This window comes from Pholcus phalangioides, unplaced genomic scaffold, assembly GCF_987345545.1.
Source record: "Pholcus phalangioides strain wild (caught in Gottingen) unplaced genomic scaffold, Ppha-v1.0 ptg000027l_1, whole genome shotgun sequence".
Taxonomy (NCBI): domain Eukaryota; kingdom Metazoa; phylum Arthropoda; class Arachnida; order Araneae; family Pholcidae; genus Pholcus; species Pholcus phalangioides.
In genome coordinates, this window is record NW_028301617.1 from 10316894 (window position 1) to 10456306 (window position 139413).

The following is a 139413-nucleotide window of genomic DNA, read 5'->3' on the forward strand; positions in this document are numbered from 1 at the left end:
AATTTGGCGACGATCGATCTAAAATTGTAGATTTGTATAGAGAACATACACACACAGAAAATCAATTTTATATATATAGAAGATAGATAGATAGATATGCTCGTATTGTTAATATTTTTATCATTGATTAATCGATTTACTGCGCTATTTATACAGCGCGACAACCACGGTGCTCCCCTGAAGTACTCAGAGTGCTCGATGCTCGTGCCCGATTTCGCGCTCCCGAGCACTTGATCGACGTTCCAATTAAACACCTTTGAGAGAAATTGCATTCAACGACTGAAATCATCGTCATTTCATGCATTCGTATGTTAAACTTGCTGTAAGGGTGCTCTTCTTTCGATGATGGGTACAGGCAGTGCTCGCGACTGGGAAAAGGTTGAAGACCTCTATGAGCTAGACCATAGGTAGGGCACAACAGGACCGACTTGAGCACGGCCGATATGTAGGGGAGATCTCAAACCTAATTGTGTAAGAATGAACGCAATACCGGATAAATTCAGCGACCTGCGGTACAGTTCCGCATCACTTAAAATGGAATGCGACACATTCCAAGATCACTTCAATGACCCGAAGCACATTTACAGATCACTCACGAGACCCCGGGCACGTTTACAAATCACTTGAGCGACTCGGTAGTGCATTTAAAGATCACTTGAGCGACTCGGTAGTGCATTTAAAGATCACTTGAGTGACTCGGTACAGCATTTAAAGATCACTTGAGTGACTCGGTAGTGCATTTAAAGATCACTTAAGTGGCCCTTTTTCCTCTTCCATCAACTTCAATGTACATATCTAGCATTTGTACCCTTGCGGAGAGGAAGGGAAAACTTCATTGCAAAAATCGGCTTGAAATTTATTTTTCTCATCAACGTACGTGTATTTTGTTATTCCCGACTTCATGTCCAAAGTGGCCGTTGTTCGGAGGTTATGTGCAATGTCAAGTCCATGGGGACACGTTCGGTTCCAACAGAATGTGGCCGTTATTCTGAGATTACCGTTGTTCGGATGTGGCTGTTAGAGGAGGCCCTACTGTACCTTCATTCGAATACAGTGCTTCCCCAAAATGGTGGGAGAGGGAATGGTCCAGGAGGGCGATAGAAGCTACGGATTTAACATAGGATCCTCGGGGATCCACTTGAGTTGAGGAGGCGATGAGAAAGAAAAAAATTCTGAAGAAGGAGGCGATGGGAATACAAAGTTTTGAAAACTACTTCTTAACGAAACCCCGGAGCTTTTCTCAAACTCCTAACCCCATGCTATCACCGCAAAATCACGGCAGTACCCAATTGTCCGGGAGGGGGGGGGGAAATCTATTGTAAAAATTTTGTATGTTTTTCGAATTTTTTTTCTTTTTTGACTCAAAATAAGGTGTTTCGGACTATGCCACGAAGCTGGGCTGGAAGAGATCTCGGCAACGTGGAAGTCCAGTGGGAAAGTTCTGGCGTTCATTCGTTCGGGCCCCACAAAATTTAAGACGCCCCCCGCAAAATTGACTCTCGTTCGTATTTTAGTCTTTCCCCCCCCCCCTCGTAGAATATTTGCCAAACATGGAATTTATTTTGACAGGAATAAAATTTGCAAACGTGGAATTAATTTTGACAGTAATAAAATTTGCAAACGTGGAATTCATTTTGACAGGTATAAAATTTGCAAACGTGGAATTCATTTTGACAGATATAAAATTTGCAAACGTGGAATTCATTTTGACAGGTATAAAATTTGCAAACGTGGAATTCATTTTGACAGCTATAAAATTTGCAAACGTGGAATTCATTTTGACAGATATAAAATTTGCAAAGGTGGAATTCATTTTGACAAGTATAAAATTTGCAAACGTGGAATTCATTTTGACAGCAATAAAATTTGCAAACGTGGAATTCATTTTGACAGAATTATGCATGACCAGTTACAATTCCCGGTGCAGCCCGGGTTTTCTTCAATTACTGAGAGGATTGAAAAAAATGACAAAAACAATTAAAAAGGAATGAGCCCCAAATTTTGCAAAAATACCAATCAAGACCGGGATCGAACGATAGGCTACTTTTAAAGTTCGTCAGAGTAGAGCAAATGCCCGAAATGGGTGAAAAACCGTCGGGCGACAATGGTTCCTGGGCCTCAACAATCACTTTCGGAACGTTTACTTTGGTCAACGTGGATCCCTAGCAATGCGTTTCCGACATGCACATGCCTTTACAATGGTTTGCCACTTCTTTAATGCTGCCAGTGGGACAGTTTATTCCTTCATAATGGATTTATTCCTTGGTTTATTCCTTCATAATGGACTTAACTTTCTCAATCCTCCCAGTAATAGAAGAAAACGCGGGCAGCGCCGGGTATTATTGCTAGTATGCTATATATTGTCCAATCTCTGTTTATTTAAATATTTTTTGAAGGGTGGCAACTCAAAATGAAAGGGACTAAGCAACCCCAAGCCCTATAATGGGTAACTGATATAATAAAATACTATATCAGTAGACGGTGACTTAACTAGGCAGATGCAACAGGTGCACCAGCACAGAGCCCAATCCGAGGGAGGGCCATTCCGAGCCCAATAATAAGCCAGAAGGAGCTCTAAATGCAAATTCTTGCACAGGGCACAGGAATGGCTGGTTACGGCACTGTCAGTAGAGCCCCGAAGTTTAGGCACTAAAAAATGGTCGAAATGGGGCACTAAAATTGTTTGAAATAGACACTTACAAAAAGGGCATTTATAATTAGTGGAAGGGAAAAAAAAAGACTAAAAGTCTAGTCCTAAAAAATTGGTTGCATTTACTCCGACTACTGTTTCAATAATGGCTTATAATAACTGCATTATTTTCAAAAATTAAATTGAAGGGTTCGGGGTGGAAAAATGGCTTCGGTCCATAATAACGAAATTTTTTCACAGGAGAAGAAAAACAGCGTTTTTCTTATAAAATCTGCTTCAATTACAATGTTGGAAACTTTAATTTAATTTTATATCATGGTATATGTTATGCTAAAAACAAAACCAAATTGTTTTTGAACATTTAATAAAAGAAATGGTTGTATAAAATTTTTTTTTTTCTTAGCTTCACCCCCCACACGAACATGTAGTTTGAAGCAAGATTCTGAAACCGAACACACACACACATTGCATATAATTTGGATAATTATGATATTTGATCATGATATGAAAAATTAAGTAAGTTGAAAGTAGATAAAAATATATTGGTGGTGGTTATACTGCTAAAAAATATTCAGTGACAAAAAAAAAAAAATGGTTTACTATCCTTGGCCATCATGTCGTATATACATGTTGTTCTGTTAATGGACCGGCAAACTCAGGGGGTTGTTGGTAGGCATCAAGCGGAACAAAACTTTGCTATGGATGGAACATGGTGTCGCAAACCACGTTGAGAGGGTGAAAATCGCGAAAAACGAATGCGGGTTCCGTTTTATTTCGGTGTTTAGTAATCGATTGAACTGACCAGAGGTACTCTCGGGGTCGTGTGGCATTTGCGGCGACCTCACTAGGGCCCTGGTCTTCTCGGCTCCCCATCCACCTCGGATTATCGAGACTCTACTGTACAGGAAGTAGTGGGTATAAGCCATATTATATCTGTCATCCACCAGGACTGTTTCACAATATCGTCTACTTAGGGAAACACTGATATCACGTAGAAGCAAATAGACCTATTCAAAACGGGACTTGTGATCAGCGTAAACCACACCAAGTTGAAGATTGAAAACTTCCCCCCCGAATCCCGCGGGGCACCAACTCATGTAACTTAGTGACATCTTGATAGTAGGGACCAGTGCAGTAGGGATAGTAGTACGGCACTGTCAGTAGAGCCCAGAAGTTTAGGCACTAAAAAATGGTCGAAATGGCAGGCAAAAAAAATTGTTTAAAATAGACACTATTCTTGCACAGGGCACAGGAATGGCTTGTTACGGCACTGTCAGTAGAGCCCGGAAGTTTAGGCACTAAAAAATAGTCGAAATGGCAGGCAAAAAGACATTTTGCAAAAAAGGCAAAACTAGACATTCCTATGCCCTGCAAGAATTTGCATTCAGGCCCCTTCTTGGGCCCAGAGTGGGGGGCCATTTTCTTGGAGGGGGGATTCCAAGTGGGCCCTGTGCGGGTGAACCTGTTGTAACTGCCTAGTTAGGAGACAATGTGGCCATGAGTTAAGCAGGATCAAAAATAATTGAAGACTTCAATTTGTTTTAAAGTTATTTCTTTTATTAATTATCAGTTTTGATTAGTACTGAAATAGATTTTTGTGAGAGGACGAGATGGATTTATCGTTGAATTTTCTTTCTTTCCTAAAATTCCTCTTCGTATCAGCCAGCTATTAAAAAGCTTCGTGTGGATAGCGGAGAATATATCGTGCTTAGTTAAATTACCGATTATGATATGATACCAAATGATATGATACGATTATGATATGATACGGTTATATATGATACCAAAAAACTAGGCTAAGTTTCCAATTATTGCTAAAATCTTCAAGAAATCGCAAATATCGGGAAATGAAGTGCTACTACAGATCACAGCGGCATTAGAACTGTGCGAAAGTTCAAGTTGGCTTCGTTCGAAACACAGGAATTAAACGGGACAATTTTTATATTTAAAAAATCGGGAAATTCGAAATTACAGGAAGATACGAGAATGTCTCAAGAAAACGGGACATATGGTCACCAAGAAAATCCCTAATTTTTCCAGTTTTAGTTGTATTACATGTTTTCTTCACGTGATAAGCTACAGATTTTTGGAGTTTGGGAATTGGCACCTATGGCGTTGGGATCTGCGAAGCTCGTGTAACTTCGGATATTTTCGAACCTACACAGATATTGTTTCACTATCACCTTCATACTATAGAGACCACCACCACACCGTACATTAAGAACACTCGCTGACCCGAATCCACTCGATCACCGATATCGACCGTTCCCTTGATGCACAAATTCGCCTGGGGAGGACGTCAAGACGCTTACCCGCTGCAAAGTCATCAACCGAAGATTCAGTCAGCTTTATGGTATTACCATACATCAGCCAAAGAATGATCCTAATGTGACGTATATGAGGAGAGGGGGGGGGAAAGTTTTCTCTTGACGACGCAAGACACGAGGGGGAAGGATGACATCAGGTGGGTGGGAAATATCTCCGAAGACATTTCAAGATGGTCGAAATGATATGATGGTGGTGATATGGACCTCCCATGGGGAGACGGCACCAAAGTTTTCGTTTCTTGTCCCCAATGTCGAGAAAAGATCGCCTCTCGCATAATCTTCTTTCTGAGTTGATATCTACGAAAATTACAGAGAGGGGGGTCGGAGATAAATTTACATGCTCCGTTATGTTTAGGTCATGGCATCAATGTCCAGTGAACACCCATGTTTGAGACATAATCACATCAAAAGCAACATCTGGCGATTCATTATCATCTTCATTGTATTATTGTATACTAGCTATAATACCCGGCGCTGCCCGGGTTTTCTTCAATGAGGCTTTTTTGGATCACGTGATATCTCCCTATTTCTTTGAGGGGCACACAAACCGTGTCTAAGTTAACCAATGTGGCGACTTCCTGCGCGAATCATGAAATAAACAAATCTAAATGTAAAGAAAGAAAGAAATGAATGTTTTTTCCCTTTTTTTAAAAGATCGCTAGGTATTTCGATTCCCCCCCCCCTTGGACTTCAAGTTATCCATCTGCCTATTTCTGCTTCAAAACATGGTTAATTAAAGCTGTGGAATTTCTTCGATGTACTTTACGGGCCCATAATTAGTTTTAAAACAACCTGAACTATATGAATTTATGCAGTTGAATATCAAAAGACACGATACGGAGACATTAATTTTCATGCTTGAGAAGATGTAAATAAAAAGTTAAAATCAATGTTATTGCATGGATGTCCAACTCAAAGTAGGTCCAGCTAATTACTTAATATTTAATCTCCTGGCCTTCGTATATCTCTAAGCGACCTTAATATTTCAAAAATCGAGTATTTAATACAATTTTTAAAATTATTGATGTGACAGAAACCCCCCCCCCCCCACCAAATTTCCGCATTTCTACATTAAAGTCGGCAATTTTAACACTGATTTCTATGAGGATCACCATTTTCCTGACCCTCAAAGCGATGCTAATGATGATTATGACGTCATTCAAAAAAAAACTCATTACTGGGAGTATTGAAAAGGGTGGCAAACCATTATAAAGGCATAAATATCATACATATATTGACAACGTTAAAGAAGTGACAAACCATTGTAAAGGCATATACACGTCTGAAACGCATTGCTAGGGAACCACGTTAACCAAAGTAAACGTTCCGAAAGTGATTGTTGAGGCCCAAAAACCATTGTCGCGCGACAGTTTTTTGCCCATTTGGGGCACTTGCCCTGCTCTGACGAAATTTTGAAGTAGCCTATCGTTTAAGTCGGGTCTCATTTGGTGTATATGCAAAATTTGGTGACGATCGATCCAAAATTGTAGATTTGTATAGAGAACATACACACACACACACACACACACACACACCTAGACACACACAGACAGAAAATTAATTTTATATGCATAGATATATTGGCTTGTGAGCAGTGCCGTCTTAAGGCATGGGCCCACCTGGGCACGTCCCGGGGGGCCTCAAGCGAAGAGGACTTCACGAAAATGAGATCTCGTTGAAATTTTCAAGTATTTGTTTGGTGAGGCCTCAGAAAAATCAATTTTCCCGGGGCCCATGATACTCTTAAAAGACGGCCCTGCTTGTGAGAAATCTTTCTTGTCAAGTTAGATATCCTCCAGTGCCCTCTATTAGACAAATTGTCAGCTGAAAGAGAGAAAATTTGCGTGCATTGGAATTTTTCATTGAAAGTTCAGTAGAACTGTTAGAATCGGGAAGGAGGGGGGGGGGTCTTTATTCCCCCCTTCCAGGGGTCGTTAGCGTCGTTTATGCACAGCACCAGGAGAATAACGGTAATTCGTATGGCAACATTGACACGCTTAGAGACATACGACATTATAGGAGCAGTAGTATCCAATCTGTTGTACGCGTACCCAGGGGGTTGCGAGGAAGGCCATTGACACCTCTGAATGGCCTTTCACGCGGAATATTAATCAGATATGCAGTTACGCACAGATTCTGCGCATTTTTCAAGGGATACGGAGTTTTTCCACTCATTGTGCGGCTTTACTTCTTCCACCTAAGCATTTATAGGATGGGTACGAGGCAGATACTCTCTCCTGGCAGATACATTCTCACCCTGATATTCATACGGGTTCTATGTTTTTCCCATACGAATGCTAAAAAAAGTACTTCTGGAGCGTAGTTCTAGAAATGCGTGTGGTCAGTGCCGTCTGAACGCATGGACCTACCCGGGCACGGCCCGGGGGGGCCTCACAAAAGTGAGATCTGTTTGAAATTTTCTAGACTTCACCAGGTAGGGCCTCAGAAAAACCACTTGGCCCGGGGGGGGGGCCCATGATGCTCTTAAGACGGCCCTGCGTGTGGTAGGGAATGGGGGGGGGGGAATTGTCTTGTCGTCCTAGACATGCTTGTAAGCCGTACGAATACGGGTTACGTATACAAGAGTATGTACGAATATTGTATTCGCCCCTAAAGAGCACACACGGCTTACAAGTATGTCTAGGACGACAGGACAATGCCTCCACTCCCTACCACACGCAGGGTCGTCTTAAGAGCATTCATGGGGCAACCGGACCAAGTGGTTTTTCTGAGACCCTACCTGGCGAATTCTAAAAAATTTCAAACAGATCTCACTTTTGTGAGGCCCCCTCTTCTCTTGAGCCCCCGGGTCGTGCCCGGGTGGGCCCACGCGTTAAGACGACACTGACCACGCGCATTTCTAGAACTACGGCTCCAGAAGTACTTTTTTTTGGCATTCGTATGGAGAAAACACAGAACCCGTATGAATATCAGGGTGAGAAAGTGAACAAAAGCGCCTTCGGCGTTCCTTAGACATCCTAGCCCAGAATTTTCCAAACTTTTCACTCTCCATCGCCCCTTCTTCAAAAATTTTTTTTTTTTCTCATAGCTCCTCCCAACTCCAGCAACAGCCTTATGATCCCATTCTGTTTCCGTACCTTCTACGCCCCCCCCCCTCCACCCAGGACCAGTTGATCGATCCCCCGGAGGATGATATCGCCCACTTTAGGGAACACTGAGCTAGGCAGTTACGCTTTTCTAAAAATACGTTCAATTCGCATTCACATCACAATATGATTTCATCCATGAAATATCTCCCGGACCCCGGATCCTCGGACCACAACATTTGGGAACCACTGCAATAATGAATATTCCTCCCTGTCAGGCTCCATTTTGAATATTTTCGAACATGGCATCCATTGATGACGCTCCTTCTCTCAGTCTTATATAAATTTTCTAGTCTCTTAACACTATAAATTTATAAGAAAGAGGTCTGTGAAAAATTCAAGTCTTGAAGCCCCCCAAAGATTCCAGTTTAAAGAGCCCCGCTGTAGTATGTGGAGGCCCTGAATCGGAAGTAGTCGACTACAAATAGTGTATATATAGCGTAAACCAGTGTTCCCCCAACCGCCGGTCCACGGACAGGTCCCTGGGAATTTCCTGCCGGTCCGTGAGAGTCATTTCGCCAATTCATATAGCTGCTACATACATAATGTCAGATGTACTTGAATATTATACCACCCTCCATATTGATTTGTTTTAATTTCTGTCTTGACTGTCAGTACGTCTGGGAATTATTTTTCCCTTTAATTTTTTGCCAGTCTGCAAATTATTTCTGGCATTTATTTAATTTTTGCCGGTCCGCAAATCATTTATCCGATTTATTTTGTGCCAGTCCGTCAATCATTTCTCGTGCTCGTTTATTTCGTGTTGGTCCGCGAATTATTTCGCCCATTTAATTTTGTGTCAGTCCCTAAATTATTTCTCATACTCTCGTTTATCGGTCTGCGACTATTTTCGGTGTTTGCACATTATTTATTTCGTTTATTTATTTCTTGCTGAGGTCTGCAAATTATTTCTCCTATTTATTCTTTTTTTGTTGGGCCGAAATTTATTCGTCCCATTTTTTTCATTTTTTGCTGGTCCGCAAATTATTTCTCTTACTTATTTACCTTGTTGCTAGACCGAAAATTATTTTTTTCCAATCCACGAATTATTTCTCCTGTTAATTTATTTTTTGCAGGTCCCCGAATGACATCCCCCTTATTCATTTTTTGTCGGTCCTCCTTCTCTCAATTGTTATTTTTCCCTTATCTGTCCGCAAAAAAACTATTTCTCCCATTTTTTTTTATTCTTTGCTGGTCCGCAAATTATTTCTCCCATTAATTTATTTTGCCAGTCCGCAAATAATTTATGTCATTTATTTACAGTCCGCAAAAAAATCTTAAATAAATCGGGGATCCTTCATTTATAATTTTTTCCCAGTAAGTAAATAATTTTTCCTATTTATTTATTTTTTACCGGTCCGCAGAATATTTTTCTCAATTATTTACTTTCCGTCGGTCCGCAAATTATTTCTCCCATTTATATGTTTTATTGCCGTTCTGCGGATTATTTTCCCCCATTTATTTATTTTCTGTCGGGGCTCCACAGATTATTTCTTGCTTTTTTTTTCTTTTTTTGCCGGTCCGCAAAAGTATTTCTCTCATTTATTACATTTATTTGTTGCTCACCGGTCCGCTAACAATTTTCTCTCAAAATTATTTTTTCCTTCCAGTCCGCAAATTATTTCTCCTATTTATTACTTCCTTGCCAGTCACCAAATTATTTCCTCTATTTATTTTTTGCCGGTCCGCAAGTTATTCCTCCCTTTTATATTGGTCCGCTGTGGGAAAGCAGTAGTTGAAAAACACGGTCTTTAAATTAGGAAAAATCCATTTCTTTTCGTCCTTACAAAATATTTTCTCATTTCAAATCTAATCTCCTCAATAGTTCCTGATTCTTCTAAAACCTAGTAGATGGCGCTTGAAATCATAAACTTCAACGTTTCGTAAGACTGGGATGACCATATTTGCTCCAAATAAGTAAAGGGTATTTGAGCTTCTAAATTCAGGAAAATACAGGATGTTATATAATGTACAATTGAATGATGTAATCGCCATGATGCCAAAAGGAAGGAAAGTTGCCAAGCTATGACTGAAATGGGATGATGATTTTATTCCGTGATTTTGATTATGGAAGGGTGACCATACGTCCCGTATTTGCCGAAGCAGTCCGGATTTTTTTGCAAAAATGTACTAGTTTACGCGTATTTTAAATGAAGCTAATTTGACTTTTATTCTTACAATCACCGATTAAAATTATCTTCTTAACTCGGAAATTATTACGGTAATTATGATTACAAATAAGAATATTTATTTCACATATTTGTCATGGTTTATTTTAATTCACTGCAATTTGAAGTGGTGCTTTATTTTCCCCGATTAAGGACTTTTCTGTGGTTTTAGCTTGATTTGGCAACTTTGGCATCATTTTTGGTGATTATCAGCAATATCCCGTATTTTCCCGTAATTCGAAGCCCAATTTCGAATATTTCTTGAAAATACGTAAAAAAACGGGACATTTTTGCAAATTTGTCTGGATGGCCAGTGACGCATGGTCACTCTATCAATAATAAGGTGACAATATGTGACTCGTATGTCCCGGGGCATTCCCGTATTTTGACGTAATTTTGGTCGTCCCGTCTTTCTTATAGTACAAAAATGTCACATTTACACTAGATATAGATGGCAGCACCAACCAATAATCTGTGGTGTAGAATGAGCATACGTCCCGAATTTTTGTGTAATTTTGGTCATCCGTCATCTCGATTTTTTGTGCGAAAATGCCCCGTTTTTACACGTATTTTGAATGAGACCAACTTGAATTAATTATAGAAATTATTTTTCAACTCATAAATTATATTATGATAATCAAAACTACAAATAAGGGGATAATAATAATTACAACATCTCGAATGTTTGTCATAACCATGTTAGATGTTTTGTTTCGAGGAATTCATTTTAATACACTGCAATTATCAGTAATTCTTCATATCCCACCAATGGCTATTTTTCATTGGTTTCCAGCAATAGTTGGCCAACTTTACTTATTTTTGACATCAATTTGGCGATAATTGGCGATCTCCCGTTTTTTAGCGTATTTGGAATTCCAATTTCCCGTATTTTTCTTGAAGAGAAATGTAGTCAGGCCATGTGAGCTTCCCCTGGATATTATTATGACGTCATCATCGAAGAACGAATGAGAGGTACCGAATGTGGACTAACATCGATTGTAGGAGGAGCCACGAAAAGAGGAACGAATCATTGAATAGATAAATGACGTCATCCGTCACGTGGGCCATAAAACTGGATCTCTAATTCGCACAATCAAGGTGTTGAGTGACGTCATCAGATTCATCGTATGACATCTAATGATAAACCAATGTGAAACTACTGTTTTTTGATCAATTTTTTTAATCAAATTAATTATCCTCGAAACATTTTTTTTTAATCTTTTTTGACAGATGGCTCAAATATCGTCATTGCCAAAATATTTATTTTAAATTTTTAAATAGAATAGCTGATTTTTGACAGATGTTTTTCCTAAACTAAGCATGCAATACTATATTAACGGGAAATTGCTTTTCTACGAGAAATGAATTATCAGAAATGGCGTTCTTGTCGAAATCGTGCTCCAATTTGCAAAAGGAGCTTCTGGCTTTTAAATACAGTTTGTTTATGCAGCATTAATCAGAAATTCAATAATTCATAATGTGCAAATATAATGTGCTTTCTAAAAATATGTAAAATACACTCATTGCCATAAAAATTTGCGCACCCAGAAGAAGTCAAAATGAAACGAAATTTTACAGATGTAAGTACTACGTTGATAGAAGTAAGTGATTAGAAAATCCAAGAAAAAGGATCATTTATTGCAGAAAAAAGTACAGATGAACAGAAGTTTTAGTACTCTGTTGGACCCCCTCTAGCGCGAATGCACGATGCGATACGAGCGGGCATTGAGGCATATAAGTTCCGTATGATGTCCTGAGACATCTCGTTCCACAGTTGCTGTAAATGCGCCTCTAGTTCGACCAACCTCGTAGGGTGTCCAACTTGTCGTCCCAAATGATCCCAGATATACTCGATTGGTGACAAATCTGGGGATAGAGCAGGCCAGGGAAGGGTGGTAATGTGGTGAGGCAGTCTTGTGACATCCTTGCTGTGTGTGGCCTAGCATTGTCTTGTTGAAAAATGGCTCCTGGGAGTCCTGCCATGAGTGGCAACACATGTTACTGAAGGATGTTATGGACGTACCGCTGGGCTGTCATTGTGCCATGGATCAATATTAGGGGTGACCGTGTATCGTAAGCAATGGCACCCCATACCATGACACCAGCTGTTTGAGCGGTGTGTCGCTGTAAAGCGAAGGCAGGGTTGAAGCGTTCACCGCGGGGCCTCCACACACGAGCACGATTGTCATCACTGCTCAAGTTGAATCTCGATTCGTCCCTGAAGACGACCTGGTTCCATTCCGTTGCAGTCCAATCCCGTCGTGCTTGACACCACTCCAAACGGAGGCGTTGGTGGGTGGGTGTCATTGGCAGCACACGTAATGGGCGCCGCGATACCAGATGTCCTTCAGCCAGGCGCCTTGCGATGGTTCGAGAAGACACAGGGGCCCGTAGTGAAGCTGCTGCCTGTGTCTGGATAGCCACCAATGAGGCAGTTGGCTCTACGCGTGCGTTTCGGATGATGTGACGGTCTTCTCGACGACTGGTCTGTCGAGGGCGTCCTGAACCTGGTCGCCATGTAAATGACGTCTACTTCTGTCCACTGGTCCCAACACCTCCTCACAGTAAAATCAGAACTGCCTAGTTGACGAGCTACTCGCCGAGCTGACCACCCAGCTTCCATCATCCCGATGATTCTTCCCCTATCGAACTATGACAACTGCTCATACGGTCTTCGTAACGGCATGTCTACCTCAGCATTTCCTTTGCAAACGATTAAATGCACTCCAGCAAGCTCTGCTTACCTGTTTTATACTCCAAGGAGAACGAAGTTCAACGCCCTCTAGTGGCATTACGCAATGCGCAATCACGCTGCATTTCTAATCATTTGCATATCTGCTCGACATGTACCTTCAGGCCAACTTTCGTTTCGATCCCACAATTATTTCTTGGTGCGCAAATTTTTATGGCAATGAGTGTACATATAAATACACAATCAAAATTGTATTCAAACCCATTCTCCCCGCAATTAGTTCATTCGTCTTCATTCTATTGGTGTTAACTGGAGAAATCAGCTTTTTTTTCCCATTAATTGAAGGCGTACTCCAGCGTTTTCCAACCTTTTGCAGTTCACGGCACCATCGGGAATAACACTAAGGGGTCATTCAAGTATTACGTCAGCGTCGAGGGAGGGGGTTTCGGATTTGCTGACTTCTGATGACAATGGGGGGGGGGGGGGTTTGAAGGTTGCTTACATCATCAACCACCCCTTTTTGAAGATATGAAATATTCTAAGCTGCTGACAAGGGGGGGTGAAATATAACTGAAAATCTGCTTACGTAATACTTGAATGGCCCCTAAATGCTTGGGCACCCTTCCTTGAATACGAATGCAGTTTACTACAACAAAAAATCGCCGAGTAAAAATACATCAATAAAGTTTTGTTCGATTAATCATTAATTAATATGAAACTTGTGATTGATACTTGTGAGCACAGGTACTTGAAATCAGACCTTACAGTTGGCAACGAAAAACGTAAATTTCCCTCAAGGTCTTACAGTATATTTCTTGAGAGAAGGCAGCACTACACATAAGAAGCATTATACAGAAACAAACTTCACATCAGATTAACAACATATACACGCACATTACGGCATGTACCAATTCGTTAGATATTCCGTAGAGGTATGTGTACAAGAGCTGCATGTACGGTCGAGTAGCTGTAGTAGTAGTTTATTTCTTCCTTCGTATTTTATTTTATTGTCGCCATAGCAGAGAAGGCTTGCTCGCATAGATATGATGTTGCAAAAGGACAAAAGTACGTTAGTTGCTTTCTTTGTTAGATTAAGGTACTCCTCTCTCTCAGTCCAAGCCAAAAAGCAGCAACCGACGCCTCACTCTTGGTGAGCTTACCTTTGATTGTGGAATCGGCGCAAAGATCAACTACAGTCGAATCCCGTTTTAACGAATACCGTTATAACAAAAATCTCGTTTCAACGTACTCTTTTCTAATCCCTCCCCCCACATAAGTTTCCTTAGGAACAATGCAAGAACCTGGAATTCCTTTATAACGAAATTTCGTTATAGCGAAGTGATTTCTCCTGTCTCTAGGAGTTCGTTATAACGGGATTCGACTGTAATTCATCTCGTTCGCAATCAATGAAATTTATTTCCTCCGCACTGTCTGCGAAATCAAATAGTGAGGCAACCCCCGTTAAGATTCTCAGTGGAAAAAAGATGTAAAGTACATATCTATTGCAACTTGCAATCTTGATTACTGTTGACAAATGAGGTCTTTCTCACTATCCGAGGTGATGTCACTCCCCGCTGTTACTATGAAGGTTCCGACAGCTGGCTGATGCTAAGATGAATCCAAGAAAGAAAATTCAACTGGCCTTGCGGGAAATCGGACCCACGTCCTCTAACTCGAAGGGTGAGCACTATTAAACTACAAAGAAACGAGTCCTCTTTCCTTAAGCTCGTGCGCGCTGAACCAACACCATCTACAGCAAAAGGCCTTCCGCGCGACGCGTTGACGTCGCTGAAGTCCATTTCACCTGTAGCCAGGGAAGTCTTAAGAATATCATGGGCCCCCGGGCCAAGTGATTTTTCTGAGGCCTTTTCTGGAAAAATCTCGAAAAACTCAACTACTTTTCGTTTTTCTGAGGCCCCTCTGTAGCCATTGGATATAGCCACAGGCCGACGCATACGATATCTTTACCCTTTTTTTTGCGATATATCCAATGACTATATGGTGAAATGGACCTCTTCGAAAACGTTACGAACTTCGCGCGGAGACTTTCTGCTATAGATGGCGTTGGCTGAACGGGGCCGTACATGGACAGCCAGGCCTAACTCAGGCCAAAGCTCACATTGTTGACACTTTCTTTCTTTCTTTCAAACAGAGCACAACTCAGGTCTATCGCCATGTGCAAATTTACTACCTAGTGAGTTGTGCCGGAAGTGTACGTGTGCCTAACAGTCTGAGTGTGTATCTAGTGTTGTGTAAGATTTTTCAGTGCTGTCACCTATATTTCAGAAGTGAAGTGTAATGACTGAATAATTGTACAGTTTAGGCCTGTTGCTCTCTGTGGCAAGTTGGGAACCACAGAAAACCAACTTCAACCGACCACCACTGTTGGGGCTCGAACCCGGGTCTCCGCATGTGAATCCGTCACTATGACCACTCGACGACCACACCGGCACATTGTTGACACTGACACCAGATGGTGACTTATCCGGTGAGTTTGTCATGCATGAGAGCAATCAATTCGACTTGAAAATTTTTTTAAGACCTTAAGTGGATGACTGCCACTTGTTTTTTATTCATCTCCATAATATCTCACGGCACCCCCCTTAGCCGATATCGCGGCACCCTAGGGTGCCGGGACACACCGGTTGGGAAACACTGCGTACACGCTCGCCCCGATGGTACTATGTGGGCTTCAGATTGCTTAAAGAGGACATTTCCTGACCCCCTCAACTGCAGATGTAAAAACTGCAAAATATTTTTTTTTTTCTGAAATTAATTAATAAAACAGTCGAATACCGTTGTAGCGAAAATCTCGTTTTAACAGAGAATTTTCTAATACCCCAGAGTTTACACAGGAACAACGAGGAAACCTGGAATTCCTTTATAACGAAATTTCGTTGTAACGAAGTGATTTCTCCGGTCTCTTCGTTATAACGGGATTCGACTGTATATCTTTCGCGAATAACAAAAAACAACAACGACGAAAAAGAAACAGAAATTTATATAGTGGAGTTGATAGTTTTTAAAATATTCACCAGATGGCAGGCATCAATATTTATGATTCGTCTACTTTTTTTTCCCCTTCTTCCCTACCATCCGGGTTCTTTCCCTCGCGGGAGGGAGAGAGAGAGAGAGAGTGAGTGAGGTGAGGTGAGCTATTCTTGGCAGGGGAGAAAAAAGTGACTCGACCCAAACAACGTAAGTTCTAAAGGAAACGAAACGCACGATCACGATGGCCGCTGATGAAGCAGCTGGATAAACGCTTCGAACGGCTTTTTTTTTTTTTTTTTAATATACGTATATAGTTGTTTATCTTTCATGGATATACCTTTACGTGGAAAAAACATGGATACCCCGAGATGACAGATACCTTGGTAGTATTTACGGACCTCCCCTCAAACGCCATGTGTTCTCCAATGTCCTATTTGCGACTGCGTGGACGTGAGCAAATGAGAGAAACGCTGCGGGAAAAGAGCGCGAATGGATTGTTTTGATGGTACTAAATACAAAGGTAAGGAGACATTGTCAAGTTGTTATTATTATTATTAACATTCATGTTTCCAGGCTTCGAAAACGAAAGGAAGAGTCGAATTTCTTTACGCCGTAATAACTCTCCGAGTTAAAACTCAGCTTTCCATTTAATTCTTGGCCTATCCTCCGTTGCGTGTGCTCACCTTTTAAGAAAAAGCAAACTTACTTTGGAGGCGTTACGGCAGCCGTTCTCAACCGGTGCTCCGCGGCGGCCTTGGGGCTCCTTGTGTGTGCGCACTCTCCAGGTGCTCCGCGGCCGCTCGAGGAAAATAAAGTGAGAACAGTAAAATTAAAAAATACATATATTGTTATTAATGATGAATATAATTATTAAACAAGGGTCCGGGCTTTATTTAAACAATGCCCGGGTTTCATTTATACCCTGATCGATTTATTATCTAAACCAGGGTCCGGGCTTTATTTAAACACTGATCGATTTTATTTTTTAAACAACAGGAAGGGCTGTTTATTCAAAAGCGTCTGGATGCCTTATGTTTTAATATACAGTCGAATCCCGTTATAACGAACGCCAAGAGACCGGAAGAATCACCTCGTTATAACGAAATTTCGTTACGAAGGAATTCCTAGCATCGTTCCTATGTGAACTTATTTGGGGGGGGGGGGGAGATTGGAAAAGTGTTCGTTAAAACGAGATTTTCGCTATAACGGTATTCGTCAAAACGGGATTCGACTGTATATCTTTAGCGTATGGTGTTAACTAGAGATGTGAAGTGAGAATGAGAATACTCTCCTGGATGTGAAAATTGGAGAATAATCGAGAATATTAATTTCCATTTAAATTTTTTTTACTAATTTTGTTTATATTGTGAAATATAGATCAGTTTTCATAGCCTGAAACATTTACAACAAAACAATTTTCGGTATAATCACTCCCCAATGACAACTTTTAGTTCGAGAATATTCTCAGAATATACTCCACGTCATGATGAGAGGTTACAAATACAACGCCACAACAGGCAAATTGCCCAACGAGGTGGCCGACTTAAGAACATCGTGGATCCCCGAGCCATTTTTTGGAGGCCCTACCTACTGCTACACCACACATGCACCCCGCCCACACCCATTATTATAGAAAAGTAGTAATTATTATTCTCAAGTTATTTATCGAGATTATTATAATGCATGTTTATTACATATATTCTTGATAATACTCTCTGGAAAGATTTCGGGAACTGAAGATTCCCATCGAGGAGAATATTCTCTGGAAGAACTATTATTAATAACTTCAGAATAATTCTTATTATTTTCTACAAGAATATTTTCCCCAGTGATTTATGAAAGTAGTCCTTCCAGAGAATATTCTCAAGGATATTATATGTAACTATATTATAAATAACAGGAGAATATTCTCATCAAGAACTTCTATTATAAATAACTTCAGAATATTATTAGTCGTAGCAGAGAATATTCTCTCTCCTCGATGAGAATATTCTCCGAAAGATTATTCTCGAGAATTTTACATCTCTAGTGTTAACTACTCGGAACTACCCCTGAGTGTATTTTCTAATTGCTAGTTCATGTAATGTCAGAAAATTTTACATTATTTGTTGGTGTAATCACCATAGTCGAAGAACATCTGAAATTTCTGTTTTGATTGACGTAAGTGCATATAGACGTAATATTGGTGACATTCAGATATCAAAAACTTAAATCGAATTTTAACTGCAGTAATTAGCATTTTGTGAGCATATCTCTCAAATATTTGTTTATAAAATACGCATATGGTTTCATATTTCTTGGCGTAAGCGCCGCAGTTTCGGGAAAAAACATTCAAAAAACAAGCTTTTCGTTCAGTGTAACTTATGTACATACAGGCTGTCCCAAATTGTTTGCACGGCGGATATCTCAGTAACCGTTGACCTTCGAAACATACTCTCAATTACAGAAAGTTTTCAAGCGACGTGCAGTTACTTAAAATCTCAAAATTTGTTTGAGGATACATGAAAAAAATAAAGAAATTAACTTCTTATACAGTCCCGGTGTGCTCAAAAACCTATTTAGAAAGTTGTTGCCCCGTCCAGGCCTAGGCTGCGGCAACCGGGGCACTACCCCGAAAGTTTAAATTTGTTTTTTAAATTTGTTTTGCCTTTCAAAGTTTAAATAAGCCTTTCAAGACGAGCCCCGAGGAGAAGTCTGGCCCGAGAAGGAAAACTACTGCCCTAGCCCTTTCTTCCCTGATGACAAAAAAAAAAAAAAAAAATTCCACGGTACCAATTGCAATGTTCACTGAGATATTCGAATTCGAAAATCGGAGGAAAGTTGAAAAAAAAAACACAGCTCTAATGCAGAAAAACCATTTACCCGCAAGATTTAAGAATAAGAGTAATATCTAAATATAAAATAGGAGGTGGTTGTTATTGGATTTTACAAGTGGAGCCAAGACTGTTTCATGCATTAATATCTAGAAAGGGATTTCATCAGGGGTGGCGAAGATACAACGTGAAAGAGTACATTAGGCCATTGCAGTGCTTTAGGTGCTGGCGCTTTGGTCATTTGGCGAAGAACTGTAAGGGACGTGACAGATGCAAGCGATGTGGAAAGGAGGGACACATAATGGCGGCATGTTCTGCTGAAATAAACTGTGTGAACTGTGAGGAGCAAAACAAGAAACTAGGAACGAATTGGGATGTTGATCATTTTTGTACAGCTAGCACCTGCAGGACCTTACAAAAAGAGGTAACTAGAATTAAATCTAGTACAAATTATGAAATTTGTTAAGAAATGTTGAACTGAAATGTAAATTGTCCCACTAATGTAGTAAAATAGACTTTTGTAAATTATGTAAATAAAAATTATTGTCTTGTATTGCAGGATACAAAGTTATGTATAACCTGTAAAAGAAATGTAAAAACTCCCAGCTACGAGGTCGAGTGGGAACCTGGGGGGAAGTCGCGTTTTTTGTTAAGTTATGGGTATAAATTTACCTTGAATTTGAGATGGGCCCCAGGTTTTGGGACCTACTCGACTGAGCAGGACGACTTTGTGTCGTCCGGTTATCAGATTATGGCGCATATCCCTTTGGGATAGGTCGCTAAGTTGCTTAGCTTACCCGCATTTAACAGTTCTCCCCCCCCCCCCCCACTTTCGTCTAATTTTCGAATTCGAATATCTCGGTGAATATTGCACTAAGAAAGATAGAATTTTTTTTTTTTTTTGTTGGCATCAGGAGGGACAGGAAAACGACTTTCTAATTGGGTTTTTGAGCACACTACGACTGTATAAAAAGTTAATTTCTTGATTGCTCCATGTATGCGACCCCCTCAAACAAATTTTGAGATTTTAAGTAACTGCACGTCATTTGAAAACTTTTTTGTAATTGAAAGAACGTTTCGAAAGTCAACGGTTACAGAGATATTCGCATGCGCAAATCATATAGGACAGCCTGTATGAGCGCCGTACTTTTCCAGATTAAAATATATCGTAGCTTTCGTGTAATTCTTGGTCATAGATATAATACAACTAGAGCCCGGATTATATGCACTAAAAATGCCAAAATATATACTATCTTTACACGCATCCATATCTTTATGGGTATCTTTTTTTCAGCCACTTCCTTAGGCAATTTGCCTGTTGTGGCTTTTGTGTTTGTATTTAGAAAATCCTAATAAATGTCGAAAATTCTAAAATATGTTCCAAAAATGAGAAAGTATGCGTTACAAAAATCACTATGCAAAAAAAAAAGCAGATATGTGTTTTTGAAATGCATATTCTCTGTTAGTGCATATTCATTTACAAAAAAAATATCCCCACGTATGCATATACTGCATATTCAGCAAATAACTTCTAAATATTTTTTTTATTTAAGCATTTTTAATTCCTAGTTAGTCGTGGCTGTGTTCAGTAACGAAATAGCAGTAAAAAAGAATTTCGGGGGCTATTTCTAAAAGAATTGAACATTTCTGACGCTATCTCTAGAAATAGCGTTACAATGAAACAGTCGATATTTGGGAAAAAAAACAAAAACATTCCCACCCCTACGAGAAAAAAAAAACCGATGTTATGAAAATACGAGCGATATTCATTTGAAAATCTATGAAAAAGTGATTGAGCATCTATATAAACCTTCACAAATACGCACTTATTCTGAAAATTATTTGATTTCATGCATTTATATGCATTTGCATATAATCCAGGCTCTAAATATAACCAATTAATCTTATGTCTATGTTCTCGGCCTATCCGTTACATTGCTTGCGTTTTTTATAACGTAATTTTCGAAGTCGATGTAGTTGGAGTTCTCTAGAAACACAAATGGACAATATCATCATATGATATTCAAATACCAACTAATTGAATTGCAGTTGAACAATTCAGGAAAAGTTCTGGGTGTGTAGCGAGCATTTTCTAACAAAAAATGTGTGTTCACAGAGATGTAAGAATATACCAAGAAATATATTCTCATATTTTGGTCTATCCGTCGCGATTATTAAAAATTTGCATTATTAAAAACTTAATTTCTGATATACGGAGCTCATTTGATTCTTTCAAACAAAAATTAACAATGAACATTGTGTATTCAAATTACATGCAACAAATTAAATTACATTTTAACTACAGTAATATAAGAAATAGTTCTCAGCATTTTCTAAGCAATATTTGTTTATACAGCAGAACCTATCTTTTGCGGACACCGGTGGACAAAAAAAAAATTCATCCGTAAAAGAGGGGTGACCGTTAATTAGGGCTTTGAAAAACATCTATTATACAAAGGAAATTATTATTTGGCCGTAAAAGAGAGGTGTCCGTTAAGAGGAGTTTTATTGTATATATATATATGTTATACTGCCAATGCGGCCGATTCGTGACGGGCCGGCGATACTTGTCCAAGCCTCGATGTGAGACGGCCCGGTACGAGCCAAATCCATCTTTTTAATCACCCACGTGTGATGCATGTCAATATATAGCAGCTATATTGGATTAGCTTCCTGTGACGAGAGAGAAAAAAACTATGAAAATAATTCTATAAACATTATTTTTTCTGCCAAATTTTGGAGGAAAAATATGATTATCGCATCGTGACTGCGTTTTGATGGGTTGGTAGGAGCCAAACGGGGGCATAATTCTCGGGGGAAAAATATGCCAACTTCACGATCATCCCGAATCGTGTTTTTGGTTACCGGACTTTGCCCAGGGATCACCGGCCACTTCGCGAACTGGCCAGCCAATGTTCGAAATTCGAGCATTGGCTGAGTCAATTTTTAACGAAATCGGTCAATTCGAGAAATGGCCGGTCCTGTCGTGAATTAGGCAATTTCTGACTTTGGCAGTAACTAACATAGTTGTATATAAAATACAGGTATATCGTTTCATATTTCTTGGCGTAAGAGCGCCGCATCGAGAAGAAAACATCTAAAAGTTTCTTAACTTGAGCGCCGTACCTTTCCAGGCTAAAGCATTCATGTAATTCTTGGTACAGTAAACCCCAATTTTAACGGACACCCCCCCCCCCCCAGATGTGGTCAGTCCTCTTTTACGGCCAGATAATAATTTCCCTTTGTATGTATAAGAAAAGTAAGGGTCCGTTCAAGTATTAAGTAAGCAAATTTTTAGCCATTTTTGACCCCACCCCCCCCTTGTCAGCAAAATTTCGTCAGCACTGCCCCTTACCTTCTAACACATAATGGCGGGATCAGAAACGTATGGGGGGGGGGGTCGTGTGCCTCCCTTCCCCCAGACGGAAAAAAAATTAACGTAAAACATTTAAAAAAAATTAAAATTTTAAAATAAAATAAATTTATATGAAATTATAGTCGATTTCTATTAATTTATATGCTATTTGAAAGGTAAGAACACAAAATTGCTCTTTAAGAAATTTATTGCGACCCACCCTTTAAGCCATACATGGTAAACCCTTGACCCGCGGATCAAATGTGACCCTGAAGGTTATGTGATGTGACTTGCCTCCTCAAACCCAATTTTGTAAAAATGAACTAAGCGGCAAATTTACAGATCTCTTAAATGACCCGTGGCACATTCAAAGATCACTGAAGTAGACCCGTGGCACATTCAAAGATCACTGAAGTAGACCCGTGGCACATTCAAAGATCACTGAAGTAGACCGGTGACGCATTCAAAGATCACTGAAGTAGACCGGTGACGCATTCAAAGATCACTTAAGTAACCCACGACGCAGTTCCAGAACACTTAGACGATCCGTGGCACATTCAGAGATCCCTTGAGTGACATGTGGCACAATTTTAAAGCACTTAAGCGGCCCTTGGTGCGGTTCTATATCACTCAAGTTACCCGAGGAACATTCCCAGATTACTTAAGTGATCCCCGGCATAATTACGGATAACTTGAGTGATGCGTTGCACATTTCCAGAGCACTTGAAGGATCCGTGAAACATTTAGTGATCACTAAAGTGGCTCTGCAGGGGACTTATCATTAGGGAGAATGTTAGTTCAGGTGCCCACAAACTAGCGAAAGATTTTTCTCGTTTTTGGCGCACCGAGTAAGATGCCATAAAGAATATTTCATATTTTCATAAAGGGTGGTTGATGACGTAAGCATCATCCAAACACCCCCCCCCCTACCCTTGTCAGCAAATCGTAAACCCCCTCCCCTCCCCCATCGATGCTGACGTAATATTTTAATGACCCCTAAGCAATTCAAACCCCTGATTAACTGTCACCGCTCTTTCACGGTTGAATTTTTTCGTCCCTTCGGTGTACGTAAAACGGAGGTTTTGCTGTATATCCATCCATCACGGTGTTTACGTTTTCGAGAACAGAATTTTAACAGAAATAAGCGATTTCAAATGAACGTGACATTTTTCAAATATCAACAAGTTGAATTGCTTATCAACTTAATTTTTCGGACTTATTTCTTGAGTATTTAGAAAACATTTTTAATATTACTTACAGAATCAATTTTTTGCAACACTTTTTAGCAATTTTATGAAAATGTCAACCATTATCCACTCTCAACTACTTAATGCATCATAAAAATTATGACTTATTTGCTTTTATATTCCTTTTTCAATGTTCTTTGCTTTTTTTTTTTTTCCAATAGTTCAATACGTTTCTTGTCCACGTGTTTCCCCCCTTCAGTTAGCGAACTTGTGTAATATATACAGGGTGCATAGGGTAACTTGGCGTATGGCAGTGTTTCTCACCCGCCGGACCGCGGCGCAGTACCGTGCCCTAACACTAGTCACACCGGTCCGTGAGTGTGTGATTCGCAGTTTCATTTTTTTTTCCCCATTAATTTCTCGTTGTGTGTATGGCCGGGCCTTTCACTTACGTAAAAGAGATTTACCGGGCCGCGGGCTTCAAGAAGTTGAGAACCACTGGCGCATGGCATTTTACTGGTGCACCGTTGATTCTAGAGGCATACCTCCAGTCAGAAAAAAATATCCAAATAATGTACTGAGATATGTCATTCATGTTGCTAGGGGATTGTACAGTCGAACCTCGTTAATGAGACACTCTTGGGAGAGCAAAAATATGACTTAGTAAGCGGAGTGACTTGTTAAAGGAGTAAGCCATAGTTGTGTCAGTTCCTGCCTGAGGACAATTGGGACTTCCAAAAAGTGACCCGGTAAGCGGAGTGACGTGTTAACCGGGTGACGCACTAACGAGGTTTGACTGTATAGATATTAAAATTAAAAAAAAACATTTTTTACGCCCCCTTCTGAATTCCAGTTAGGGGTCATTCAAGTATTACGTCAGCTTCGGGGGGGGGGGGGTTCGGATTTGCTTAGTGACTTTTGATGATAAGGGGAGAGGGAGGGGTGGTTTGAAGTTTGCTTATGTCATCAACCACCCTTTTTGAAGATATGAAATATTCTAAGCTGCTGACAAGGGGAGGAGGGGGTCAGTGTTTTGCTGACTTTTGCTGACAAGCCGGGGGGGGGGGGGGTAAAAAATGGCTAAAAATCTGCTTACGTAATACTTGAATGGCCCCTTAGAAAGTTGTTGCCTTGTCTCTTTTGATGCCAATGAAAAAGAAATCCCCTTTTCTGAGTGCAATATTTACTGAGATATTCGAAAAACGCTGGGAAGTTGAGAAAAAACAGCGTTGAATGCGGGCGAACCGTTGAAAAAAGGCATTTATAATTTATGGAATGAAGAAAAATAACTAAAAGCTAAGGTACAACATAAAACTATGTAGATGAAAAATTTGTTACACTTAATCCGTCTACTGTTTTAATTATTAACTGTTATTATATATTAACTGCATTATCGTTAAATTGATTTCAAGCTCAAAATAAAATGTTAGTGGACCCTCAGGATTAGGTCAATTCCAGGGCCACCAGTACCAGCCCGTAGAGAAAATGATTGATCTGTGGGGCTTCTTGGAGTTGTGAATAATTCTCGTTTATTTGTAATAATCAGCATCATTTTTATAGTTGAAACATAGTTACCTTATTCTATTGTTGTAAAAAAAAAATGTATATGGATTTTTTCCTTCATGTTACCACATATGCGGGACTCCTTCAAGCGCGGGCCCGGTGTGATCGCATATGTCGCACACCCCTGAGGGTGACTCTAGTCAGTTTAATTCAGTGTTTCCCAAAGTGGGCAATATCGCCCCCTAACGAACGATGGAATGGTTCAGGGGGGCGATAGAAGCTACGGATTTAACATAGGACCCTATGGGTTCACTTGAGTTGGCGGGAGCGGTAGAAGCTACGGATTTAACATAGGACCCTATGGGTTCGCTTGAGTTAAGGGAGGGGGCGATAAGAGAAAAAAATTCTGAAGAAGGGGCAATGGAATGAGAAGTTTGGGAAACTATGGTTTAATCGGATACCACATATGTATGCAAAAATGAATAGCCATGGTTGTTTGCAGTGCATTTATGGTGTATAAAACTAAATCAAAACAACGTAAGCCCCAAAGCCCTGTTTGCTCCTATCCCGCCCCCTGTGTGTGATGTCCTCTTGGGGACAGTCATCGGTCAGCAATACATATACAATGCAGTCCAATGCCTTAGCGAGATATATTACGTGAAGCATCTGGAGAAAAACAAATTTTAAATTTTCCTCTGCTTTCCTAACGTGGGCTGCGTTCATCTGAAACAAAATAATTTACGTCTAACACCAGCCGGTCAAAGCATGTAATGTTAATGCGTGGCAATACCAAGTTCCCCATCTGTTAGACCACTTATTCGCGTTTAAATCGGGGCTCGAAGTGCGGGAGGGCTTTTGGTGATAAAATTAGTGCTGAGAGTTGGAAAATTAAAAAAAAAAAGATTCTTTTGAATTTCTCAATGCTCTCAAAATATCCAAGATTATGGTCTCTGAAACTCACTAATAAACTTGAAACTATGTTAAAATAGGCATTTATGGCAGGAAAATTCCAAAAAATGTATTTTTACCAAAACGTTTGAAAATAGACAAAAAAAAGGGCATTTATATGTTGTCTGAACTTCCGGGCTCTAATTATAACCATTCAACAAATACTGTTGGCTGAGAAATCTGGGCTTCCTTGCAGAATTATATTTCTTTTGAATATGTAAGCGATGCCAAGATAAACGGTAATTGCAAATTTAATTCAGAAAAAAATAACAGCGTATTCAAACGAAAGACATCTTAGTAAATAAGGAATTTTCAAAAGCGCTCATGAATATTTGAATAGTGTTAGTATAGCTGGAATCGCAATGAAAAATCCTATTGGTAGATTAATCGGTATTATGCATGCATGGCCGAGCATGATATGCGACCGTTTCTCGTACGCCCTATTTATATTTTTTTTTTTACAAGTCCCTGTGTTAAATGCAGATTATAAGAATTTTTTTAGCCTTATTGTGTTGATATTTTTATGGAAGTTATGGCGAAATCATTTTCTTTCTTTTTTTTCTAGAACATTCACCTAGAATTGGATCATTGTACGTACGTACGTACTTTACACGGAGATCACTTTGATCGAATTTTGAATGTATCGAGACATTACGTGGATTACACGTTATTTCTTCTCTGGATTCTAACATACCTCATCAAGTAAATTACAGCATTCAAGTTTCTGGAGTAATTTAAATGACATCGTCCATGTGATCGATCTAAAACTCCTAACCTCATTGGGTGCACCAAACTCCATCATCTTTTGTTTAATTTTATCAGTGTTTTCCTTTTTTTCTCTCTCTCTATTTTTCTTTGGGCGTCGAAGCATTACAGCTCCTTCAAAGCAATACAGCAAAGTTTCTTCAAAGCAATACAGCACTGTTTCTTCCCTCAAAGAAGCTTCCATAGGGCCAAGAAGTTTTCCGCTTTTTTGGTAGGTCCATCCGAGAAGTAATTTAGCTTCTATAGCAGCTAATACGTCTCACCAAGAAGTTATCCGGTCCTTTCAAGTTCCTCAGAAGCCCCGTTCACATGTGCAAGATTGGGGGATCGCTTTGGTGATAATTACCGGCATGACAACTTTTTTCCCCTCGTAGGGAGAAAAAAAGGTGGGAGAGAAGCTCATCAAAAAAAGTCCATCGTTCTTGGGGTGGATTGGTGGTCAACACAGACCTTCTCTCCCATAATCCTTTGCGCCGTGAAAACTACTATAAGCTCCTTCGTCAGCCATCTTGAATCAAGCACTTCCGTTTAACCCACGTAACCAGTGACGACTTCCGAAAAGAAGAGGGGGGGGATTATCGGCATAAACTAAACGTCATGTGAATGGTTCGTAGCGGAAATCCCCGTTACCGGGAACTTCCCGGGATGTTTTATTGCACATGTGAACGGGGCTAGAGAGGATATTTAGCCAATCCTAGGGCTTTTAAAAAGCGGTACAGCTTCTACACGTCCCTCCAAGAATTTATCAGACTTTTCTGCGTCAGAAAAATTGAGATTTTCTATGCCAAAAGAAGTAATTCAGCTTTTATATACTTATACAAAGTACTGTGAAACCTCACTTCAACAGTACTCGATAAATCCTTCTACAACGATATCTTACAGTTTGTAAACGCTGTATCTGTAGTAGGATGTTGCCTCTCGATGTAACGATAATCCCTCTACAAAGATATTTTTCTTGATCCGCAGATTATCGTTCTATCGAGATTTCATTATAATAAACTATATGGCTTTTTTTTAAGTGCATCCAAAAAGTATAATTTAGCTTCTATGCATCCAACCAACTTTTTACGTCTTTAGAAGTTATTCAGTCTTCGTAGAGGAGTAATGCGGCTTTTACAACCGACGGAGAAGAAATTAAGCTCTTATATAGGCCGAAACTTTATAGGCCTACGGCTTGACAAATCTCAGGTGGTTTTTTTTTTTAAATTTACGTCAACGTCACTAAAGAGGATTCTGAAGTCCCGAAAAATTATTTAAAAAAAACGAAAATTATTTTGGGCTGTATGTTTCTCATGAAAATAAACTGACCATAGGCGTACGCAGAATTTTCTTGGGGGGGTGGGGTGTTTCAGATATTTTTTTCCCTTCTGGGGGGGGGGATTTACGTTTTTCCATAATAACACTATAATCTCGGCTCAAGGGGATTAGAACCCCCCCCCCCCCTTGCGTACGCCAGTGTCCTTGACTCCCAAGAACAATTTTGTTCTTCCTAAACTTTTTCCAATTTGTGAAACCCTGATCTAAGCCTCTAAGAAGTACTTTAGCTTTTGTACGTCCCTGCAAGAAATTATTCAGCTTCTATATATATATATACCTGCCTTTTAAATAATTCAAACTCTGCACTGCTTAAAAGAGTAATTAATCCCGGTGGGTGAAATATGACCCCTTAAGCAGAAAAGTTTGTGCACTCGTGTTCTAACATAGATCACTTACGAATTCCCTCCATTCGCCCCCCTTTTTTTTGAAGTTATTGACACTAGTTTTTCCTAACATGGAAAAATTTGTCTGCTCTTAGTTAAATTTTGGGTTCCGGATCTGACCTTAAAAAATGTCCATCACGTCTAGTTTTGTCGTTATAAGTGATTTTAATTTTTAAAAATCTTTCAAAATTTACATATTTAGGCTATACGTGTGAAATGGTATTAGATAATCAAATTTCTATTTTTTTGCCATCTGAAACTTGTGGAATGGCAACACTGATTGCAATTATATTCTCCGGGTTTTTTTTTATTTTTTGTAATTGAAAGCGAAACACTGGCTGTTTATGTGCAACACTGTAGCCAAAAAAAAAAAATCTAAGTCAATGTCGCAGATGCATTAATGCTCTCCAAATAAGTTTTGCAGCCACCATTCCTCAATAACTTGGTGCTGATCAGCAGGGCCGCAACTAGATACTTTGTCATCCGGGGCAAGCCGGCATTCCCCCCCCCCCCTGTAATGTAGAAGAAGCAGTTAAAGGGTGAATTCAACGCCCGCCCTCATCAGGTACAGCGCCCGGAGCATCAGACCCGCCTGCTGATCAGAGGCGTTCACAGTGAGGGGGAAGGGGGCTGTTTTTTCGAAAGCCTCGTTTACCCTAAACCTTAGGATCCTTCTCAAGTAGATCCTGCGTACGCCCCTGGGACTGATGGAAAACATTATGAAGGCCGTGGACAAATCTGGCCCAGGTTTCTCTCGCAACTGAAAGAAAACTTTTCCGAAATTAAATGTGACGGAACACTAAAAGAAGTATTTGTAGGTCCTCAAATGAAAGAAACTATCGAGTGATTTTGTTTTGAGATGGAACTCGTTGCGTGGCAATCATTTATATTTTCAATGAAGGGGTTTTCTCCTCCCTCTCACCCTTGGGACGCATTTTTAGTTGACTCCAAAAATCCATTTTGATTGTTTTCCCTGATAACTTCGAGTAGTAAGTGATGAACAAGGAGTAAAGTTCCACCAAGACATTCAAACTACGTATAGAGGAGGAAGGTGGGACCCTTCAATGGCGAGTGATTACTGCGATACATAAGAGGAAGAAATGAATTTTCCTGTACAGTCGAATCCCGTTATAACGAACCCCAAGAGACCAGCGAAGTCATTTCGTTATAAAGGAATTCCAGATTTTTACAATTATCTGGGGGATCAAAAAAGTTTTCGTTGAAACGAGATTTTCGCTCGTATTCGTTAAAACGGGATTCGACTGTATTTTCGTAAAATACGAGAAAAATGCATATACAAATTTCGTTTTATGTGTACATGCATGTGCACTCTATGGATATTGTATGTATGTGTATGAAGAAAAAAAAATGTTTTTTTGCTATTTAATATGTAACAATGTATGAATATAATAAATAACTATCGTATAAAATGAATGTATTGTTATTTGGAATGTGCGAATCACCTCTATTTTCAAGATGAAGTTTTTCATTGTGAATGTGTGTATCAAAAAAAAATCATGCACATGGGGAAAAACTGAACTCATATTTGAAAATTCAAGCACCCCCAAAATTAGTCTAGAAGAACTTATTTCACTCAAAGTTAAAAAAAATTTTCACCAGTGTGTAATAGTTTTTATTCTCTTCCAGGTTATATAAGGAAATTTCAAGTTATGAAACCGTATTGGGTCATCTAATTCCAAAGGAATCCTACGGGGCCAAATGGGCAAACATGTCAATAGAGCGGTAAAATGCATCCTTATAGTGTGTTTGTCGGTGATCTGCGTTCCAAAGGTGAGTTGATGGTTTCATTGAATTTCAGTTTCATACACAGCGGTGTCTTACAGCCTGTTTTTATTGTGCATAGTTAGGAGTGCGTCGACCTCGTAGTAGTTGGTGAGCGACCACGTTGAATTTTTGTGGTTAATTAGACCGGAACCTGTCCATATGGAGCTGATTCCAAATAACCGCCAACGCCTAGAAGGGCGGCAGTGAGAGAGCTATAAATTCGTGTATATACCTCTTCAGTGAGTGATTTATCCCATGACTTATGTATGATGAGCTGTGAACCATGTCTTTCTTAGTCAAATTCGGTGCCAAGATCTCTGACTTAATAATTTAGTGCCCAAAAGAGGTACAAAATTATTAAAGATTGAAATACATTTTCGGCCCTGCAACTCGTTGAGACAGTTCTGGCGAAGTTGGCGACTTTTGTTGGTCATTCTGCTGACTACTGTAGGACAATCGAATCACGTGATAACGCACGTAGTCACATGAAAGACACACGAGGCAACAATCATGCATGGAGACTTTGCTGATCACTTACTTGATGCAGTCTCGTCATGACCAAGCGGCACCTTAACACGTTGTTGACGGTCAAAAATGTCTTATGACGGAGGTGCACTACCTCCGGCCCGCAAAAAGTGTTTTGGTAGAAAAATATCGTATTCAATATTCACATTCTGGTAGAATCAGCAAATTCCAACGTACGTCACATAAATTCCTGGGCGGACCATAAAAATATGGGAAATCAATATCCATACGAGACATTGCCAACTACCGTCAAAGGTAAGCGAAGTTGCAAATTATAGCGAAAAAATTGTCGAAAACAAGTGAAATTTCCAATTATAATATAATTAAAACAGTGTCAAAGGCAAGTAAAGTTGTCAATTGCAAGCAAACAATTTACAAAATTATGTTTGAGGCGGAGATGTAGTCTTCGTCCTCAAACCTTATTTTGCAAAAATGTATTTGGTGGCACCGGAACCTGAGGCCATTTGATCCCCACCAATAAATATCGTAAGGACCTCCCCCCCCCCCCCCCCCAAATAACTCCTGTAAAAACACCGCAATGCACCTTCCCTCTCCTGCGTACGTGCTTGAGTTCCGTATATACGGGACGACCAACAATTCCCCCCCCCCTCAATTTTTCTTCACGTCGGCGCCTCCTCTGACCTCTACAGACCACTTGGTTGGCTGCGGCACGTTTACAGATAACTCAAGTGCAGTATATTTAGAGATCATTAAAGTGACCTGCGACACAGTTCCAGGGCACTCGTGCGACCCGCTGCATATTTCAAGAGCAGGTTTAAGCAGGCCCGCGAAACGTTTTCAAATCAGTGAAGTGTCCCCATACTTTCTTTTAATTGTTGAGCACCCTTGACACAGGTGTTCCTCTCTTTATAATAGGCACGTACTGGTGCTGTTGACTAGGCGTACCTCATTTTAAAGATGTCAACATACTAACTAACATGGAGTGGATGAAACTGAACTGGAATTTATCATCTTAGGATTGAATCGGGGCATTACATCTTCTTTGATGGGGAGGGGAGGTGCACGTAATTGTGTGTGAAGAAAGCCATTTCGATACCGAGACCATCATTTTTTAGTTCATTCTGAGAAATAAACTAGATCAAACTTTTCTTAAATAGAATAATTTTCTCTGTAAGAATCGACTTTTTTTTTAACATTTAAGCAAACTAGGTTACGCTAATAAACCTACTTTCTGAATACAACACATCGACGGCCTTCCATTATTGTATTCAACGGGAAAAGAGTAAGATAAATAAATCAAATCTTATCACTTTTTTAGAAGTTTAAAGTCAAGGCCGTTTCGTTGGATTATTTGATAACGTCAAGAGTCTCATGATAATACTTTCACTATTCTATTCATTTCCCCAAAAAGTGGAAAACTGGGGCTTTGGGAGCCCAAAAAAAGGGCCCTTTTTTTTTTAAAATCATAATCTGATGTACTTGAATGAGATATCCGTCGCCCATCCTGGATTCGTCTGAAATTATCTTCGATGGGAATTGGGGGTCAAGTATGAGATCATTTCCGGCTAGAATTTCGCAGAAAATTATTACTTGGTATTCGTCATAACCGATTTAGTAAATAGGGGAAGACACACACACACGTTTTGGTGCGAAACCACAGAAATATGCGTGTTGACCAATGAAACAAGAAATCTGATGATGATGACGTTTGGAATCTGGGTCGATCTGATGTACAGTTGAACTCGGTTGCAACGTCATTAATTGACGGTTCCCGTCAAGAGAAAAATATTTACGAACCTTGTTTATAACGTCAAATGAAAACGCAACCACCTCGGATACATTTTTCGTCATTCCGTATTTATCATACGGTGATAGTACGACACTTATATATATTCGGAAGATTTCGAAATTTCGCTGCTCTTAACACATTTTTCATTTGAAATAAGCCCCTTTTCAACAAAGCTTCCTTAATTCATAACTCAGAATCCGGGGGGGATGAAGATAATTTTTCGCAATTTATGGATTTATGTTATGATAATTATAACTATAAATATATATATCAATGTGCCTCATGAAAATGAGATCTGGTCAAATTTTCGATAGTATGTAATTAGATAGCAGGTATTTCTAGCCGGGGGGGGGGGGTTGGGTGTCCAGAAAATCACTTTGTCTGGAGGCCTGTGATGCTGTTAAGACGCCAGTGCCCCATTCAATTTTTTTCCCGTCCGTGAAATGCATTTTAAATTACTGCGGATTGCTGTAGCACCTTATTTCTCGCCAAGAGTTATTTATAAGGAATAATTAGCGATTCGGCTGACTATTGGAAACATTTTTAACGAGAATTGGCGATGATTGGCGTATTTATGATGCCCATTTCACGTGTTTTCCCTGATTAAATAGGATCACACTAACGTATAATAAAACAATTTCATGACCACTATTTTGGTTGCAACTGGTTATATTTCCATACTAGAAAACGTCGATTGTGGTTGAAACGACACCTCGGTTATAACGGCAAAATTTCGCGGACTCTTCGGTGTCGTTATAACCGAGTTTGACTGTACTTGAGAAACATCCTGTGCCGACTTGGATTCGTCTGAAAGAATCTTCGATGGGAAGTGGGGGTCAAGTATGAGATCATTTCCTTCTGGAATTTCGCAGAAAATTATTACTTGGGATTAATATCAATAACCGATTTAGTAACTGAGGGGGAGAGAGAGAAAAACACTCTTTGGTGCGAAACCACAGAAGTATGTGTGTGTGTTGGCCAATGGAACAACGATGTTGTTTGGAATCTGGGTCGATATGGTTATTTTGATCATGCCTTGGTTCACGGAAGTTTCGCTGTTGCTCAATATTTCTGAAGTATTTCAAATGTCAGTTCCCGAGATAAAAATCTGTATCCTAAATGTGTCTGAAATGATCCGAATGCCATCTGTCGCCGGGACATCCCGTTATGCGTTCTGTGGCAACACTCTGCAACCGAAATATCCCGCTATCGTACAGTAACATACGACCGTGTAACTCAAGGGTTTTCAACCTTTCGGACATTGCGGGCCGAATTCGAACTTCCCGCGAAGCACGTGGGCCACCGCACCAAGTCAGATAGAATCCATATTCACGAGGACTTGAGGTTTGGCGTCTAAACGGATTCACCAAACACGGCCTCCGAGTAAAATGTAAGGGGCCCCAGATAATTGAATATATTTATTCATTCTCAAATCACACACATTTTTTTTCCATTTACTTTTAGATTATTTTTTTTTTCAATTATTCTGAAATTATTTTTTTCAATTATTCTGAAATTATTATTTTAATTATTTTGGATTTTTTTTTCAGTTCTCAAATTAGTTTTTTAAAATTATTTTGAAATTATATTTTTTGAAATAACTTATAATAATTCAATAATTTTTCTAAAAAAAATTATTTTTTCAATCATTTTGAAATTGTTATTTAAAAATTATTTTGAAAATATTATTTTTCAATTATTTTAAAATTATTTCCCTGGTGATGTATCATTATTATTGTATATTAATTACTTTATCATTATTACATCAGGAAATTATTTTCTGGTGCCCTGGTTATGTATCAGATACATGGCGTAAATGGTAATGAAAATACGGGTGTCACATCAATTTTTTGTTCTTCACTTAGGCCGGTATTACACCATAAAAGTTTGATAAAATCTCTTTTATAAAACTCAAAAAATTCAACCAATAAAGCGCATAGGTTAGATTCGAGCAAATGCAACCGATAATCTTATTGGTGGAATTTTTCAAGTTTTATAAAATTACTTTTATCAAACTTTTATAGTGTAATACCGGCCTTAGTCTTTCAATGTTTTCTAGCAATTTTTCGGTGGGCCACGGCGAAAAGCTCAGTGGGCCACGCGTTGAAGAACCCTGGTGTAACCAAATGTACCACTGCCTAACTGTAACATCCCACCCACTCTGCCTCCAAAGTATTACTTTGTCATGGGGGGTTAGGGGAGGTGTGGTTCTGGGCCATAATCCCGACAGGTCAAAATTAATTTCTTTAAAATTGTATTTAATGAAACAAGATGATGAACTGATGACATATTTTAAGAATTTAATTTTTAACGTACAGGCCGCAAAATTTCCCGCTTTCTGTCGCGCGGTTTCCGTTTCGGGACTGAAAGCGGAAAGTGCGGCTTTTACAGTGAAAATTAGATTTTTGAAATCGGTCGTAAATTCTGCGCCGCATCGTCCTGTTGTCCGTTAAATACATAATTTTATATAAATTGGTTCTGACATGTTGGGATTATGAACTGAACCGCGCGTTTGTCATGCTCACACTCTGCAATTAACACCTCTCGCCGACGTACTGGTGTGCTGTGGCATCCCATTCTGCTACATGAAGATCCCTTCTGAGACGTACTATGACGCCTGATTCTCTGCGATCAAAACAAACTCATTGTGGGCTATTGCCCTCTTGGGCCCCCCACCCTCCGCCTCTGTATCCAAGTCACTCTTTTGGGTGCTCGCATGCTTACTGACATGATCCCTCGCTATCTAGGCCGCTCTTGGTCATTCGCGTGTTGCACGGAATCCGAAAATTTCGCGAAACGTTTCGTTTCCCTGCACATTTTGCCTGTCCTGACTGTATAAGTGACCAAGTGAGTGACTATGGTTGAATGAATGGCCAATGATCAAGTGAGTGATTGATCATGAGTGATCAGGTGAGTGACCGTGTTTCCGTTATAGCGACAAAATATCGCGGTTTCAGTATTAAAAAAATTATATGTATTCACATTTTTGCAGCGTACTCATAAAATTTATACAAGAGGCGAAATGTCGAAGCGTAAATGTCCCATTCACGCGGTCACTCACTTGGTCATTCATATGATCACACACACTTTGCCACACTTTCACACGGTCAGGGCAGGCGAAATGTCGGAGGCGAAGTTTCCATGAACCTGCTTGCGCACCGTTTCAGTCACTCGCATGCTTGCAAACTCTTTAAGTCACTCGTTTGGTCATTCGTTGGCCCGGTCCCCGCTCCTGACCTAGGCAGACTCATGGTTTTACCGCCTGTGGGCTACTCAAACTTTGCTGCCCTCCCCCCCCCCCTTCTTCATCCCCCATTCTATTAATTTTCTTGACCAATCATTTCTCGAATTTTCCGCCCGCTAAGCCTCCCCTTCCCCGTAAATGCGCCTCTGGATGCAGTTTGGAGCTGATTCACCACACGAAGAGATCCCAATCTACATCAGTGTTGGACATGTAGGGCCAATGGCGACAGGAATTCTTCTATGGACCAGATACGCGTGGTAGGTTAGATCAGGTAAAACATCTGAGGTTTCTTTTTCTTTTTGGAATCGTCGAGCCATACATAGATTTCGGCCTAGTCAAGAACTAGTCGTGGTGGGACAAACATGAACCAGACACTCGGGGGGGGGGGGGTTATGGCACCCCTAAGCAAGTCAATGGATGACATGGATGTCGCTCAACCAGACCACGGACTGATATCATCGTCTCCATCCGTAATAACGAGGCACCATCATCACATTATACCAGTTTCGTCTCTCCCTCTTGTTTTTTTGGCTGCTAATATCTTACCATGAATTTCAATTGCTTCTCAAGGCCCTTCTTCTCTCTTGCCTCTTCTTTCTTCCCACTTTTCCCCCCCAGCGAATAAGTTATGTAGGCCTTAAAACTAGTTGCCTACCTTCGTTGTAAACGAGAGAACAGGTTTTCTTGTAAACGAGGAAATCCCCGTGTCACCATCTTTTTTTTTTATTATTATTGAAGACGAGAGAGAAAAGAGAGTGAACTGTTTTTCATTGTCCACGTCGAAGGGCTCATTAATCCACGTGCTGATTAAGACGCGTGTGGCGCGCGCGCGACTCGACACGGCGCGGCGCAGCACGCTCTTTTTTCAGTCGCCAACGATTGGGAATGTGCCGCGGATACTGTGTCGGTCGTTTAAGTATTACGTCAGCAGGTTTTTAAGCCGTTTTTGACCCCTCTGCCCCTCCCTCGTCAGCAAAACCCTAACACCCCCTCTTGTCAGCAGGGGCGTAGCCAGAAATTTCGTTCGGGGGGGGAGGGGGCTAAAGTGATAGAACAATAGATTTATATCTTTTTATATATATTTTTGAAATATATGACAACCATATTTTTATGGGCATCTTTTTATCAGTCACCTCTTTGGGCATTTTGTCTGTTGTGACGTTGTATTTGTATTTGGCCATCTTTATCCCTTTTTTCGCTCATTTTTTCACATTTCGGGGGGGAGGGCAGACCCCCAAGGCGCCCCCCCCCCCCCCGCTACGCCCTTGCTTGTTAGCAAAATTTCGTTTCAGCACTTCACCCTACCTGTTAACGCATACTGGGATCAGCATAGGTGTACGCGAAGGGGGGTTTTGGGGGTTCTAACCCCCCCCCAAGCCGAGATTATAGTGTTATTTAGCAGGAAAAACGTAACCCCCCCCCCTGAGAAAATTCTGCTTACGCCTATGGGAATCAGACGTACTCGGGGGGGACCCCCGATTTGCCCCCCCCCCCCCCCGATGATAAAAAAAAAATTTCATGCAAAAAATATTTTAAAAATTAAAATTTCGGAAGAAAATACCTTTATATCTGTTATTACAATCAATTCCTGTTCATTTCAATTGCGACTCGCCCTCTAAGTCAAGCGTGTTCAACCCGTTGGTCTCGAGCACCACGGTGCTCGATGCTCTTGTCCAATTTCGTGCTCGCGAGCACTTGATCAACGTTCCAATCAAACACCTTGGAGGAATTGCATTCAAGGATTTTGAAATCATTGCCATTTCATGCATTCAGTATGTTAAACTTGCCGTAAGGGTGCTCTTCTTTTTGATGATGGATACAGACAGTGCTCGCGACTGGGAAAACGTTTAAGACCTCTGCTCTAAGCCATGTATGCTAAACCCATAGGCCACGGACAAAATTTGGCCCTCGGGATTATATCTGATGCGTTCCGCCACCTCAAACCCAATTTTGTAAAAATGAACCAAGCGACACATTTACAGATCTCTTAAGTGACCCGTGGCACAGTTCCAGATCATTCAAATAGGTCCGTGGCACATTTTCAGATCACTAAAGTGGCCCACGGCACACTTAAGCGGTCTGTGGCACATTTAGAGATCCCTTATGTGGCATGTGGTACAGTTTTGGAGCACTTGAGCGGCCCGCAGTGCAGTTCTACATCACTCAAGTTACCCGCGGGGCGTTCCCGGATTACTTGAGTGATCCGTGGCATAATTACGGATCAATTGAGTGATGCGTTGCACATTTCCAGAGCTCTTAAGCTGGCCGAAACACATTTACAGATCACTTGAAGGATCTGCGGCGGGACATTTGGAGATCATTTAAGTGGTTCTATAGAGGACTTATCAATAAGGAGAATGTTAGTTCACGTGCCCACAAACTGGGGAAAGGTTTTTGTCACTTGAGTGATATGTAAATATGCGGCGGGTCGCTTAAGTGATCTGGAAATGTGTCGTGGGCAGCTTGAGAGTGCTCTGGAACTGTGCCGCGATTAACTTAAGTAATCTGTAAGTGTGCCGCAGATCACTTGAATATCCTGGAAATGTGCCCTGGTTACTTGAGTGATCTGGGAATATGCTTTGAACCACATAAGTGATCTGAAACTGCACGGCAGGTCAGTGGTCTATATATGTTCCGTTCCGTGGGCCGGTTGAATGAAGATAGTCAGTGATTGGTTAACAGAGTACGACTTGGAAATTGCTGCAGACAAGTGCCGGTACATTTGGTTTAGTGAGAAATCCCGTCCCACTATCAAACTGAATGGGGAGCCAATTAGACATTCTGCTACCCTCAAGTGTCTAGGTCTAACCATAGATGGCAAACTAAATTTTTTAGCACACATGAAGGAGCAAAAGGCAAAGGCAATGAGGACCCTACAGCGAATGCGGAATGCAGCGGGACCGCAGTGGGGCCTCAAAACAAAATACCGAAGGATTCTCTATACCCAAGTGCGGTTAAGATAATTACATATGGAGCAGCCGCATGGGGGTCCTCTATGACGGTTAGAACGCAGCGCATGCTGAATTCCGCACAAAGAGGATTTCTCCTGTACATGACTAGATGTTACCGCACGACGTCTACCATGGCAATGCAGGTGCTGGCAGGTACTCCTCCGTTGGCCTTGATCACGCAATTCCTTGCAAAATCCGCCAGACTCACCAGGCTGGGAAGAAACATCACGTCAGCAGGAATACACCTTGACTCAACCAATTATGAAAGAAATGCGATAGGATGGACCCAACACCCTGCCAGTGAGCCCATCGATGCCCAGATAACAACCGATGAGCAACTCGTGGACCCCAAATGCAAAGCAATCTACACAGACGGCTCCCAAACAGCGGACGGGACGGCAGCAGCCCTTATATGGCTGACTGATGGAATCACTACCAATCAATGGGCCGCGAGGCTGCAGGACGGTTGCAGTGTCTTCCAAGCGGAGCTGTGGGCCCTCAAAATGGCTACAGAGCAAGCCATAAAAACAGAGGACAGAATAAGGATTTTCACGGATAGCAGAGCTAGCCTGGAAGCAATAAGAGACCCGCTCACACGACACCACAATGCCAGACAGATCCGCAACTACCTGACCACCAACAAAAATGTCAGTCTGCACTGGGTGCGAGGTCATTCTGGTATCCATGGCAACGAGTTGGTGGATAAGCTCGCCAAGAAAACCACCAAATCTGCTCAGAGCGCAATGTTAATTAAGCTTCCCCCTTCCCATGCCAAAAGACTTCTGAAAAGTCACTTATTAAAAATGTGGCAGGAGGACTGGGACGAACCTGAACACCCAGGCAGACTGATTCACGATATCCTACCTCGAGTCGGATGGAGGGCTGTGGGATGGTCCCGAGAGAAAGCCATTTTCTTTACTGGTCATGGACCATTCCCCAGCTACCTCGAGAGATTCAAAATATCTAACAACAACAAATGTATGTGCGGAGAAGTCGGCACACCACTCCACTATGCCACCAGCTGCCCTTACACAAAAGTCTTCCACCTGATCAAACCAAGGCAGGAGCTGGTGAAGGAGTGGTTTAGGAGGATGAGCCGGCTCGAAAAAGAATCACGAACTCTTGAGAATCTCGTGCGCTATCTCGAAAAAGAGGGCATTGAAAAACTCCACAGGAGGAGAATAGACATAGGCAACCACACAACTAGACCAGATCAGCCTACGAGAAGATCCAGCAGACTAGCAGCAACACGGCGCCATTGAACAATAAGTTAGCGACCAAGTCACGGCCCAAGAGACCCCCGGGACAAACTGTGATCAGGGCTATGAATGGTTGTGCATAAAAATAAAAATGAAAAATGTCGGTTTACATAGCGGCGTGAAATCTTTATGTATATAATGTATATATCATGTAAATATTTTTCTTTTGTCTTGCTTTGTAAATATTTTTTCATAAACAATAAAAAACCCGCATTAGCCCCCCCCGAAAGGGATTCGGCAGTAAATTGTCCCTAGACGATTTGCCGGGGCTATTGTCGGCGAATTGAATTGAATTGGGACACTTGAGTGATCTGGGAATGTACTGCGGACCACTTAAGTGATGTGAAATTGCACTCTGTGTCACTTAAGGGACCTGCAGCATATTTATAAATCACTTAAGTGGGCTAAAGCTGTGCCGCGGATCATTCAAGTGATCTATGAGTTTGCTGTGGGTCCCCTAAATCGTCTAAAACTGTGCCGCGGATCATTCAAATTATCTGTGAGTTTGCTGTGGGTCCCCTAAGTCGTCTAATACTGTGCCGCGGATCATTCAAATGATCTGTGAGTTTGCTGTGGGTCCCCTAAGTCGTCTAAAACTGTGCCGCGGATCATTCAAATGATCTGTGAGTTTGTTGTAAGTCCCCTAAGTCGTCTAATACTGTGCCGCGGATCATTCAAATGATCTGTGAGTTTACTGTGGGTCCCCTAAGTCGCCTAAAACTGTGCCACGGTTCATTCAAATGATCTGTGAGTATACTGCGGGTCTCTGAAGTAATCTGGAAATGTGTCGCTTGATTCATTTTTACAAAATTAGGTATGAGGTCGCGGAGCGCATCAAATGACTCCGAGAGCCACGGGTTGATCATGCATGTGCTACAATAAATGTGATAAATCCGGTTATTATGCGTAATTTCCAAACATTTCGGCAAGTTTGATAAATTTCCTTAAATTAATCACTTTTACCGATGATTACGCTTAATACCCAAGGGTAGCGTCATTGGCATAACAAAGTGATTTCCCTGGTCTCTCGGCGTTCATTATATAACGGGATTCGACTGTATATAGATTTTTTCCTTCAAATTCACTTTTTTGCTTTTCTCGAGCGGCCGCGGGGCCCCTTGGGGGTGTCCACACGGGGCACCGGTTGAGACCCGCTGTGATAAATCGTACTACATGATATACTATACAGCACGCATCTTCAGTCCGTTGCTCGCGAGCACCATGGTGTTCTCCGAAGCACCCAGAGTGCTCGATGCCCGCGAGCACTTGATCAACGTTTCATTTAAACACCTCGTGCAAATTGCATTCAATTATTACTTGTAGAATCATCCGGATTTCATGTGCATTCGTATGTCAAACGGCGTAAGAGTGCTCTTCTTTTGATGATGGGTACACAGGCAGTGCTCGCTACTGGAAAAAGGTTAGAGTCCTCTGCTATACAGGATAGTGTCCATACATGCATCATTATATCGGGGTACGATCGCAAAATTTGTTATTTTATCGGGGTACGACTGTTTATTCGCGGGCACACATACCAGATTCATTCGAAATTTTTTTCATGTTCGTTGGATTCTCACCAATTACGCTTGGGTATTATGCATAATCACAGATGAAGGCGATAAATTTCGAGTATTTTTCAAATTTACCAGCGACGCTTGGTTATGCATAATCGCCGGCATAGGCGAACGCAGAATTTTCTCGAGGGGGGGGGTGGGGGGTTTCAGAATTTTTTTTCCTTCCAGGGGTTTACGTTTTTTTCCTGCAAAATAACACTATAATCTTGGCTCGGGAACGGGGAGGGGGTTGGAGCCCCAACACAAAGAGGGGGGGGGGCTTTTGCGTACGCCCATGATCGCCGGTATAATTGTTTTAGTATTTATCACATTTACCGTAACATACTCTATAAACCAGTGTTTCCCAAAGTGGGCGATATCGCCACACGGTAGCAATGGTATCGCCCGGGGCACGATGAAATGGTTCAGTGAGGGGGCGGTAGCAGCGATGAATTTAGTACATGTTCCTATCCATCCTATTGGTGAACTTGATTTTGGGGGCGATGGAAATGAAAGTTAGGGAAACTGTATGCACTAAATCAGTGCTTCCCAAAGTAGGCAATATCGCCCCCGGTGGGCGATGGAATAGTCCGGTGGGGGGGAATTGAAGCTACGGGTATAACATAGGCATGGCCCCCACATGGGGGGAGGCACTGACAGGGTTCTAGTCCTGGGGCCCGGGCCGGTTCTAATCATTTTTTGTTTTTTTCACGCTATAAATTAACTAAAGAAGGGGCCCGCAAAGGATTCCAGCCTATGGGCCCTGCTACAGGATGTGACTGGTCATAATGACGGACTCGCGTCGCGAGGATCCGGGTTCGAACTCCACCGTCACCGCAGTGGTGGTCGGCTGAAGTTGGTTTCCTGTGGTTCCCAACTTCGAGTCGAAAATGCGAGCCGATCTCCCCATTAAAAAGTATCGCCACAGAGAGCAACAGGCCTACAACGATTAATTATTCAATCATTACACTTCACTCATAGTTCGAAAAACTGGTGGAAGATGGCAGCACTACACATAACAAGCATTACACAGAAACAAACTTCACATCAGGTTTCACTACACGTACTCGCACATTCCCGCATGTACCAATTCGTTAGAGGTTACGCAAAGGAATATGGACGAGGTGCATGTCTGGGTTTAGTAGTAGTAGTTGCTACAGGATGTGGCGGCCATGAACATAGGATCGTATGGGTTCGCTTCAGTTGGGGGGGGGGGTGAAGATAGAAAATAAATTTGAAAAAGGGGCGATGGAACAAAAAGTTTGGGAACTATGCACGTAACGAACTGCTTTGCCGTACACCATAGTTTCCCAACCTTTTATGTCCCATCGCCCCCTCCTTCAGAAATGTTTTTTCTCCCATCGCTCCCCAAAGCAATCTAACCCATAGTATCCTATGTTAAACCCGTAGCTTCTACCGCCCCCTGGAATATTCCATCGTCCCCCCCTCCCCTTGAAGCGTTAACGCCCACGTTGGGAATCTCTGCCGTACACTCTTCTCATTGCCTCACGTGGCGTGTGCCGACTTGATCGCGCGCGCGTGCGCCAGGTGATTTGACACGCGTTGCACGCGGAGCCGTTGGGACATACATATTTCGGACTCGTTTTAGGCCGATTTCCCTTTCGATTGGAACTTTCCAAGGACTTATTTTTCGAGGTGTGAAATCGATAGGGTTTTTTTTTTTTTTTTTAGAAAATGACCTTTCGACGCTCGCGCGCGTGTGTGTAGGCCATTTATTTTTTCATTGCTGCTTCCATTTCTCTCGATAGTTTTTGTTGAAAAGTGTCTTGACTCATTTCACTTTCAAGTAGGTCACGTGAGGCGGTGGCGTAGGTCTTTTTGGTCCTTTTTGTTTTTTTTTGTTCGTTGGCTTTGCTGCTCGGCTGTGACGTGTAGGGTTTGATGAAGTGTGAAAGTTGTTTTTTTTTGTGTGCAATTTCTGGGGTTATTTCTTCCGTTTCTGTTGCTTAATGGGAGATATTTCAATTATTCAAATTATTTGGGTTATGGAACGGATTTCAGGGGTCTTTAACCTTTTTAATTTATTTACCCTTAATATTATTTCGAGCCACGAGCACTTTCTGTTTTATTCATCAGAGAAAGGCCGAGCACCGATGTGTGTGATGACTCTTAAAATAATGATTAAACATAATTCAGCGTAGTGCTCACCATTGAACGGGACCGCCCGCCCTTACCAGATGCGGGGCCTGGTGCGAAAATAATGGCGGAACCCCCAGAGGTGTATTTACGGGGAGAACTTAGCGGGCTATAGCCCATTACAGCGAGTTCAAAGGGGCGGCAAATTTGAGGAATGAGCAACCAAAAAAGTTAGTAGAAAAATAAGAGAAGGGCGGTTAAATTTTTGTGTAAACCATGGGCGTGATACGGGAGGGCGTGGGGGGACACCCCCCCCCCAGCGTCAAAGGTGGAGTCGACTGATCTTAATGTATATATGAATTGACATCAACATCGTGCCCCCCCCCCCAGACTTCCAAGTCTATCTCCGCCTATGGTGTAAACCTCAATAAATCCACCTCTACCCGGACAGCAAGGGTTAGTGAGTGATCAAAAGAGTGACACTGATCGCTAGCAAACGTGTAATTGAATGACTAAAATAGTGATCTACAGAGTGAGGGACAGTTTCTCTTGAGGCCTCATAAAATTGAAATATGGTTGAAATTTCCGAGAATTCACCACGTAGGGCCTCAGAAAAAATCATTTGGCCCAGGGGGCCCACGATGTTCTTAAGACGGCCCTGGCGAGGGACCAGGTAAGTTAGTGACGTAGAGCGTGTGCAAGCATGTGAATGACCAAAAGAGAAAAGAGTGACGTAGAGCTTGTGCAAGCATGGGAATGACCAAAAGAGAAAAGAGTGACGTAGAGCGTGTGCAAGCATGGGAATGACCAAAAGAGTGACGTAGAGCGTGTGCAAGCATGGGAATGACCAAAAGAGAAAAGAGTGACGTAGAGCGTGTGCAAGTATGGGAATGACCAAAAGAGTGACATAGAGCGTGTGCAAGCATGGGAATGACCAAAAGAGTGGCCGAGAAAGTGCGTGACCTAGAGAGTGCGAAAAGCACATGAATGACCAAAAGAGTGTGGAAAGCACGTGAATGACCAAAAGCGCTCATTCAATTACACGTTTGCTAGCGCTCAGTGTCACTCTTTTGATCACTCACTAACCTAGTCCCTTGCTGTCCGGGTAGAGGTGGATTTATTGAGGTTTACACCATAGGCGGAAATAGACTTGGAAGTCTATCCCCGCCTATGGGGGGGGGGCACGATGATGATGATGTCAATTCATATATACATTAGATCAGTCGACTCCACCTTTGACGCTGGGTTGACGTTGGGGGGGGGGGGATGTTCCCCCACGCCCTCCCGTATCTCCGCCCATGGTTTACACCTTTGACCTAGAGAGTGTGGAAAACATATGAATGATCCCAAAACCAGACCCTTGGGTCTATGTGGGCATGACCAACACCCGATATAGATAGTGACCTAGAGCAGAGTTTCTCAACCGTCGGGCACTGACATCAGTCAAACCGGGCCGTGAATCGTTCACCGGTTTAATTTACCCCCGTTTCCCATTAGGCGTACGTATGACCGGGCCTTTTACTCACATAAAATAAATCAACCGGACCGCAGGCTTCCAAAGGTTGAGAATCATTGGTCTAGACCAGCGTAGTGTTTCTTAACCTTTTTCAGCTCATGGCCCCCTATGGATCAGATTTTTTTTCTCGCGGCCCCCCGATCCTATCCAGGGGGCCCCCTACCCTCATCCAAGAGAAATACTTTCTATTTTTTTTTATTATGAATGAAATTTTAATCAGATCAATCTCTGGAATCTTGGCTAGGCACGGGACGTTCAAATGGTGGATTATCATCTCTCCCAGGAGTCAAATTATATTATAAAAAACGGTATGTGTAAAATACGGGACGATCCAACGAACATGCACGATAATAGTACCAGATCCCATATAGTGCAGTCCCCCTCCCTTTATTATAGACATGAAGACCCGGGTCATGCCAATAGATAAAATATAAGCCCCCTATGGATAAGATAATCTTATCTATATCGGGTGTTGGTCATGCCCACATAGACCCAAGGGTTAAGATGCCCCTGGTGTCGTGCTGCCATCTGCCACCAGTTTTTCTAACTGTGAGTGAAGTGTAATGATTGAATAATATATCGTTGTATGCGTGTTGCTCTCTGTGGCGAGACTTTTTAATGGGGAGATCGGCTCGCATTTGCGCCTCGAAGTTGGGAACCACAGGAAACCAACTTCAGCCGACCACCACTGCGGTGACGGTGGAATTCGAACCCGGATCCCCGCGATGCGAGTCCGTCATTATGACCACTCGACCACCACAGCGGCTATGGACAGAGCTGATGAATTCTGAAAGTAGTAATATTTTTCAACCATCGCCCTTCACCACCTGTCGTGGATCACCTTTCTTCTGATTTTCTCCCGTGGCCCCCCCAGAATACACCAGGGCCGCAAGGGGGCCATATGGCCCCAGGTTGAGAACCACTGGTCTAGACCAGTGTTTCCCAACGTTTTTTTGTCCCATCGCCCCTTTCTTCAGAAATATTTTAAAATTTGATTGAAAGTTATAGGGAGGCGGTAGAAGCTACGGTTATAACATAGGAAACCTATGGGTTAGATTGCGTTGGGGGCGATGGGAGAAAAAAATTTCTGAAGGGGGGCGATGGGACAAAAAAGGTTGGGAAACTGGTCTAGACTAGTGATTCTCAACCTTTTTTGACTCGTGGAGCCCTTTCTGGTATATAATTTCTATGCCGGAGCCCCGTAGGGCAATCTTTTATTTATTCGTCAGTTATTGATTTATTTTTATTGTTTAAATTTTTTTTTTTTTCCTCGAGTGGCCGCGGAGCACACGGAGTAACGCTGTTGAGAACCGCTGCTCTAGACCAACCGCGCTGAACCACTCAAAAATCTGGTTTTAGCCCGCACCGTGTGGCGGTTTCGACCAACACCACACTAGGAATATGTTTAGTGTGGTGTTTCGACGGGTTATGCGTGTTTGGCCATCGAGTAGAGTGGCGGTTTAGCCGCCAAAGCTGCATCAAGGTACGTGCAGGTCTGCCAACTCTCCGGATTTGGTCCGGCAATGCCGGAATTTTTAAACGTTTACATGGTTGCTGGATTTTAATTACATATTGCAGGGTTTGATGAAGAGGGGAAAAAATTTAAGAAAAATATAAATCAATTTTTTTCGGGTTAAATAATCGAAATTCTTATTAAATCAAAATATTTTTCGGTAAACGAATTTTGAACGCGGTTTTCTCCCCCTTCCCCCCTACAGGAATCTTCGTTATTCAAACTTTAATTACAATGGTGCTTTTTGGATCACGTGATACTTCCCTTTTTCTTGAGGGACATAGCCAATATGTTGTGGCGATTTCCTGTGCGACTCGTGAAAGAAACAAATCTAAATTAAAGAAACATAGAAATGATTCGTTTTGCTTCTTTTTAATGGGAGCTAGATATTTCGATTCCCCCCCCCCCCCCGAAGTTCAAGTTATTGATCTGCCTGTTTTCTGTTTCTGCTTCAAAAAATGCTTGATTAAAGCTCCGGAATTTCTTCAATGTAATTTATATGGGCCCATAATTGATTTCAAAACATCCTAAACTATATGGATTGATGCTATTGGATGATATAAGACTACGTAGACATTAATTCTCATTTTCGCGCTTGAAAAGATGTAAATAAAACGTTGAAATCAATGATTGCATCAATATCCACCTCAAAAGTGGGTCTGGCTCATTTTCTGGTCTTCGTATTTCTAAGCGAACTCAATGTTTTGAAAATCGAAATATTATCGAATTATTCGATTCAATTTTTAAAATTATTGATGTGGTGGCAAAACCCCACTAAATTTCCGCTTTTCTACGCCAAAATCGGCAATTTTAACATTGATGTCTATGGGAATTATCCAGTGTTTGTCCCTCAGTGATGCTGATGATGATGTCTACTCGAAAAGGTTCGTACGTGGAAAAACGGGACATTTTTAAGGAAAAGTCAGGGATCGCCAAAATTAGTAAAAATACAAAAAATGTGGCGAGAAAATACGGGGTTTATTTTTTAAAAAATCGTTGCTATAGGGCCGAACAATTAGGAGCCGTTCAAGTATTACGTCATCATCGATGTGGGGGGGGGGGGTTCCGATTTGCTGACTTTTGATGATAAGAGGGGGGGTGTTTATATAATGCTTACGTCATCAACCACCCTTTATGATATATGGATTCAGAGGGGCAGAGCTGATGACGAAATTTTGCTGACAAGGGGGCGGGGGGGGAATCAAAAATGTCTAAAAATTTGCTTACGTAATACTTGAACGACCCCTTATTGGAAAATATGTAAATGTCCCGATAGAGACCGGTAATATGGTCAGTTTTCTTTCTCGTCCTTTTTTTTTCCGCTCTGTTCTTATTGGTCTTCCTCGTTAAGCCCCGCGTCCTTTAACATTCAAAAGAAGTAAGATAACAACTACCACCACGTGTGTGTGAGGGCATTAATTGCTGCAGACGATTCGTTTGTAAACAATAGACGAGGCGCGAAATAGTCTAATTCGGTTCACGCTGCGCAACAAACCTATTCCTAGGAAAACCCGGCTGAACAGATGATATCTTGTGCCGCGCAACGTGATTCACCCAGGGCGACATGCCATCCACTCACCAATAAGAAAAGCAGTATGACTGTTAGTCAAATGTGTCATGCGTTTCACCGATCTTCCCTTTATTTTTGTTGTGCTTTCTTTCCCTTCCCTTCAATTCGGAGCATGCAGACGACAGAGTAGCTGATGCCAAGTCCATATACTATAATATAGCTGCCCCAGTGCCGTCTTAACACATGGGCGCACCCGGGCACCTCAAGAGAAGAGGGGCCCCAAAAAATTAGATTTGGTTGAAATTTTGCTAGAATTTACCTGGCAGGGCCGCAGAAAAACCACTTGGCCCGGGGGCCCATGATCCTCTTAAGACGGCCCTGAGCTGCCCAGATCTGATGCGCCACGCTAGGAAAATACAAACGCGTAGCGTGATTATGTAACACGTTTTCTGTGTGACGCCGGATTTTCCCTGGAGTAGGTTTTTTTGCACCATATGAACCGAATCACAGACCATTTCACGTTGGCAAAAAATGTGTAACATAAGGGGTTTATGTGTGTTTCTTGTCAATTGCTGCCATCTGGTTTTCAAATTCGGAAGCGGACAAATTGGCACCCTGTGCACAAACAGTAGTCGACGCCTTCCTCCCCCAGGCACGAATCCAGAGTGATATGTGGAAGAGACGGTTTTTGTTAATCATTACACTGTCCCGTAAAATACTGGACAGATTCATACTCCCATATTGTCAAGCTCTGGTGGCCTGACTCAGGTGAGGTGATCGTTCCCATCACCCCCCCCCCCCCCCCAATTTTTTTGTTTATGTCATGTTTGAATTTAAGTGTGTCTGGTTGCTCTCTGTGGAGAGACTTTTTAAATGGAAGTTCTTGGATCACATTCGGATCTCAAAGTTGGTAGGGCTTGGCTGATAATGTGGGAGTCATGCACCCTGCTTAAAGACATCATTCCAGAAAATCCAGGGCCTGACTTCCAAATCGATGGTAGGAAATGACCAACTGTGCTCATTCACTGCTGATTGCAAATTTGAGTGTAGTCCTGAAAACAAATGTAATATAGATTATAATAGTGACATATTATAAACGACAACTGAAAATCTTTGAAGGTTTTTCCTCTCATGTATGTATTTATTTTTGATTATGAATAGGTTCTATCAGTCCGAGTGGAGCTTCCACTCGCACCAGAAGTCTTGTCATTGACCGATGGACGACTAAGATTGGATTATCATCCACCAGAAGGTCAACCTCCTCCAAATGTGACTTTCCACCCACTGAGCGTGAAAGATGACGGCATCGCCATCGATGATGTCATTCCTGGCACACAGTATGCTTTTCAACTGAGCTATTCCAACCAATCTGTGGCTGATCTATTGATATGGACAGACGTCTTCGCAACAGGTAAATATGAAGTGCACTGGCTTCCAGAAGTTAAACACAGGACTCGGGGGGGGGGGGCAGATTTAGAGCTCGCTGTTGGGAGGGAGTGATTTTACAAATTGTTAAAAGTAGTTTCAGCATCAGGTGACCACGTGTCCCATATTTTCCGTGACAGCCCTGTTTTTCTGGGGGGGGGGGGGGGGGGGGTTCTCCATCCTGACTTTTTTTGAAAAATTTCCTGGTTTTACCCAATTTTCAGTTAGTTTTTTTTTGAATTTATGTTTAATCTGTTGTTGCAATATTATAGAGTTCAGAAAATTTCATGAATTATCACATTTCGCTTGTGGGGGCCCCCTTGATGTGACTGCTTATGTGATTACATAATGACACCACTTCAGTCTTACTCCTCTGGATTGGACAGTTAGTGGGACACAAATATGCAGTACTCAGGCTACAGCCTCTTCATGTGGAACCTTTGGCACACACACAGTACTGGCAGATATTGTCTTACCCAGTGACGCTTCAACCATGGATACAACCGTTGTGGAGGTTGCACGCGATTCTGCTTGGCTATTATAGCAATATACTGATTATGGAAATGATTACTAACAAGTTGAACAATTGACAGTAGACTTGTACCCAGTTGATCAAAGGTTACCACTCTTTCTGATGATCATTATATTGCTATAGTAGCCAAGCGGAATCAACAAGAGGCTTCCATAACTGTTACATCCATTGTAGCAGCATCATTTGGTGTGACGATATCTGCCAGTACTGTGTGACCACATGAAAACTGTATGTACAAGTACCACATGCTTATGTTCCAATAACCATCTAATGTAATATAAGCCCTCTCATGCTTAACTTTTCGAAGTCTGGGTATTTGAAATCTGAGAAATGCTCTTAATAAAAATTTGCAGTCTTAATGTATTTCATCTCTTCATGTTTCTCTCTTAGAACCAGATCCACCGACAAATATGTCAGTGGATGTACTGACCGGCAAGAATGTCCAACTGAATTGGGATCCACCGAGTGTTGGAGGATACACCGGTTTCAAACTTGTCATCTCATCATCTGAAGATGATACTGGGACTCGAACCTTCAGTCTCAAGGACTATTTCTCATCTTTCACTCTCCACGACCTATTACCAGGAGCATCTTATGATGCTGAGCTTAGTACGGTTTATCAAGACAAGTTATCGTCCATATCTACGATGACTTTCACCACAAGTATGTGCCTTGATTTTGTGTTTCATTTTCTTACAGAATTTTTTTAATGTAAGTGAAAACATAATAGCTGTATCGATTTGTATATTTATTTACAGAGCCGAACACCCCTGGTCGTTTCATCGTATGGTTTCGAAATGAGACAACTCTCCTTGTGTTGTGGCAGCCACCATATCCTTCTGGAATATTTGACAGATACCGCGTCAGCATAAATCCGTCCGATGCACTGCAGTCCGTCCTTTTCAAAGAAAAAGAACTTCCCGGCCCTGATCAGGCAGCTTTTTATGGCTTGGTTCCCGGTAGAGCTTACAATATATCAGTGCAAACTGTCAGTCAATCTCAGATCAGTGAACCAACTGAAGCTCAATATCGAACAGGTAAGTTAATCGAAAACAAATTTCCATAATTTTACTACTTTCAATACATGACTATATTATGTTGACAAAAAGTATAGTCGTCCTGCAATTATGAAGAGTCATCAAAGTTCTCGACTTGGGGCCCAGGTTGAGTATGGGGGGGGGGGGAGTCATAGGCAAAAACCAAATTAATGGAAGCAAAAAGAGAAGATTGGGGGGGGGGGAAGGAAACAGAAGGCTGAAAAAAAATACACAAAAAGGATGTAATCAATGTATGAATTAATGGAACATGACTCAATCTTTTCCGCTATCAGTGAAGAACTAAAAGATTATGAAACAACTCGCTATAATACCCGGCACTGCCTGGGTTTTTTCAGTTACTGGGAGGATTGAAAAAGTGGCATACCATTATAAAGAAATAAAGTTATACAAATATTTGCAGCATATTAAAGAAGTGACCAACCATTGAAAATTCATGTACATGTTTGAAACGCATTGCTGCGGAACCACTGTACCTAAAGTAGACATTCCGAAAGTGATTGTTAAGTCAGTCACATCAGTCTCCATAAATTTATATGTGATGGATGTGATATATTACATTGATAGAACTCAGATTAAATTTATTTCTCCTCAAAAACTGATCTCCCGTCTCCCATATAGGAACAGTTTTTGAAACATTCATTCATTCAAACCGAGCACAAATCCAGTCTATCACCATTGGCAATTCGTTACCTATTCAATTGTGCTGGAAGTATGTGTATGTAGGTGCCTAACAGTCTGAGTGCGTATCTAGTGTCATGTTTGAAATTTAAATGCTGCCATCTATGAGTGAAGTGTAATGATTGCACATTCATTTAGTTGGTAGGAATGTTGCTCCCTGTGTGGCAAGACTTTGTAGTGGGGAGATTCGCTTGTATTTGTGCCTCAAGGTTGAGAACAACCAAAAACAATCGCCACCGATTTTTAAACAAAAAAAATTTGGTTTATTATACCAGTTTTTGTGTTTTAACTGAAGAGTAAAAGGGGTGACTTCTTGGATCGTGGCGAGGGGGTAGTTTCTGTTCAAAATATTTATTTGCACATCGCAACAGGCTGAGCCCAGTTACAGAGATGGAAAACCACCACAGACATAATTAAATCGTCAACAAACACATAATACAAAACTATACATACATAATGGAAATACAAATTGATGATTCGATACAAGGAAGACAAAGCCACGTCTATCCAAAATAAAAAAAAACTAAAAACCGAAAATAGATAAATTGCACAAAAATGCAATATGCAGAAATAAGTAAACAGAAGGAAATTAATATGAAAAGCAAATGAAAACGAGAAAGAAGGTCATGATGCCCCAAAGCATTCTTTGAGATTTAAAAAAGCATTAATGTGAGAGAAATACAGTAGAGTTTCATTTATCCGACCTTTGCTTATCCAACATTCCGTATTATCTGATATCCCACTGCAGCAAAAAAAAACTGTATCAATCGGCAACAAAAACTGCAAGTTCGAACGTGAGTGTAGTTTATTTTTTGTTGCTCTCGACTGTACAGTAGCGTGCCCATCTACACCATTACTCATGTGTCTGTCATTCGCAGGAATCATTTGTTCAGGAATCAGAACTCTTGGCTAACAATAATAAGCGCCTCTATATACCAGGGAAAAAGGCAGCGGCCAGGTGCCGCTATGCAATAAAGAAAAAAAGTGATAAATTTCCAATGCTTGAAAAATATGCATGTAGAAAATTTTTTTCTAGTGTAACAAAGGTATTGAAAAGTGTGATGTGCAAATTCCATGGGCAATTATAATGTTTAGAATGCAAGTATTTTTTTACCAGTTATACATGCAACAAGGAACTTTTGGGCAGGTATCTCTCTGCCCCAAAGCAGAATGTTTCGCGATGTTCTGCAACGAGCCCTCAGCTGACTGAAAATGTTCTGTGGTAAAAATTCATGTATACATAATAGCGTTTTTCTACGCTTTTCTTAAAATTCTTCCAGATTGTTCTGCAACAGCACTGGTTTTTCTGCGACGTACGTCACACATTTTTGCATATTCTGCTTTGGAGTCTCTCTGGTCCTCTTCAAACCTGAGCCAAAATCAAAAATTAAAAGTTTTTTTCTCTGATTGATTTGTGCTTTATTGTGTCAAATGGCTTTAAAAAATATTGGAAAAATAATTAACTTGATTGATTATTGATTTAATTAATTATCTAGGTTCCCTTATGCATACCTCAAGTCTTAACTTGAAAAAAAAATTCACTAAAAAATATTTAAAACTGTTAAAAACAACACTGTAGTGAAGGGTTTAAAAATAAAATTTAATTATAAAATTTATTTGGATAACTCAGAATTTTTTTATATTATACTAGCTATAAATACCCCACGTTGCCCGAGTTTTCTTCAGTTGCTGAAGGGATTGAAAGTGACAAACCATTGTAAAGGCATATGCCTATCTGAAATGCATTGCTAGGGAGCCACGGTAACCAAAGTGAGCATTTCATAAGTGATTGTTGAGACATTTCATTTCATACCGTACACAGCCTAGGCTCCATCTTGTTGAGGCAGTGAGAGTTGTCCGACAGTTTTTTTTTTTGCCCATTTCGGGAATTTACCCAGCTCTGATGAACTTTAAAATTAGTCTATCATTCAATTCGGGCCATGTTTGGTATATATGCAAAGTTTGGCGTCGATCAGTAAAAAATTGTAGATTTGCATAGAGAACACACACACACAATCAATTATATATATATATATTAGATTGCTTCCCTGCACTCATATTTACATTTAACCATTAAGAAAAAACTCATGAAAATCAACCTCCAGTTATTTTCACCGCCATCAGTCCTTCTAGTGTTAATTTAATTGCTTTTCTGAAAGTTGGTAACTGAAAAATTTTCTGGAAATTTTTTTCTCCTCACCTCCAAGCCTTTTATTCCCCCTCCAAAGGTTGAACCTGCTTTCGCCTCTGGCTTCAATCATTATTTTGTTGATCAGCTTCGTTATAACCAATTCACAAGCTTCGTTTTCAAGATGTTTGTTATTTTTCATTTCTGGGATATTTTTTTAACAGTGGATCCTGCTTACATTATTCCGACTTATGTTTTCCCCTTAGTAAGACTTATTTTTGTGGTCTTCACTCTGAGTAATCCTCATTATATATATATATAAGATTTCCTGTTTAAAGCATTTTCCCACTTACGACGTTTTATCATGATGGTTTTGTTAGAAAACGTTATAAGCAATACCTACAGTAATTGAATGCACAGTATTTAATCCAGCAGGGATGTCTAAAATGACAACATAATAGCAATATTAGTCTGTTTAGACTATTTGACGCAATGAACCCAGCAGAGAAAAATGTATTTGGAACTCCAATTTTTATTAGAATTATGCGAATCATTGTAATTGAAATTTAGAATTTCTTTTGTTCTTCCAGTTCCACTAGCTCCAACAAATGTCACATTCAATAAAGATACAGTTACTCCGTATTCATTTGATGTCATATGGTCTGCACCAAAAGCTTTGTCAGAATTTGATCGTTATCAAGTAGCTTTGGGTATACAGAGTGACACAAGGCAGAATATTGGAATCGAGCAAGAACGAATCGCAAACTTCCATGAAGATTTAGAACCAGGAAAAACATACGAAGTAGTGGTGAAGACCGTTAGTGGCAATGTTGCAAGCTGGCCAGCTTCTGCAAATGTGACTACAAGTAAATCTGTTATCAGTGCATTATATTTAGCTAATATTGTACATTTCTCGTTCAAAGTTCAAATACTGAAGGATTTATAATCTTGTATTTCCAGACTAATCAATTTTTCTTGTTGTTGTACTTTGTAGAGTAATTTATTATGATGTATCTTTTATACAGAGCCCTTACCAGTGGAAAAACTGAAAGCATCGGCTCTTGAAGCTGGAGAAATTCTTATTCAGTGGCAACCTAATAATGGGAGTGTGCAAGATTCATACCTTGTAAGTAACTGTATATCAATTAACATGAATGATTGCAATTTTGGACCGATCTGTACAAAATTTCAGATATATACTAAACAGTACCCAAAATGATAGACTGCTTTAAAAATTCTTGACCTAAAAAAGGTCTGAAATGGTAAAAAAAATTGTTCAGCAACAATGGTTTCTCCGCTTCAAACAATGACTTTTGCAATGTTTACTTTGATTACTCTGTTTTCTAAACAATGTGCTCCTCAGACACTCAAGTCTTCTTTCACAGGACTGGAATTGCAGTAAACCCCCCCCCCCCCTTAATGGATGCCCCTCAGATCTGGTCACCCCCTCTTTTACTGACAAGTTTTTTTTTTTTGTCCCAGCAGTGACCAGAGATATTTTATTTTAGTGGGGGAAAGATGGTGGCAAACGATGACTGATCACAGCCCCAGCTGTAAATCATCCTGCAATGATTTACAGCCAGCTATCTCTTAGAGAGCTTTGAAGGCGGGGCGGGGGGGGGGGGGAGTAAAGAGGCATTTTCCCCAGTTGGTAAGTTTTAGAGAGAAAACATGGAAAAAATTAGTATTGATTCTCACATCTGGAATGGGGCAGTGAAATTATGTTCCACCTTACTTAACAAAAATAACTTTTAGGCATACTTCTAGTTGTAAACCCATTTGACAATTTTCAAGCTTGAGAAACCATTCATCAAAGCAGCATTTGTTTTTTGACTTAATCAGTCATAATATCTCTGAAATACTGCACATTTTGCCTCTTATATTCAAAGTTTAATCTAAGAAAATAAGTCCTATACAGAGTGATATTCTGTGTAGGACTCAATCAGATTCACAATAAAAACGAATCCCACTAACCAAAACAAAACTGAGTGCCATGCATTATCCATAAGACAAAACTATATATATACAGAATAATAAAATTTGTTATAGCAAATGAAGAATGGTTAATAAAGAATCGAAACAGATCTTCAAATAGATTAAGTATGGAATATCAAGTTCCAAAGACAAATAAAACTCTATTCAAAAAAAGTTTTAGTTACACTGCTCCAAAAATATTAAATAAATAACAAACTGCTAATCATACTAATAAAAGATTGAATTATAATATTTTTGATTTTGCGAAGAGCATTGTATTTGAAATACTAATATAAAGAAATATTTACATTGAAAACTTTTTTCTAACGTTTACAATACTGTGTTTAATTTTTGTGCATAGAGATATCTATCATAAATATCTATATTTTCAACAATTTGCATGAATACTAATCAAAATTCGAAGAGATAATACTATGAACAAGATATAATTATTGTTTTAATTTGAAATTTTTTTCAACACATTTTTGTGACGTTATAAAAATCCATTTTTCAACATATTTTTGTGACGTTGTAAAAATCCAATCATTGTGCGTGCACACGAGCATTATTATTGTTTATGATAATAGAACAATAATGAAGGTTGCTTGAAAAATAGAAATTTAGTATTACAAATTATTCGACCTTCTGGAAGGACAAGTAGTCCTTTGAGGGTCACAGAGTGGGTGTATATGTATGTCAATTTTTGTTTATTTATTATTTATTTTTGTCTTGTCATCTGTCTTTCTTTTGTATTTTGTAACGTTCTGTTTTGTCCAATTAAAAAAAAAATTCATTCCAGAGTCACGTTTGATAGCCAAAATGTAATTTCCCATAGGATTCTATGTGAGCAATTCTTAAATTCATTCCATATACTGCCCAAAATTCAAAGGTAAGCTTTTTTAAAACACCAAGGAACATTATAAAAAAGACAAACTGATTGAAGGCTGAAATGAATGGCTTTAAAATTGGATAAATGAAAATGAACAGGAAAAAGAGATGCTGCAGATCTTTTTATTTTACACAATGCACACGCGCACAACGCAACTTTAGTTTACTAAAGTTGGTGTTGACACAACCTAGTTGAGTTAATAGGTGTCCCCATTCTCATTCGTGATTTGGTCCAAGGGCATACCCAGAATCTGAAATGGGGGGGGGGGGTTGCTGGGTACATCCATGATTTGGTCAGCTCATTTCTGAGTCTGATATATGTAGATAAAAAATATATTCTCCTAGAATGTCAAGACTGTTCAGTTTGATGCTGTGTCTTCAGGGCCAGACTTAGGCAGGTGAGGCCGCACCAGGACACACAATTTTAGAGGCTGCTAAATTGGATGAAAATACTTTGCTTACATTTTGACTTCCATGTTCTTAACGTTTGACTTAAAATAGCTTGAAAATCTGCCCAAGACCCACAGCTGTGGGGCTGACAAGACTTCAGCCTGGGATGAAGTTCTTATCACTGTTTTTTCATAATATAAATTCACTACAGTTGGGTCCATTAGAGATTCTAGACAAGGGGCTTTGCTGCAGGATATGGGGGGGGGGGAAACAAACCCTCTAAAATTTAGGCATCTAACCCTCTCACCTAGGATTTTCACAGCCCCCCCCCCCAAAACAGGAGAATAATGTAGATGGATCTAGTATCCCATGTGCTGGGCCATAAGGAGGCGCTAAATTCTCATTTTAAAAATTATTCAAAATTACACGAGAAAGGCATAATGTGTGGCTTCCTGGCTGAAAGAGTATCTAGTTATGACCCTGAGAAGATAATTGGCTCTCTAGTTCCAAACAGCACCCCCAACCTTTAAGTGCCTAGGGGCACACTTGTAATTTTTTAGCTGAGCAGCACTATTACCCAAATTTATTGTCAAATAATATTTTTATGACCATGAAGTGTGTGAGAGAATTAATTTGATATTCATTCTCAGTGCCAATATAAACCTGGTGAGCACCACACCCAGTGTTCATGGACACTGTGGGGATTGAGGAACAATGTTCTAGAGGGCTACAAAGCTGTTTTCGCACTGGACTGCTAAATACTCAAGCCAATCCCTGTGAGTCTTGCACTGAAAGAACATGGGTTTCTTTTTTTTAATACATTTTTTATTAGTTGAATCTTTCATTCCACATGAAATGGTTCAAAAACTTTCAAAAAGAAAAGGTGCATCCGGGGAAAAAAATTCCAAGGTGGGTATGAGTTTATCAGGCATGAGTGACAGTAATGATACTCCCCATCATGACCCATACCCATACAGGTAAAGGGATAGTATCTTGAAAGGGACAGGGCCTCGTCTTACAGTAATTCTGATGTTTATTGGCACTAAAATATAGCTCATAATGTGACTATGCATCCATATAAACTAAAATGTTTGTTAGCTGAATCCTGCCAGGGCAGGAAAATCAGGGAAAAAATCTTTGTTAGCTGAAAAATTCATAAACAGACATTTGTTGGCCCAGGTATCACTATATATTTTTCAAATCCTCATGTGCATTCTCAAAATGCATTGTACAAGGCTATACATTTTCAATTAATATGATAGGTCTAAGACTGCACAGGTGATAACCAAGGCAATCCGCCAGGCTCTAAATTTTGGATGATACTAGTTAGATCCAGAAAAATTAACATCCAGGACCCTGCAGCCCATAGCACGGCCTTAGGGGGGGCCATTTATTTACTTTAACAATCTTTCTCAAAATATGTTCAATGCAATCAAATATTTCTGGGAGGATTGAAAAAGTGACGAACCAGGGCATAAAGGAATAAACTATTATATATATAATACTGGCAGCATTAAAGAAGTAACAAACATTGTAAAGGCTTATACATGTCTGAAGCGCATTGCTAATGAACCATGGTAACCAAAGTAAACATTCCAAAAGTGATTGGTGAGGCCCAGAAGCCATTGTTGCCCTACAGTTTTTTGCTTGTTTCGGGCATTTGCCCTACTCTGACAAAGTTTCAAAGTAGGCTGTCGTTAAAGTCGGGTCCCGTTTGGTATAACCTATATGCAAAATTTGACCATGATAGATCTAAAATTGTAGATTTGGATAGAAAACATACACACACAAAGACAGAAAATCAATTTTATATACAGTAAAATCTCTAAGTCGCCACCATGTTATTGAAAAATTATGATGACTTAATCGGAGTGCCGTCAGAGTTGTAATGTACAATATTGTGAAAATCGTATAAATTTAAACTAATATAACATTTATTAAAATATGAATCAAAATTACAATATTAATAAAATTTATAGATAGCAAAAGAAAAAATATTTTTTTACCTTTTTGATCTATTGCTTAACTTATTGTAGTAAAATGTACTGGTACACTTTGATTTATACTAGTAATTTTTAATTTAGACCAACAGAGCAATTGTTAGACTTGGTAGGTTTTTTTCATAACAGAACTCTCTATTGCACATTAATTTTACATATACATCAAATTTAATTTCAGTGTTTTACTTCTTCATCAGTAGTTCATGATGCAACTGCAAAGTAATCTCGAACACTTTTGACTTGAGGTGGGGGCCCCTAGGCAGGGAAAGTAAACAGAAGACCTCAACGTGGGAAAGAATTTCTTTTGTTTTTCTACAAAGATGTTTTGTTTAAGTTTGAAGCCCTAAATTAGTAGGGGGGCCCCATGCAGAAATGAGATCTAGCTTGAACAGCCCCTAACGTTTCAAAAACCTTAGTTGGCAAATGAACTTTCGTTACTCAAACTGTTCTGTTTGGGTATATAGGATTTTATGGTGACATTTAAGCATAAGTGGCAATTAACACTTAATTAGTTAATTAACACTATTTTTTAATGGGAGCCATAAAAAAAAAATTTCTGACTTTCTTAAACTTTTACATAGTCATGAGTTGACCGAAATTAGCGACAAGTAAATGAGGGTTTAATAACATTGTTGTCTGTGAAAGCTGGAAGGGCCTGAAGAAAAATTATGACTTATTAGGGTGACAACCTAATTAGGTTTTACTGTATATAGATTCATCAAAACCATTTGAATTCATAAAAACCAGTGATAACTGTGTAACTGAATACATATTATATATTCAGGTCAGCAGCCATGAACAAGAATCATACAATGGAGATGGAGTTCCGCAGGCTGTTAACATCACTAGCTACACTCTGCATGATCTACTGCCTGGTCGCAACTATTCCGTCAATGTTGTTGCTATAAGTGAAGGTGTTTACAGTGATCCCACAACAGTTTATCAAGCCACCAGTGAGTATATTTACTCTTTGTCTCTTCAATTATATTTTATTGTTAAAAATATGTAAATGCAAAATCAAAATTCAATGAATACATGCACGAAAATTATTTTTTAACAATGCGCATGCCATTCATTTATAATAGTGTTTATATATATTTTTTAATTCTATCTTAGGACCAGCTTCTCCTGTGATAGAAATGTTAGAACCGGTGAAAGGCGGTTGGAATATTACGTGGAAATCAGATGTTACTAGCAGACAAGATTCTTACATAGTAGCCTGGATACGCAATGACACAAAAGAAATGAAAAGAATAACAACAAAAAATAATTGGCTTTTGATCGATGAATTATTCTCTGGCGCAAGTTACGAAATTAAAGTTTATGCTGTCAGCTACGGACTGCAAAGCGAACCTCATTCTTATTATCAAACTGTCGGTAAGTTTGCAGAATTTTTTTTTTTATTAATGTTTGACAAATATTCGCTATCAACTCTCTTGATCAAAGACATTTGAAGAAACAAGTGGAGTGAATGTTTCTAACAAACAAAAATAAATGGTCAAAAAATAAATGTAACAAAATGTATTATCAAGGAAACAGTTATTTTCCGGATATTATGCTGAGGTGAGCTCGGAAAGAAAAGTCATCACGTCTCCGCCGGGACTCGAACCCAGGCCCTCTTGCATACCGGGCAAGCATGCTACCATCTACACCACTGGAGACACATGAATCTGCCTTCCTAATTTCACACACTGTGTCGTGAGGCGCTGAAGTAGAGGCGTTAGTAGCCTCTCTTAACTTCAGGAAATGGCCCCTGGGTGGGACGGTTTAGAGAGATATAGATGGCTTCTTTCTCAGCCTTTATCTCTGGCTGAGAAAGAAGCCATCTATATCTCTCTAAAATGTATTATATTAACAAAATATATTATATATTGCTCTGAACAACCAACTCAGCTCATCCAATACAAAGCAAACTCTCCCTCATATAGTGGACAGTATCCCTTCCCTCCTCAATAACTATCTCCGTTCCAGACCATGGTGCATAGGCAGAGATAGACTTGGAAGTCTGGGGGTGGGGGATGGGCACAGTCATTATTTCTCGACTCCAACTTTGCAACTGGGGGGGGGGGGGAGGCATGGTATTCTAAAAAGAGTGTTCTACATTATTAGGATTGAAATGAGTAAATCAGGGAAAGAAAATTAGTATACAATGAAAATTTTACATGAATGTACCCTTTATAAAGACAGTCACCTATATACCAATATTAATCTCTGGTCTCAATGCAATTTCCATAGTGTTAATACATTCCATCTGCAATGATGAATCCTTTTAATAAGTTTCTTCGGTCCCTTGAATATTGTTATATTGGAGTTTCTTATTGTGTTTGTCTTGAATCCAGTGGAAGCACTTGCGCTCTTTCTTCTCTGCTTTGTTTTCAGTTTCCCAGGCAACATCTATTTGCAATACTTCTTACGGGGCCTAGCTACATTGTCCAATGTCCTTAAAACATTGACCTATGCCATCTTAATTTATGCTTTCCAAAGTGGACAATAGATCATATTGGGCGTGGGGGAGTAATACAGTTATTAATGAAGATGATGCTATAGGATCGGTCAGTAACGGGGACATAAAATTTTCTTCTAAGCATAGTGAGAGAGGGCTGTATGCATAGGAAAAAACTTGGATGGTCAACATGCTGCACACGTGCAAAAAGTGGCATGGTAACTTTTTTCAGAAATCAAAGAAATTCTCTCCAACTATTAAACAATCCTTTTCTTGTGAATGATGGTCATATAGGTTGCCAAACCTATATTTAGTATGATAGGCACTCTTAAAATGACAGTTATGGGATGACTTTCTACTCAATCATTTTCGTGTCCGGTTTTTCATCTTTGAATATAGTTGTTGGATGTCCCATGTGTATGAGATTCAAGATCGTCCACGGGGGGAACGAAGTATACAGGGGTGGGAACTCTGCGCCAATTGCGCCGCACTGCGCCAAAACTAATATCTTGCGCCATCCTGCTCCAATAGCGTATTTTCGCATTTTTCTGCGCCAAATAGCGAATTTTGCTTCAGTATGTCCGGAATTTCGGAAAGGACGCCAAAAAAATTTTGTTCCTGCTAGCCACGAAACGTTTCTTTACGAGAGAGAAAAGCGTGTTTTATTCCACTATACTTAAACTATCGGCCCCTGATCGGGCTTTCCATCGCGAAACCCCGATATTGTCCGTGATCGTGGAACTGGAGATGGCTTGCAATGCCTTTCAGCTTTAAAGTGCAAATTCGAGTGTTTCCATTTAAAAAAAAAAAGTCGTCACTGGAAGCAGCAGAAATTACTGTAGTCGATTGTCATTGTGTTAAATCCCGATGTAGTTTAGAAACTTTGCCGAATAACGAGCGTTAAATCGCTAATTTTGCCGAATAACGAACGTTAAATCGATAATTTTGCTGAATAACGAGCGTTAAATCGCTAATGTTGCCGAATAACGACCGTTAAATCGTCAATATCGCCAAATAACGAGCGTTAAATCGTCAATCTCGCCAGATAATGAGTGCTGAATCGCCAAACATCGAGTTGATTGTTCCGAAATTCTCTCCCATTTTGCAACAATTTCTTTCCAAGTATAAAAAAATTAAAAACTTATAAAATTTTTTTAGCTCATTTGAAGTGCTGCTGTTCAAGGCAGCAAATAGTGCCCACAGTAAGCAAAAATCATCTTAAATAGACGGGTGCAAAAAATTTTATGATAGCCGCTCTTTCAAACAAGGCGTCAAAAGCCTTAAACACAAAAAACAAAAATCAAGCTGACGAAAAGATGTTTGATAACAAAAGACAATGCAGTTTTATTTTGAAAAGGGTTGAGGGTTAATGAAAATATTCTTGTTAATTTCACTGTTCCAATTTATAAATATCTGCTCCAAATCCCATATTTTGCTGCTCCAAATCCCATATTTTGCTGCTCCAAATCCCATATTTTGCTGCTCCAAATCCCGAATTTGCTGCTCCAAAACTGCTCCGAATCCTGAATTTTGCTGCTCCAAAGCTGCTCCGAAATGGACTTAGTCACTTCCCACCCCTGTATATCTATGAATTCTTGGGGGGGGGGGCATGGGCAGGGGCACGACGGTGGGCAGCATCGAAGACAGAGCTGACTGATCTAATGTATGAACTGGCATCATCATGTACTGCACCCTGAGTCCTTAAGTTCCGGTGTCAATGCCCTACATGGTGTAGGTAAGATGAACTTTTCTTCCTACCGATAGCCATACGAATGTAATACATAATCTTCATTTCATTTTGAGTCATAAATTTGATTATTGCAAACAGTTTAGAACTCCAAAGAGCAACAACCTGAACATTTTAAAGAAAATAAGAGGACAGCCGAAAAATATTTTGCTTGGCACGGCTTGGGAAGACCTTCGCTTCCCTTGATCTAAAACAATGTTTCTCAAAGTGGGCAATATTGTCCCCTGGGGAGGGACAGGCAGTGGCATGGTCCGGGGATTGGTAGAAGCTATATTTAGTATGTGATTCTATGGGTTGATTAGAGTTGGGATTGATGAGTAAAAAATTTTTTGAAGAGGGCGGTGAAACAAAAAGTTTGGGAAATTTTAAAGAAACAATAATTTGGTCATGAAAGCCTTTATTAAACCTATTATTAGAAGCATATTTATTCATAATGAATTTAATAAACAACCCATGAATGAAGTTCAACAAGATTTTATTAACTATTGAATGACCGTTTTTAAATACTTCTGGTGAATGGCTTTTTTTTTATAGAGTTGATTGTTTTGCTCTGTTCCATCACATACTCGTTCATTTCTCGTTTAGCCCCAAGACCTATTCAAGATATTCAAGTTGTCAAAGCCAGTAACTCTACCATGATATTGACATGGGCTTTACCAAATGATACCATGATCGATCAGTACCTCGTTCGTTACAGGCCCATTGAAGTTGATACTTGGAAAGATCTTGGTAAGATTGATATTGGAGAATATATTACATGTTAAAACTGAAAGGTAGAATGTATACTCATGAGCAAATGAATCCTACAAATAATGATTTCATATATTATTAACTTTTTTAGTTATCATCAATGCTACATCCTGTGAGATAAAAGACTTGGAACCCGGTGAGAAATATCAAGTGCAAGTCGTTTCAATCACCAACAAAGTAGAAAGCTCCAATTCAAAAATTATTGAGCAAACTATGTGTGAGTATTTTAACAAAGCAACATCCCGATATTATAAATTAATAATATATTTTGTAATTACTGTGTTTTGGTAATTCATGAGCCTAATGCGTATTTTACATATTGCTGTGCACAAATTTCTGATATAACACCTTTGTTTACGTGTTTTGTAACACATTTATAAAATATTTTCAGATCCCAACAAGATCAAGCACATTCTGCATACAATAGACTCTCGTAACATAACTTTCAAATGGGAAATACCGAAAGGTCGTAAAGATTACTACATCATCAACTATTATCCAGTCAGAGCACCTTTCCCGCAATCATCCCAACAGGTGAGATTTCGAAATGGTATATTCTTTATTTGAGAATTTTGACATTTTTAGCTGTTTGAGTCGCCAAACTTTCAATTTGGCCACATAGTAGATGGGTGGTTGAGCCGGTCTCCCATTTGAAAAAGACTCTCTGCACAGAACCGGCAGAACTTCGACATGATACTTTCACAACATGAAAATTCAGACACCAGCCATTTTCAGTTCACCATACGGAAGACACGTGGCTGCACCAGCAACAACATGAAACAAGCACAACTGTGACAACATAAATACATTAGGGCCATGCATATGCTTTCACTCACACGACTCATTCCAACATGTACCGATTCTTTAGAAAGAAGTGCTGAAGAGACAGACTTGCTCTATGAATTTCTTTCTTTCAATGAGTGAAGAAAATGAGCTGTGTGACAAGATCTACCCACCTACTACTACTTAACTGCACATGCACCTCATACACATTTCTCTGCGGAAGCAGAGAAATGTGTATGAGGTGCATGTGCAGTTAAGTAGTAGTAGGTGGGTAGATCTTGTCACACAGCTCATTTTCTTCACTCATTGAAAGAAAGAAATTCATAGAGCAAGTCTGTCTCTTCAGCACTGTAGGTCCCTCAGGTAAAGTGGTGGTTTAGTTCTATGTGCTGGAAGTCCCTGAGTAAAAATGCACATAATTGCATTCAACAATCACAGTATTAAATCCCATCATCGCAACCTTCCTCGCCCCCATGCATTTGAAGGATCTCGGGTCTGTACCCAGGTGAGCCTACGTGTCAAGAGTAGGGGGTTCTGATAAAATGTATTGTTTATCTATTCTATATGGCAACTGTTCAGAAATTTTTTCCTCCCTCCTCCCATTCTAGTCTAATTTTTTCAACCACTCATTCCTCAAATTTGCCTCTAAGTCATAGCTGCTGAAACCTGGGGACTGACTATTTCAGTTCCCCCCCCCCCATAAAATTAAATGCGGGGGGGGTGGGCTGCTGCTGGCTCTCCAATAGTTGATGAATATATAATGCAATGTACCTGTTTCCCCTCTTGCGCACGTGCTTGAAGCCTTTATATCCAAGATGTCTGGCAACTTTTTCACCCTTCTCAATGCTTTATTCATGTGGGCACCTCTGCTCCAGGTCATTTCATTTTCATTTGCGTGCTTGCAAATGCTCTAGGTTACTCACTGATCTAGTCCCCTGTTCTTTAGGCAGAGGTGGATTTATGGTTTTACCACTATGGGCCATACAAATTTTGCTGCTCTTTTCCTATTCTACTAATTTTCTTGACACATTTCTCAAATTTGCTGTGCTGCCTGCTATAACCCCCCCCCCATAAATACACCTCTGATTTCGCTGCCAAATCTTACAGTAGTGGGGGGGGGGTATTGTAAAATTTGGTGATTTTATGGCAGTATTGTTTTTTCTAAAATTTGCTACCTGGGGCAGTTGCCCCCACCCCTTGTTCCGGCCCTGACTGTGCCAATAACTATTTGTCAGGTTTTTTTAAGTTTAAACTATTAAATTTTTTTCTATAGGTATCTGCTTCAAGTCTCAAAACTGAAGGAATGATGAGTCTGACCATAGATGACTTGAGACCCGGTGAACTCTATTCATTCTTATTCTATGTTGTAAGTCATAATCTAAGGAGTGAAGGAATCAGTTTACAAACAAGGACAAGTATGTGCTACATCCTTCACCTTATATTTCATTTTGCTTCTGTTTTTTAGTATTATAGAATATAATTAGAAACATTCAGTACTTATTACTCAACTTAGCAGTTTGTAATTTTCAGCATGGCCATGCTCCTTAGAACATTAAGTTTATATCACCATGGGGGCTAGAGTTCTTCTCTAATATCAGTATCACGTACCGATGATTTTAATTTCAATACTTTTACTAAAATAAGTAAGTACTGAGTGAAGTATAAATTGAAATCAATAAAGTTTGAAATCTGAACACTATTCACATTTTTACAAGCACGCTGGAGTCCATTTGTCTTTGAAAGCCCTTTCTTCTTTATGGCCCATCAGTTTAGATTTCACATAAAACAGCTGAGTCCTTCATTAATTCTGTTTGTAACCAAGAGGGTCCTCCAGCTCTACCTTAGAGGCACCATACGGGCCCTTGAGCCATTTGTGGATGTAAATAAATGTGATTTATTTACATTAAATAAATGTGATTTATTTACATGCACAATAAAACACAATTTATTATTTACTGATTGTATTAACAGACTTACTGTATTCTCCTTTGTTATTTTTTCAAAAAATAATCACGAAACTCAGTGGAGTACTAGCAACACAAAAAAGCCTCCATTTACAATGGACCTAATCAAGTTTTTGCATATATTTTTAGTAGCACAAACTTACTATAGTAATGTAAAATTAAAAAGAACTAGAAGCCATACTCAAGATTGCGGGGGGGGGGGGGGGGGGGCTGGCTAGCTATTCTAATAACCAAAATATGAAGATTTAATTCTAATCGTATTTGATGTGTAGCAATTTATATTATCACTTTTACAGCTTTAACTCGTGCAAAAAATTCTCTTTTTTTATATGTATAAATTCTTTTGATACTATGCAGGGCCAGTCATAGATTCAGTGATTTACATAGTGGCAGATGAAAGCGAAACAAAGACATTAGGAATAAAGTACACACCAACACCTATCCGTGATGTTGTTTTCGATCGATACAGAATACAGTTGAGTGATGAAAATATTCCAGCTCAAGAGAAACTCCAAAATGACACAAATCGACTGGTCATCTTTGATCATCTTGTACCTGGTAGACTCTACAATATAACCATTTGGACTTTGAGTGCTGGTATATACAGCGAACCAATTCATAGACAGGCCAGGCTTTGTAAGTTCTGTTACATCATCGTCTAAATTAAGTGAATATTTTTCCTTACTCCGCTACAAATTTCTGAATTTGTATCACACGAATGTGTTTTTTCCTCAAGAATATTGACTAGATATCCATATGTTTGTTTCAGATCCTGAGCCCGTAGAGAATATCAATGCTCTGGAAATCACTGACACCTATATTAGCTTATCATGGCGTATCCCTTCTGGTGATAAAGACGGCTATGAGATACAATATCAAGACCATAAGGGAAATCTCGTTAAAAGTGTAACTGTTGAAAATCATGTCAGCTACAGTGGTCTGAAACCTTATAACAATTACACATTCCTGGTTACTGTTCTCAGTGGATACAATACAGCAACAATACTTCGGAGTCACCTAGTCTCTAGAACTTTTCAGACTCTTGAATCAGGTAGCTCATCCTGTTTGTATAATACATAAAATTAATGTTAAAGTACTTTGCAATGGAGCACATTGTATCATATGATCATTCTATCGTCATCCCGTCTTCAGAAAAAACAAGATATATATAAAGAGGAAAAAAAATATGACGTCATCTGACGAGTTCAAATTATTTGCATGCACTCTCAATACCAACATAAGACACACTTTTTAATGTATAACCTATTATATTATTTTAATACATTTAATCATCTTTCAGACCAAACCAGGTACATCTCCGAAAAGTTGGTGTACCAAAACATAGCAAAATGTTTAAATGCTCATATCTTGAGAATATCTTTAGCGTTGTATTTGTATTAAGTATATGATACAACACGTGAGTGTTTTTGGTGTCTGCAGATGAATTCTTGCTGATACCTATCACTGTTTTAATAATGTTGATGCGTCTTCTAGCTTGTGTACAAGACATGTGGTACCCTTCCATAACAAAATTGTTTTGTGTTATATCTCAAGAAGTATGAAACGCGCATAGACACCAAAGGTGTCAGAAAATAGATCTGGCTAAGTCAAATTTAACAGTATTTTACTAGTGTTGATATACCTTCTGGTTTGAGCACCGGGAGCCCGGTACACTGTTATGGAATTTTTTTTACATTATATCTCAGGAAGTATGTACAAGATGGGAAATAAATCTCATTTGGGACAAACCTCACATTACTCTTCTCCAAACAAATTGCATTGCAGTGTGAAGAGGTTTAAAAGACTTTTTTGCGGCCAAAGACTGAAATCTACGAACTGAATTGGCCATGGAGGATTCCAAAAAATTTCTGATATTGGCCAAAAGTGACTAGAGTTCTCTATAATACTGATATCAATTCCCCTAATATTCTGATTTCTTTGATTGTTAGGGTTGCAGTAGCTGACCATAATTTTCACAAAAAAATATGCCAGTTTGGTGATGACCCTGAGTCGTGCCTTTCTTTGCTCAGGAATCTTTACCCGCTTCACAAACTGGCTGGCCAAAGCCTAAATTTTGGACATTGGCAGGGTCAACTGGCTGATTTAAAGCTTCGGCCATAACATTCATGTTGGAAATTGCTGCACTGTATATAATACAACCTCCGCCCATTTTTTCTGCATGTTTGGTACCAGCAAAGAAAATATTTTTAAGAAGGTAAAGGGCATCTTATATGCTTGAAAATAGTGTGGTCGAACCCTGATTTAACAAATTGGATAAGAACATTTTTATTCATTTAATCAAACAAAATTATTGTCTCAGGATTGAGAGTTACACAAATATATATGCGCAGATACTTCTAAAAAGTTAGTTAAATCAAGGCATTTGTTACTTCAGTGTCATATCGTGGCCCAACTATCAAAACCATCAATACCTTTTTATCTGGATCAATATGATGACATGTTATCGTTATATGATTTTATTGTGTATTCATTCAATGTGATTTTCTTCTAGTTCCAGGTAAAATCAGTGAATTCCAAACTATCAAAATTAAACCAAATTTGATAAACCTGAGATGGTCACTACCAAAGTCACATTATAATGGCGTTTTGACAGGATATGAAATTACTTATTTTGTGAAGGTAAACATGCTCTTTATTTCTCTAAATAGTCTAATATACAAAATATTTCAAGTGGTTAGCTTTCCAGTAATCTAAAACAATTGCTGGTGTGCACCAGTTTGATCTAACAGCATTCCCAGTGAGCATTAAATTGTTTATGGGAGATCAATAATTTACATATAATATTTATGACCAATCAGAACAAACAGAGCTGACGAGCTAAAAAAGCATAAGCACACACCATGATCGTTGGTTGGTTCAACTTTGTTGAAAAGTCTAGAATTTGCACAGCTAAAAAAAGTCTTCAAATTCAGAATCAAGTTACTACACGTCCTGATAATGCCAAAGGCTAGTGTTCTGTAATGTTTGGTGAAAGGAACTCTTACTACTGATGATGGCCATGAAAACCTTATCAAGTACTTTGTAAGATTCTGTACTAAAGGAAATAGAGAGAGAGAGACCTTTTTGGGATATTATGCCGAGGTGAACTCTGAATGAATGAATGCCAGAACTTTGCCACTGGACTTATCCCATTGCTGAGATCTCTTCCAGCCTAGCTTCGTGTCAGAGTCTGAAACACTTTATTTTGTGTCAAAAAAAATTTTACAACGTATTTTCCCCGGACAATTGGGTACTGTCATGATTAACAAATTTGGTGGTAATTACAGACAAGATGGGGTTGGGAGTTGAAGAAAAGTTTCTGGGTTTCATTAAGATGGAGAATGTACGCATATTAGAATGGGAGTATATTTTAAAAGCAATTGGAGGGGACCCATGCTATCTCATCTGTTATCTTATGCTTGCCATATTATATACACAGGATATAAAAAAAAAACGAACTGAAAATCTTGTGAATTTTAAAATATCCATCGGAGTGAGTCATCTTGCTTAACACCTTATTGGTGAGCAAATGGGTTTGATAACTTGCGGACTAGAAGCCAGCACCAGTTTTATTGGGTTGGGTTCACTTGCTCCAGTGGATTTGATGAAAAAAATACAAAATATAAATATTGTGTGGGAGATATATATACAATTAGGGATTACCCGTGCCATCTCGCTTAGCACCTTATTCGGTGAGCAACATGGGAACACTTATGTTGAACAGAGGTGAATTCTGAAAGAATGGTCGTCTAGTCTCCACTGGGAATTGAATCCAGGTCCTCTTGCAAACCGTACAAGTGCACTACCATATGCACTTCTGGAAATACAACACTGCCTTCCTTATTTCACATACTGCAGCATGAAGTGCTAAAGTAGGGTCTCGTGTCCAGTGGTAGTATATGGTAGCGCATTTGCCCAGTTTGCAAGAGGACCTAGGTTCGATTCCTGGTGGAGATCAGATGACTTCACTTTCCAAGTCCACCTCCACATAATATCCGGAAAAGGTACATTTCCTTGGTATATTGGGGGTGAGATAAAAACGGTTTCACTCATTCTGCACTTACTTTTAATTAAACAGCTTATTATGATAGATACATCTAAATTTTTATAGAGTTTCTTCTGTTATTTTACCAATTGTAATGATAAGTAGAGTAAATATTTTCACACCACACAAAGTTCATTTGGTAAAAACAATGTATATACTATAAAAACAAAGATAATCCACATCTGTGGTGAATTTTAACTTTTAAACCACAGATGATCCATGAATTATATGATGGAAATTAGGGAGGAAGAAGGGATTTCCATTATCTCTTGTGAGAAAATTTTTCTAACCATTACATTTTTCTTTAACCCATTTTGTGGCATAGTAGAAATCACATTAAACCCTGGTATAAAATGCCATGTGTTTTAATGGAGTAGGCTTTATCTGATTTTCAGCAGGTGCAAAGTAAGAAATATAGGGAAAGTTGATCCATTGAGAAATCAACTTTGCAAAACAGTTGTGCTTGTCAATGTTAAAAAAAGAGGCTCTTAAGAAGGCAAGATGTCTCGTAAATGACGCCTAGAGGAACTAAGCTGTGTCTCACTTTTGTGAACAAATCTCATAAGTACCATTGTATTCCAATAACATCAAATTGTTTGGCTGTTGGATAAAAAAAATTCATCCTTATATTTAATATACACTGCTGGCCACCCAAATTGCAACACCAAGAAAGACAAGAAATATCGCAACAATATTTATTTTGTAGATAACATGTTGACCAAGCATCAAATGATTAAATTTATAGACTTCTGTGAAGTGTGGTTCCTGCCAAAATCAGTAGCCAGAGTAGCCGCCATTGTTGGAGATCACCGGTGCCACACGCCTCGGCATTGATTCAAAGAGACTTTGGATGTGTTCTTGGGGTACAGCAGACCAAGCAGCTTCCACGCGTTGCCAAAGTTGATCTGGTGTGTCAGCTGGGGATGTAATCTGGGTCAATCGTTGAGCAACCATGGACCACATGTTTTCTATCGGCGAAAGATCCGGAGAGCGAGCTGGCCAGGGAAGCAATTCAATCTGGCGATTGTCGAAGAACCTTTGGACAATGCGTGCCACGTGTGGTCGCGCATTATCCTGTTGAAATATGGCTGTGGACAAGCCCTGAAGGTAAGGAAGGACAACTGGCTCCAACACCTCGGAGATGTAGCGCTGGCTTTTTAAAGTACCGGCAATGCGTACTAGAGGAGTGCGAGAGTGATATCCAATACCGCCCCATACCATAATACCCGGTGCAGGACCAGTGTGGCAGTGCATAACGCAGCTGTTCAGCATCCTCTCTCCACGGTGTCTCCAGACTCGAATCCGACCATCGTGGTGTTGCAGACAGAAGTGTGACTCGTCAGTAAAGACAATTTCATTCCATTGTGCCGTCCACATCCTTCTTTCATCGCACCATTGGCGGCGGAGACGTCTGTGGTTCTGCGTCAAGGGTAGACGAAGCAATGGACGTCTTGCGGACAGACCACTCTGCTGTAAACGGCGTTGAATGGTACGCGCAGACACTGGATGATGCGGTACAGACTGAATGTGCTGTGCTATGGTTCGTGATGTGGCTGAGCGATCCGTCACTGCCATACGCACAATACGCCTGTCATCACGTGAAGTGGTGCACTGAGGTGGATGCGATCGAACACGTCGGTCCGTCGTACCCTCCTGCATCCAACGATCACATATCCGCATTACAGTTGTTTGGTTTCGTCCAACACGACTACCGATTTCCCTGAAAGATAATCCACAATCTCGGTAGGCCACTATCCTTCCTCTGTCGAACTCGGATACTTGATCAAAAGATGATCGCTGTTTTCTACGAGGCATAATTGATCGTTTTTTTGAAAAAACCACAAGAAAAACACAATTGCCGTACTTCAAATCGTCGAAATCTCCAAGCCTTAAGTGGCGCTTTGAAGTGGCGCCACAGGCGCGCGTGATGTGCGTTTGCGCTGAAATTCTAATCATTTGCATATCTCACCTCCGCTAATGCATGTTGTAAATTTCATATTATTTGCATGCTTCCTTCAGGGTGTTGCATTTACGGTGGCCAGCAGTGTAAATATACATGGAGATATAGGTACGCAATTGGTAATAATTTGAAGAAAAAGAATACAAGATAGCATTTATGCAAGAAGAAAATAGAACTTATACAGTGGATCGTCATCGGGGAGAACCCCATTCGTGATTCGAAAAGAGTAGAGGTTTCTGAAGGGTGGCCATGCCTAATTTCGCTAAAAATGCAAACCCTTGTTTCTTCACCCCCACCTTCTCAAAAATATGTTGGACAAAAAAATTTAATGAAAAACGAGAGAAAATATACTGAAATACATTATTTGAAAATATACAGAGCTTAGGTTACAAGGTTACAAGCAAAATGAAGCATGAGAAAAATATAAAATATACAGAAATGTATTAGAGAATTTTTGCAGAAATTACAAAAAATAAATTTAAAAAATCCAAAATGTAGTCAAAAATCGCCGGACATACCTTAAGAAGAAGGATACATTTGTGTTGTTTTGAATGTAGTGGAGATGTTGTATCATATATGAACATTTATATATGTCATGAAATATGTATACATTTTGTTTTGTTTTAGGGCTCTATTTTCCATGAACATAAAAAATTCAGTCCGGTGGAAAATGAAGGGGTCATCAAAAATCTCGATCCAGGGAAAACCTATGTTTTTGAAGTAAGTTTCCTTATTTTACTATTATTTTTGATAATGAACAATCCAAAATACTGTAATTTTGTATGACTAATGAAAAAATAAAGACCATGCACCATCATAATAAATGAGGCATCACAAACAATATATGCTGTGAAATGACATGCTTATAAAACTGAAGAATGAGTTTTCATTTCCTAATTTTTACATCAAAAATTATTTTAAATAATTCAAAAATTTTTATTAATTTTCCATGAGTTAATTCAAATTTTGCTTCTCATTTATCAGATTCGAGCTTTCACAAAGATTGGTTCAGGAGAGAAGACATACCTTGAGGAAACTCTTCCTCTTGGTGGTATGTGTGATATGATTTACTCTCAGTTTTTATATTTTATATATGATGAATTTTAGTTATATTCGAAAGATTGGATGTAGAGGAGAACTTTAAAAGCAAGGTAATCCGCCTCTAAAGGAAAAACTATTAGACACTTCATACTACCTAAGATAAACTTTGAAGCTACCGATTATACTGAGATTATTTACTGAAATACTGGTCTGTTGTATCCTCCCCACAAAGCTACGGGAATGTGAGTATGTGATAATATCATCACATACTTCCTTATTTCTTTCCTTCATCACATATTTCCATCAGAGGCATTGAAAAGTTTCCATGTCGCACTCAGACAGTCGAGAAATGTATCAAACTTGTTATGGAGACCTCAACTAAAGTATGTAGATATGAAGCTAGAGATGTACATTCTATCTATTACCAAGATCAGTTATGCATGATTTCTCCCAAAAGTCAGATTTTGAACACATCAATTTTGGTAACTAGTTTTGAAATACAGTCGTCGCTCGTTATAATGACCCCACATTATAGCAACCATTTCATTGCAATGACTGGTAGGATAAGTCTCAAATGTTTTCATAGAATGACACTCATATAATGTTTTACTTTCTATATAATAACCCTCCCAATATAACATCCATTTTTGATGGGACAAAGGGGGGTAGTTATTTCAAGAGTCGACTGTATATTGTATATTACATACACAGGTTACTTTTGGATGGTTGATTAGGTGGAACTCAGCATTCAGCGGCCTCCTCATGATGAATTCTGGGTCGTTTTGTTGTGACAAAATGGGTGAAGAGCTGCACAGAGAAACTTGCAAAAATTTGGTTAATTCCTGTTTTTCAAACATGTTGTGCAACCAATAAACATAGAAATATTCATGATGTTTTAGTTTGTTATGCTTATTTTATGGTTCAATAAAGTAAAATAAACTTTATTGAACCATAAAATAAGCATAACAAACTTTTGCATGTCAAGCACAGAATTTTAAGTAATGTTAAAAAATTTAAGAAAAATGTAATTTTGTGAATTTTCATAAATTTCAAGTGCGATGCATTATCAGAAGATATCGACCAATTTAAAATTTTTTTTACCTCATTTTTCTTATTGAAGAAGGCAACTTTTCTACACTATAGTGATTTTAAAATAAAAACTTCGTTTTTTTAACCCATCCTCTATTGTGCATCCTCGGATGTAAACATTTCTTGAAAATGCTTAAAAAGTAAAGGAAGAACAAAAATGTGTATTTCATTTCGGTATGATTTGTAAACATCCTTACGAGAATTTTTCACTTACTTGATATCATTTGCTTTTTATTTTTAAATCCTGATTTGCCGTTTTTTTAGCCCCTCCAATACCACCAGCGAATGTATTCCCAACTGGAACAAGTGGCTCACCAACAACAGCAAAAGTACGGTTCCACGAGAATTTCTTTTCTCAGAGTCATGGCCAGATCATATCATATACAATTATAGTCGCTGAAGAAGGAACAGTCGATCAGGAGCAAGTACCTGCGTATGCATGGAAGGATGTGCAAAAATATAGCAAATGGCCTCCTTACCAAGTAAGAAATAGTTAATGCATGCAGTTGAAACTCTTTAATTGGACACACAGCTAACTCGACTACCCTGGTAACTCGACATCTACTATTCCCATGGTTGGCACAATACTAAATTCAACAGAGAGAGAAGCCTTTTTAACTCCTGGCATGTGGCGACTAAATCCTGCTTAAATCAACTTCAATTTAAACTGCATTATTACAACTGATTTCCAAAAATTGCCCATTTGTTGATTAATTCAGAAAATTTTGCAACAGAAGAAAATCAAAAAAGCTAGACCAAAATGTTTCGAGTGAGAGGAGGAAAGTTTTGCTATTTTGAACAATTACAGTACTTATTAGCGAATAAAAAATCTTCCAGTAATTAAAATATGATTTTTCTACCTAATTTTGGATTATTCTCAATACAAACTTTTCATAGAGGATTGTAGATCAAAACATTTTATATATGAATTTCTTGATGATGCGATATAGAACTTTTTAATTTTATACAGGATGTTTCCCTGAAGTGTCGACAAAGTCAGAGGGGTGATATTAGGCATCAAGAGGAACAAAAATTGCCATAGGACACGGGATCCCAAACCACATTTAGTCTGTGAAAAAAAATCTCAAAAATTATTATTCAGGGTGTGACGTCGAGTGGGGCAGATAAAAACCAATAAGTAGAAAAACACATTTATTTGACAGCAAGATCACCACACAGCCTGTGGTGTCAACAATTCCTGAAATCATTTCTCTTCGTCTACTTTCTGGCATTTGAACTGTGTTGTATAGGCTGTGTTGTAATCATGCTGTCAAATAAATGTTTCTACTTATTATTGGCCTTTTTGTTCCATTTGACGTCTCACAACCCTTCATAAATATTTTTGTGATTTTCACCGACTAAACCTAGTTTGCAATCCATGTTCTATAGAAATTTTTGTTTCGCTTGATACCTCATATCAATCCTCTGAGTTTGTCACCTTTTCAAGGTAACACCCTCTGTACAGGTACATATGCATTGTATACAGGCCCGGACTTAAGCAGGTGAGAAGGGTGCGGTTGCACCGGGCTGCAATTTTTTTCCTGAAACTTACATTTGGTGGGAAAAGCAGCTTTCAGTTCAACTCCAATAACATCAAAGCACTGATAGGCATTCCAATTAGTGGAGGAAGTCTGATGTGCATATGCGTAAACCTGTATTGGGATCACCCCCCCCCCTAATATTTGTAATACTAATGGAAACATTGGCTTTTATAGCCCCCTACCTCACCAATATTTTTTGAGCAATTCCAATATTTCCAATGAAGGCAACAACCAGATGTTTGGCCAGCTGTGGGAAAGCACGCATTTTAGCTTTTGGCTCTCCTCTCTAATATTGAAAAAGAGGTTAAAGTAGTGATTCCCAACGTGGGCGTTAACGCCCCCTCGGGGTGATGGAAAGTTCCAAGGAGGCGGTAGAAGCTACAGGTATAACATAGGATCCTATGGGTTAGATTGCGTTGGGGGCGATGGGAGAAAAAAATTTCTGAAGAAGAGGGCGATTGGATAAAAAAGGTAGGGAAACTATCGGTTAAAGGGGGAAATTTGAGGTCCTCCTGGTCTGGCACCCAGGACACCAGATCCGCCAACTCCCCCCCCCCCCCCCAGTTGTGGCCCTGTTTCCAGTATACAATGAAAAAGAATATAATCAGAGGCAGATTTAATGGCGGGCGTACCGCGCGCACCTGTTGCCCCAACTTCTAAAGGGCCCCGAAAATCCAAACTTCACACTTTTTCTAATTTTGCCCCTACCTTTATAATCCGCCACTGAATATAATAATAATTAAAAAGACTTCTTTGTCAAATTACTTTCCCTTCAAAAAATTCTGATTTTGATCTCCATCACACTACTTGTACAATTTTCGTTGCATGCTGCAAAACCAAGACTGCCAAAATATTTCGGTTCGCACCTTGGGAAGTTCGTAAATCAGGGAGTGATTATATAAATTTTTTTTTAAAAGGGCCGCAAATTTTTTTTTTTTTTTTTTTCACCGGGCCATGAAATTATTACGTCCGGGCCTGTTTGTATAGTTTAAAAAAAGCATAGAAGGCAAGATGAAATAAAACCTAGATATCTTGAGGTCCACTCAAGTTGGCATGTTTTCCTTTCCTTTTATGGGAGTCGAATTTCCACTGTACGTGAGTTATGAATTGGTCACGATTAAGTGTCTGCCGTTCTTCAAAAATTTAGTGTGTTAAACACTGCACTGAACTAATTTTTCAATTAGTTCTAATAATTAGACTAATTTTTCAGTTAGTTCTAAGAATGTAATTTTTATTTGAATATTTTAGTAATTGATATAGAAATCGAAAATATAATTTTGACATTTTTTATCCCACATTTTAACAAGGTGGTGCTACCATTTTATCCTTTCAATGGAACTTCAACAGCAGAATTTGTCATTGGAAATGAAGATTGCACGAACATCAAAGAGTATTGCAATGGACCGCTGAAGGCTGGTGCAACCTACAGAGTCAAAATACGAGCATTTACTTCTCCTGATACATTCACTGATACTGTTTATTCTTATCCATTCGAGACGGGTAAGTTTGCTTTACTTATTAATAGTTGAATATTTACTTGCTGGTTGATGCTTTTTCAGTGAATACTTTGTACTCGTTATTTGAATTATAGTCAAAGCTTGTACACAGGAAAACTCATAGTTTAAAAAATTGATTGCAGATGGCAGCACTATACATAGACACACATTCCAACATGTGCCAATTCATTAGAAGTTCCGCAGAAGCATATGAACGAGGTGCATGTGTGGTTTAGTAGTAGTCACACCTCGTTAAGACAAAGTCTAAGAAACATCAAAAATAGTTCATAGTAACCAAATTTAGTATGACAGACAAAACAGTGATTTGATTTTGTCCAACATCAAAGAAAAATTGGGGTAGGCTATGTGGTAGGCATGGTCGCAAGTTTTGATGTGAATGTATTCTTTGTGCCTAACTTTTCATGGAATCACTGACATTAGCAAATTGGCGTCATCTGATTTATCTTTGGAATAGCTAACAGAGGATATCATTGGCAGAGAGCCTGGTGTCCATACCATAAGAGGTATTGAAACCGGAGTGGCATCATTAGATTTTCCTTAATGAGATCCACCCTCAGAAATCAAACACACTGTATTCTGAATACTTCCTGAGGTATGAGCATTTGCATTATTTCATTACACAACTTTTTGCAAATGCTCCCAGTATCGTCAGATGATTTAAAAGACATTCACATCAAAATATATAATTTCTATTAAGCTAAAAGTTGTTAAGCAAGTTTGTTTTAAGGAGGTTTGATTTTGTTTGCAGGTTGAGTCACTGGTGGGTAGAAATACAAATACAGCATATATATTTATTTAATACTTGCAGGGTGATCATAAATTAACTTTGTGCCAATATATACAAGCTCCTAGCGGCCAAAAATATAAATGAATGCAAATAAAATTTGAGGTATAGGTGTTTCAGAACATGCACTCAAGAATGAGTATAGAAACAAAATCCTAGCTCTCTTGCAGTTTGCTCGGTTTGGGAAAAAAAAAAAAAAAGCAGCTCTCTTGCAGTACGGCAGAAATCACCATTTAGTTCCACGTCAAGGTTGAGTTAGGTTTTTGAAGTCAAGTCAAAGCTCTCATGGAAGCAGTTGTTTTTGTTAGTGTCAAATAGTTGTGGGGGGGAATCACCAGTTAATGTGTGCTTGCTTCTTTGAGTCCACAAATGCAGCAGTTGACCGATCATTCTCAAACATTATCTAAGTGATTCACATGTTTTGCCTTTATAATAAACTAGCTATAATACCCGGCGCTGGCGCTACTTGGGCTTTCTTCAATTACTGGCAGGATTAATAAAGTGACAAACCATTGTAAAGGCATATGCATGTGTGAAACACATTGCTAGGAAAACATGGTAACCAAGGTAAACATTCCAAAAGTGAGACTCAGAAACCATTGTTGTTGGGCATATTTTTTTGGGCATTTTCCCAGCTCTGACAAACTTTTAAAGTAGCCTGTCTTTCAAGTCGGGTCCCATTTAGTATGTATGTAAAATTTGGTGACAATAGATTTAAAACTTAAGGGATGGTATTTTTTAGCCCAAATTTGACATGTATCGAGAAAATTAAATTTCTCAGATTTAAAACTGCTTACTTGTATTAAAAACACACAGAAAACCAATTTTATATATAAACTAGCTATAATACCCGGCGCTGCCCAGGTTTTCTTCAAATTCTGGGAGGATTGAAAAAGTAACAAATCATTATAAAGGAATAAACGTAATACTGGCAGCATCAAAGATAAACCATTGTAAAGACATATGCATGTCTGAAACACATTGCTAGGGAACCACGGTAAAAACATTCCGAAAGCGATTGTTGACTCCCAGAAACCATTGTTGCCCAATGATTTTTTACCTATTTCAGGCATTTCCCCTGCTCTGAGAAGTAGCCTATCATTCAATCCAGGCACTGTTTGGTATATATGCAAAATTTGGTGATGCTTGATCTAAAATTGTAGATTTGTATAGAGAACACACGCACAAAATCAATTTTATATGTATAGATTAATAAAACAATTTTTTATTGTATTTAACTAGCCTTTACTAAACAATAGGGAATTCTTTAATTTTGACATCAACTCCTATCATGAATACAACCTGTTTATTTAGTATGTTATAGGTTTTTTTATTATACTACAAAACCAGATAAGTTATATTCAGTTGGGTTTCAAAATACTTGGTGAGATTTTATATGTGCTGTATGATCATAATCTTCCAAAGTTTTTTCTGAGAGTTTGTCTTGTCACTTTCTGGCATTTATAGTTATTGATTCTGTGGATTCAATAGTAATTTTCCTTTCTCAATGTGTTTTTACTATGGGATGAACAGAGATTTATTGGCTTAAAAAGGGGGGGAGGTATTCAAGTCTTATGTCAGCAGATTTTTAGCCATTTTTGACCCCTCTTCCCCCATTTGTCAGCAAAATTTCATCAGCTCTGCGCCCTGTTCTTCAAACAGATTGGGATCAGAGATGTATGCAGGGATGGACACAAGCCCTCTGTTCCACTCCCTCCCCCAGATGATCAAAACTTTATTTTCTATAATTAGAATATCAGAAAAAAATACCTTTTATATGTTATTATAATCACACAATTTCTGTTAATTTCAATGCTGTTTGAAGGCTGAAAACTAAAAATTTTTCTGTAAGAAATTCATTGTAACTCCTCTCCGCATCCCGAAGTATTTCGTGCCCCCTCCAAAAGTCTATCTTGCATACGCCTCTAATTTGATTGCCTTTCGAGAATAGACATAGGGATTCTGACCACTGCCATCCAATACTAACTGTAGTGAACATTGCTGTACATGCACAGGATTATAGACTGAATGCACTATATTTTAGCTTATGTTTTGAAGTTTATTAATTATTATGTCAAGTTAAGCAATAATTAATAAAGTGACATAGATTGCCATTTCTAATTGGTTCGAAGTACCAAGCATTGAGCTCTCATCTTCTCATCATGGTTTCTCTAAATACCAGAGATGTTGGTTGATCAGTCAATGGCAAGATGGTTGCTTGAAAACAACCATTTGAGTAATTTTATAATTATAAGTAATCTTGTTCTATTTAGCTATCAATGCAATTAGTGGATTTTTTTTTTTTAAATATGTGCGTGATCAGCACATATTCCCAAGAGATCTTCACGATCTGTCCAGGGAACTTGTTAGTGTTTGTTAGTAGACATCCATGCCCGAACCGGGATTCGAACCCAGACCTGCACAATCAGAAGCTAGCTCCCTAACCACTGGACTGCCAGGCGGCAAGATGGAATTATTTTGGTTGTGTCCTGGTCTTGGCTAACCAACGATTACCAATTTTTTTTCCCCCGACTGCAAGATGGGCCCACATCACTCATGATCAAGTATGTCAGGAAAATGATAAATACACCAAACGTTTGCTTTTAAAAAAATCCACCTACACACAACCAGTTGCTGTTACAGCTTTCCATTATACAAGAAAATGGTTTTCACGAGTGGTAGCTTCTCTGCTTGTCCCATAAATCATCGTAGCTTGTTTTCTCGTCCACATCATACAGGAGCATAGACAGTACATAGAAAACGGTGGGGGGGGGATGATTCACTATTTATACAAAAAATATATCATTAGCATAGGTGAGAAGGGCAAAAGTAGATGGCTGAAAAAGTTTAAGAACCCCTGACATAATGTATGGTATTATTATGTTACAAATCTATATACAGTAGATAAAATTGATTTCTTGTGGTTGTGTGTGTCTGTCTGTGGGTATGTTCTATACACAAATCTACAATTTTGCATCAATCACTGCCAAATTTTGCATATATACTAAACAGGACAGGATCAAACGGTCATGGTCGCTTACTTTAAAATTTCGTCAGTGCTGGGCAAATGCTCGAAATGGGTGGGAAAACTTCAGGCAACAGTGGTTTCTTTGCCTCAACAATGATTTTTTGAATATTTACTTAGGCTACCGTGGTTCCCAAACAATGCATTTCAGACATGGCTACTACTTTTTTATGGTCTTTTGTTTTTTCCCTCATATTTTTCCCACTCTAACCAGTCACCATCAAAATTTCCAGAATATGAGAACTCAAGTTGCCTCTTAGCAAGGCAGATGCTATTTTAACCATGGCCCAGCTTGCTCCAGGATATGAAAAAGATAATCTGTCTCTGGAAGAACAAACTGTGACATCCATTTTATTCTCAATACCATTGTTCGCTCACTGAAAACTAATTCTGTGTACCGAAGTGGGGAACAACACTCAATGCTGGTTCCTATAGCGAAATCGCCTAAAATAAACACTCCCGAAAGGGAAAATAAATGTTCTGAGGGTAAGGGCTATGGAAGCTTTCATAAATTTAGCTGCCAATAAATGTGACAGAAGACAAGGTTTTCGGCCAAAGAAAACCTCACCATGCTCAAAGCAATAAAACTGACAAGAAATTAGAATGATTCATTATAACTGAAAATAGATTGATCGTTTTTTGTTTTTTCCTGTTTTTGATTTTTTTTTTACAGATTTTGTTATAGTTGGGAAAAATATTATGGTGGTGGCCCCCCCCCCCCCTTAGTTTTTTGTCAGTACAATGGCTTGTAAAAATTGTGAAAAGTGGGATTACCAAGGCTGCACACGCAGGTGTCCTCCTTTCTCAGTTTTTGAATCTGGCAACCCTATATTATAGCTAATGCATGGTAATATAGTTTGAACAAAAATTTTAGTTTCGGTAACAGGATTCATCTAGTTTTCGTTTTCTTATATTACATTTGGAGATCCCTTGGCTATTTTATTTAAAAGTGTTGTATCATCCTTTTTGACGAATCAGAGTAAAATGTGTGTGTGAATAATTTTATTATAAGATTATGTTATTCGTAACTTTTCCTTTTTCCAGATGGAGATAACTCTACAGTTGTAGCTGGGGCTGTCGTATCTGTAGTTGTTGTGATACTGATAATAATAGTGCTTGTCGTCATGAAAAAAAGGGAGTGCTTGCCATTCGGGAAGAAAACGAAAAACCATGATGACTCCATGTCTATTCCAGAGAGCTCTATAATTACTAGGTATTTACGAATCCTTTTCATGTGTCATATTTTTTGTTCATACATTTTCACACAGATTACTGAATGTATTTTAAACCATTTAATGTGACAGAAGGGCGGGGGGTACAACAGAAAAGCTGGATAGGCTGAAGTTTGATGAATACAGTCTTCCCTACCCCTCCCATACCATAAAGATATATTTTCTATACCAAAAACCTGCTTTTATTCATATTTTCTGACCTCAGATTACAGGCGAGTACTTAATAAATGTTTGTTATGCATTTCTGAACTGAAGTCCAAGAGTAAAAATATTGCTCATATTTCAAGATGAACTTTATAATGTCCAACTTGATTGCAGAAAACATGTAGTCATATACACTGCATAGCAGTGTTTTTCAACTGACACCAATGGATTCATGGGATCATTTTCATTTACTATTATTGCATTTAGTGTTGTAAAAAATTGTAGTTTATTATTTAAATCTTTTATAATATGCAAATTATAATAAATAACATGTTTTGGATTTCATGGAGAGGCAGCGTGGAAATTGGCCTTCGCTACTGGTGCAACCATTTGATGCACTCTCAGATTCCAATTTTTTTATCCTTCAGGTCACTTGGCAGCAAAAGGAACTGACCCAAAGTCAATGCTTCACAAGACATTTATTCAATACTCAAAATTTTACATTTACAAATCTTTTAATATAACACTTTGCTAATGTTAATGAAAATTTTAGTATAACACTAAAATAATTAAATATGTCACAGAAAACAAATTCACATATCAGCTACTGCACTTATCTGTTAGTGGGTCCGGAGTTTCGACACATATCTAGTTTTGAGTTCATCCATTATCCTCGTGATTTTTCAATATCCAAACTTCCAATGGCTGTCTTCTGTGGAAGGAGTGTCCAAGCTGATAGAATCCAGTAGGCGAGACTGTCCTGAATTCCTTTATAACAAAATTTTGTTGTAACGAAGTGATTTCTCTGGTCTCTTGGAGTTTATAATGGGATTCGACTGTATTGTTATTCGTTAATGTATTATTATTTTTTAACTTGTTTGGATATTTGAGTCTACTTTACTGTACCTACATGATACTCGAAAATCTAAAGGAAGCCAATAGAAATTTGACTTTATTTTCTCAGCCTGTAATACATTGGGAAAAATATTTTCTGGTGTATCAGGCTGATATATATGTGTATAAACCTGGGAGGGGGAACAGGTAAGAAAATATCTCTCCATACTAGGGGTGCACAACCTTTCAGTCTATGTTTTCTGCCTCTGTTTTCTCTGTATACTGGTAGCATTAAAGAAGTAACAAATAATTTTAAAGACGTATGCATGTCTAAAACGCATTGTTAGGGAACCATGATAACCGAAATCATTGTTGTAGCCCAAGAACTATTATTTCCAGATGTTATTTGCCCTGCTCTGACAAATTTTTAAAGGAGCCTACCATTCAAGTCATGCGAAATTTGACGAAGATCAATCTAAAATTGTAGATTTGTGGAGAGAACATCTAAAATTGTAGATTTGTGGAGAGAACATCTAAAATTGTAGATTTGTGGAGAGAACATCTAAAATTGTAGATTTGTGGAGAGAACATACACACACACACACACACACACACACAGCAAGACAGAAAATCAATTTTATATATATAGATGATTAAATGACATTTATTATCATTCAATTCACAGTCGTCCAGTCAAACTGAAAAATTTTGCTGAACACTATCGCTACATGTCAGCAGATTCGGATTTCCGATTTTCTGAAGAATTTGAGATGCTACATGATGTAGGAAGAGACAAGCCATGTTGCGTGGCAGAGTTACCAGTGAATCGTCCCAAGAACAGGTTTGGAAACATTTTCCCATACGATCATTCCAGGGTGAAGCTGATGCCATCAGATGACGAAGATGGTTCTGACTATATCAATGCAAACTATATACCAGTGAGTGTTTTTGTTTGTACATGCTTTTCAATTTTTAATTTGGAGTGGTACTAGATCTTGAGATGTCATCGAATATTTACATGTGTTGAATTGTCATTTATTAACGTTATTTCTTGAATATATGTATGTTATGGTTGATTTACAGAAAATTTGGAAAATTCTCTGATAACAATTCACAGCTAAATTATTCAACGATAGGAAAATTCATTGACAAGCAATTCAATAGTTTGTCACCAATGAGTGAGTGACCAAGTGATTGAGCAAATGTGTGAGTGAGTGACCAAGTACTGATCAAGTAACTTCATGAGTGACCTAGTGTGAGTAATTACATATTTACATGTGGGGCATTTACATTACAATTACATATTTCATGAGGGACCAAATGCGTGGGTGAGTTACTAAGTGATTGACTCACTCAATCATTGGCTAACCTGCTCGCTCACCTACTTACTCACTCATTTGCTCACTTACTCACCTGCTCACTCACTTTTTCTGTGAATTTTCCTTTCCACAACATAACGTTTTGGGTATAGCAGTGAATTATTGGCGATGAATTTTTTTGCACGTTGTTATGGTCCAATTCTGAAGTCCTAACATTTTTATGAAATGATTGGCTACTTTACACGTTTCCCAGACTTTAGTATCTTTGCATGGTAGCTAGCATCTATACTTCAGACATTGATTGCAACACACCTGCATATGTCCAAGAAAATGTTGAATACTGAAATGAACCACTCATATTCAGTTCTTTTTTTCTTTCTAAATCTGTGCAAGGAATCTAACATATTCAGCTATCTTAAGCACTCATATTTCCCTCTTCATATATTGTTTAGGGTTACAACTCTCCAAGAGAGTTCATCGCTACTCAAGGACCCCTCCGCTGCACAAGGGATGATTTTTGGAGGATGATCTGGGAGCAGAACTGTAGAGCAATCGTGATGCTGACTCAGTGTGTGGAGAAAGGTCGTGAAAAATGTGACCACTACTGGCCTTACGAGACACCGTCTGAGTGTTATGGCGATGTACAGGTCACAGTTCTGAATGAATCTCGATACTCAAAATGGACCATTTCTGAATTTGAAGTATCTAAAGTGAGTAGTAAAATCCTTATGACTATTAACCCAATCAGCTCATATGACGTGACATTCACATCATTTCGTGTCATCTATATTGGAAGTTTCTTGGAAGTTTTTTTCGTGTCATCTATATTCGTGAAGATATACAACATTGTACACAATGCATGTTGTTCTCGTCAACAAAATTAAAAGCCCAATTACAAAAAGACCTGAATGTCACATCACACGAGTTGATTAGGTAAAATCTGAGTGCGGTCTTTACACATCAGTTATTTAAATTAGACTTGATTGTGGATAAAAAATTACTATTGACGATTTGACTTTTATATTACACGCAGAAATATTTTTATTGATGTATTTTCATATAGTCACAGATGTAAGCTCATAGCATTATGTACTTTTCATACATTACAGGATGATCAGTCAAGAATAGTCTTCCATTTTCATTTCACGACATGGCCAGATTTTGGTGTCCCAGAACCATCACAAGTCCTTGTAAAGTTTGTTCGCACATTCCGAGACAGAGTTCCACCGAACACTAAACCTATTGTTGTTCACTGCAGGTAAATTGTGCTTATCCATTAGTAGAGCCCAGAAGTTTAGGCACTACAAAGGCATTTATAGTTAGTGGAAGAAAACTAAAATAACTAAAAGCTGTGATATATTAAGAGTCTGCAAATTGGCTTAAAAAAATTGGTTGCACTTACTCAGTCTACTGTTTCAATTGTGTCACAGTTATAGTACATTAATATTATCCAAGTTGAATCAATTTTGTGCTAAAAATAAAATGTTACTAGTCCCTCAGGATAAGGTCAATTTCAAGGCCACTATTACCAGCAGCCCGTAGAGAAAATTATCTTGAGACTCCAAGTTAAGAATAATTCTTGTTTATTAGTTGCATTATTTGGAACATTAATGACCATTTTTATAGTTGAAACACAGCTATAAAAGAAAACACACACACACACACAGCTAACACAGCTGTTTTATTGTTGTAAAAAAAAATTCAATTTTTTGTTAATATTATCACGTGAGGGGGGGGGGACGCCTTCAGGCTTAGGGCCCTATATGGCTGCACCTGCCACATATCGCTGAGGACGCTCTGATCAAGTTAATTGAATAACAAATATGTATGTGAAATAACTAGCCATGGTTGTTTCTTTGCAGCGTATTAAAATTTTACAATGTTGTAAATTTTGCACTAAAAGGGAACAAAATCAAAACAACATGGAGGTCCCAGAGGAGCTGCATTTGCCTGAAACAAAAGTATTCATATCTGACACCATTTGACCGAAGCTAAGTTTTTGCATGGCAACACTAATTTTTCTATATCTCAGGCACTTACACCCTTTTTTACGTCTAAATAGAGTTGTATAAAAGCTGGGGAGGGGACCTTCTGATAGTAGTTAACACTAGAACTGTGGAGTGGGTCAATTTGACCCAAATTGAACTTCGTTTTCATTTATCTCGGAAACTTGGACGCAGATGTTAAAAAAATTTCATGACTTTTCATGATATCATATGAATATTAATTCACAAAAATTTTATTATCTTCACATTTCTTGTTTCAGAGCTATAAGCACTTATACCTAGAACCACGGTTTGTGCCATTTTGACCCAATGTACTATTCTATGGGAAAAAGGGGGTGTAGAATTTTCTTGGAAATGGTTACCTTTTCTAAAAAGTATTTGTAAATGAAGATGGTGAAGAATAAAAGGCCTTCCAAGGTCAGCCAATTCATTGTCAAAGCAGATTATCTTTTTTTCAATGGAGGAATTGGGAAGTAGAGCTTAATATTTTTTTTTCTTTGTAAACATGAATACCTGGAATTCTGACAGGACTCAATAAAGATTTTGGGAGAGTAAAAGCTTAATTCTTTAAAAAAAAAAAAAACGTTTAGTGTGTGTGTTGAATTTTCTGTAGGCAAACAATGTCACAGAAAAACAATAAAATTCTGGTTTGCACCAAATACTGTTTCAACAGATTACCAAACCCTGGGAAGGATCAGAGTCCAATGAATCTCTCTCTTTCAGAGCATATAGTGATGCAACTGATCAAGCCATTTGAGAACAAGGGCAGAAATGCTTCAACTGACACCTTTTTTCACTACACTGGCTCAAATGCTAAAAGCCAAAAAATTCAAGCTTAGTAGAGATGGTGAAACGAAATCGAAGAGTAATATTATCTGATGCAATAAAGATTGTGAAACTACAGTTGTATGGAACAATGATGCCACAATGACAATTTATCAAGGAAAGAACGATATAAGTTTTTCATTACTCAACATGCTTCAACTGGCAATCGATATTGGCAGTAGTAACCCCAAAAAGCTTCCACACACACAAACTATTTCACATTACAATTCAAAAAAATGTAGCAATCAAATGCCCAGAAAATATTCAGTGAAGGTGGCATCACAGACGTTTTCTATAACATCCTGGATCTCACTATAAAAATATTCTTGTATTTTGTATAGAGCAGTACAGGCCAGAACTATTTTTCAAAAGCAGTTCCTCTAAAATTTTATTGAAGAGCTGCGTTCATCATACGTGCTGCCCTTGCGCAAAAGTAAGCGTTCGTGTGCTCTTGATCATGTAACTGTTCAAGAGCGATTAAAATAATAATAGTAATAAATAAAAATAAACGAGTCTGATATTTATGTCAGGTAACAAAAATGTGGAAACAAAACTTAATTTTTGCATGGAATGTGCAACTTCAACATGCGAAGAATAATGAAAAAAAATATATTGCTCTCTCTCACACACACACAACTGCTCATCATAAATTCTACTCATCAGTAAGAAATCAATACTTATTTGACAGAATCATATTATAGACTTTTTTCATACTCAATTTGACACGCTTATTTGTCATATTATGGGATTACTGAAAAGTTTTCGACTGAATGGAGTAAATAATGTATACTGAATCTTATTTTTACTGAATTACATCATTTTTAGCTAATTTTAAAGCCCATTTTATATTCATAATCAAATATAGTTTTCCATTATAAATACGCAATTAAACAACATTGAATAAGAGTAAGGAAAAACTCAGGAACAGAAAATAAAATCCTGTTTTTTCGTTATGAAACAGCGTTTTTTCACAGTTTGGGTCAGTTTGACCCAGTCCGCGGTTCTAGGTATACCGAAAGTGCCGCGGTTCTAGTGTTAATGCTGCACTAAGAGTTGGAGATTCTGAAAACAGCAAGTCTTTTGAAATTCTCAATGCTCAAAACATTCAAGCTCTGAGAATATGGCCTCTAAAATTTACGAAGAAACTTGAAGAAAATTTTAAAATAGGCATTTGTGGCAGGAAAAACTCAGGCGTTTTTACAAAAAAAAGTTGTAAAATAGGCAATGAAAGGCATTAATGGTATTTGGCCTGAAAAATTCTGGGCTCTATCGATTGGCATTTAAGAATATGTACAATATTCTAACAACATATACAGTGTTGACAGATTAAAAAAAAAATCAACTAATTGATATATAGGGGTGCAGTTTGAGTCCTTGGATTTGTTTCAAACCTTTTCTGAGCTTTCTAATATTGTGAGATCTCTGTTATCGACTACGACGTGCTGTATGAAAGTGCAAATAGTTTTCTCACATGATGTTTTGCAGGATTTTTTTGCGTATGGTGGTGGGCACGTCAAACATTTGTGGTGTTTTTATATGAAAATGAAGTGAAAACAAATGCTTGCTGCATAATGTAGATGCATTTCATGTATTTAATTACTGTTGTGTTACCTTCTGATAAGAATTTTAATTTTTTTTTGTTTAAAAGAATTACTCTTTCACAAATCGAAGTGCAAACCACATCCCTGTATGTCTGATGTTTTTTTAATTTGTCCAAATTTATGGGACTGTCTATATAACGATATTCAAGGGACCAGTGAAATATTTTACGCTATAAAAAGTACATGAGGACTATATAAAGAAATATAGTTACATAGGTTTTGTACGCTGATTCTAATATCAGCGTTTAGTAACGTTAATTACTAAATGAACTTGCTGATTTCCATGTTCATAGATATGAAATCAGGCTTTACGTCCTCTTTGTTTTGTTTTTTTTCCAGTGCTGGTGTTGGCAGGTCGGGCACTTTCATTGCCTTGGATCACGTTCTTCATAAAATAGAGAAAAGCGATAGTGTGGATATCTACTCCATTGTCTATGAGATGAGGAAAGAGCGGATATCTATGGTCCAAACAGAGGTTTGTTTCTTTTGCAAATGTTATAAGTTCATTTTAGTGTATCGTCATACAGTTAATGCTACAAGAGGTGTTGACAAAATATCTCGCCTCTTTAAAAGCCACTTATTTTGGCATTGTACACAAGCCCAGATATTTTGTGAAGTCTATTTCTCAATGAAACACTCTTACCTTTAGCCTACCCCTCAGTTTTCACCTGTTGAAAATCTGAAGAAAGCTCACTTAAAACAGAAATGACATTTTGAAGGGAGTTTAATGGCTCTACTGTGCTTTTTAAAGGGTCAATTATGTTTATTATATAAGTTTCATTTTACATGCTCTAACACAGTGTTCTTCAACTGTTGGTCCTGGTCAAGTTCATGTAGCTGCTGCATAATTTTAGATTTCAGAAATAAAATGCAGTCTTTACATACTGTTTATGTATTTTTTGTAGGTTCCCAAATTGTTTCTTCTTATTTTTATATTTTTACTGTCCTCTGCAAACTACTTCTCCCATTGCCTTCGGTCCAAGAAAATTTTCAACTATTTTTTCTGGTCCACAATTGCAGAAACATTAAAGGGCATTGCTCTAACACATTTTTTGAATGCCAAAGAATCTTAATTTCTTTGTTTTTGTACCATATTCATGTCATATTTTTCTTCCACTTTTTTCTTTAGCAACAATACATTTGCATTCACCAGTGCCTGATGTGTGTTCTGGAAGGAAAGGAAGAGCTGTTAGACATGAGGCCTGAAGTTCATGACAATCAGGGATATGAAGGTAACTATGCTATGTTGACTGTTGGGAACCTCCATTTTCTCTGCATCCTGACGCTCACTAGTTATTGCACCGGTCTAAATTTATGGATTTAATTTTACAACAATGACCGAAACCTATGGCTATTAAGGAAATTAATGAGGATCTCATAGCAATTCCTTCTCACAAGTTTTCTTATACAAATTCACAATTTTTTTTTCTTTGAACAAAAAATAACAATACATATCAGTTAATTAAAATGAAACATTTGACCGAGTAGCCAAGAAGTGTCATTGCAGAGTTTCATGGTTTTTTTTTCAAATTTATATATACATAAAATAGCATGTCCTGACTGACTGATCATCGCTAAGCCGAAACCACTAAAGCTATAAATATGAAATTTGATCAATAGTTTTATTTGATTACTAGCTATGATACCTGGCGTTGCCTGGATTTTCTTCAGTTGCTGCGAGAATCGAAAAAGTGGCAAAACCATTATAAAGGAATAAACTATTATAAGTAATGCCTGCAGCATTAAAGTAGTAACAAACTATTGTAAATGCATATACATGTCTAAAACACATTGCTAGAGAACCACAATAACCAAAGTAAACATTTCGAAAGTGATTGTCAAGGCCCAAAAACCATTGTTGCCTGGCAGTGTTTTGCCCATTTCGAGCATTTGCCTTGCTGTGACAAACTTTTAAAGTAGCCTATCGTTCAAGTCAGGTCCTGTTTGGTACATATACAAAATTTGGCGATGATCGATCTAAAATTGTAGATTTATGTACAGGACAGACACACACAGAGAAAATCAATTTTATATACAGTAAAACCTCATTAAGTCGTCACCCTAATAAGTCATTGTTTTTCTTCAGGCCTGTCCAGCTTTCATAAATGACAATGTTAATATACCCTCGTTTACTCTTCATAAATTTTGGTTAACTCGTCACTATGAAAAAGTTTGAGAGAGTGGAACAGATAAATTTTATGGTTCCTTTTAAAAAAAAGTGCTTGTTAACAACATTGCCATATGCTTAAAAATTACCATAAAAACGTTATGTACTAAAAGAAAATAGTTCAAGTAACGAAAGTTAGCTGGGGAAGCAGACTAAAACTTTTCACACATTAGGGGAATGTTCGAGCTAGACCTGATTTTTGCATAGGCCTCACTAATTTAAACACAATATCTTTGTTGAAAAACCAGACATTTTTCCAAAGTTGAGGCCGCCTAATGTGTGCTTTTCCCTACTCAAGGCCTCCACAAGCGAAAAAAGGGATTAATCTAAATTAAAAATTACTACTGTAAATCAAAGTGTACCAGTTTATTTTACTGTAAGTTATGTAATAAAAGCTCAAAAAAGGTAAACATTTCTATTTTTTTCTTTTGCAATCCGTAAGTTTTATTAATACTGTAAGTTTTATTAATACTGTAATTTTTATTAATACTGTAATTTTAATTCATATTTTAATAAATGTTACATTACTTTAAATTTATACGATTTTCACAGTATTGGACATTGAAACTGACGGCACTCCTCTTAAGCCGTCATAATTTTTCGATAACATGAGGTGACGACTTATCAAGGTTTCGCTGTATATAGATGTAGCTAATAAAGGACTTTTTTAAATTAAACTCCTAAAGGAGGCTGTAAGGTGGAATTTTCAGGTTACAAAATTCATGCAAGTAAAACTGCGGGTAATAGCTAGTAATTTATAATTTTATTACTTTAATCAATATACAATATACAGTCGAATCCCGTTTTAACGAATACCGTTATAGCGAAAATCTCATTTTAATGAACACTTTTCTAATCCCCCAAATAAGTTTACATAGGAACAATGCTAAGTAACCTGGAATTCCTTTATAACGAAATTTTGTTGTAACGAAGTGATTCTTCCAGTCTCTTGGTGTTTGTTATAACAGGATTCGACTGTATTTCGAAGCTAAGCTGGCTTATAGTGCAGAGGAGTGCTGTTTATGAGGGTCGATGTGTGACTGACTTCCCCCATCTCATTGGATTGTTTATCAGCAAGCTGGAGTATGTTTGATGCTTGCAGGGATGACTTTCCTTCTTTTTTGTTTTGTCTTCTAACGAGTCATCTCTTTTAACTCTGAAGGAGGGTGGGATGTTTGTAACCACAGATGCTGCAGCCCTTTGGACATGCATTCAATTACTGTATGAGAGTTATTTAGACAATTGAAACAAAGGTGTTTTTTTTTTCGCTATATTTTGCCTCTCATTAATGCTTAGCTTATGAAACTCAGAACAATTGTAGATAGAGTGTTCTATTTTGCATACAGGACACGATTTCCCATAGTTAGAGGATTTTACAGCAAATGTCCTCTATTTATTTATAGGTGAATTGTGAGGCTCATGGGCGGGAATGGTTCGCGTGATCCCTTCCAAAAATTGACATCTGCTTTCCAAAAACGAAATCAAACTGTCCCATCTAGAAATTTCTGTAGATGCTAGAGTCATTTCAAATTGTTTTGTTGTTTCTCTGTCCAGTTTTCTGGGAATTAAATAGGATAATATTACTTCACTCAGAGCATCTGTTTTAAGATTTGCAATGTTTAATGCTCTCAGGTGCTTTAAGAACATTGTCTAGCGAGGCTCTCAAATCTTTAGCCAGCTCTTGGGCGATTGAAATTAATGCATTGATATGCATATCAACAATTAAACGCTTATTTTCAAACCGTTTCTCTAGTGCAGAGAATAACGAATCAAAGGTGTCTTCAGTGCTTTGAACTTGTCTAGCTTCACCTTTTAACGCAGCTTGTAAATAAGTTTTTGTATATCAGAAAGGTTATTATTTTCAGTGATCAGAGAATTAAACTGATTTTTGAACAAAGTCCACTTTTCATATTTACTGCTGAATTTTGGCAGTCCCAATAAAATATGATTAATAATAATAAAAGAGTTATAATTGTACAAAGCCATATTATTCTTCTTTGGAATGATACCAAACATGTAGGAGATTGTGAAATAATATAATGGATTAAAAAATTAAGATATGCAGTTGGCCACAGCGACCTACTGAGTACATATGAGGGCGGCATATGGTAATTTAATTGTGCATACTTGGTTCATGGCCTCTGAGATGTCAAATATTAATTTTGTTTCAATGTAATCATAGAAAAATGCTATTACTCGTCCATTTTCTCATTTCAGATGATGAGGGAATTGCAGAGTCTGAAATATGACAATGACAGCTTTAAAGTGCTGTTGCTTTTCTTTTGCCTCTGGTCTCATTCGTCAGCTCCCACTATCAGAAACAATCATTAGTGTGCTCGAGGGTGGATTTATTAGACATTTTTTTCGTTGTGTGTATGTGTGATGTCGTTTGTATCTGTAATTAACTTTGTGACAATTTTCTATTTAAGCATTTTGTATTCGAGTCAAATATCAAAACCCCGTCCCAATGTTAGCAGAATAGAAAAAGAAAAACTGTGATAGACTTTCAAAATCTCCAACAGTCAGAAATAAAGATTCAAGTGCCAAAATATTTTGACTGCTTTAGACAATCAAATGTTGTCGATTAGAATTAGATGTATTTTGGTAGCATGATGTTTATTTTCTGAATTGGCTGTACATGTATTATAACATTTTAATGTCAGACATTTACATCAGCTGACTACATGAGAGTGTAGAAAAAATATTGGATGATATTTCATGTGATTTATGACATACTTTTATTTGTATCGTAAACTAGTGGTATGCAGGAAGCATTTATGCACATCCCACATTTTTAACAATTCACAAAATATATATTTGTGTCCCAATTACAATCCACAATTCTCAAAAACATTTTGTGTCCACATAAAATCTGTAAAACACAGTAAAACTCATTTTTATGTTTCAATTATTACAGACGATGCACAAAATAGATTTTTGTGTCCATGTACAATCAACAATGTTCCAAAAGCACTTATGCATGTGTTCTGTGCATTGACAAATCATAACATCAAAAATCCACAACAAAAAATAATTTTACAATGCACAAAATACATTTTTGTGTCCATGTGCAATCAAAAATGCACAGAAAGCACTTATGCATGTATCCTGTATACTGACAATTCATAACATCCAAAGTCCACATAAAAATAAATTAAATGAATAAAAATTTTGCATCCCATTTACAACTGACAATCACAAAACCCATATTTTAACATGTCCTGGCATCAAACTGTAAATACAGTTTGAAGATGAAAAGTGATCATGACATTTACATGAATTTATTAACAACTTTTGCAGCATGATCCTATTGATGTGAAGTGCTTCCCACATTTCTTTAACTGGTGTTGTATATATAGTATTCTTACAGAACCTGTATTTATATTTACTTGAATACAAGGTTTGTAGAGCTAAAAAAAGTGCCAAAAAAATGCAAATTTTAATGCTCAATTCAGAAAAGCTTCCCCTCTCTATAGCTTTTGCACATATTTTGTACATTGTGAATTTTCTTTGTAACATGTGTTGTTGCAAATTCCTCTTGCACTATTCCGAAACGTTTGGCAGCAGCTTATATATTTTTTAAGTTCCCTCATGATATATATATATATCTTTCTGATTATTGTCAGATGAAACATTTTTTATAATGTTTACTAAATCTTTTTTACTTTAAAATGAGTGCTAAAATCTGGTTTATCTAGCAGTATAAGATAAGATCTCTTATAAGTTACTGTATCTATTCGAGAATCAACTTTTGATTGTATGTGCAGGTAATTTTATCCCTTGTGTGTATGAGATGATTCTTTGCTACTGAAATTATAAAGTGGAAAAATTTCAATAGAAATGTATTTGTTCCATACAATCTGTTTGTAAAATCCAACCTGGCTACTAAATCGTCGAATCAATATCTGTGATTGTTTGCTGGTCTAGGTCTGAATCCAGAAAAGGTATAGATAGCACTGTATAATCATTTTTAATCTGCTTTGTGTTGTAGTCTTCATTCCTGTAAGCTTATTAAGGCTAAGTATCTGTTGCAAATTAGGCTTTGTTCTTTTGAAAAAGTCAACAGAAAGGTGCAAGCAAACTTGCATCATGCTAATTATTGCAATCTCAAAAGCTCAAGCATCTACCACTTTAACCTCCGAAAGAAAATTAACCTCTAAATTGGGTTATGTCGAAAAAAAATTCATAACCCAGTTAGACAGAAAAGTTTGTCTTCTAATAATGGGTTGAAGAAGCAGCACTCCACAGGTTTCCAAAAGTGTCCGTTATTTTAGGTTCCGTTGTATTGCATTTAAGAATTGCAATATCACGTAATCCACCTGTTTGCCTTCGCATATTATGCCATACATAACTTTGTTGTTACATCTACTTTGGAAAGAAATTACTTCATTTACATATCCTTCCAAGAAAAATGGTCACATAGATGAATTTGTCTGTGAATTTTTTGGATATGAGAGAAGCTTTGTTGTTACTGTTATTTAACTTGTTCATGAGCTTGATCCAGGTACAGTCTGAGGCTGTCGATATCGGTGCTTCTGTAGATTGTGAAGTGAGATCTGATATTACATTTCATAGCTACCTATGTGTTTTAACATGTCTGTCCTATAACATATCTTCCATCTATCGATCGGCACGCATCAAGTTCTCATTTATCTTATACGTGTACTTTATATTTTTTACTTTTTTTATATTGATTGCATGTGGAGCTTTGGTATCTCATATTTGTTCCAAGATTTGTAATTTTTATACATTTTGTACTTGAAAGTCTGTATCTTTTTCTTTCTTGCCTTTTTCGACAACCTCTTTACATGTTTTTGAAAACCTAATTTGTACCCATCAGTTCATGCTTAAGTCTTCTGCCAATACATGTTTGAAACATGAACGTGTCAATAATAAAATGTGTTTGTTTGGATGTTGGAAAAATTGTCAGTCTCAGAGTTTGTGTAATTTTTCTAAGATGTTTCGATGTATTATCAGCCGGGATAGGATTTTTATGCTCTAAAAAATTTTGAAACATGCTCTATAAAAAATTAATTTATGTCGTTAAAGAACTGCAAATATGTCCTAAAAATTTTTTCTTTCGCATCTTAGATAGCATTAGTTTTAGCAAAATAATATGGTAATGAGAAGTGTTGATGCAGTCTAGACTATTTTAAACCATTGCTTATTATATGAGCAAAAATTCTTCACTTTACTAACTACTAGGAGTATCAGAGAATCAATAGCATACACTGGTGTAAGAAATTAAGAGAATTTGCAGACTTGGTCGATTATCTCTAGAACTGTACCGATTTTATTGAAGTTTGATATGTACATACATTGATACAATACAAAACAAATAACCATTCAATAATTGTGTAAAATACACACGCGCATGATCCTGCGTAACACTCGTTGGAGTCGGAAAGTATGAAACAGCGGTTGCAGAATAAACCAAAAAATGGGTTAATAGGGGGGTATGGCCCCCTCTTACAGATATACAAATGTCTCGCAGCGTGATTTCATACTTGAAATAAGGCAGTTTATCATTTCCTGTGGCAATTGGTCCCACTCGTTCAGCAACGCTGTTTCCATTCCCTGGATGGTTCCCGGAGGGGGCTTGCGAGTTGCAATTGCCCTTCCCAGAGCGTCCCAGACATGCTCTATAGGGTTAAGGTCTGGAGATCTGGCTGGCCAATCCATCCGGTGAATATCCTCACTCTCTAGAAAATCGTTGAGCAGAAGAGCTCTATGTGGCCTCGCGTTATCGTCCATTAAAATGAACTCGGGGCCAACTGCACCCCTGAAAAGGCGAACATAGGGCTCTAAGACCTCATCCCTATACCTCACACCAGTCACAGTGCCTCTTTCAAAGACATGGAGAGGTGTGCGGCCATCCAACATGATGTTGGATGGCCGTCATCCTGCCCAGACCATTAAACCTCCTCCGCCATAATGGTCGATTTCGCGGACATTGGAGGGTAGGTAGCGGGTCCCTGGTTCTCTCCATATGAACGTACGGCGAGAATCGGTGCTTAGGCTGAACCGGGACCCATCAGTGAAGAGAACGGTCGCCCATTGATCCATACTCCAATCTCTATGCACCATGATAAACGGATTCTCCTGTCCGTAGAAGTGAGCGGGATGCAAACAGCAGGTCTTCTAGCAAACAACCCTCTCTCATGAAGTCTTTTGGAAACAGTCATCCTTGATACACGGGTTCCTGTGGCTGCATACAAGTCGTGAGAAGCTGTAGCACTCCTGTCCCGCCTCGCTATAATCGACAAATGGCGATCTTCTCTGGCCGTCGTGGCTCTTGGACGACCTTGCCCAGGCTTTCTCTCGATGGATCCGGTATCCTGGAACTGTTTCCATAAGTTACACACTACGCTGGGCGTTAAATTGAACTCTCTACAAATCTGGACTTGAGATTGGCCTGCTTCTAGCCTCCCCCACAATTCGCCGCCACATTCCATCATCTAAACGTTGGTGGTTACTCATTTTTACTGTTACAATTTGGAATTAACCGATTGCTGCAAAATAACACCAAGAAATTCGCTGAGGCGTGCTAGCGAACGAAATGCGTCTCAACTTACGCGCTTATAAAACCTGTTTCTCTACTGGCTCCGCCTACACACACGTGTACGCTTACGTATTTGACGTACAAGATTTGCATTTTTGGCTGGAAGCAGTGGTTTTACATTCAGTTCAGTTCTTTTCATGAAATTCGATAAAATATGCAAATTCTCTTAATTTATTTCACCAGTGTAGCTTCAAGTTCATCCCGCCAATTCAGAATTAATATGCTACCATCGGTAAAAATATCTAGTGAAGTACAGAGATGCTCAACTTTACAAACCTCCAATTTACGAACTGCAGGTCTTCACGAACTAATTTTCTGGTCCTAAACAATAGAACATTCCTTTAAACGACTTTCCCATTCATGAACTATTTTCCCCGTCCGTACGGGTTCGTAAAAACGAGCGTCGACTGTATTTAGCTTTAGAAAAGCATTGTACAAAATGTAAAAAGAAAATTAAACAATTCTTTAGTTTGATACATAGGTGGGATGGACTTGAAAGTCTGGGGGGGGGCGCCACGATGATGTCAATTCATATATACGCAAATACATATCAGTCGGCTTTACCTTCAACGCTGAGGGTCCTTCCGTATCTCCGCCCATGGGTTTGATAAAACTTCCAAATTTCTCCCCAAACACTAAAGAAATTTCCCACATTGATTAATTTTAGCTAATTTTTCCACGAGTTTGATTCAGATGATTAATATATTTACAGCCACGCACCAGTCGAAGACCAGGTGGTGGTGATATACAAAAATTTACGCGCGCACCCTTCGTCAGCCTTGTTACAATCTAAAAATTTATCAACGCATGAGTCACCTTTATTTTCGACATTAAATGGCAACCAATGCCATCTTAACGCATGGGCACGGCCCGGGGGCCTCACAAAAATGAGATTTGATTGAAATTTTCTAGAACTTACCTGTTAGAGCCTCAGAAAAACCACTTGGCCCGGGGGCCCATGATGCTCTTAAGACGGCCCTGATGGCAACACAAACAGTATTAAATCAAATAGCGAAAACTCGCTCTCAACCTGTCGTTGCTGCTTGCAAAAGGTTCTTTCTGTTTGGACGTCTCCCTATGTGCCAAAAAAAAAAAAAAGAACCGAACTTTTAGTTCAGCTTGTTGGCTCCGTAGGGAACTGAATGAAAAGGTAACCCCTTTATATCCATGGCCCCCGAAAGGGGTTTTTTTCAAACCGAGCACAATTCAGGTGTGTCGCCATCGGCAATTTACTACCTAGTGAGTTGTACCGGAAGTGTTAAGTATGGGTACCCAACAGTCTGAATGCGTATCTAGTGTCATTTCTGATTTTTCAGTGCCGCCATCTATATTTCAGAAGTGAAGTGTAATGACTGAAAACTTGTACTGTTTGTAGGCCTATAAACAATTAGTTGCTCTAAATCAGTGGCCCGATTGATTTCTTTTTGCGAGTGAAAGCGCCGCTGATACACACGACTAATTATCGGAACTAAATGGGAAAAAATGAAACTGTGAACCACTGGGTTAAAATTTATAATTCACCAAACGAAATGTATGTGAGACGAATATGTTTAGATGACTAAATAATTATGATATAAATTATTTTATGATAATTATGAGTAAGTCATGAAAAAAAAATGTTAGTCTACTTGAACTTTTGAAATCAAGAGAGCTCATTAGCCCCCGTTCACACGTGCAAATATTGCGGTAGCACTGGGAGTTCTAGCACCCGCGTGACGGCTTTTTTCCTAAGTAAAGAAAGAAATGGAGAGCAGTCATTGGTGAAAATTCTTGAAGCGGGTTTTTTTAAAACCCGCTTTTTCTATTTCCTATGTGAACGGAACTATTGAGAGAACGTCCAAAAATTGCTGAAATGTCCCGTAAAATACGGGTGATTAGGTCACACCATAGGTCATACAATATACATGCGGTAGAAATACCGCATACCTGGCCAGCAGACTGAAAAGTTTGCATACCACTGGGGTAGCGTAAGTCGGGGTATGGTATTCATAAACATTTTCATTCGCAGGGTTTTTTTTGCGTTTGTGTCTCTATTTTTCATAAGCTGATAATGACCTTGAAAGATAACAGTTCTCTAAAATACATACAAAAGAAACAACTCATTGATAACATGCAGAGAAATGTCGTTCTGTTATGAGGGTTTTATCGGAGACATGACGATGTTTGAACACATGTTGCTTTCATTGGACGAATATACCCGCATTGAAAACTGTCTAGTTATGTAAAACGACTTTTAGAGAGCCAAGCCATGTATAGCGTTTCCAGGGGGCCCATTTTTGTGATTGCCGTGTACTTGTTTGGCACATTTCAACTGGTTCAGAGGTGAGCGTATTTATACAGTCGGATCGGTTTATATAGAATACGGATATTACGAATTTTCGTCTATAACGAAGTTTTCCAGCATCCCGTAAATTTCGTATTTCTTATCAATGTTATTCTGATTGCCTAATAACTAGAGCCCGGATTGTATGCGCTAACAAAATGGCAAAATATGCACTAAAAATTCATATAAATCTTTATTTAAAAATGCCGAGATATATGACTTAAAATCAAAAATAGGTGCAAAGAACACAAATTCATTAATTCATTTAATAATGGTAAAAGCATGGGACTAAGACAAAAAATATACGCAAAAATAGAAAAAAAAAGTGCCAAAAAATGAAAAAAGTTCATACAAATTGTTAAAATATGCATTTAAGAATGCCGAAATATGTATAAAATAAATAATATGCTCTAAAACTTTTTCAATATGCTGCCCCTTGTACGTTATATGAAAGAAAAAATCTATTTAAAAACGCTGAAGCCTCCTTAAAGAGGAAGAATATGGGCAAAAAATGGGTGGAAAACAGTGGATTTTTTCGAAAATGCAAAAAATTTTTAACAAAAAAAATGAAAAATATCTACAAAAGAAATTCAGAAAATAGAAACAAAAATATTCCTTTCCTTGGAAGACATTCTTCTAGGAATGTTTTGGGTACTGCAAAAATCCTATTTCGCGTTCATTATTCTCCTGCATATCTCTGTGAAATCCACTTTTTCCTGCAGAAAATCTCATTAAGAACAAAAGGCAAACTCCCCTATAATCTAACCTCCAAAACACCCTCGTTAGATTCCAACGTTGGTTGTGTTGTGTGACATCGGGTCCGAATCAATTTCGCGAACGTCTAGGTGCAAAACGCTATTCAGCAGTGCCGTCTTAAGGCATGAGCCCACCCGGTCACGACCCGGGGGCATCAAGAGAAAAGGGGCCTCACAAAAATGAGATTAGGTTGAAATTTTCAAGAATTTGCCTGGTAGGGCCCATGATGCTCTTAAGACGGCCCTGCTATTCAGTGCATCAAAAATTGTAGCTGTACATTTGATTTCATAGGCAGGACAGGTCCTGGACCACGTCTACCCTCCTCGGCCTGTTGGCTCGGATGAGCCCACCGTGTAACAGTGGACCAGGCCACAGGCTTTGCGCTGGAACAGACGGTAAAGTGATAAAAAACATTACACTTCACTCATAGTTCGAAAAATATGTGATAGATGGCAGCACCATAACAAGCATTACACAGAAACAAGCTTCACGTTAGGTTCACAACACGGACATTCCAGCCTGTGCCAATTCGTTAGAAGTTCCACAGAGGAATATGGACGAGGCACATGTTACGCTGTTGGAGGTGCGACGTCGTTCGGTAGGCTAGCTCACAAGTTGAATACAGCGATTGTTAATTATTTACATGTTTTATTTACAATTTATACAACCATTATAACTTCAACGGCAGGAGCGTGTGTCAGACGTACGGAGAAGCCGAATGCAAAACAAACAATAATGATAGTCAGCTTTGACTACATAAAAATAGACATGTTGCCACACTGACATAAATAATAATAATAATAAAGAATGATAATAAACATAGTTGGAAAAAGGGTCGCTACATACATGTGTGGTTTAGTAGTAGTAGTTCCAGGCGCTAGGTCACATCCGTCCTCTTGGCTTGGTGGCTCTAGTGAGCCCTCTACCGCGGTCAGACCTGGTCTTAGCAGTGCCGTCTTAACGCATGGGCCCACCCGGGCACGGGCCGGAGGCCTCACAAAAAGGAGATTCGGTTGAAATTTTCTAGAATTTACGAGGTAGTGCCTCATTAAAACCAATTGGCCCGGAGGCCCATGATGCTCTTAAGACGGCCATATCTCCCTTCTCGACTTGGTGGCTCTATTGTGACCTCTGTCGTGGTAAGGCCCCTGACCTTGTCTACGCTTGGTGGGGTCAGATGAGCCCTACAGTATCCATCATACAGTACAGGATCCAGAGGAAAGGAGGATGGTAACTACCGCCTCCCCTCTCAAGAGCCGAATATTATGGGGAAAAATTTTCTGTCTCGTAAAATACGGGACGATCAAACGAACTTACACAATTCACCTCTCCTGTCGCATCGTCCGGATCCACGCCTTTTCGTTTTTCGTATCTGCTCCCGTGTCGGATATTCAGTTTGTTGCTTAAATTTTGAGCAGCAGTGTAATCCCATTACAAGCCACCATGGCCCCCACATAGGGGGGGGGGCTGACAGGGCTCTAGTCCTGGGGCCCGGGACGGTTATAATTTTTTTGCTTTTTCATGCTATAAATTAACTACAAAAGGGGCCCGTCTGACCGAGGGGCCCGCAAAGGATCCCAGCCTGGGGGCCCCGATACAGGATATGGGGGCCATGCAAGCCACCACAAACGTGGCGGGGACCCAATAGAACCCGGAATCAATGGCTCCGATCCAATCTGGACATGGATCTCTGAAGCATATCCGATGATTTCCCTCACGTCTTTCAACAGCACAATATCATTGTCTACTAACTCAATCATCGACTGGAACCCAACCCATAACTAATATTATCTTAATTGGCGGCAAACAAAGCAAATTTTAATTAGCAAGTCCCTTCGAATCTTGAACACAAAAATGGCTTCCTGCAATTCCCTCTGGGATCATAATCGGTTATAATTTTTCTTAATGATCGCAAGATATCGGTGTTTATTATGTCGGAAGTTGTTTCCGGAGAAAGTATTATCTGATAAGATCCGTGTTATCTGTCTCGTTCGTAAAGCGCATGCGCGAGATCCGAAAAATCTCAAAACAAAGAAAGGTGTCATGACGTCTCTCTCTTTTATCGTTATACAGATATGTACTATTTCCTGGAGAGAGAGAGAGAGATGTAACGATCAGATTGGCGATGTGACGACGCGATAACAATGGTAATGTATTGTATTTTGTGTGCTGTTGAAATCAGGAGGGGGGGGGGTTGTTGGATATTGTTAAACAATTAATGGAACGTGTTCGGAACTATCGTTGTCCCGAGATTATCGTGTTATCTTAACGTTATAATTTTGCTGCCCGTTGGAATTGAGACGGACACAAAGACCTTTTCGGGGATAATGGTATCAACGATATTACTGTTAGGGCTTGGTTTGGTCTGGTCTTGTGTAACTTCACCCTCAGTGAGACGTCCTATTCACATGAGCAGCGACGCATTAACAGGGGGGTGCTTGGGTGGCTTGACGGCAAATTCAGAGGAACGGAAAATTTGAGAAACCAATTGTCAAGCAAATTAGAAGAATGGGAAAAGAACTGCAAAATTTGCGTGGGCCATAATTTGAGTGAAACCATAAATCTACCTCTGCCTAGAGGGCTAGGGGGCCCAAGTCAGTGACTGACCAACGGAGTGATCTAGAGCAGTGTTTCTCAACCTGGGCTGTGAGTGGTTCACATTATTCCATTTTTATCAATTTATTTCTCATTAATCGTATGCATGGCCTTCCCTTTCATTTACAAAAATGAAATCAACCGGGCTACTGGCTTCCAAAGGTTGAGAACAACTGATCCAGAGAATTCGCAAGCCTGTTAGCGACTAAAAGAGTGACCTAAAGAGCAAGGGACCAGGTCAGTGAGTGATCAGAGAGTGTTCCCTAAGTCCATACTTGACTTAGGGAGCAAGAATTCAGGTCAGTAAGTCACCTGTACGGTTAAGGACCAGGTTAGTAAGCGAGCAAAAGAGTCACCTAATGAGCAATTGACAAGGTGTGTGCCAATAAATTCCCTAGAGAACAATGGACAAGATCAGTAAGTGACCTAGAGAGTGAGGGATCAGGTCAATGAGCAACCAAAAGAGTCATTTGGAAAACGAAAGACCAGACCTGCGAGTCAACTATAGAGTGAGGGACCAGGTCAGTGACTAACCAGAAGAGTGAGAACGAGGAGCCAGGTCATAAGACTAACCCAGAGAGAGAGATTGATCAGGTCGGTGAAAGGCCGAAAGAGTGATCTAGAGCAGTGGTTCTCAACCTTTTTTCGTCCATGGCCCGCTTTCACCCATTTCTCATTCCTGTGGCCCCCTTGCGAACATGAATAATTTTCTACTCCCCTTTAGTTTTTTATACTCCCCCCCCCCCCACCCACCGTTTTCCCATTAGAAGATAGTTATTCAAAAATTGTCTCAAGCATAAATATGTTTGAATTTAATTTGATTAATTTTTAATTTATGAAAATAATGAAAAATCAAAACAAACATAATAGAAGGCAGTAAAAAATAGAATAAATTATTTCCAATCAATGTAAACTCTGCGCTTGAAGACGGCACAATGTCATCAAGTTACTGTACTGAATGAAAAATTTGTATTCTTTCCAAATTAGTTTTTTTTTGTGTAAAAGATTATGGTTCCATTGAGAAAATGTCAGTTGTAGCTTCCAAAATATGCATTCTCATAATGATAAAAATTGCAAAAAGTGGTAGCAAGCAGTTTTATTAATTTTCTTCTCTTCATGAGGATAAAAGTAGTAATGAGGGAGTAGCCACACACAAATGAATCACAATTGAAAAGTTCAACCTTCCACATCGTTTTCAACAATAATACATGTATCGAGGATATAGGTTCATGTTGTAGCCCTACTATAAACTTAAAAAAATGAACTAAAATACGTTCGAAAAATTTTAAATATTTGTTTGAACCATTCATTCTAGAGAAATCATGTACGCAGTGACAAAACTGTTCGTGTGAACATAATAATGATTCATTATCAGGAGTTCAAGCCCATCGGATAATATAAATAATCAGATTTTCAAATAAGAAAATTATCAATTTGTTGACTTCAATTTCGATACGGTCAAAATCTGATATTTCGTTGGATGACAAGCTACCTTCAAGTGGCTTTTTGGTTCATAATATGACCGCTCTCTCGCAGGCGGACGAAGAAACGTGTGAGTTGGCTTAAACACAGGGCAATATTTCACATAACAGTCCGTACTATATTTCATATACAGGGCGCATAGGTAACGGGGCATATGGCATTTTACTGGCGAACCATTGGTCCTAGCAATATACTTCCAGTTGGAAAAAGTACCCGAATAATGTGTGGTACTCAGATATTTGATTCATGTTGCCAGGGGTTACATAGTTATTAAAATAAAAATGTTAACTCTTTATGCGGACATCCTGTGCCCCAAAACCCAATGCGAAAGTTGTTTCCCGGTCTCCAACAAAAAAATTCAACGTTTCCAAGTGCAATATTCACTGAGATATTCGAAGAAAGTTCGAAAAGAAAACAGCATTAAGTACGGGGAAACCATTTTATCCGTTGCTGTTTTTTCCCAAATTTCCTCAATTTTTCGAATTCGCATATCTCGGTGAATATTGCACTTGGAAACGTGAAATTAGTTGGCATCGGGAAAGACAAAGCGTCTTAATTGGGTTCTTTGGCACACGGGGATGGTATAAAAAGTTTTCTTTTTACTTCATAACTATACAACCCCTTACTTACAACATGAATGGCATATCTGAGTTGGACACGTGATTTGAATACTTTTTCTAGTTGATTATGTCTCTAAGACTAACGGCCCGCCAGTAAAGTGTCATACGCCCTGTTACCCATGAGCCTGCATATACACGTAAAAAATAGTTTGGGACGAAATAAAGTCGACTCCCGTTTTAACAAATACCGTTATAACGGGAAAAAATATCGTTTTACCGAAAACTTTTCTAATCCCCGGGTAAGTTTACATAGGAACAATATAAAAATCTTAAATTCCTTTATAACGAAATTTCGTTATTACGAAGTGATTTCTCCGGTATCTTGTAGTTCATTTATAATGGGGTTTGACTGCATTCCCCCCCCCCCGAAAAAAATCTGAAATTTTTGCAGTAAAGTAATTGAACTTCGGCAATTTGATGTGAAAGCAGTCCTTTTTATAATGATTATGTCTTTTTTACTTTTATAAATTTAGGAAGGAAACAAAAGGAAGAAAGTGTGGGAAGAAAAAAAGAAAAATGACCAAGAGGGGCTCGGTTGTGCGTAAATGCCTCGAAATTCCACTTGTGCGCAAGGGGATTCGTGCCTCACTCTCAGTTTTATGACAAAATTTCACATTTATGTGACGTATGACTATGGGCACGAGATTAATCTCTATATATATAGCTTTCAATATTAAAATATTTCATTTATACGAAGCACAATTTCAATTCTTTGACATTTTCATTTTGATTCGAACTCTCTAAATCTTCGGCATTTATACATCATTTCCAACTATCAAATCCACGCAGTTTTTGCAGATTGTGAAAACGCGTCGCTGAATTGGTTTTGCATGCGTATTATCAACACTAAAAACCATAAATTTTAGGTTGACAGATACAAAGAGATGAATTCAGCCGGTTGCTGACATTTCAAAGTGAAGACTTACGTGAGAATTTATTGCACTTTTCTGAGAAATCAACAGACGCAGTGAGTCTCAAATAAACGGATTTAAATTGCTTTAAATGTGGTCATACGCCCTTTAAGATTTTTTTTTTATTAATGTCCACAACATTGTTCTTGCAGGATAGGAAAATTACATTGAAATTATTTGGGATGTTGCAGGCCTGTAATAGGCGCCTATCGACATTTCGTACTGATGAATGTCTGATCAACTTGTAAAAATTGAGATTATATATATTACACCTCAACAAGGCTATGACCACAGTGTCAAGGGACGCTGTTTAGAGCGCATGGTGCAAGTGTTCATCTTCGGATGGAATCAAGAACTTTCGGAAGATTACGTTGTAGATTTTATAGTTGATTTTTTTTCCTCCGTATATTATGATCCGTCCATTGACGAACATTGATTATGTGTGAATTTATACGTGCAATCTATATGTAATATTTTTATTTATTATCCTGAAGATATCTAATAAAATTTCCAGATATACCCATCCTCCGGGAACGCTTCGATATCTCAATGAGATGGGAAACGGGGTGTGTTTGGTCTTCAAAGGTCAAAGGCCAGTAGTAGGCCAGCAGCAGCATTGCAGTATCGATTAAAAAACTTGAAAGATGTGGTGTCAATCTTAGAGGAAGTCCTAATACATTATCTTCTTGGATTGCATATAGACACCAATCAACAAACCAAATGACGTTAAGACCGTCTTAAATTTGTTGAAAATTACGTTTTTCCTGTTAAATTGAAAGGAATGGCATATGAACACTTGCGATTGAAACAACAGTAATTTTATGCAATTATAGTTTCTTAAGTTATACAGCAATGTAGTTATAAAAAATTAAATTTCGTGGGTATTTTTGCTCATGTATGATTTGGTCCCTTGAAGTTCGTTATAACTGAATTCGACTTTGTTTTCAGCAAAGGCAATGACTTGGCATCCCCTCAAAATTCATGAAAAAAATACCCCAGGGTAATTATTCTTTATTCGATTTTTATAAATATATTCCCCATCAGACCACTACTGAAGACAGCTTTGTGCTAAAATAGATGGCTATCCGTCTGTAATTGCATGAAAACGATGGGTTCTTTTAAAAGCTTTCATTTTTCACTCATCGACTTCTTGGATTGCATTTACTACCAGCACTCAAAAGAATGTCAATGAATGGTCAACAAATCTGTCTGCTTTCCTTATAGCAGCCCTTTTTGAATGAAAAGTCTTCGAACACACACAATTTTCTGTCTTTACAAGTTACTTTACTCCATTTTGCTCAAACCTTTTCTAATAGTTTGTGTCGGGGCCTACTGTCACCCCCAGGTCGTAAAACCACAGAGATTACATAAATAACTTATTTTATTTTCTTCCTCATGTTAATGTTACTTGAATAGGGGAAAATTTGCGAGAAAGATATGCTATATATATGCTATTCTATGCATTTTGTTTGCAATTAAATTTTTTTAGTCAGAGTGACTAAAAAAATTTAATTTCATAAACTTCTTCGTGGCCCCCCTAGACTATCCTAGGGCCAACCTGGGGCCATATGGCGCCCGGTTGAGAACCACTGATCTAGAGTTTGTGTTCTAGCATGTGAGTGGCCAAGAGTGTGTAAGTATGTCACATCGATCCCTATACATCACAACATATAGATCCCTATGATTGAAGGGGGGGGGGGTGGGGAGGTCATCACCACGTTGGCGTTCTTTTGCGACAATTATGGCCATTTACAATTAGCCATAGCTAACGCAACCCTAACGATGAAAGAAATCTGAGTATCGATATCTTATCGATCCATATATAGGGGGGGGAAACAAAAGCCCAAAGTTCCGACATTAATCAGATAAATTGGTCCGATCAGTTCGCGAACTTCCCAACTTCGAGCTTTGGCAGTAACATATACACAAAATATTAAGTACAAAAAATTAAAAAAAAAATGGATACAAAAAAATTACAAAATCAGTGCAAAAATACGAAAGCAATGCGAGTATACAAAAACAATACAAATGTACAGAAACAATGAAGAAATGAGAAAATACAAAAACGAAATTCATGGCCTGCACAATCCCAGAAATCTCGGAGCCCCACCCGAAGGGAATTGCGATTGAATTTCTCATGTCATATATTATAAAACTCGAATGAATTCCGATTTCAATCTCATTGCTAGTCTCAACTGCGAGTTGGCAGCGTACCTCGAAGACGACGATGGACGGAACTCGTTCCTGATCGACTCGGGACTTGTCAACTCCGATTTCAAGGCTTGCAGCGAGTCGGATAAGAACGAGTGTGAGCACCTGGCCGTTGATGAGGTGAGTATCACCCGAGTCCTCTTCCTGTATGAAAAATCTACAAAAAATGAAAGCCAATAGATGAGGTGCAGATGCGACAGTGGCACTTGCGGGCGCGTCAAGTATAGCCACAAATGCAAACATGTCGAATTTAGTCGGACGCAACCATTGTCGTACGCAAAGAGGGAGGTTTTGGGGTTCTAACCCCCCCCCCCCCCACGAGCCAAGATTATAGTGTTATTTTGCAGGAAAAAACGTAAACCCCCCTCAGAAGGAAAAAAATCTGAAACCCCCACGAGAAAATTCTGCGTACGCCTATGTTCGGCTGTACTTCTATTGCGACTAAACTACGTGGAAAAATCATATTTATGAGTAACGAATTTTATGTTGTATGAAATCAGTTGATGTGAACACAATACACAAGTAATTTGTTCCGTCCTCCTTCATTGTTATCCTTTGAATTTTACTAAATCTGTTGTAATGTCTACCCCTAACATCATCTGTCCTTTTCAGTTTTGTTGCATTGCCTTTTTTTTGTCACTCGTTCTCCTTCTCCTTTCACAGGTTCCTTCATTGAAATAACACCGAGAATATAATTTAATGTCAATCTCAACAATCAAAGTTCTATTTTTTTACACAACCTTAGGTACTCGTATAATTTCTTCATCACACACAATCACTCACTAATCTACTCCCTAGCTCTCTTGGTCTGTCACTGATCCTGTCCCTCGCTTTCTAGGTCACTCTTTTGATCACTCACATCTTCGCACACTGGTTTGATAAATCTCAGCTTGCCTGCTATTTTGCAATTAATATGATGCACACCGATTTAACCACCCACATGCTTGCACACTGTATTGGTCATTCACATGCCTGCAGACGGTCTAGATTGCTGTTTCGGTTAGTCTAATGCTCACACACACTCTGTAGGTCACTCGCATGTTTGTGCACGCTCTAGGTGTCTCACAACACACTCTCTGACCTGGTCTCTCACTCTCTTGATGGCTCTTTTGGTCATTCCCATGCTTGCACTCTTTTTTGTTTACTTACGTGCTTACAACATCTCTACGTCATTCATTTGGTCACTCACTGACCTGGTCCCTACCTCTCTTTGCAGAAGCGGGTTTATGGTGGGCTATACCACTTTTGCGGCTCTTCTCCTATTCCATAAATTTTCTTGGACACTGATTCCGCGCTGAAACGCGCCGCCCTCTTTACATAAGGTTACTCCACTATTTACAAAAGGTTCTGAAGTTCTTTTGTACCATTCGCGTCGAAATACATACACGGTCGATCATATTATTCTGTGATCATCTACATTATTTTGGTCATCTACATTCCCGGTTTTTCCATTTACTACCAGTAGGTGAGAAAGAAAGCGTCAAAATGCTTTTGTTGATGAAACACAACAAAGCACTCTTTGTTGTCCTCTCTAGTGTTGTCCAACAGTGAGTCCCGACGGCTAATGTCAATCCCAACAATGAGTCACCACATAAGTTGAAAAACTATAAAAGAGATGAGGAATTAGTCTAGGCCGTGGGAAGGTCCTGGGTTTATAGACTCGTCACTTCGTGGAGCAGCTCGAGAACGTAGATTCCGCGTTGGGCCGAGCGTTATAACGAGCGAGTCCGATGGAGAACGCACAAGGGCGCGCGATGGCGGACAGTAAGTCAACGCTTATGCTCAGAAGTGCCAGTCACTTGCGCAAGCCATGTAGCAGCGTCTAGTTAGTAAAGGTCGAGGCTGAGCCGTAAACGTTCCGCGATCCCCCGGATGTCGTCAGCAGCCTGCCAAACGTTGCTTTGGCGAGTCACCCGGTCTATAAGTACCTTCCCATCGCGCGTCTCTTATAGTGTATAACGTGATCGAGAGATCAAAAGATATTTGCTTTGCAAGTTTGGATTTAAATTAGCCTAGGGCAAAATTGATAAGCTTGGGGTACACTTGATAGAAAAATGTAAAATATCACCAATTTCAGTGCAATGATAAATACGCAAAAATTACATCGGCACCAATCAAACATGTTCAGATTGGTGGTATTTTATCGATTTCTAATAGCAGTGGCAGATTGATAGTTTTACTGCCATTCTCAGTCGAAATTTGTTGACCATTCATTGGTCAGATTGGTCACCCTGCGCTTAGCACCCGAACTTGTAAAGGAGATGGGTCAGTTGCACTGGAAGGTAGGCGTCCGAATTGCACCACTTCACTCTTATTACCTATGTCCGAATTTCACTGGGACCTCCCTCCCCCCCATCCCGACTTTCTTGCTGTTACCGATTGTTGATAGATAACTTTTTCCCCTTCCGCACCTTATTTTTCTGTCACACTTTATCCAGGCATAGATAGGACTGGCAGTGGTGTATAGTCACTGGCATATCTAAAAAATTTGCGGCTTTAAATTCTCTTAATGCATTCCACAGTAGGAACGAAGATACTATTCCAAACGATCCGCGATCCCCCCGGATGTCGTCAGCAGCCAGCGAAACGTTGCTTTGTCGAGTCACCCGGTCGATAAGTAGCTTCCCACCGCGCGTCGCGTCGCGTCTTGTAAAGTAAGTGTAAAGCCGAGTTTTCCTAGGGGTCGAATTTCTGCGCTGTGTGCAGCGTGAAATGCTGATTGGTTAGAAAAATGAAATTCAAGTTTTCTGACCAATCAGTGTTTTCACGTTGCTCACGGCGCAGAAACTGTACTCCTAGAAAAAACCGGCTTAATCGCGCGAATAACAAATTCTTGATTGGCGAGTTTCAATTTAAAACCAGTCTGACTTGGCCGGTTAGTCATGTGACCATTCATCCCATATTTCCAGGAATATTCCCGTTTTTTACCGACCCGGTTTTTCAAGAAGCCTGCTTGAATTTTCATTCTTTATTGAAAAATCAAGCACTGGAATTATTTTTCCACTCATAAATTATATTATACAATAGCTGCAACTACAAATCATAATATCAACCTCACACATTGGCGTAAGCAAGGGGGGGGGTTTTGGGGTTCTAACCCCCTCTTGAGCCAAGGTTATAGTGTTATTTTGCAGGAAATAAAAGTAACCCCCCCCCCAGAAGGAAAAATCTGAAACCCCCCTCGAGTCGAGAAAATTCTGCGTACGCCTGTGGACGCAATCACAGTTCCTCCTTCTGTCTTCGATACTTTTCTCTTTCCTGAAGACGATTAAAACTGATGAAATTTCAATGAAAAGCTCATGAAATTTCTAGCGATTCAATAGCTCTGGCGGAGAGATGGGTGGATGGGGTTGTCACCGATGGCTACAAAAAGTTGTCAGATATGGAGTTCTACAGCGTACTTTGATATGCCTACAAACATCATAAAATTTTGCAAGTCTCTAAATGTCACTTTTAATTTGGCATGTCCACAAACATCATCAGATTTGACACATCCATAAAGCATTATCAAATTTGACAAAGTCCGTAAAAATAATAAAAAATTTGACATGTCCACAAAAACTTTCATTGAATTTTCCCCTCCAAACGTCATTGAATTTGATGTGAAAAAAAAAAATTTATGACCGCAAATGTCATAAAAAAAATTGAGATATTCGCAAAAACCATAAAGTTCAACATGTCCACAAAATGATAAAATTTGGCTTTCCTGCAAACGTTACCGAATTTGACGTGTCCGAAAACGTCAGCACATTCGATATGTTTGCAAAATTAATTAAATTTCTCATGCCTTCAATGCCACCGATTTTAACTTAGCTGTCAAATTTCCCATGATCAAAAGTTCCACCAAAATTTGGCGTGTCTTTAGGTGTTACTCAATTTCCCGTGCCTAAAAGCTCTACAAGAAATTTGATCAACAGTATCACTATATTTGACTTGTCTAACATATCCGCCGTATATCCTCTAAATTCTTCCAGACGTATCCTCTAAATTCCCCCAGACGTATCCTCTAAATTCCTCCAGATGTATCCTCTAAATTCCTCCAGACGTATCCTTCTAAATTCTCCAGACCTACAAGTACCACCAAATTTTCATTTTGAAGCTACTGAATTCGATGTTTCCGCAAACATTTCCATAATTTTTTTTGTCTTAATGTCACTCCCACAGGCAAAATCCGGGACAAGCAACGGCAATTTCTCACTCCCCGTCAAAACGGGACGCAACTCGGACGCTTACAACATCGGTGACGTCCTGTGCGACAAGGCGGACCTCGTCCAAGAGGACGTCCGGTTCAAAAAAGTCAGGATCCACTACAGGCTCTGCACCGATCAGTGGATCAAGACCAATTATGTCATGCCGGAAAAACTCTGCTGCGAAGATGGACTGTATGTGCCGTGTTGCATCTTTGAAAAGAACATGTTGAGGAATAAATAAACGACGTGGCGTTCTCTTCCAAGGAATGTTCTGGAAACTTATTCGTTACTAGACAACATACCTCATTCAAACAACAAAAAAAAAACGATCGCTTTTGCTCCATTTACTGACATTGAACAACGCCCTAAATACAAAATTATCGTTTGTTTTCGCCTCGTGTACGGTCCATTCCTGCCTTAAAATTTCATTTTTTTGGTTACGTAAGGTATTTACTAGTACTTAACGTCAAGGGAGAGTTCACAGGTCATCAGGTTATTTAAGAACAAACGTGGCGAAAGATTATTTCTCCCGTTAGGCCGCTTATATGGAGATTATAAGGAACGCCTAGGTGACGCCTACGCGGCAGGCACGTGTCTGTGATTGCTGATATATTTTATTCTATTTCCCCTTTCTTGCAGATTTGAATTAGATATTGAAGATATATTTGCTTGCCTAGGCAAATATTCTCTGCATTTTTAGAGTAGTTCCGTTAGTTGTTTCTGTGATCTCTAATTGCCGCTGTGGTGGTCGAGTGGTTATAGTGACGGACTCGCGATGCGAGGATCCGGGTTCGAACCCCACAGTGGTGGTCGGCTGAAGTTGGTTTTCTGTGGTTCCCAACTTCAAGGCGCGAATGCGAGCCGATCTCTCCTCGCCACAGTCGAAAAAGTCTCGCCACAGAGAGCAACAGGCCTACAACGTTACAAACATTCAATCATTACACTTCACTCACAATTTAAAGTATAGATGGCAGCACTGAAATATCATACACAACACTAGCTGCACACTCAGACTGTTAGGTGTACACACCCACTTTGTTCCAGACTCTGCCACGAAGCTGGGCTGGAAGAGATCTCGGCAGCGGGATAAGTCCGGTGGCAGAGACCCTGGCGTTCATTCATTCATTGTGATCTCTAATTTCGTCCTTCAAAATATCTCGAGGCATCCCTCTGACTAATCTGTTGTTAAGGAATCACTGTCCCTGGAGATAAGAAAAGACACTTGCAAAATCTGGAAATTTAGAGAAGACATAACACTCATGAATTTTGTAAATTTAAGGGAAATACTTGCAGATTCCAAAAACTTTCTGAGTGAAAACCCTTTAAAATTTCAGAAATTTAGGAAAGACACAGCACTCGCAGATTCTGAAAATTTAAAGGCCAGACAATTGCATACTCTGGAAATTAAAAGAAGGAAGGCTAGACAATTTCATATACTGGAAATTTAGGGAAGACACTTGCAGATTCCGGAAATTAAGGGAAGACACTTGCAGCTTCCGGAAATTAAGGGAAAACACATATAGATTCCAAAAATTTTAAGGAGACACTTGTAGATTTCAGGAATTCTGGGAAGGCGCTTGCCGATTCCGGAAATTTGAATACACGAAACACGTCGATTACGGAGATTTAGGAAAGACTCGACACGTGCTAATTCTGGAAATTTAGGAAGACATTTCCAGATTTCAGAAATTTAGAGAACACGCACGCAGATTCTAAAACTTTAAAGAAGAAAGGAAAACGTGACACTAGAGCAGATTCCGGAAATCTGAAGAAGACACGACAGTTGCAGAATCTGCAACTATCGGAAATTTAATGGAAAAGACTTGAAGATTTCAGAAGACAAGCGTAGTCGCACGCAGTTTTCGGAAGCGCAGAGAAATCACACGCAGATTTCGGAAGCGAGGGGAAAGGGCACACAGGTTTTAGAAGTTAATAAAAAGTACGTGAAGATTAATATAGAAATCGGGAAATATATAACTTGCAAACTGAGAGCAGTCGTATGTTGAATTTAGAAGCTTTGGGAAGCGTTTCCTAACTCAAAGAGGTCAGGAGAAGGTGTAAGTTTTGAAAGCTAAAGAGATATTAACATGCAGATTTTGAAATTCCCAGGGAATTTTTTGTAGGTTTAGTTTCAGAGAAGATGCTTGCTGGTTTCGAAAGCTCTTTGACTAGTACACGTGTAAACTTTTGAAACTCGAGAAAAGTGCTTGCAGATTTTGAGAGTTCTTGGATTGCATATGGATTTACAAAAATTTAAAGGCATTTCTGCTCATATCTAAAAAAAGAACATGTCGAAAGAAAGTGTAAGAGCAGAAAGGATGAAGTACTAATAGTATCCCGCTTTGGAGAGATTAATTCATGTGATGATATATAATAACCACCATTGCACTGACACTATCCCAACCGGGGGTTACGCTATCCTCAACGCGTTCGAACGAAACTCCATAGAATCAAGAAGTTCCTGGAATGATATCAATACGATTGATACCAATTGTTCAATCATGTAGCGACACAACATGAAGCCAATCTCCTCCTAAGCCTTAATCAGCGATTCTCTTACGAAACTTTCGTTTTTGATCACTGATCACGTGTCCCGCATCATTTTTTTTTATATTCCAATTGGATATTTTGTTACAATAAAATAAATCCACGACGCGGAAGGGACATTCATTCCATCTCAGAACACAATAGTGATCTTGATGTGAATATCTCAATTTCGTGGAAATATAACAACAATAATGATTATGACACATAAAAAAAAATGTCTGTGGGTATAAACCCTTCTTGTGTGGTGTGGAAAAGTGATGTGCCGTTTGGGCGTTAGCTGCCTTACTTCCATTTTATTTTTCTACCCAAAGCCCTTCCATGACACATTAATGACGCTACACACAACAAAATGTATACTTTGTACCCCCACACGTACATACAAAGACGTATTATGTCTTCCAGAAGCCGAGAGAGTTCGTATTAAGAGGGGTTGCAACGGTGACAGAGAACAAGAAACCATTAGTTGATTGTTTGGTCAGTTGTTATTACTACAGTGTCCGTCTGTCTGGTGGAACTTGATAACGTAACGCTCCAATGGATTCGGTTTCTTTTCAATATCTGGTCATTAATCTCTTTTTCCTTGTGCCAATGAGTTCTTTTCCTATGTTCTAGAGTGTGGTGTGGTGTGCCCACCTCATGAGAATTATCTGTCATTGTCACTCTTTTTATTAGTGCCATTTGGAAGCGTCACAGCACGCGAGATGTGCATAAACGAAAGCGAAAACCCAATCTGCAAGGGAGAGCAGAACCCAGCTAATATCGCGTGCTTGGAGGGTGTTAAAAAGGCCGAAAATGTGGAACAGCTTAATTGTTTTCCTCATTACCAACGGGGAGGTCTAATTTATACCGAGGCCTATTCGTAACAGCGGTGGAATAAATTGTGTGTGTGTGAGTGTGTGTTATCTCGGTCTTGAAAGAGAGATAATCAGAGTTTTTCGAGAAAAAAGAAAATGGATCGATTGGGGAAATTGGATTTAATATCGATTCAACTTCGCTTGTCTGTAGAATGAAAGGAGCAGAAAGTCGTCTTTGTGGTTTGCGTACGTGGCTGATACGATTGTGGATAACTGACATGAAGCGCCACTTGTGGACGGACTTGTATATAGTGGACGCCACGTATTGGAATCAGGGGATAATGTTATCATTTTGGCACTATTATCACTTTTGCAAAGAATGGAATGGACCAATATTATCACACGATAAAAAATTCGCTTATTAGTTATAGGGGCTTCGGATATAATATTAGATTTTTTTTCTCTTGAAATTTTTTTCTGTCCATTCTGAAGCTAACGTTTAACCAAACTTATTTTTTTCTCAAGTGAGTTATCGTTATCGGCTTCAAGACTACAGTCAAATCTCGATAAGTCGAATGTGCAGCGGTCGACAAAAACTCCGAGTTATCGTTAGTTCGACTTAACCATTAATACAAGTAATGCTAACATTTAGGAGGCTTTTAACTATGAAGTACTGGTTTTTTTTTTCCGATGTTGATTCCATCTCGACAATAGGCTCTAAGTAAAGGGCTAATTTGGTGTGATTTTACAAATCTTTGAACACGCAAAATTACAGCAGCTCTCAAAAGATGAGATCGAGAAGAAATCAACTCTCATTCCAGATTTTAAAAAGAAAACTTATACAGGGGTGTCCTGTAAGTGCTAACGTCATTTCATTAACTGACCGTCATAGAGGTATATTTTCAATTTGAGAAAATGCTCAAAAGACGTTCAAAAATTACCCTGCACCAGTTTTAAGAGTGATTGATACCAACTTTTGAGCATCTTTTGAACTGAAACTATATTTCTACGGCGTACGGTTGATGAGATAAAAGCAGCAGTAGCACTTACAGGACATCCCGTACAGCTGTATTTCGTACTGAAATTACACAAAACGATGTAAATTCTGCAATATCAAACACATTGGGAAAATAAATTGGTACAAAAATGGTAGAAATCGGTTGTAAAAAAAATTTTTTTGATTATTCATATTCACTGAACTATAGAGTTAAGATGAGCCTGCTTTCTCATGGGTCAGTTCCGCTGGATTCTAAAAGTAATCACATTCACTCCTACCAAAACGTTTTATACGCGATAAAATTATTAAGTAGAGTGACCAGATTGCCAAACCGCGACATCTAGCCCTTTTTCTTCCAGATATAGAACATTTGTTACAAAATATAAAATTACCAATTCTCGTCAAATATTTTTCTACCATAAATTTCATCATATTCTCTCAGGACAACTAAAAATACGGCCGAGACAGGTTCTTTGAAAAACCACAGGACTACTTTAATCACTCCAGAGGCGCATTTAAATGGGGGGCTAAGCGGACTATAACGTAGGGCGACAAGTTCGGAAATGTGGCAGATTTGAGAAATGAGTGATCAGGCGCACCAGAGTAGAATGGGATAAGAACGACAAAACCATCAATTTTCCCTCTGCCTAGAGAGTGAGAGACCAAGTCTGTGAGCGACCAAAAGAGTGGCCTAGAGACTTAATTTTAAAAGAGCGTCAAAGCATGCGAGGGAACAAAAAGGGAGGCCTGGTCATTGTGTGGCACAAACAGCGAGCGAGCATTTTAATGACAAAAACTTGACGTAAAGAGCACGGGACCAAGTCAGTCAGTGACGAAAAGAGTGCCGTAGAGTGTGTTCAGGCGTGTGAGTTACCAACAGAGGATCTAGAAAGCACGGGATCACGGAGATGAACGAACAGAAGAGTGACTAAAAGTGGTGCAAGCATATGCACTATGAAAAGAGATTTAGAGTGTGCAAGCATGTGAACAATAAAAAGAAACATAGAATGCGCAAGAACGGGAACGATCAAAAGAGTAGCCTGGAGATTGTGCAAGTACATGAACGATCAAAAGAGACCCAGCATGTGCAAACATGTGAACGATCAAAAGAAATTTACAGTGTGTAAGCACGTGAATGATCAGAAGAGACCTAGAATGTGTAAGCATGTGGACAATCAAAAGGAACCTGGAGTGTGCAAGTTGTGTGGACGATCAAAAGAGTAGCCCAGAGAGTGTGCAAGCACATGAACAATCGAAGGGGATCGAGAGTGTGCAAACACGTGAACGATCAAAAGCTATCTACAATGTGCAAGCATGTGAACGATCAAAAGAGATCTAGAATGTGCAAGCATGTGAATGATCGAAAGAGACCCAGAGGGGGCAAACATGCGACTTAAAGACTGAGACTTTTTTTAAAGGCAGAAAGGGTGAGCCGACTGCTGCAAAGGACGGCCAATTCGGAGGGGTGGCTGATTTGACAAATGAGTGGTCAAGAAAATTAGGCTAGAATGGCAGAAGGATGGCAAAATTTGTATAGCCCACAGGCGGCAAAGCTTGTGGGCTCATCCACCTCTGAAGCACTGTGATATCAGTTGGCCTAGGATGTTTATTCGCCCTGGGCTCCCCCCCCCCCTCTACAGGCCAACGGTAGATTCTTTACAAGCTCATTTCTACCAATCTCGCATCTATGTAGTCCATTCCAGAGATTATCCTAACACGAATCTCGCCCACTCTCAACAAAGTGGAATATTTGTCCATTAATGGGCCATATCGTTCGCTAAAATCGGAACCACGTTTTTAGAATAAGGTTAAAACACCAACTATCAGAGGTGTGGCCAGTATCACGGACTCATATATCACACCTCTATCTCCTGTATAAAAACGAAAATTCCACTTACGCAATAATTCTCGAAAACACTTATTTTATACTAAAAAGAACTGACCACACCCAGGTATACAAAACACTGCACAAAACTCTCTCCGTTGCCTTCCATTCTCGCGCGCGTGTGGATAGTATCCCCCTTTTTTTATTATATGTCTTGACTGGACTTTCGCTGTCAAGGTCACAGAGCGAAAGAAAAAGTATTAGGGGCTACTATGCAGCGCTATAGTAGTAGTAGTAGTAGTAGTAGCCAGGTAGGACACGAGAAAAATGAGAGGAAGTGGAAAGAAAAAACGAAACTGCTTTCCATTATGAAGGGAGGTGGAAAAGTCTCCGAGATAAATAATAATGGGGAAAAAAAAAAATCCATTGTTTCGTGGATGGCAAACAATGACCAGCGGCCGGAGAAATGGGTCAGTTTTGGCTTCAAGTTTGTAAAGGAAAGAGAGAGGGAAAAATCTTACTGGTACTAGTTTACTCGAATTTTTATTTTATTTTGTTTTCTTCTATTAATTTGTTTCCTCTCGTGAACGGAAGCCCGATGGTTATGAAAGGGGGGGGGGGCCCTCTGTTCGAGAAAGGTGTAGTAATAATAAGCGGCTATTTTGTTGATGTAACCTGGCCGTTAATGAATGGCTGTTTGAGAAACTAAAAGGTTCCATTTCGTTTCTGTCTACGGCGCTTTCAATGTATCCGGATTGAAATTTTCACAGTTACTTTTGGGTATTGAAATCGTTTCATAGCACTTTTCTTTATTAAAATCCTTCCATGACGCTTTTTTTTGGGCATTAAGGTGATTTCATATCGCTTTTTTTGGGTATTGAGATCATTTCGTGGCGCTTATTTGGATGTTAGGATTGTTTCATGGCGCTTTTTTTTTGTTAATAAGATTCTTTAATGGAGCTCTTTTTGGGTATTAAGCTTCTTTAACGGAGCTTTTTTTTGGAAATTAAGACCCTTTCATGACTCCTTTTTTGGGTATTAAAATCCTTTCACATGACACTTTATTGGATATTAAGATCATTTCATGTGACGCTTTATTGGGTATCAAGATCCTTTCATGATGCTTTTTTGAGGGTTTTACGACCTTTTCATGATGCATTTTTTTGTGGTTTTAAGATCCTTTCACAGCGTTTTTTGGATATTAAGATCCTTTGACACCACTTTTTGGGTATTAAGATTCTTTCATGGAGCTTTTAGTATCTAGGCTTTTAGCTTCTAGGTATTAGCGTATTTCCCCGCACTAGTAGGCATGCTGTAAAACTCTACGGATACCAGCTTTTTCAAAACTAGAGTCTGGTCCGTTCCCAGCATGCCAGGAAAAGAAAGATTTAGTAAAGATCGCAATATGCATTTATCGAATTCAATGGTTTTATGGAATAAAGATACTTAAGAATTTTCTAAAATCTATATGACTGGAATTTTCTGGCATGTGGTCTTCCTCGCTGTTCCCCGGCATGCCAGCTGATACGAGAGAATACGGTAAGATCCTTCTAATGGAACTTTCTTGGGTATTAATTTTTTCGGGTATTAAGATCCTTTCATAGCACTTTTCTTGGGTATAAAGATATGTACTTTCATAGCACTTTTCTTGGGTATAAAGATATGCACTTTCATAGCACTTTTCTTGGGTATAAAGATATGTACTTTCATAGCACTTTTTTTTGGTATTAAGATCTTAGCACTTTGGGTATTAAGATCCTTCCATGTGGCTTTTTCGGGTAGATCCTTTTGTGGCGCTTATTAAGATCCTTTCATGGTACTTTTTTGGGTATTAAGATCCTTTTATGGAGACTTTTCGATTGTTATTATTTTCCAATAGCAAATTCATTTATGTATCAGGTGAAAAAAATCATGGTGTGATAAATCAGAGAGATACTATGAAACAATCATAAAGAAAGCATCATACATAAATTCTGATTGTCAAGAGCTCCATGACAGCCACCTGGTGTTTAGCAAATAACTAAAGCATTGTTGAGTGAAGGAAAAAAAAATCGTAGTGGCTTTTGAGAGACTAGAAGGATTTTTTTTTTTTGGCTGTTGGTATTTTCCATTGACTGATTTCTGTATCGGGTGGAAAGTTCCGATGTGATAAATCAAAGTAGTGAATGCAAATACAAATACAACGCCACAACAGGCAAATTGCCCAACGAGGTGGCTGACTTAAGAACATCACGGATCCCCGAGCCATTTTTTGGAGGCCCTACCTACTACTGCTACACCCCCCCCCGGCGGAACCCCCAACGAATCGGTACATGCGGGAATGTGCGTGTACGTGTAGTGAACCCTGACGTGAAGTTTTTTTTTGTTTCTCTGTAATGCTTGTTATGTGTAGTGCTGCCATCTGCCACAAGTTTTTCTAACTATGAGTGAAGTGTTATGATTGAATGATTTATCGTTGTAGGACTGTTGCACTCTGTGGCGAGACTTTTTAACGGGGAGATCGGCTCGCATTTGCGCCTTGAAGTTGGGAACCACAGAAAACCAACTTCAGCCGACCACCACTGTCCGTCACTATAACCACTCGACCACCACAGTGGCAATCGAACTTGTTTGATTGGGATGCCAAAGTCACTGCAAAAAAAAAACAAAAAAACCAAACTATCCAATTAATCTAAGCCAGATTCCTAAAAGCACTTGAAATTGGAACTTAATCACCATCAAATATTATGTTATTCAAGAATGGTACACACAATCTCGATGTACTCCGGCTGAACCATATTAAAATGGAAATTAAATTATCGAAAAGAAGCACTAAAAGTTCAAAAATTAGCATTTTGAAATTTTTCTTACACTTAAAAAATTCATATTTGAAACAGTTCACTTGTCATCCATGCACTTTTTGTTGGGTTCATTCAGAGAAAGGATAACCTTTGAGGTCATTCAAGAGTATTACGTCAGCATCGAGGGGGGAGGGGCGTTTCGGATTTGCTGACTTTTGATGACAAGGGGAGGAAGAGGGGGGTGGGGGTTTGAAGGTTGCTTACGTCATCAACCACCCTTTTTGAAGATATGAAATATTCTAAGCTGCTGACGAAATTTTGCTGACAAAGGGTGGGGGGGGGGGGTGGGGGGGGGGGTTAGTCAGTGTTTTGCTGACGGGGGGGGGGGTAAAAAATTGCTAAAAGTCTGCTGACGTAATACTTGAATTGCCCCTTTACAAAATGGAAGCTAAGAAACTCAGAAGCTAATCAGTGTAAATCAGTGAACATTAAAAAAAAATCTTTTAAACCAGTGCTTCTCAACCTGGGAGCCATATGGGCCCCACTGTGGCCCTGAGACGTTCTAAGGGGGCAACGGGTAAAAACCAGATGAAAGGGGAGCCACGACAAGTGGTGAGGGGGGGGGGCACAAGAGGTATGGGAAGAAATAAAGCTTTCAAGTGAAATATATAGAGGAAAGAATTCGACTATTTTTTCACAATCCAGCAGTCATTGGAATCTCGACCATCTTGACTTGGCTGATCATTTAGGGTCCTCATGATGCCCATAGAAAGCCTACACGATGAGATCTGGTATTATGATTTTCCAGCATAAATATGTAAGCTGTTACGATTACTTGCAGCGGAGAAAAGGGTCCACACACGAAGCATCACTTTGCCTAAGGACCCATGATGCTGAGGCCATGTCACTCTAGTCCAAATTAGGTGCAGATCTATAGTGCTGTCGGGAGGGGTTATTTATTGTGTAGGTTCGTTGGATCACCCATTATTTTATACAGACCTATTTTTCCTATATAATTAGGCTCTTGGAAGGTATGATAACCCCTTCCCCCCTCCTCTATTACCCCATCTGGATCCGTGCCTGGCCTAGGATTACAGAGATAGACCTTATTTATACAGGGCGCTCCTGAACTCATTGGTTAAACTTTAAAGGAAGGTAAAATACACATATAAGAAGATAAGATATAAAGAAGCATGTTTTGTGTAGCAATGTGGGGTCGAAAATGAAAAGTGTTAGCGGAAAAACACGAAATGCTGAGGAAATGAAAAAAATTGATTGGAGTACCCTTTCGAAGATGCCAGTTGTTTCACGAACAGTTGCAGCAGCGTCTGCAAGTTTTGCAATGTGGTCCTCATCAGAGTTTTTCCGTCAACACTTTTCATTTGCGACCCTACATTGCTGTACAGAAAATGCTTCTTTATGTGTATTTTACCTACCCTTAAAGTTTGGCCCATGAGTTCAGCGGCAACTTGTAGAATTTCTGTTCATTATAAAAAATTAGTTTTCACTAAATTCAATTCAATAAGAGGAAAGGGTCTGGCTCCTTAATGAGGGGGGCGGGGGTGTTGATGATAAGATGATGGGGCCACGAGAAGAAAGTATGGAACTAGCTTGGCCATGGGATAAAAGAGGTTGAGGACCACTGTTTTAAACTATATTTTATTCCGTGGTCACACAGTAGAACCTCGTTAAGTCGTCATTTTTCTTCAGGCTCTTCCACCTCTCATAGACAACAACGTTATTAAACCCTCGTTTATTCGTCACTAATTTCGGTTAACTCGTCATTATGAAAAAGTATGAGAAAGTGGAACGGACTATTTTTATGGCTTCCATTAAAAAAAAGAGCTTGTTAACAGCATTGCCATATGCTTAAAAGCCACCATAAAATCCTATGTACCCAAACGGAACAGTTTAAGTAACGAAAGTTACGCTGGGGAAGTTCATTTGCCTACTAAGGTTTTTGGAACGTTGGGGACTGTTCAAGGTAGATCTCATTTCTGCATGGGCTCTACTGGAGAAACTACTACTAAACCACACATGTACCTCGTTCATATTCCTCTACGGAACCTCTAACGAATTGGTACATGCGGGAATGTGTGTGTACGTGTAGTGAAACCTGATGTAAAGTTTGTTTATTTGTAATGCTTGTTATGTGTAGTGCTGCCATCCATATGCCACCAGTTTCTCTAACTACGAGTGAAGTGTAATGATTGAATAATTAATCGTTGTAGGCCTGTTGCTCTCTGTGGCGAGACCGGCTCGCATTTGCTCCTCGAAGTTGGGAACCACAGGAAACCAACTTCAGCCGACCACCACTTTGGCGACGGTGCGGTTCGAACCCGGATCCTAGCGATGCGAGTCCGTCATTATGACCACTCGACCACCACAGCGGCTACTGGAGAAAGTGGAGAAACCGCTTGTTAAATTTGTTAGCATGTATAGCTATTTGTTAGCTGTATTTTTGAAATATATGGCATCCATATTTGTTACGGGCATTTTTTTCTGACTGATAATATAATTTTTCCAAACCGTCTAGATTTGTTTGCAGCAAAATTGTGTTATTTCTCGCGTCGAATTACTCAATGAAGCAATATGGTTCCCTTTCAAATGCGTAGGAGGTGTACGTATCCTAGAAATTCACAAATGGCTCGATTTTTCCTGGATACGCTTGGGAGGAGGGCATTTCCCCCAGACGTGCTAAAGAAAAATTATTATAAGATTATTAACATGACATCAAATTAACTTCGGTGCTCATAGATTTAATTATGACGAAGGGTAAGACACAGATATGAGGGTTGGAGAAACTGGAGAAACCGTGAGACATCCAGTCTCTGTCTCAAGAAGCAACGTAAACACTTCAGCCACTGGGAAACATGGACATCTCCGGCAAACCAGAGCTCATTAATGTATCAACAAGTACAATACTCATTATGAAAATTGTGAAAATCAAAAAAATCACGAAATCAAACTGCTGAAATTCATAGTGATGTGAATACTAGGAACTTTTCAAGTAGTGATTCGGAATTGATTTCCGTATTCTCGGTACTTCGTTACAGCGACAAACACAGTTTTTCGGTCGGACGATATGTTGATAACGCACTGGATATAACAACCCATTGGATAACGCACGGCACGCAAACGTACCCGGGGGATACGCTTAACGTTTAGCACCCGCAAAAAAAAATTGATAACACGTAGGATGTAATCAGTTCATTGCCAGTATCATTTTGCCGTCAATATAACGCAATCCAAGGAAGGGGGTAGAGGAAAGCGTATATAACTCAACCAAAAAAAAATGAACCATCGAAATAGATCTTGCGCATGTGAAATAACGCTTTTAGTGAGGAATGTCACGCGATGCGTCCCACGTATATTTTTCGAATCGAGGGCAGGAATCGAACGCTGCAGCAAGAAAGCGTACTCGGCAGGAGGTTTTACCCCCTCCAGGCTCAAATTCGCTCTCGTACAGTAATAATCAGATGCACGCAAAGGCGTACGACAGAAATAATGATGCAATTTTTTTTTCTCTCTCTCTCTCTCTGTCATTTTCCCGTCCCGTTATAACAATAAACGTGGCGATTACCTTCCATTGAGAAGTTCCTCGAGGAAGTACGCTTGTGACCATGATTCTTACGTCCATTCAAGGATTCAAATATAGACTAGACTAGCGTACGCTTGCGTATGGCTCTCGTACGACGAGAGAGAGAGAGAGAGAATGACAGGCCTCCCTCAAACCAATTTCCTCTCCTAATAAATCACTTATTGTTTCGGGTAATAATACTAATTTTCAGTTTTATAAGAAAAATTAGGGAAGTATATAATGAATTACGTGTTGGCAAACCGGATAATGTATTTTTGTGCAGTGTAATTTGGAGTTTGGATCAAGAAATGTGCTTTTTAAAACGTTATTTTTGTAATTGACAAAATTTCTTGTTTTAGTTCTGTTTAATTTGGTTCGCTAACATCACGGCTGTCCGGCAAAAGCCTCCGACGTGTTTTTTTCCGCCATAGAGAACAGCCAAGACTTATTGACTTATTAGGTTAAGATTAATTAAAATGACATTTTAGATCAGATTCAGAACGGCTAATGCCAACACATTCATGTTTGAATCTAGGGATTCCCATGCTTGTCGAACTGAGGTCTCTCGGCTGTCAGGAATAACATCACTCAAGTTACCCCCGGCACATTCCTAGATTACTTAAGTGATCCGCGGCACATAATTACGGATCACTTGAATTATGCGTGGCACAGTTCGAGAGTACTTAAGCGGCCTAAATACAGTTCTAGATCACTTGAAGGATCCGCGAAGCATTTAGAGATCACTAAAATGGCTCTCTAGGAGACTTATCAATAGGGAGATTGTTAGTTTAGGTGCCCACAAACCACAGTCAGTAATATAGTAAAGTCTCGCCACAGAGAGCAACAGGCCTACAACGTTACAAATATTCAATCATTACACTTCACTCACAATTTGAAGTATAGATGGCAGCACTGAAATATCATACACAACACTAGCTACACACTCAGACTGTTAGGTGTACACACTCACTTTGTTCCAGACTCTGCCACGAAGCTGGGCTGGAAGAGATCTCGGCAACGGGATAAGTCCGGTGGCAGAGACCCTGGCACTTATTCATTCATGTCAGGAATAAGTCTCAGATATTTCAGAAGTAAGAAACTGTCAGGGTATATTAGAATATAATTAAACCGACTCTTCGGATTTACTTCGGACTGGCTGATGAAAACACATCAATGCCTGAACAGACGATTTCCAGACCTTTCGAACCTAGAGCATAGTTCGCTAGTGTCTCGGTTGTCAGGTGGAAGTCCCAGATATCTCAGACGTAAGAAACTGTCAGGATGTATTCAGGGCCGGGTCTGGAATCCTGCGAACTTCTCGGCCGCAGAAGGCGCCAACTGAAGAGGGATGATTTTTTATTGTGCCAAATGAAGGAGAGCGGCGATTTTCTAGCACCAAAATATTATTCGCTTACACTCGAAAAATGTCCAGAACCTGCCCTGGGTGTATTAGAAAATAATTAAACTGACTCTGGGTTTACTTCGGAATGGCTGATGCAAACACATCAGTACCAACAGACGATTTCCAGACTGGATCTTAGTTCGGCCTGGAGCTCAGCTCGTTAACACTTCGGTTATCAGGCATCAGACTCAGATATCTCAGACGTAAGAAACTGTCAGGGTATATTAGAATAAGTGTTAAATCGACACTTTGGATTTACTTTGGAATGGCTGATGCAAACACATCAATGCCTGAACAGACGATTCCCTGCGACACCGCAACCTGGAGTTGTCCCTCACTGAACGATACCGGTTGATTGCAGTTTATTGTCTGGTTTCCTTGTCGAAACATCTGATAGATGGTGTATTTTAATAACTCACGGTCCATCCTATCCATCCCGTTAAAAATTTTAAACACTTCGATCATATCCCTCCGACACCCGCGCTCCTCCATTGTAAATATATTCAAGGAATCAAGTTTTTCTCCATAGTTCAAGCCTTGTGTACCAACAATAGCATGCGTAGCTCTTCTCTGCCTCAAAAACTTTACGGCATGCTCCACAGTCCAGGACGAACTACGCCTCGGAAAAGCGGAAGAATGACTTAAGGAGTAACAAGAAAGTTATTTTTTTTGAAAGCTTTCCGGGATTTTTAAAGGTTCTCTACGGCGGAAGATCCCGCGGAACTTCCCAAAAAACTCAGTTAGGGGAACCTTGGTTTAACATCTCGGCTATTAGCTACCAGACGTATTTGTCAGCCGTAAGAGACAACCGGGCCTATCATATGGATCAAACTGACACACCAGATCTGATTCGGAACGGATAATGCAGACCATTAACGCCTGAACCAAAGAGTCCCAGGCCTATCAAACTCGAGAAAAGAATGGTTAGTAAATCGCTCAGCTGTCACGTCCTAGTTAGTCTCAAGGATAGTCTCCAGACACTGTCGACTGCACTGCACATGGCTAGATACGTCTACAGAGATGTCAATTTTCAAATACGAACAAATATCTCAAATGTCTCCAAAATGTCACACACGAAGGCCACCTATAATTATGTGATTGAATAAAGAATTCAAACGAGAAATCAATGTTATCTACTCCATTCAAAACCGCCATTAGTTTCAGAGGTCTCTGATGCCTTTAAATTCTGAAGTGTTATCAATAACTTTAAATTTGTAACTATATTCAAAGTCTCATAAACATGTCATGTTATCCGAGACACAAACATCCATTGTCTCTAGTCCTTTAAGATATGCTATCGGCTTCGAATAAGACAGAGAGAGAAAACGTTCTAATTTCTCACTAACTAATTACTAAAAATTTCGTAATAATAAGGAGGGCTAAGAAGTAACAAAACGGAACGGAATTTCTGTCCGAAAGTAAATTGAATAACTTCCACCAACAACGAGTATGGACCGACCGCCACCCCATTGTGAGTAGATAATGAAGTAAACAGCGGTAGCAGCAGCAAGCAACTGAACGCAAGCGTTATGAAACCCAACGCCCAATTTTGACGCATGCTAGGAGATAGAGACAGGACGCGTCATAAACTTCCGAACAATTTCCACGGAACACAACCGTGAAAAGAACGTTAATTAATATATAAAAAAAAGGAAAAATACACACGAAGAAGAATGATTCTTTCTCTTTCTGATTCGTTAGCCTTAATTATGCCTGTGACTAGTCTAGAGCCTAGTCCGAACTAGGCCAAGGGGAAAATAATGATAATAATAACAATAATATAGTGCATTTCGTAAATGGTATTTCGGAAATATGCGGAGAGTTTGTGTGTTTATGGTCTTATAGTTTTTAACCAGACAAATACCTTTTCTTTCTATGGTCTTCATTCTACCATTGTCTGCGGTTTCCTTTAGTTTCTGACTTCATGCGTTAAGAATTAGAGTCTAGTGAAAGCTGCTCTTGGTGTCATCCAAGTATTAGGGGGGGGGGGGGGCGATATCAAGGGTTTGACTCGAAAGAAGACGCTGTTTAATGAGGTTAGCCATGAGACACGAAGACTTGGGTCTTATTGATTCTATACCAGATTTTGTTGAGAAGTCGTGTCTGTCGATTCAAGGCTGTGTCGGAATGCCATGTGGTGCGTTTCAGGATAAATATCTGACTCTAGATAGATGTTTTTTTTGGCTTTATAGTCACGTGCCAGCAAGAAAAGTTAAGGTTTGAAACCCAAAAAATAGGCAGTGTTAATCCGGCTTCTATTGTTCTGATGTGTCAAGAAGAGAGAGAGCCTTGCAATTATAATCCAGTTTCTTTGCGTTGAAGGGAACAAGAAATTGGTTTTATTCTTGAAAACATAAGAAAATGGCATTTTTTCATCGAAATCCAAATGCCCTGCGATTAAAATATCACCTTGGGGGCCATTCAAGTATTACGTCAGCATCGATGGGGGGGGGGGTTTCCGGTTTGCTGACTTTTGATGACAAATGGGATGGACGGGGTTCTGATGATGCTTACGCCATCAACCACCCTTTATAAAAATATGAAATATTCTTAATGGCATCCTGAACTAACAATCTCCCTATTGATAAGTCTCCTAGAGAGCCATTTTAGTGATCTCTAAATGCGTCGCGGATCCTTCAAGTGATCTAGAACTGTATTTGGGCCGCTTAAGTACTCTCGAACTGTGCCACGCATCATGCAAATGATCCGTAATTATGTGCCGCGGATCACTTAAGTAATCTGGGAATGTGCCGGGGGTAACTTGAGTGATGTAGAGTCGCACTGGGGGGTCGCTAAGTGCTCTAAAACTGTGCCACGTGTCGCTCAAAGGATCTCTAAATGTGCACGGATCGCTTAAGTGTTCTGGAACTGCCTCGCGGGTCACTCAAGTGATCTGAAAATGCGTAACTTTGATCGTCTGGGCGATCAAAAATTCCCCTCCGCGTACATCTCTGATCCCACAATATACGTTAGGGGGGGGGGGGCAGAGCTGACAAAATTTTGCTGACGTGGGGGGGGCAGAGCTGACAAAATTTTGCTGACGTGGGGGGGGGGAGGGCTATGAAAATGGCTAAAAATTTGCTGACGTAATACTTGAACGGCCCCTAATCACGAAGAATTTCTAGCATATCTAAAAGTTTCGCAAATGTCATGACAGTTTTTCTTTTAATTATTCTTCCTCATCGTTCATTGTTAACATCGTGCATATTTCATTCGTGACATTGTGTAGTTCCAAAGCCTCCTAGATACTACTTCTAGGAGGCTTTTGTAGTTCTCGTTTATCATCTCAGTTATCATCAAACCTTGATGCTTTAATCCACCCACTTCTGGAACGTAGCAAAGCTTAACAACTGAAATGACTGTACGCGATCACTTTTCATTCTGTGGTTCCCAACTTCAAGGCACGAAAGCGAGCCGATCTCCCCGTCGAAAAGTCTCGCCACAGAGAGCAACAAGCCTACAACAACGTTACAAATATTCAATCATTACACTTCAATCACAAATTCAAGTATAGATGGCAGCACTGAAATATAAGGCACAACTCTAGCTACACGCTCAGACTGTTAGGTGGTTAAACTCACTTTGTTCCAGACTCTGCCACGAAGCTGGGCTGGGGAATGTCTCGTCAACGGGATATGTCCGGTGGCAGAACCCCCTGACGTTCATTCATTCATGTACGCGAGCACGACATGCAGTCTCCAGCAAAAATGAATGCGGCACCTTTCGAAAACGCTTGCTATCGGTTGCAAGAGTTTTTAGTCCTACATCACCGTTCTCTCATCCCATAAATTCAACTTAGCCACTTCGGTTGAATTTCCCTGCACCCATGGGACGGAATGATTCATTGATACTGATAAGTCTTACTGGACAGAGAGAGAGAGAGAGATGGGTACCAGAATCCAATCTCAAGGTGTACGGAGTCTAAAAGAATCTGAAAAAAGATATTTTAAAGAGATCCCACTCTGATTGATCTCACAAGGAAAGGGTCCCAAGGTGTCGCCTTAAAAAAAAAAAATCTGAGTATATTCATCTCAAGCCAGAAGACCGCAAAAAACTGTTAAAAAATGATAACAATTGGATACTCATCGCCTCTCGCACTTCTTGGCGATATCTATAAAAACTTGTTTTTTCACCGTCTTTTCCTTCCTTTCCTCTAGCTTCTCTGTTCTAAAAACTATATACTTACAGCATTTCTCTTTTTTTTTCTCCTTTCTTTGTCTGAGCTATCCTTGATCATAGGTTGTTTGAATGACGTCATTTTAAACAGCACCTCCTAGAGATAGAAGGCCTCTGCACTGTTTGCCATAAACGTCATTCAGACTACCTAGCAAGTTTGCCACATTTTACAACATGGCATCCTATTTCGTTTCTTATTTCGGCGTAGAATCTTCCTGATTGGCTCATAAATACCGCATGGTGATTGGATGTGGGGCATAGAAATCGCCAATTCTGAGCCCGGTCATTTCTTTTCCGCACAACGATGACACTGGCACGAGCAGGCAACTTTTTTTCCCCTGAATATTCTGGGGGGAAATGGACTACTTACTGACGTCACAAGCAGACGACAGAGGCCTTCCATCTCTAGGAGGTGCTGCTTTAACACTCTAACACTCTACGGTTGCGGCATCGGCCTAGATTGGCACCTGAATATCACCCCCTCTCCTTCTCTGGAGGCGATGGAATGGTCCGGGGGAGGGGACTAGAAGCTACGGGTATAATATAGGATCCTATGGGTTGGCTTGAGTTGTGAGGTGGGAGGATAATAAAAAAAATTCGATAGAAGAAATGGGGCGATGGAATAAAAAGTTTGGGGGAACTCTATACCGCTCTTCCCTAGATCTCTATATCATTCTGTAGAAATGACCTCCAAAACCGTACCGCATACTCTGGGCCGGTGGTTCTCCACCTGTGGACACGTGCTTTCCCCTCCCCCCTCCTCCCTTGAACTACTGACGTGCTCTAAGGGGACTCGCGAATAAAAATCAAGTGAAAGTGGGGTCTATAGAGCGGGAATTTTTTACGTAAAGTAAATTGATAGAGTTATAAGACTGTTGTATGGAATCCTTGACTGTTCTACGGAACAAATTTTTGAATATTTATCCAAAAAATGGTCCCTACTGCCATCTCAAAAAGCATCATCAAGCCCCAGGTTAAAATGAAAGAGAGCTCGGGCACCACCTCTTGATATACGTACCGTATATATATTTATTGTCATGAATCATTGTACCAGATCTTATTACGGGAGCCCCCTATGCAATTGAGGTCCCCCGCATGGCTTTCACAAGGGGGTGGGGCTGACACGGCTCCAGCCTGGAAGCCCGAGATAAATACCATCATTGTGTTTGTTATTCGCACTATACATTTTTACTAGAGGGGGCCCGTGAACAGTCTCAAGTGGGGAGTGGGTAAGATCCTAGACTAGGGGGCTCTGCTCTACTGCAGGATATGGAAGCCAAAAGAATGGTCTGGATTTTTTTAAAGACACTATCTCGATAAAATTCAAAGTAAAGAACAGCTTCGCGAGCAGAACCGCAACTTGGGGGGGGGGGAGGAGCACGCGGATCTGGTGCCCAGGGAGCTAGACTAGATAGGGTGACGAATTCACCCTTGAACTGGTCCTTCTACATTACACGGGGGCATCAAAATGCGTGCTTGCCCCGGGTGACAAAGTTTCTGGTTGCGGCCCTGTTTGCAAGAACCAGTAACGAGAACGTTTTCTTCTTCGAAAATTCCGGGGATTTTCTTGATGGTTCCGTGGCGTTTGATCATACGGAACCCAAAAAAAAAAAAAAAAAAGCTGCCAAGGGACCTCGAGGTTCCGCGAAACACCAGTCGGAAACCCATGCTTTGGAGAGCTGTAAGAAAACTTCAGACGTGAAGAAATGAAGCTTTTAAGTGAAATATGGCGAGAAAAAGACTATTTTCAGAATTCAGTAAAACTTCCCATGAAACCAGGGCCATCCTCACTCAAGGGCACATCTGATCATGGCCGGGCGGGGCGCTCATGCTCATTGGAACGATGATATCTGGTGCGTGGAATGAAAATAAATACAGTGGAATCCCGTTTTAACGAATACCGTTATAGCGAAAAAATCTCGTTTTAACGAACACTTTTCTAATATCCAGATACGTTCACATAGGAACATTGCAAAAACCTGGAATTCTTTCGTAACGAAATTTTGTTATAACGAAGTGATTTCTCTGGTTTCTTGGAATTCGATATAACGGGATTCGATTGTACATAAGCAGCTATTTCCAGCTATGGATGGTGTCCCCAGAACATATTTTCCCAAACTTTTTGTTCCATCGCCCCCTTTTTCATTTTTTTCCCCTTCTAATCGCCCCCCAATTCAAGGCAACCCACAGGATCCTACACTAATCCAAAAAATTCTACCACCCCCCGGATCCTTCCATCGCCCTCCCAGAGGGAGTTATTGCCCACTTTGGGAAACAATGCCCTAGAACGCCACTCAGCCGAGAGCCTATGGTTTTGAGACAGCTCTGTACAGAGGCGTCTGAGGTGTTCCGATCCTGTGGGTGCCCGTCTTGAACTTCATGTAGAAAACTTAGATTTATGTGAATCCTCCTGTGGGGGAAAGGGGAGGAGGGGGTGCTCAGACCACTGCCACAAATTACCGTGGGTGCTCAAACACCCACAGCACCCCCCCCCGGCTCCGACGCCACTGGCTCTGTATGGAACCAGGACATGATGGAAGCTCCCCGAACTACCCAGGGATTTTGAGATCAGCCATATTTGTAAAATTTCTTGTTCATTATTTAATTTACTCACTATTTAATCAAGGGTGCTCAACCTGTAAGAGAGTGCGGGCCACTTCATTGGTTTGAGAACGTGTCGCGGGCTGCTCAAGTCATCTGTGAATATATATGCTGTGGGTCACTTAAGTGGTCGGGGAATGTGGCGCAGACCACTTGAGTGATGTGAAACTGTTCCACGGGCCGCTTACGTTCGCCGGAACTGCACGCGTCGCGGGTCACTAAATGATCTGTAAATATGTCGCGGATCACTTGAGTGATCTGGAAATGAAAATCTTGACCGAGAGCTGTGTCGTCTTTCAAGATTTTAACGCAGTCGGTTCGGCGTAATCGAATGTTCAGCAAATTTAGCAATAGTGATTTGATTACAATAACCCTAACGTAAATTCATAATAATTATTAATGTAAATAATTTATTTATTTAAAATTCATTGTCTGACTGTGTGCGTGTATGTTCTCAATACAAATTTAGATTTCGGACTAATCACCAATCACGTGTACCATACGGTGTAAGGAAATTTCGCTCCCGACGTTTCGTCCTCGGAAATTTCACCCCCCCCCCCGCCATTTTGCCAGCTGTCATCGTGTGAGTGACCAAGTGAGGCGGCTGAGTGACCATATGAGTTGTTCAATTCATTTACCGAGTGATGACCTACACTCGGCACACACGCGCCCGCGTGGGGCCGAGTCGGGCCCGGTCGGATATTTAATTTCAGTCCTTTAATACATTCGTTGCAAAACCCGTCTTAACGGTTACCCTCCTCCCCCGTTTTACGGCCAAATAAAAACATTTTCGAACCCCTGTTCAACGGTCACCGTCAGATACGGTCACGGACACCATTTTCGTCATTCGTTTATTGGACTAAAACCCCTGCACGGACACCAATAGTTGTTGTTTCGGTTCAAATTACGTTCACTTGGTGGCAGCACAAGTTCTAATATCTTCCACTTCTCTTGTCTACTTTTCAATGAAATTTTTGATTGAAGTTTCTGTTTGTTTGGCAACTCTGATGTCGGTTTGCTGGTTGTGCTCGTGTATTTTACACGATTTTGAATATTTTTGCTTTTTTTTTTTTTGAAATGGCTTTTCACGTTGTATCAAGGGCGTAGCGAGGGGGCCTGGTCCCCCCCCCCCGAACGAAATTTCTGGCTACGCCCCTGCGTTGTATAATATGGCCATCTCTAGTAATCCTCGCTCTCTATTCATAAGAGAAGATATTCGAAGGTAAAAAATTGATGCCATCGAACACAGCGAAAAAATAAAATGGGAGTAGTGTTCTTTTTCAAATGAATCCAATGTCGGAAGGACACAGATATATTCCGTTTCGAAGAGAAGGCAACACTGGCAAGAAAAATGGCTGAAAAACAGAAAGCAAGCTAGGAAAAATGAATTTCCGACGACAGAACTTGTGCCATAGACGCAGTTGTGCACGATTGGTTTGTTTTAGCAGGAATATTTATCTGTTTCCGATCCGATTCTACAAACAAGAGCTTCATAAGAGCTCGGACTCATCCATTTCAACAGCTTTCTAATGGTTGGTCGGTCTCTTGCGCGTCACGGAATTGTATTCAGGAAACTGTAAGGTGCTGATGTGAGTGATGAAATGCGCGAAGAAAGGAGTAAAAAATTGCCACACATATTATCGAGGGATATTCAGCCACTAATTCGTACCAGGGTGGCCAACAGCTGGCCCTCGGACCGTATGCGTCCAATGTTTGAGGAAAGAGTTAGAATACTCCACGAAACCCACCAAACATCGACTGATGAATTTTCTAAAACGTGTAAATTCAGTATGTAAACTCTGTGTAATATTTCTTCTGTAATTTTAATTTTGTATATGTGCGATAACTATGTACTTTCGTGACTTTGAACGTATCTTATGTTGTCAAAATTTCGTTCATTTGCAAACAGAAAACCATTTTAGTTATTGTAAATACTGTATTTTCCACTTTCAACAGGAACTCCTCCCGCTCCTCTGATGCGGTCAAGCCTCTTTTTACGGTCGAATTTCTTTTTTTTTTCTCCCTTGAATGTCCTCAAAATTGGGGTTTTTTACTGTATAAGGAACTCATGTTGCTTGAGAGCAACAACATTGCCAATTAAAGGGTTAATTGTGAATTTCCATCAATTCTGGAATGATTTTTCATCCATTTTCAATTTGAATCAACTCAGCAGTAATAGTTTCTTTCTTGAATTTTGAATTTTCCTCTTAATCCTGCAATTATTACTTCTTCCATCAATTCTGAAGTTATCTGTTTCATAAATTTTTCAATTTTCGTTCAATCGGGAATGATTTCTGACATTAATTCTGGAATTATTTCCAAAGGCCATTTTGAATTTACATCGATCTGAAATTTTCATTAATTCCAGAATTATTTCATTAGTTTTCATTAATTCTGGAATTATTTCATTAGTTTTCATTAATTCTGGAATTATTTCATTAGTTTTCATTAATTCTGGAATTATTTTATTAGTTTTCATTAATCCTGGAATTATTTCCAAAGGCCATTTTGAATTTACATCGATCTGAAATTTTCATTAATTCCAGAATTATTTCATTAGTTTTCATTAATTCTGGAATTATTTCATTAGTTTTCATTAATTCTGGAATTATTTCATTAGTTTTCATTAATTCTGGAATTATTTTATTAGTTTTCATTAATCCTGGAATTATTTCCAAAGAACATTTTGAATTTACATCGATCTGGAATTTTCATTAATTCCAGAATTATTTCATTAGTTTTCATTAATTCTGGAATTATTTCATTAGTTTTCATTAATTCTGGAATTATTTCATTAGTTTTCATTAATTCTGGAATTATTTTATTAGTTTTCATTAATCCTGGAATTATTTCCAAAGGCCATTTTGAATTTACATCGATCTGAAATTTTCATTAATTCCAGAATTATTTCATTAGTTTTCATTAATTCTGGAATTATTTCATTAGTTTTCATTAATTCTGGAATTATTTCATTAGTTTTCATTAATTCTGGAATTATTTTATTAGTTTTCATTAATCCTGGAATTATTTCCAAAGAACATTTTGAATTTACATCGATCTGGAATTTTCATTAATTCCAGAATTATTTCATTAGTTTTCATTAATTCTGGAATTATTTCATTAGTTTTCATTAATTCTGGAATTATTTCATTAGTTTTCATTAATTCTGGAATTATTTTATTAGTTTTCATTAATCCTGGAATTATTTCCAAAGAACATTTTGAATTTACATCGATCTGGAATTTTCATTAATTCCAGAATTATTTCATTAGTTTTCATTAATTCTGGAATTATTTCATTAGTTTTCATTAATTCTGGAATTATTTCATTAGTTTTCATTAATTCTGGAATTATTTCATTAGTTTTCATTAATTCTGGAATTATTTCATTAGTTTTCATTAATCCTGGAATTATTTCCAAAGACCATTTTGAATTTACATCGATCTGGAATTTTCATTAATTCCAGAATTATTTCATTAGTTTTCATTAATTCTGGAATTATTTCCAAAGGCCATTTTGAATTTACATCGATCTGGAATTTTCATTAATTCCAGAATTATTTCATTAGTTTTCATTAATTCTGGAATTATTTTATTAGTTTTCATTAATCCTGGAATTATTTCCAAAGGCCATTTTGAATTTACATCGATCTGAAATTTTCATTAATTCCAGAATTATTTCATTAGTTTTCATTAATTCTGGAATTATTTCATTAGTTTTCATTAATTCTGGAATTATTTCATTAGTTTTCATTAATTCTGGAATTATTTTATTAGTTTTCATTAATCCTGGAATTATTTCCAAAGAACATTTTGAATTTACATCGATCTGGAATTTTCATTAATTCCAGAATTATTTCATTAGTTTTCATTAATTCTGGAATTATTTCATTAGTTTTCATTAATTCTGGAATTATTTCATTAGTTTTCATTAATTCTGGAATTATTTCATTAGTTTTCATTAATCCTGGAATTATTTCCAAAGACCATTTTGAATTTACATCGATCTGGAATTTTCATTAATTCCAGAATTATTTCATTAGTTTTCATTAATTCTGGAATTATTTCCAAAGGCCATTTTGAATTTACATCGATCTGGAATTTTCATTAATTCCAGAATTATTTCATTAGTTTTCATTAATTCTGGAATTATTTCATTAGTTTTCATTAATTCTGGAATTATTTCATTAGTTTTCATTAATTCTGGAATTATTTCATTCGTTTTCATTAATTCTGGAATTATTTCATTAGTTTTCATTAATTTGGGAAATATTTCATTAGTTTTCATTCAATCTGTAACGATTCTTTTCACTTATCCTGAAATTTTTTTTCTATCATCAATTTTAAATATTCATCAATTCCGGAAAATCGTTCCATTAATTAATTTCTGTAAATTTCCATTTATTCTTTGATCATTAATTGTTTCGTACCAACCGAATTCTTTACCCGACAATACAACATCGATTTGTTAATCAGTGTGGGACAAGGGTCGCCATGGCTCCCACATCCTGCGGAAGGGCCCTAAGCTGTGATTTTTGGCGGACCCCCCAGGCCAGACTTTACCTGCCCCCTCCCCCCCCCCCCCATGATAAATTTATAGTGTGAAAAAACAAAGAATGATGAGAATCGTTTCGGGCTTCAGAGCTGGAGCCCTGTCAGCCAAGGGCGTAACGTGCTTTCTCGGGGTCCCGGGGCAGACTTGGTGCCCCCTTGAAAAGGTTGTTGTCATGAAAAATAAGTGTACATTTTTTTGTGAGGGTCCCGTTTGGCTCGGAGCCCCGGTCACCCCAGCCTAGTTATGGGCCTGCTGTCAGCCTTGTGGGGTGCATGGGTGTCGCAACTGAGGGAGGGGGTTTCCCCTTTGCACTTGAGGGAGCCGGACCATTACCTTCTAGATACATAGTATCTATAGGAGGTATTAGCCGGACTATGCCCGGGTCTTCCCACCCTGTATATACCTATCGCCACCTAAATATTTTGCCATGCCTAAATATCTGGTCACCCCAGCTTTCTTACGGAGGAACGACTAATCTCTAGAAAATCATAGTGATGTTTGGTAATGGGTTTTTAAACACTGGCGGTAGGCCTTCTACAAGGTCAGTCCTGCTTCCTGTTCTTTCCATTGAAGATTCCCTCACGTGATAAATGTTAAGTCAATGCCTGCGGACAAATTCGAGAGGTCAAAGGGTACCCAAAGTCAGCACCGGACAAAGAAAAGAAGCCAAACCGGAAACTTCCCCGCCAAAAAAAGTAACGTTACAGG

The 139413-nt window shown here is 39.2% G+C and overlaps 2 protein-coding genes across 2 annotated transcripts; both read left to right on the forward strand.

The window, feature by feature from the left end:
• The first annotated feature begins 16089 nt into the window (after positions 1 to 16089).
• Positions 16090 to 96722, forward strand: LOC149068383 (tyrosine-protein phosphatase 10D-like). Its single transcript, XM_089251873.1, has 27 exons — positions 16090 to 16455; positions 29854 to 29997; positions 49071 to 49320; positions 50257 to 50529; positions 50625 to 50903; positions 54321 to 54596; positions 54756 to 54856; positions 59767 to 59935; positions 60099 to 60359; positions 63758 to 63901; positions 64014 to 64139; positions 64314 to 64456; positions 65979 to 66120; positions 67027 to 67305; positions 67439 to 67720; positions 69182 to 69309; positions 73302 to 73394; positions 73659 to 73725; positions 75069 to 75286; positions 77653 to 77845; positions 82716 to 82884; positions 84567 to 84819; positions 85653 to 85910; positions 86310 to 86458; positions 89972 to 90107; positions 90762 to 90864; positions 94017 to 96722. The coding sequence occupies exons 2-27, from the start codon at positions 29926 to 29928 to the stop codon at positions 94046 to 94048; spliced, it is 4596 nt and encodes a 1531-aa protein (XP_089107999.1). The 5' UTR covers positions 16090 to 16455; positions 29854 to 29925; the 3' UTR covers positions 94049 to 96722.
• A 3722-nt stretch (positions 96723 to 100444) lies between these two features.
• LOC149068384 (uncharacterized) lies at positions 100445 to 113730 on the forward strand. Its single transcript, XM_089251543.1, has 3 exons — positions 100445 to 100683; positions 109238 to 109379; positions 113424 to 113730. Exons 1-3 carry the CDS (start codon positions 100610 to 100612, stop codon positions 113688 to 113690), a joined length of 483 nt encoding a protein of 160 aa, XP_089107669.1. The 5' UTR covers positions 100445 to 100609; the 3' UTR covers positions 113691 to 113730.
• Positions 113731 to 139413: the final 25683 nt, after the last annotated feature.

Excerpts from the sequence above, each read along its gene's own strand:
- LOC149068383 (XM_089251873.1), top strand. The coding sequence starts at position 29,926 with ATGGGCAAACATGTCAATAGAGCGGTAAAATGCATCCTTATAGTGTGT. Across the intron at positions 29,998-49,070 it reads CGGTGATCTGCGTTCCAAAG|GTTCTATCAGTCCGAGTGGA; the intron begins GTGAGTTGATGG and ends GATTATGAATAG. Across the intron at positions 84,820-85,652 it reads TCAATGCAAACTATATACCA|GGTTACAACTCTCCAAGAGA; the intron begins GTGAGTGTTTTT and ends TATATTGTTTAG.
- LOC149068384 (XM_089251543.1), top strand. The coding sequence starts at position 100,610 with ATGTATAGCGTTTCCAGGGGGCCCATTTTTGTGATTGCCGTGTACTTG. Across the intron at positions 100,684-109,237 it reads ACATTTCAACTGGTTCAGAG|TCTCAACTGCGAGTTGGCAG; the intron begins GTGAGCGTATTT and ends TCTCATTGCTAG. Across the intron at positions 109,380-113,423 it reads AGCACCTGGCCGTTGATGAG|GCAAAATCCGGGACAAGCAA; the intron begins GTGAGTATCACC and ends TCACTCCCACAG.